The sequence below is a fragment of the Coregonus clupeaformis genome, unplaced genomic scaffold, assembly GCF_020615455.1.
Source record: "Coregonus clupeaformis isolate EN_2021a unplaced genomic scaffold, ASM2061545v1 scaf0248, whole genome shotgun sequence".
NCBI classification, from domain to species: Eukaryota; Metazoa; Chordata; class Actinopteri; order Salmoniformes; family Salmonidae; genus Coregonus; species Coregonus clupeaformis.
This window is the reverse complement of record NW_025533703.1, coordinates 172,440-290,000: the sequence shown is the minus strand read 5'-3', so window position 1 is coordinate 290,000 and position 117,561 is coordinate 172,440. Positions and strand designations below refer to the sequence as shown.

Here is a 117,561-nt window from a genome sequence, read left to right as displayed (position 1 = left end):
CCTCCACTTCGCTGATCCTCATCACATGGGCCCCACAAGGGTGCGTGCTCAGCCCCCTCCTGTACTCCCTGTTCACCCATGACTGCGTGGCAACGCACGCATCCAATTCAATCATCAAGTTTGCAGACGACACAACAGTGGTAGGCCTGATTACCAACAATAACGAGACAGCCTACAGGGAGGAGGTAAGGGCCCTATCCACATCAATGGGACCGCAGTGGAGAAGGTGAAAAGCTTCATGTTCCTCGGCGTACACATCACTGACAATCTGAAATGGTCCACCCACACAGACAGTGTGGTGAAGAAGGTGCAACAACGCCTCTTCAACCTCAGGAGGCTGAAGGAATTTGACTTGGCCCATAAGACCCTCACAAACTTTTACAGATGCACAATTGAGAGCATCCCGTCGGGCTGTATCACCGCCTGGTGCGGCAGGTAGCTTAGTGGTTAAGAGCGTTGTGCCAGTAACCGAAAGGTTGCTGGTTCTAATCCCCGAGCCGACTAGGTGAAAAATCTGTCGATGTGCCCTTGAGCAAGGCACTTAACTCTAATTGCTCCTGTAAGTCGCTCTGGATAAGAGCGTCTGCTAAATGACTAAAATGTAAATGGTGCGGCAACTGCACCGCCCGCAACCGCAGGGCTCTCCAGAGGTTGGTGCGGTCTGTCCACACTGCCCTCTAGGACACCTACAGCACCTGATGTCAAAGGAAGATCAAGGACATCAACCACCCAAGCCACGGCCTGTTCACCCCACTATCATACAGAAGGAGAGGTCAGTACAGGTGCATCAAAGCTGGGACAGAGAGACTGAAAAACAGCTTCTATCTCAAGGCCATCAGACTGTTAAATAGCCATCACTAGCCGGCTACCACCCGGTTAATCAACCCTGCACCTTAGAGGCTGCTGCCCTGTATACATAGACATGGAATCACTGGCCACTTTAATAATGGAACACTAGTCACTTTAATAATGTTTACATACTGCTTTACTCATCTCATATGTATATACTGTATTCTATTCTACTGTATTTTAGTCAATGCCACTCCGACATTGCTCGTCCTAATATTTATACACTGCTCAAAAAAATAAAGGGAACACTAAAATACCACATCCTAGATCTGAATGAATGAAATAATCTTATTAAATACTTTTTTCTTTACATAGTTGAATGTGCTGACAACAAAATCACACAAAAATTATCAATGGAAATCAAATGTATCAACCCATGGAGGTCTGGATTTGGAGTCACCCTCAAAATTAAAGTGGAAAACCACACTACAGGCTGATCCAACTTTGATGCAATGTCCTTAAAACAAGTCAAAATGAGGCTCAGTAGTGTGTGTGGCTTCCACGTGCCTGTATGACCTCCCTACAACGCCTGGGCATGCTCCTGATGAGGTGGCGGATGGTCTCCTGAGGGATCTCCTCCCAGACCTGGACTAAAGCATCCGCCAACTCCTGGACAGTCTGTGGTGCAACGTGGCGTTGGTGGATGGAGCGAGACATGATGTCCCAGATGTGCTCAATTGGATTCAGGTCTGGGGAACGGGCGGTCCATAGCATCAATGCCTTCCTCTTGCAGGAACTGCTGACACACTCCAGCCACATGAGGTCTAGCATTGTCTTGCATTAGGAGGAACCCAGGGCCAACCGCACCAGCATATGATCTCACAAGGGGTCTGAGGATCTCATCTCGGTACCTAATGGCAGTCAGGCTACCTCTGGCGAGCACATGGAGGGCTGTGCGGCCCCCCAAAGAAATGCCACCCCACACCATGACTGACCCACCGCCAAACCGGTCATGCTGGAGGATGTTGCAGGCAGCAGAACGTTCTCCACGGCGTCTCCAGACTCTGTCACGTCTGTCATATATGCTCAGTGTGAACCTGCTTTCATCTGTGAAGAGCACAGGGCGCCAGTGGCGAATTTGCCAATCTTGGTGTTCTCTGGCAAATGCCAAACGTCCTGCACGGTTTTGGGCTGTAAGCACAACACCCACCTGTGGACGTCGGGCCCTCATTCCACCCTCATGGAGTCTGTTTCTGACCGTTTGAGCAGACACATGCACATTTGTGGCCTGCTGGAGGTCATTTTGCAGGGCTCTGGCAGTGCTCCTCCTGCTCCTCCTTGCACAAAGGCGGAGGTAGCGGTCCTGCTGCTGGGTTGTTGCCCTCCTACGGCCTCCTCCACGTCTCCTGATGTACTGGCCTGTCTCCTGGTAGCGCCTCCATGCTCTGGACACTACGCTGACAGACACAGCAAACCTTCTTGCCACAGCTCGCATTGATGTGCCATCCTGGATGAGCTGCACTACCTGAGCCACTTGTGTGGGTTGTAGACTCCGTCTCATGCTACCACTAGAGTGAAAGCACCGCCACCATTCAAAAGTGACCAAAACATCAGCCAGGAAGCATAGGAACTGAGAAGTGATCTGTGATCACCACCTGCAGAACCACTTCTTTATTGGGGGTGTCTTGCTAATTGCCTATAATTTCCACCTGTTGTCTATTCCATTTCCACAACAGCATGTGAAATGTATTGTCAATCAGTGTTGGTTCCTAAGTGGACACTTTGATTTCACAGAAGTGTGATTGACTTGGAGTTACATTGTGTTGTTTAAGTGTTCCCTTTATTTTTTTGAGCAGTGTAGTTAACAGAGGAAGAACAATGATTTCAAGCACCACCCTCTTTTTAAAGCTTCCAGTCTGTTATTCTAACTCAATTCAACACTCTCACCTGTGTTAACGAGAGAATCACTGACCTGATGTCAGCTGGTCCTTTTGTGTCAGGGCTGAAATGCATTGGAAAGTTTTTTGGGGATAAAGTTAATTTTCATGGCAAAGAGGGACTTTGTAATTAATTGCAATTCATCTGATCACTCTTCATAACTTTCTGGAGCATATGTAAATTGCCATCATAAAAACTGAGGCAGCAGACTTTAATTAATATTTGTGTCATTCTCAAAACCTTTGACCACGACCGTACATGATTCCATGTGTGTTATTTCATAGTTTTGATGTCTTCACTATTATTCTACAATGTAAAACATAGAAAAAATAAAGAAAAACCCTTGAATGAGTAGGTGTGTCCAAACTTTTCACTGGTACTGTACATACATACCTTTTAAATAATAATTATATGGACCGGGGGGCTCTGATCCTGGATCAACACTGGGGGACACTGAGACACTTTATGAATACTGGCCCTGATGGAACAACCAAAACACAGCTCAAATAGTAACAAGAAGTAAAATGTATATTTAGTGTATGACTAAATTTCAAGATATTGTCAAGAGTACTTACAGAGTGAAGGAGAGAGGTCTTGTACAGTGAGTCAACTGACTGGCAGTGCGCGGAAACAAGAAGTAGGTGGTAGGTGATGCAGAACTTCCTTTCCTTCCTCTTTGACATGTATGAGGACCAGACCAGCGCGTCATAAGCGAGAGGTTTTATTTCAATAGGCCTAGGGTTAGGTAAGTCTACCTCCATTGTTTTCTAATTGAATCCAGGCCCTAGATAAGTCTACCTCCACTGTTTTCTAATTGAATCCAGGCCCTAGGGTTAGGTAAGTCTACCTCCATTGTTTTCTAATTGAATCCAGGCCCTAGGGTTAGATAAGTCTACCTCCACTGTTTTCTAATTGAATCCAGGCCAAAGGGTTAGATAAGTCTACCTCCACTGTTTTCTAATTGAATCCAGGCCAAAGTGTTAGATAAGTCTACCTCCACTGTTTTCTAATTGAATCCAGGCCAAAGGGTTAGATAAGTCTACCTCCACTGTTTTCTAATTGAATCCAGGCCAAAGGGTTAGGTAAGTCTACCTCCACTGTTTTCTAATTGAATCCAGGCCAAAGGGTTATTTTATTTATTTATTTATTTTATGTCATTTAGCAGACGCTCTTATCCAGAGCGACTTACAGGATCAATTAGGGGTAAGTGCCTTGCTCAAGGGCACATCGACAGATTTTTCACCTAGTCGGCTCGGGGATTAGAACCAGCGACCTTTCGGTTACTGGCACAACGCTCTTAACCACTAAGCTACCTGCCGCACCGTTAGATAAGTCTACCTCCACTGTTTTCTAATTGAATCCAGGCCAAAGGGTTAGGTAAGTCTACCTCCACTGTTTTCTAATTGAATCCAGGCCAAAGGGTTAGATAAGTCTACCTCCACTGTTTTCTAATTGAATCCAGGCCAAAGGGTTAGATAAGTCTACATTCATTGTTTTCCACAAAGGGTTTTAAAAGGTCTAGTCTCTTTACTCTACCTACTACATGTACATACTACCTCAATGACCTGGACTAACCTGTACCTCTGGACATTGTCTCGGTACCAGTACCCCCTGTATATAGCCTCCTTATTGTTATTTTAATGTTGCTCTTTAATTTTTTTTCTTAACTATTATTTGTCTTAGAACTGCATTGTTGGTTAAGGGCTTGTAAGCATTTCATGGTGAGGTTTACATTATATTCAGTGCATGTGACAAATAAAATTTGATTTGATTTTGATTTGGTCTCTGGAGAGACATGAAAATAGCTGTGCAGAGACGCTCCCCATTCAACCTGACAGAGCTTGAGAGGATTTGCAGAAAATAATGGGAGAAAATATATAGTCTAATGTAGCATGTTATCCATATATAGTCTAATGTAGCCTGTTATCCATATATAGTCTAATGTAGCCTGTTATCCATATATAGTCTAATGTAGCCTGTTATCCATATATAGTCTAATGTACCCTGTTATCCATATATAGTCTAATGTACCCTGTTATCTATATATAGTCTAATGTAGCCTGTTATCCATATATAGTCTAATGTAGCCCGTTATCCATATATAGTCTAATGTAGCCTGTTATCCATATATAGTCTAATGTAGCCTGTTATCCATAAATAGTCTAATGTAGCATGTTATCCATGTATAGTCTAATGTAGCATGTTATCCATATATAGTCTAATGTAGCATGTTATCCATATATAGTCTAATGTAGCCTGTTATCCATATATAGTCTAATGCAGCCTGTTATCCATATATAGTCTAATGTAGCCTGTTATCCATAAATAGTCTAATGTAGCATGTTATCCATATATAGTCTAATGTAGCCTGTTATCCATATATAGTCTAATGTAGCCTGTTATCCATATATATTCTAATGTAGCCTGTTATCCATATATAGTCTAATGTAGCCTGTTATCCATATATAGTCTAATGTAGCCTGTTATCCATATATAGTCTAATGTAGCCTGTTATCTATATATAGTCTAATGTAATCTGTTATCCATATATAGTCTAATGTAGCCTGTTATCCATATATATTCTAATGTAGCCTGTTATCCATAAATATTCTAATGTAGCCTGTTATCCATATATAGTCTAATGTAGCCTGTTATCCATATATAGTCTAATGTAGCCTGTTATCCATATATATTCTAATGTAGCCTGTTATCCATATATAGTCTAATGTAGCCTGTTATCTATATATAGTCTAATGTCACATGTTTTCCAGATGTAGAAGCATATAATTACATATTAGAACTAATAACTAGTAATTTAATAGGATCTCTGTGTAAAGAACTCTGATATGATTCAGAAGGAATGCAATAGGTATATATAGGACAGGAAGTTAGGACAGGAAGTTAGGACAGGAAAGTGACTCTGAGTGTGATCTAAACAAACAAAACCACAACCCACCATCACTGTGTTTCATGTTAATACTACTCCTAAACACAACCCACCATCACTGTGTCTCATGTTAATACTACTCCTAAACACAACCCACCATCACTGTGTTTCAGGTTAATACTACTCCTAAACACAACCCACCTTCACTGTGTCTCATGTTAATACTACTCCTAAACACAACCCACCATAACTGTCTCATGTTAATACTACTCCTAAACACAACCCACCATCACTGTGTCTCATGTTAATACTACTCCTAAACACAACCCACCATCACTGTATCTCATGTTAATACTACTCCTAAACACAACCCACCATCACTGTATCTCAAGTTAATACTACTCCTAAACACAACCCACCATCACTGTATCTCATGTTAATACTACTCCTAAACACAACCCACCATCACTGTGTTTCAGGTTAATACTACTCCTAAACACAACCCACCATCACTGTGTTTCATGTTAATACTACTCCTAAACACAAGCCACCATCACTGTGTTTCATGTTAATACTACTCCTAAACACAACCCACCATCACTGTGTTTCAGGTTAATACTACTCCTAAACACAACCCACTATCACTGTGTTTCATGTTAAAACTACTCCTAAACACAACCCACCATCACTGTGTTTCAGGTTAATACTACTCCTAAACACAACCCACTGTCACTGTGTCTCATGTTAATACTACTCCTAAACAAAACCCACCATCACTGTATCTCATGTTAATACTACTCCTAAACACAACCCACCATCACTGTGTTTCAGGTTAATTCTACTCCTAAACACAACCCACCATCACTGTGTCTCATGTTAATACTACTCCTAAACACAACCCACCATCACTGTATCTCATGTTAATACTACTCCTAAACACAACCCACCATCACTGTATATCATGTTAATACTACTCCTAAACACCACCCACCATCACTGTATCTCATGTTAATACTACTCCTAAACACAACCCACCATCACTGTGTTTCAGGTTAATTCTACTCCTAAACACAACCCACCATCACTGTGTCTCATGTTAATACTACTTCTAAACACAACCCACTGTCACTGTGTCTCATGTTAATACTACTCCTAAACACAACCCACCATCACTGTATCTCATGTTAATACTACTCCTAAACACAACCCACCATCACTGTGTTTCAGGTTAATTCTACTCCTAAACACAACCCACCGTCACTGTGTCTCATGTTAATACTACTCCTAAACACAACCCACCATCACTGTGTCTCATGTTAATACTACTCCTAAACACAACCCACCATCACTGTATATCATGTTAATACTACTCCTAAACACAACCCACCATCACTGTATCTCATGTGAATACTACTCCTATACACAACCCACCATCACTGTATATCATGTTAATACTACTCCTAAACACAACCCACCATCACTGTGTTTCATGTTAATACTACTCCTAAACACAACCCACCATCACTGTGTTTCATGTTAATACTACTCCTAAACACAACCCACCATCACTGTGTCTCATGTTAATACTACTCCTAAACACAACCCACCATCACTGTGTTTCATGTTAATACTACTCCTAAACACAACCCACCATCACTGTATCTCATGTGAATACTACTCCTAAACACAACCCACCATCACTGTATATCATGTTAATACTACTCCTAAACACAACCCACCATCACCGTGTCTCATGTTAATACTACTCCTAAACACAACCCACTGTCACTGTGTCTCATGTTAATACTACTCCTAAACACAACTCACCATCACTGTATCTCATGTTAATACTACTCCTAAACACAACCCACCATCACTGTGTTTCAGGTTAATTCTACTCCTAAACACAACCCACCGTCACTGTGTCTCATGTTAATACTACTCCTAAACACAACCCACCATCACTGTGTCTCATGTTAATACTACTCCTAAACACAACCTACCATCACTGTATATCATGTTAATACTATTCCTAAACACAACCCACTGTCACTGTGTCTCATGTTAATACTACTCCTAAACACAACCCACCATCACTGTATCTCATGTTAATACTACTCCTAAACACAACCCACCATCACTGTGCTTCAGGTTAATTCTACTCCTAAAGACAACCCTCCGTCACTGTGTCTCATGTTAATACTACTCCTAAACACAACCCACCATCACTGTGTCTCATGTTAATACTACTCCTAAACACAACCCACCATCACTGTATATCATGTTAATACTACTCCTAAACACAACCCACCATCACTGTATCTCATGTTAATACTACTCCTAAACACAACCCACCATCACTGTATATCATGTTAATACTACTCCTAAACACAACCCACCATCACTGTGTTTCATGTTAATACTACTCCTAAACACAACCCACCATCACTGTGTTTCATGTTAATACTACTCCTAAACACAACCCACCATCACTGTGTTTCAGGTTAATACTACTCCTAAACACAACCCACCATCACTGTGTCTCATGTTAATACTACTCCTAAACACAACCCACTGTCACTGTGTCTCATGTTAATACTACTCCTAAACACAACCCACCATCACTGTATCTCATGTTAATACTACTCCTAAACACAACCCACCATCACTGTGTTTCAGGTTAATTCTACTCCTAAACACAACCCACCGTCACTGTGTCTCATGTTAATACTACTCCTAAACACAACCCACCATCACTGTGTCTCATGTTAATACTACTCCTAAACACAACCTACCATCACTGTATATCATGTTAATACTACTCCTAAACACAACCCACTGTCACTGTGTCTCATGTTAATACTACTCCTAAACACAACCCACAACCCACCATCACTGTATCTCATGTTAATACTACTCCTAAACACAACCCACCATCACTGTATATCATGTTAATACTACTCCTAAACACAACCCACCATCACTGTGTTTCATGTTAATACTACTCCTAAACACAACCCACCATCACTGTGTTTCATGTTAATACTACTCCTAAACACAACCCACCATCACTGTGTTTCAGGTTAATACTACTCCTAAACACAACCCACCATCACTGTGTCTCATGTTAATACTACTCCTAAACACAACCCACTGTCACTGTGTCTCATGTTAATACTACTCCTAAACACAACCCACCATCACTGTATCTCATGTTAATACTACTCCTAAACACAACCCACCATCACTGTGTTTCAGGTTAATTCTACTCCTAAACACAACCCACCGTCACTGTGTCTCATGTTAATACTACTCCTAAACACAACCCACCATCACTGTGTCTCATGTTAATACTACTCCTAAACACAACCTACCATCACTGTATATCATGTTAATACTACTCCTAAACACAACCCACTGTCACTGTGTCTCATGTTAATACTACTCCTAAACACAACCCACAACCCACCATCACTGTATCTCATGTTAATACTACTCCTAAACACAACCCACCATCACTGTGTTTCAGGTTAATTCTACTCCTAAACACAACCCACCGTCACTGTGTCTCATGTTAATACTACTCCTAAACACAACCCACCATCACTGTGTCTCATGTTAATACTACTCCTAAACACAACCCACCATCACTGTATATCATGTTAATACTACTCCTAAACACAACCCACCATCACTGTATCTCATGTTAATACTACTCCTAAACACAACCCACCATCACTGTGTTTCATGTTAATACTACTCCTAAACACAACCCACCATCACTGTGTTTCATGTTAATACTACTCCTAAACACAACCCACCATCACTGTGTTTCAGGTTAATACTACTCCTAAACACAACCCACTATCACTGTGTTTCATGTTAATACTACTCCTAAACACAACCCACCATCACTGTTTCAGGTTAATACTACTCCTAAACACAACCCACCATCACTGTATCTCATGTTAATACTACTCCTAAACACAACCCACCATCACTGTGTTTCAGGTTAATTCTACTCCTAAACACAACCCACCATCACTGTGTCTCATGTTAATACTACTCCTAAACACAACCCACCATCACTGTATATCATGTTAATACTACTCCTAAACACAACCCACCATCACTGTATCTCATGTTAATACTACTCCTAAACACAACCCACCATCACTGTGTTTCATGTTAATACTACTCCTAAACACAACCCACCATCACTGTGTTTCATGTTAATACTACTCCTAAACACAACCCACCATCACTGTGTTTCAGGTTAATACTACTCCTAAACACAACCCACTATCACTGTGTTTCATGTTAATACTACTCCTAAACACAACCCACCATCACTGTGTTTCAGGTTAATACTACTCCTAAACACAACCCACCATCATTGTATCTCATGTTAATACTACTCCTAAACACAACCCACCATCACTGTGTTTCAGGTTAATTCTACTCCTAAACACAACCCACCATCACTGTGTCTCATGTTAATACTACTCCTAAACACAACCCACCATCACTGTATCTCATGTTAATACTACTCCTAAACACAACCCACCATCACTGTGTCTCATGTTAATACTACTCCTAAACACAACCCACCATCACTGTATCTCATGTTAATACTACTCCTAAACACAACCCACCATCACTGTGTCTCATGTTAATACTACTCCTAAACACAACCCACTATCACTGTGTTTCATGTTAATACTACTCCTAAACACAACCCACCATCACTGTGTCTCATGTTAATACTACTCCTAAACACAACCCACCATCACTGTATCTCATGTTAATACTACTCCTAAACACAACCCACCATCACTGTGTTTCAGGTTAATTCTACTCCTAAACACAACCCACCATCACTGTGTCTCATGTTAATACTACTCCTAAACACAACCCACCATCACTGTATCTCATGTTAATACTACTCCTAAACACAACCCACCATCACTGTGTCTCATGTTAATACTACTCCTAAACACAACCCACCATCACTGTATCTCATGTTAATACTACTCCTAAACACAACCCACCATCACTGTGTCTCATGTTAATACTACTCCTAAACACAACCCACCATCACTGTATCTCATGTTAATACGACTCCTAAACACAACCCACCATCACTGTGTTTCAGGTTGATACTACTCCTAAACACAACCCACCATCACTGTGTCTCATGTTAATACTACTCCTAAACACAACCCACCATCACTGTGTTTCATGTTAATACTACTCCTAAACACAACACACCATCACTGTGTTTCAGGTTAATACTACTCCTAAAAACAACCCACCATCACTGTGTTGCAGGTTAATACTACTCCTAAACACATCCCACCATCACTATGTCTCATGTTAATACTACTCCTAAACACAACCCACCATCACTGTGTTTCAGGTTGATACTACTCCTAAACACAACCCACCATCACTGTATTTCATGTTAATACTACTCCTAAACACAACCCACCATCACTGTATTTCAGGTTAATACTACTCCTAAACACAACCCACCATCACTGTGTTTCAGGTTAATACTACTCCTAAACACAACCCACCATCACTGTGTCTCATGTTAATACTACTCCTAAACACAACCCACCATCACCGTATCTCATGTTAATACTACTCCTAAACACAACCCACTGTCACAAGGTCTCATGTTAATACTACTCCTAAACACAACCCACCATCACTGTGTCTCATGTTAATACTACTCCTAAACACAACCCACCATCACTGTGTCTCATGTTAATACTACTCCTAAACACAACCCCCATCACTGTGTCTCATGTTAATACTACTCCTAAACACAACCCCCATCACTGTGTCTCATGTTAATACTACTTCTAAACACAACCCCCATCACTGTGTCTCATGTTAATACTACTCCTAAACACAACCCACCATCACTGTATCTCAGGTTAATACTACTCCTAACCACAACCCACCATCACTGTATCTCAGGTTAATTCTGCCCATAAACTCATCACTCTTACTCTTACTGTTACTCATAATTCAGCCCATTTTCTAAAAAGTCCCCACTATATTATATTCTTCTTAGACCCCTCAAAATAGCAGGCAAAAATATTACTGTATAAACAACATGTACAGTATATATTTCACAATCAAATGTTCAAAAAAAGAAGCCACTTCAATCTACTACTCTCAGAGCCTTCACAATAACATGCAAAAGTCTCCACTATAAACTACTACTCTCAGAGCCCTCACAATAACATGCAAAAGTCTCCACTATAAACTACTACTCTCAGAGCCCTCACAAATAACATGCAAAAGTCTCCACTATAAACTACTACTCTCAGAGCCCTCACAATAACATGCAAAAGTCTCCACTATGAACTACTACTCATAGAGCCCTCACAATAACATGCAAAAGTCTCCACTATAAACTACTACTCTCAGAGCCCTCACAATAACATGCAAAAGTCTCCACTATGAACTACTACTTTCAGAGCCCTCACAATAACATGCAAAAGTCTCCACTATAAACTACTACTCTCAGAGCCCTCACAATAACATGCAAAAGTCTCCACTATAAACTACTACTCTCAGAGCCCTCACAATAACATGCAAAAGTCTCCACTATAATCTACTACTCTCAGAGCCCTCACACCTCTGTAGCTCAGCTGGTAGAGCACGGCGCTTGTTAACGCCAAAGTAGTGGGTTCGATCCCCGGGACCACCCATACACAAAAAAAAGTATGCACACATGACTGTAAGTCACTTTGGATAAAAGCGTCTGCTAAATGGCATATTATCATTATTAATATAAAGCAAAATAATTGGCCAGTCTGAGATATGGCTTTTTCTTTGCAACTCTGCCTAGAAGGTCAGCATCCCGCTGTCGCCTCTTCACTGTTGACATTGAGACTAGGGTTTTGTGGGTACTATTTAATGAAGCTGCCAGTTGAGGACCTGTGAGGCGTCTGTTTCTCGAACTAGACACTCTAATGTATTTGTCCTCTTGCTCAGTTGTGCACCGGGGCCTCCCACTCCTCTTTCTATTCTGGTTGGAGCCAGTTTGTTCTGTTCTGTGAAGGGAGTAGGACACAGCGTTGTACGAGATCTTCCGTTTCTTGGCAATTTCTCCGCATGGAATAGCCTTCATTTCTCAGAACAAGAATAGACTGACGAGTTTCAGAAGAAAGTTATTTGTTTCTGGCCATTTTGAGCCTGTAATCTAACCCACAATTGCTGATGCTCCAGATACACAACTAGGCTCAAGAAGGCCAGTTTTATTGCTTCTTTAAATCAGCACAACAGTTTTCAGCTGTGCGAACATAATTGCAAAAGGGTGTTCTAATGATCAATTAGCCTTTTAAAATGATAAACTTGGATTAGCAAACAAAACGTGCCATTGGAACACAGGACTGATGTTTGCTGATAATGAGCCTCTGTACGCCTATGTAGCTATTCCATTACAAATCAGCCGTTTCCAGCTACAATAGCCATTTACAACAATGTATGTCTACACTGTATTTCTGATCAATTCGTTGTTATTTTAATGGACAAAAAAATGGCGAAAATAAGGACATTTCTAAGTGCCCCAAACTTTTGAATGGTAGTGTACATATTGAGTATAATGAGTATATTTATGTTGTATTATACAGGGCGAATTAAAAAACAACAAGCTATGTTTCAATATGTCCTCCCTGTTAAAGTAAAGGTTAAATAAATAAATAACATTATTTGGGTATGAGTTAACAGAATATGATGTATTAAAAGTTAGATTTTCTTTTATAACCTGCTTCTGCTATTCTACTGTTCAAACCTTCTCTCCACTTGCTTCTTACCTGTTGTGCTTTTTGTCCCTTCCTGCCTCCCTTCCAGGATTAAATCATAATTCAGTCCATGCATCTGTTAGACAATGCAATTTTGTGACACTTCCTGTGGGTGTGGTCTAACAGAAGGGACACCCATATTTACCCCCACTGCCCCCGCCCCCAGCTCTATCTTAAAAACAGACTCAGTGGGGCTGTCAGGGGGGTAAAAGGTACCTCTCCATGAGATCACCCCTAGGTCCTCTCTCTCCCCAAAGAGAGACACCTACCTGGGAAGGTCAGTCAACAGTTATGGTTTCAAGAGCCACGCCATGTTAGAGACATAGCACTCATTCTATATTACATCACATTCTCACTAAACTACTAGTTGGACAAAATGGTGGACTGTTATTCTTCTAATGACAAAGGGCTTTAAATCAAGCAATAATCGCACTGCTTGGTATGAAATTGTTAACTGTGAGATGCATTATTATCAATCATCGAACACTCCCGAGTGGGGCAGTGGTCTAAGGCACTGCATCGCAGTGCTAGCTGTGCCACTAGAGATCCTGGTTCGAATCCAGGCTCTGTCGTAGCCGGCCGTGACCGGGAGCCCATGGGGCGGCGCACAATTGAACCAGTGTCATCCGGGTTAGGGGAGGGAATGGCCGGCAGGGATGTAGCTCAGTTGTTAGAGCATGGCGTTTGCAACGGCAGTGTTCTGGGTTCGATTCCCAAGGGGGGCCAGTATGAAAAAATTTATAAAATAATGTATGCACTCACTAACTGTAAGTTGCTCTGGATAAGAGCGTCTGCTAAATGACTAAAATGTAAATGTATTTCCGTAATGTTCCATCTCTCAGTGTTCTGGAATGGAATGCCCTCGCTGATAGAACTACCTTCAACATCCATGTGATTCCATATTGTGTCTGCATGATGTGTGTTTTAAAAATGACAATACATAATATTTAATGTAACTGGTTGTGTGTCTAGGTGCTGGACATTGCTCCTTCTGAAAGTGTTTGTATATATTTTATACAGACATGATGATGATGATGATGATGATGAAGCTGAAGCTGAATAAACCACTATTGCTATGCAAACCAAAGTAAATGTATTATTTGTAGTTACTGTACAGTACAAGAGGTTTGATTTTGAAAGCTTTCCATTTTCTCTCCACTGAAGATACTGTTATAACAAGATAAAAACAATGACAATGATGTTTATTCTTAAAAGTTTTTTTTTTTGAATGTCACACTTCACACATTAGCTTACAAAAATTTTTTGGGGGATAAAAGCGATAAGAAACGTTGCGTCAAGCAGAACTCTTTCCTGGACATTAAGGCAGAATTGTGCCATAACTTTGTTATTAGAAATTAGAAAAAATATACGCAAAAAAATCAAGCAACCTACTATATTTACATTTTAGTCATTTAGCAGACGCTCTTATCCAGAGCGACTTACAGTTAGTGAGTGCATAAATTTTTTTGTTTACTGGCCCCCCGTGGGAATTGAACCCACAACCCTGGCATTGCAAACACCATGCTCTGCCAACTGAGCTACATCCCTGCCGGCCCATTCCCTCCCCTACCCTGGACGACGCTGGGCCAATTGTGCGCCGCCCCATGGGTCTCCCGGTCGCGGACGACAGAGCCTTGATAACAGTACCATATGAAGTTAATACAATATCATAGAAACACAATAACTATGGTTGTTAGCCTTTATATATACAGTGGGGAAAAAAAGTATTTAGTCAGCCACCAATTGTGCAAGTTCTCCCACTTAAAAAGATGAGAGAGGCCTGTAATTTTCATCATAGGTACACGTCAACTATGACAGACACATTGAGAATTTTTTTTCCAGAAAATCACATTCTAGGATTTTTTATGAATTTATTTGCAAATTATGGTGGAAAATAAGTATTTGGTCACCTACAAACAAGCAAGATTTCTGGCTCTCACAGACCTGTAACTTCTTCTTTAAGAGGCTCCTCTGTCCTCCACTCGTTACCTGTATTAATGGCACCTGTTTCAACTTGTTATCAGTATAAAAGACACCTGTCCACAACCTCAAACAGTCACACTCCAAACTCCACTATGGCCAAGACCAAAGAGCTGTCAAAGGACACCAGAAACAAAATTGTAGACCTGCACCAGGCTGGGAAGACTGAATCAGCAATAGGTAAGCAGCTTGGTTTGAAGAAATCAACTGTGGGAGCAATTATTAGGAAATGGAAGACATACAAGACCACTGATAATCTCCCTCGATCTGGGGCTCCACGCAAGATCTCACCCCGTGGGGTCAAAATGATCACAAGAACGGTGAGCAAAAATCCCAGAACCACACGGTGGGACGTAGTGAATGACCTGCAGAGAGCTGGGACCAAAGTAACAAAGCCTACCATCAGTAACACACTACGCCGCCAGGGACACAAATCCTGCAGTGCCAGACGTGTCCCCCTGCTTAAGCCAGTACATGTCCAGGCCCGTCTGAAGTTTGCTAGAGTGCATTTGGATGATCCAGAAGAGGATTGGGAGAATGTCATATGGTCAGATGAAACCAAAATAGAACTTTTTGGTAAAAACTCAACTCGTCGTGTTTGGAGGACAAAGAATGCTGAGTTGCATCCAAAGAACACCATACCTACTGTGAAGCATGGGGGTGGAAACATCATGCTTTGGGGCTGTTTTTCAGCAAAGGGACCAGGACGACTGATCCGTGTAAAGGAAAGAATGAATGGGGCCATGTATCGTGAGATTTTGAGTGAAAACCTCCTTCCATCATCAAGGGAATTGAAGATGAAACGTGGCTGGGTCTTTCAGCATGACAATGATCCCAAACACACCGCCCGGGCAACGAAGGAGTGGCTTCGTAAGAAGCATTTCAAGGTCCTGGAGTGGCCTAGCCAGTCTCCAGATCTCAACCCCATAGAAAATATTTGGAGGGAGTTGAAAGTCCGTGTTGCCCAGCGACAGCCCCAAAACATCACTGCTCTAGAGGAGATCTGCATGGAGGAATGGGCCAAAATACCAGCAACAGTGTGTGAAAACCTTGTGAAGACTTACAGAAAACGTTTGACCTGTGTCATTGCCAACAAAGGGTATATAACAAAGTATTGAGAAACTTTTGTTATTGACCAAATACTTATTTTCCACCATAATTTGCAAATAAATTCATAAAAAATCCTACAATGTGATTTTCTGGAAAAAAAATTCTCATTTTGTCTGTCATAGTTGACATGTACCTATGATGAAAATTACAGGCCTCTCTCATCTTTTTAATTGGGAGAACTTGCACAATTGGTGGCTGACTAAATACTTTTTTTCCCCACTGTATAACCGTATACCACGGGTATGACAGAAAAGTACTATTTACTGTTCTAATTACGTTGGTAACCAGTTTATAATAGCAAAAAGGCACCTACAGGGTAGTTTGGGTCCTGGATGCTGATAGGCTGAAAAAGCATTTCAGCCGTGTGTCCTGTATATCAGACAATATACCACGGGTGTGACGCAAAAATACTTGTTTACTTTTCTATTTATGTTGGTAACCAGTTTATAATAGCAATAAGGCACCTCAGGGGTTTGTAGTCTCTGGCCAATATACCACGGCATATCCGCTTTGTGTCAAAAACAGCCCTTAGCCATGGTATAATTAAGCAATAAGGCACCTCTGGGGTTTTTGGAATGTTACCAAAATACCACGGCAAAGGGCTGTTTCCAAGCACTCCACGTTGCGTTGTGCGTAAGAACAGCCCTTAGCCGTGGTATATTGGCCACATACCACACCCCTCTGACCTTATTGCTTAATTATACCACGGCTAAGGGTATAATAATATATGCCATCTAGCAGAAACTTTTATCCAAAGTCATTCACACAATCATTACAGTCATGAGTGCATATGTCTTTCATATTGGTTGTCCCAGCAGGAATCTAACCCATGCGCCATGCTGTAGAAATTGAGCCACACAGGACTACTCTATTCAAACTTAGAGTAGGAGTTCTGATCTAGGGTCAGTTTTGACTTTTAACCTCTTAAGGATCTGACCCTTTTTTTCAATTTTCGCCTAAAATGACATACTCAAATCTAACTGCCTGTAGCTCAGGACCTAAAGCAAAGATATGCATATTCTTGATACCATTTGAAAGGAAACACTTTGAAGTTTGTGGAAATGTCAAATTAATGTAGGAGAATATAACACATTAGAACTGGTTAAAGATCATACAAACAAAAAAACATAAGTTTCCTTTTTTCTTTTTTTGTTCCATCATCTTTGAAATGCAAGAGAAAGGCCACAATATAATATTGCAGTTTAGACAAAATTTAGATTTTGGCCACTAGATGGCAGCAGTGTGTGTGCAATTTTTCAGATTGATCCAGTGAAGCATTGCAATACTGGACTATTTTGAATCAAGTCTGCCCAAATGTGCCGAATTGGTCAATTGATACATTTTCAAGTACATACAGTGAGGGAAAAAATTATTTGATCCCATGCTGATTTTGTACGTTTTCCCACTGACAAAGAAACGATCAGTCTATAATTTTAATGGTAGGTTAATTTGAACAGTTAGAGACAGAATAACAACAAAAACATCCAGAAAAACGCATGTCAAAAATGTTATAAATTGATTTGCATTTTAATGAGGAAAATAAGTATTTGACCCCCTCTCAATCAGAAAGATTTCTGTCTCCCAGGTGTCTTTTATACAGGTAACAAGCTTAGATTAGAGCACACTCATAAAGGGAGTGCTCCTAATCTCAGTTTGTTACCTGTATAAAAGACACCTGTCCACAGAAGCAATCAATCAATCAGATTTCAAACTCTCCACCATGGCCAAGACCAAAGAGCTCTCCAAGGATGTCAGGGACAAGATTGTAGACCTACACAAGGCTGGAATGGGCTACAAGACCATCGCCAAGCAGCTTGGTGAGAAGGTGACAACAGTTGCTGCGATTATTCGCAAATGGAAGAAACACAAACGAAATGTCAATCTCCCTCGGCCTGGGGCTCCATGCAAGATCTCACCTCGTGGAGTTGCAATGATCATGAGAACGGTGAGGAATCAGCCCAGAACTACACGGGAGGATCTTGTCAATGATCTCAAGGCAGCTGGGACCATAGTCACCAAGAAAACAATTGGTAACACACTACGCCGTGAAGGACTGAAATCCTGCAGCGGCCGCAAGGTCCCCATGCTCAAGAAAGCACATATGCACATGTTCGTCTGAAGTTTGCCAATGAACATCTGAATGATTCAGAGGAGAACTGGGTGAAAGTGTTGTGGTCAGATGAGAACAAAATGGAGCTCTTTGGCATCAACTCAACTCGCCGTGTTTGGAGGAGGAGGAATGCTGCCTATGACCCCAAGAACACCATCCCCACCGTCAAACATGGAGATGGAAACATTATGCTTTGGTGGTGTTTTTCTGCTAAGGGGACAGGACAACTTCACCGCATCAAAGGGACGATGGATGGGGCCATGTACCGTCAGATCTTGGGTGAGAACCTCCTTCCCTCAGCCAGGGCATTGAAAATGGGTCGTGGATGGGTATTCCAGCATGACAATGACCCAAAACACACGGCCAAGGCAACAAAGGAGTGGCTCAAGAAGAAGCACATGAAGGTCCTGGAGTGGCCTAGCCAGTCTCCAGACCTTAATCCCATAGGAAATCTGTGGAGGGAGCTGAAGGTTCGAGTTGCCAAACGTCAGCCTCGAAACCTCAATGACTTGGAGAAGATCTGCAAAGAGGAGTGGGACAAAATCCCTCCTGAGATGTGTGCAAACCTGGTGGCCAACTACAAAAAACGTCTGACCTCTGTGATTGCCAACAAGGGTTTTGCCACCAAGTAGTAAGTCATGTTTTGCAGAGGGGTCAAATACTTATTTCCCTCATTAAAATGCAAATCAATTTATAACATTTTTGACATGCGTTTTTCTGGATTTTTTTTGTTGTTATTCTGTCTCTCACTGTTCAAATAAACCTACCATTAAAATGATTGACTGATCATTTCTTTGTCAGTGGGCAAACGTACAAAATCAGCAGGGGATCAAATACTTTTTTCCCTCACTGTAACTATAGAGAACATACAAAAAGGATATGGTAATACAAAATATAAGTTTACACACTCCCAGGAATGTCATACATGATGGATACTAATATAAATCATTAGCTTTCACACATCTAGATGGCCGGGTGGGGTGGGGGTGGAGCCAGAGGCAGCAGGGGTTCAATCTGTAGAACCCAGTTCCAACATTTGAATATAAAAATTGATTTGATCAAACAAAACTATGCTACATTTTATATCTGGGACCCTTAGGATGACAAATCAGAGCAAGATTACTGAATGTAAGTACATTATTTACCTTCAGAGGTGAATGTAACAAACCAGTTGCTGTGATGTTTTTTGTTCTTGTGCACTGTCCTCAAACAATAGCATGGTATTTTGTCACTGTAATAGCTACTGTAAATTGGACAGTGCAGTTTGATTAACAAGAATTTAAGCTTTCTGCCCATGTAAGACATGTCTATGTCCTGGAAAGTTTGCTGTTACTTACAACAGTCATGCTAATCACATTAGCACACGTTAGATCAACTGTCACGTATATGGGACACCGATCCCGTAGAGGTTAAAATATGATGAATATGAAAGGGACCTTAACATTTTTTTATTTTTTTTAAGTTGAATTTTTTTTAAGTTTAATATATTTTAAGTAAAATTGTAAATATTTCTGATTACAATAACGTTTTCCAAAAATGCATTTAGGAAGTAGGCAGCCTCGAGGTCCAGTTAAATTGTATATAACTATATATTTTTTTATGTTATATTTCTGAAACAATCATCAGACTTGTGAGACTATATATAAAGGCTAACAACCATAGTTATTGTGTTTCTATTATATTGTATTACTTCATATGGTACTATTATCAAGGCTCTGTCGTCCACGACCGGGAGACCCATGGGGCGGCGCACAATTGGCCCAGCGTCGTCCAGGGTAGGGGAGGGAATGGGCCGGCAGGGATGTAGCTCAGTTGGCAGAGCATGGTGTTTGCAATGCCAGGGTTGTGGGTTCAATTCCCACGGGGGGCCAGTAAAAAAAAAATGTATGCACTCACTAACTGTAAGTCGCTCTGGATAAGAGCGTCTGCTAAATGACTAAAATGTAAATATAGTAGGTTGCTTGATTTTTTTGCGTATATTTTTTCTAATTTCTAATAACAAAGTTATGGCACAATTCTGCCTTAATGTCCAGGAAAGAGTTCTGCTTGACGCAACGTTTCTTATCGCTTTTATCCCCAAAAAAATGTTTTGTAAGCTAATGTGTGAAGTGTGACATTCAAAAAAATAAACTTTTAAGAATAAACGTCATTGTCATTGTTTTTATCTTGTTATAACAGTATCTTCAGTGGAGAGAAAATGGAAAGCTTTCAAAATCAAACATCTTGTACTGTACAGTAACTACAAATAATACATTTACTTTGGTTTGCATAGCAATAGTGGTTTATTCACCTTCATCATCATCATCATCATCATCATCATCATCATCATCATGTCTGTATAAAATATATACAAACACTTTCAGAAGGAGCAATGTCCAGCACCTAGACACACAACCAGTTACATTAAATATTATGTATTGCCATTTTTAAAACACACATCATGCAGACACAATATGGAATCACATGGATGTTGAAGGTAGTTCTATCAGCGAGGGCATTCCATTCCAGAACACTGAGAGATGGAACATTACAGAAATACATTTACATTTTAGTCATTTAGCAGACACTCTTATCCAGAGCAACTTACAGTTAGTGAGTGCATACATTATTGTATTACTTTTTTCATACTGGCCCCTCATGGGAATCAAACCCACAACCCTGGCGTTGCAAACGCCATGCTCTAACAACTGAGCTACATCCCTGCCGTCCATTCCCTCCCCTACCCTGGATGACACTGGGCCAATTTTGCGCCGCCCCATGTGTCTCCCGGTCGGCTACGACAGAGCCTGGATTCGAACCAGGATCTCTAGTGGCACAGCTAGCACTGCGATGCAGTGCATTAGACCACTGCCCCACTCGGGAGTGTTCGATGATTGATAATAAAGCATCTCACAGTTAACAATTTCATACCAAGCAGTGCGATTATTGCTTGATTTAAAGCCCTTTGTCATTAGAAGAATAACAGTCCACCATTTTGTCCAACTAGTAGTTTAGTGAGAATGTGATGTAATATAGAATGAGTGCTATGTCTCTAACATGGCGTGGCTCTTGAAACCATAACTGTTGACTGACCTTCCCAGGTAGGTGTCTCTCTTTGGGGAGAGAGAGGACCTAGGGGTGATCCCATGGAGAGGTACCTTTTACCCCCCTGACAGCCCCACTGAGTCTGTTTTTAAGATAGAGCTAGGGGCGGGGGCAGTGGGGGTAAATATGGGTGTCCCTTCTGTTAGACCACACCCACAGGAAGTGTAACAAAATTGCATTGTCTAACAGATGCATGGACTGAATTATGTTTGTCATGTGAATTTCTATCTCTAATTCAACCTAAGCTTGAATCATTACCAGAGGTTGTAAGGCTCTGGTTTTAATCATCAATGATTCAAGGTCCATAACCACGAAGAAGGATTTTTTGTATGTTTATTCATGGAGAGCTCTGACGCCAAAAACACAAACATACGATTTTATACTTCCTGAACTTGACACCTCCCACCTTTAGTTGTCTTTTCTAAACAGTTTCCGCCTTCCCCTTCACCCTTGAATGTTTAGTACCGCCCCCTCTGTTAGTGGTTTGACACTACATGATAATTCTAACATTTATACTGTATTTGGGGTGAAATCCTTTAGTCATTATTCTTAAAATCCAAATTAATCTAACAATCCACCCCTTTGACTAAATATTCCCACATTCAGGATAAATGTATTTTACAAGCATGATTTATCTCAGAGATCACATCAGAACTAATAAACATTTCATCCAATTGCTGTCTTTCAGGGTCCAAATCCTCGTCATCCACCAAGCCTGGAGGATTGTTTTTCACATTCCCCTGGTCAGAGTCCGGAGTCAGTCCATCTCTCATCATTGTTTAGATACTGCATTTCACCAACGCCTGACTCCCCAATCCTCGGACACAGGGAACAAGACAACAACCACATAATACAAGAATACCCATACAAACACTGACCGCTCCTAAGATGGTGGCTGCTAGGGTTTTCCATTTACCAAATATTTCATCAAACCACCCTATCCACAATGTACTAACTTCTGAGTTCAGTTCATCCTTCACTTAGTGCAGTTAATTCTGTAAGAGCTCTGGTGACTGTCCCATCCGGTGTGGTGTTGTTAGGGATAAATGAGCAACAATGGCTTATCTTTCTATAGACACCGGCCCTTTCTGCCTGATCTAGAACCAACCTCTACTAAGTTATGAGCGGGATGGCGGATAATCGCTCAGAGATCCCCTTTACTGCATCTCTAGTCTGGTCAATACATCGTTGTTGGTTGTAATAGATATAATTTATCCAATCCATATTTTTGTTTGTTGTCACCCACCAGAAAATGTTTGCAGTAAAACTCTCCCATATTTGATTCATAGCTTTGTATTTGTCTGGAACACCCCTGGGGATGCCTATACCATCTATCCAAATTGGGCTATTTCCTTCCTGACCTATATTTCTCCTCCTCCTGATTATTCTTCCTTTCACTGGTCTTTGATGACTAATTCTTACAGGTTGGACCAACAATACTGGTGCACAAGTACCCACCCATCCTTCTGGTAATGTCTGCCGAATGCTCCCTTTGTTAGTGCATGCCCACCACACATCAGTCAGAGGGATGGTTAGTCTCCTATTTTTTTTCCTCCCTTCCTTATCTAAATCAGTCACATTAATTATGTCCTTACAGCCATCAAAATCACCCAAGTTACGGGTGCCATTTCTATGTATGTAACACTGGTATTCGCCAGGAGTTAAAGTGAATCTAGGTGGGCTGGCCCAGTATGTCAATTTTGCCAGCCCAATCCCTGTGCAATTTGGCTCTTTTTGATTGGACCCCAGGTCTAATACACAGGGAAACATTGCCTTTGGCATTGGGGCGGTCAACATTGTCGGTCGCCCAATGGAGCATGCATAACAATTGGTCTCCCCCAAGGCCCTAGCGGTGTATTTCATCCACTTTAACCAGAGATTCTCATCAGGGACCCCCTAAACTTCCCCATTGTTCCATTCTTGTAGGAGAAAATCTTTCATAGTGGACGGGTTAGTCGAATTGACTCCGTCATCCCTTGACTGATTTACTCGGTCTATTGCTGTTAGTGGATTAATGACAGTACCTGTGCTTTCCATATCTTTTGACTCCATCAAATGTAATCTTAGACAAGTATCCCATCCGTATTTGTCCGCGCAAGCCCAGTAAGTTCTTTTCATGTCCTCTTTAGTGACTTTTACTATCGTTACTACCATCTCCGTGGGGATGTCGTTATACCTTCTTATCCTCCATCTGGACGTCCAGCCCCCCCGTCTCATATCTCCGTCCCCCAGTATGTCTAAATACCTGAGCCCGGGAACAATCCGCAGAGGGAGCTGAAAATAAATACAATGGGATTTTATAATCCCACGTTGCTTGCTTATCTGCCCTGATAAGATCCCTGATCCTAATTTTGAATCTTACTCCCCACCCTTCTCTGACCCCTATTTTGTAGATCACTCGTCCTTGACGGTCAGTATGTCGGGTTGCTTCCCTTTTATTTCTTAATAATGGTAAGGCCATAGCGTAATTGGTGCGAGGTGGTGGTGGATCTTGACATACCAAGACTATTGCCGAGACTATGATGCAGCTCAGGGTCACCCATATTCCCAAAAACCGCCAACCCTCTCCTGTCTTGAGTCCTTCTGCTCGGTACCACCCCATACTCACACCCTAGGAACACACTACAGTGATGATAGGTCTGGGTAGGAGATCTTCGTTGACAGAGGTGACCCCCGGACCCTGTGGCCCAGTTCTGCTCGCCAACTCTGCGTGTGCTAAGTGGTGCTTGTATGTGGTCTTACCTTCTTGCAGTGGGTAACATGGACCCAGGTTCCTCTCTCTGCTATTCTAATGGCCAAGGCGGTGACCAACATAACCTGATAAGGCCCTTCCCAACAGGCCTGCTTCCAGTTTTCCTTCTAGTGACTGGATGCTCACCAGTCACCTGGTTAGATAGTGGGTCACCTTCTCCTTTAGTTCACCTGTGGGGCACAAAACCTCTGACATACGGGTGTGGTTAATAAACTATCTTCACACATGTTCAGATTAATCTAACAATTTCTGACTGCATTCTCTTTTTAGACTGTATCTAAAAAAATGTTTTTTTTTAAAAAGTATTTTGTCCTCTCCTTCGTATATTATTTAATCCTACAATTCGCCTCTTCCCCCCTCTTGACACATAGTTCTGCTTATGTGTCAATATTTACCACCTTCCTAAACATTCCCTTAGGTAATTTATCAACCAATTGCCATGCCTTTCATTTTTGAGATTGTCTTTTGCTTCTTTATTGCTCCTCCCACTTCCTTTGTCTTTATGGCGGCTAAATTCGACTTTCATTCAGTTCAGAATCAATTAGTAATCCAATCAATCAATCTCTTATCTTGTAAAAACACTTATGTTTAGTTCAACCTCTGTTCTACCCCGGTTCTCCCGGGCTTGACCTGAAGACTGATTGTTGGACATGACAAGTCCATATTTAGGTCACCTAAGTCTTCTGCCTAGCAACAAAGAATAAAAACCTCTATGTTCGTGATTAACCCAGTTATCTCTAATAGCCCACCAAAAAAACCCATCATCTTTAAATCACGACCAATGTCATATCCCTCTTTACTCTCTACCATTTGGGTAACATCCCTGATATATGTATGCCTCCCTAGAGTTCCCAATGATTTTACCATGGGCCACCATTGCCTTCCCATAGATAAGATCACTTAATTTACCCGTATGCAGTACATAATGGAGTACCCAACTTTACAGCAGTCTATCCTTACCAAAAAGCTCATCATTCTTCATCTAATTTTTTTTTTTCTCTAGTCCCTATCTACCTGATCCTATTGCTAAATCAATGATCTAGGCAATAGTTGTCTAGCCTTAGATTGTACATTCCTCTGATTACTGCAGCTTATTCCATTAATTTAGTTTCAAATATCACCCAATAAACTGTTCCATCCCACAGCATAGTAAACACCACCTATGAACTGTTGAAAATCCCCTAAATTCAACATAACAACCCTTTATAAACATCATGCTGGGTGTGTTTTTTTTTATTTGAAAAACACAATTGAAAAATAACAATCAAAGATAGTTAGGCTCAACTTAATTTGGTAGCTCCCTCTTATGACCTAAATACTGCCTAACTTCACTACTGCTCCCCAGCTCCGCCCTGAGCAATATTTCAATGAGATAAGCTAATCTCTTTCTCCTGGTTATACATTTTGTTAACCTTCAATTACCATCCGTAATCTAAAGATGGTATTAACACAAAACATGATACAGATATCCCCAATCCTAACTCATGAATAATGTTTGTATCAATCTAATTCCTTATAACTAATCCATAAAATCCCTCAAAATTCCTCGAGTATACAATGATTATTTAATTGATTACTCTAAATCTGCTACATGTGATCTCATTTCAAATGATCCATTATCAATTATTTGATCCACCCCCTAAGAAAATCTCTCTCCCCTTCTATTCTGGAGTTCTACCTCTACCACCTATTTCCCCTAGTGGCCATTAAATACTCAGCTCCCGTATGTTATTTTTCTTACTCTATCCTGTCTACTATTCCGCTCATGATCGATTGCATATCTCTTGACCTCGGCTAACGAAGTAGTTCCCCATCCCACTAAAGTCCTCTTAATATTCCTGCTTAATTCTGGTCTCATTCCACTAAGGAATGCTATTTTTTAGCTGCTGATGGTACGGAGTATCATTTCCCTGTCCCTGGGGAGGCTCAGGTATGCCACTTGGCTGATGGTCTCACTGTCTTCCTGTTTACATTCATGTACTTTGGAGAAGTCAGCATGTCGATGGTAAGGTTCCCTTAAATTATTACACAACTCAGTTATTTTCCCAACATATTGCCCATCATTTGACCATGGTAGGACTGCTCCATTGGCATCCCCTTAAACCCACTGCCCCCGAACAGCTGCCCAATCTTTCCCAACTAGGGTTCTGACTGCCCTCTCAATTTCCCCTGTGTTTAGCTTAAAGCTTGCTGCTAGACTCTCCAAATCCCTCCTGAACCCCTCTGTTCCTGTCTTAGGGTGCACTACACCCTCTATAGCTCTTACTACCTCTTTCTCTCTATCTAACTCTACCCTTAACCTGCCTATTTCCTCTCTACCCTTCTATCATTACTGAATCAATGATTATACATTTACATTCTAGTCACCCAGCAGACACTCCTATCCAGAGCGACCTACAGTTAGTGAATACATATTTTTAAAAAATAAAAAATGACTGCCCCCCCGTGGGAATCGAACCCACAACCCTGGCGTTGCAAACACCATGCTCTATCAACTGAGCTACATCCCTGCCGGCCATTTTCCCCCTTACCCTGGACGACGCTGGGCCAATTGTGCGCCGCCCAATTGCGCGCCGCCCATGAGTCTCCCGGTCGCGGCCGGCTGCGACAGAGCCTGGATTCAAACCAGGATCTCTAGTGGCACAGTTAGCACTGCGATGCAGTGCCTTAGACCACTGCGCCACTCAGGATAATAAAAAATGCAATAACTATCAATAATAATTATAATAACTATTACGAATTATATTGTGTCCTTTTTCTGATGTTATAATTGTAGTCTATTCCATCACTTTAGTTTAAAATATATATTTTTTTATAACAAATCCAGAACCCACCACAGGCTGGCGCTATTCCCCCAGCACAACAGCCAATGCCACTTGCTTCCCTGTAACGAAAATAAATTATCGTTTTAAAATTTTCCAACTATTTGTATTTTCCCGCTAACCCATTTCAGTTCGCTATTCAATCTCTTTAACAGTTCTCTCTGATTCGGCCCCAATCAATAAAACAAATGCTTGATATCGTTGATCAGCATAAACTCAATGACATTCCTACCATTTGAACTATGTACTGTCTCACCTCCTCCCCCTCTCCTGCTCCTTCCTACATTATGGGGGAGGCGCGGGAAACTTCCCTACAATCTACCTTCTTAGGAAATAATGTCATTCGTACTTGTAACATATTTTCATAGACCTATCTAGAATACTACTAAAGCTATCTTATGCAACTTTTAATACACGTAAAAACTCTCTCTCTCTCCACCCATTCCCTATTGAATAAGTGTGTCTTCCTAGTTACCCCATAACCACGGCTCAAATCTTTTATTCAGCATTTAACCAACCAAATACTAAGTAGTATCCGGTTATCATTCATACCCGCCGTTGAATTCCCTCCTACACACATTTCACCTTATGCCATTCAAATGCCCAACACAACATAATAGTTCAATGCAACCCTCTATTGACCAAAAATGCAAATGTAAATATTCTCTACTTTCTCACTCATGACGTACGTCTACGTTTGAGTGCGAAAATTCATACATATGCATCGTTGGAATTGTATAGGTACCTCTCAAATAATCGCTTTGTGGTGTTTTTAGCCAATTCTTAATTGACACCAATCATTTTTTCAAACATTTTACCCGTTGAACCAAAAAATTGACTGTCGTATTCCCTTTCTTTACCCCTGCAGTCACGATGGTTAAATATTCCTTTGTTACCGTTAAAGCACTTTCGCGCTTAAAAAAAACACTCGCTCTCTCTAGCCCCTCCTTTCGCTGTTTTTTAACATTTGCTCCACAGTTGATATGCATTTGCGTAATCATATTTTCTAACTTTGCAACATCGAGATGCCCAATAAATCCATACCTCTTCCCCCAAATGGATCCATAAAACATATTTCTTCGATCTCTTCCTAACATATATCTTTCATCCCCCGTTAATGTTAATTCTCGGACCTCTTTAGAAGATTTATTTCCCATGGTGGAAAAATAAAAATCCTCCCCTTTAGTAATAATTCCCAGAATTATTATTCTAGGAGCTATTATTTTAGTGCGTCTCTTGAGCCAATGTATGATCTGCTTTTGTAATTAACCATTTAAAATTATTTAACCCCTAACTCAGAGTTTTTTATTAAAAACTCCGGTTTCATGAAAGGGGTCGATAACAATTTTTTCTCACGTGACCTAATTATTTTATTTTTTAGCTCCTTCCTTGAAACAATTATCACGTATACTGATGGATTCTCAAGTCTCACACGTACACAACATTATACAGTCATTTGCTAAACCTATTTGTAACCTAGAGGTCGTAACTGCTCTAGTTTCATGAAACACACAGAGTTCTAGCAAATCCCCAGTCGTATACGCGACTTTTGACCTGTTTTATGTATCCAAAGCACACAACAAAAATCATCCCTTTCCCTGTTTATCGTAGCACTGTACCCAGTACAGTCTCAATAAAAACTAGTTTACATTGATGATGGCCTTTCACCCCTTGTCATTTCGGACTAGATTATTCTGGTAATAGCTATTTACCTAGGGTCAATTGCGGACCCTCCCCGTTTCGTAATAATTATTACTTCCTTTGAGATTTTGGTAACTTTTCTCTGCCCTCCACAAGAATTACTATTCTCATACAAGTTCAAATAATTTCACCAAAATCCATGAATAAAAATTACTGACCTTTTCCTTGCAGTTTGGATTTAAATGCTTTTTCAAACTCGTTAACGTCTTTATTGTTCATAAAGAGTAATCACCGGCCTGTTAATAACCTTAACGTCGAAGGCCAGGACTCTTTCACGGATGCTATCACCCGGCCGTGCACGGATTCGGTGTCCTTAGAACGATAAAGACGTATTTAAGCTCCGCTCAAAGGACCAATCTGTCATGTGAATTTCTATCTCTAATTCAACCTAAGCTTGAATCATTACCAGAGGTTGTAAGGCTCTGGTTTTAATCATCAATGATTCAAGGTCCATAACCACGAAGAAGGATTTTTTGTATGTTTATTCATGGAGAGCTCTGGCGCCAAAAACACAAACATACGATTTTATACTTCCTGAACTTGACTCCTCCCACCTTTAGTTGGCTTTTCTAAACAGTTTCCGCCTTCCCCTTTACCCTTGAATGCTTAGTACCGCCCCCTCTGTTAGTGGTTTGACACTACATGATAATTCTAACATTTATACTGTATTTGGGGTGAAATCCTTTAGTCATTATTCTTAAAATCCAAATTAATCTAACAATGTTTTAATCCTGGAAGGGAGGCAGGAAGGGACAAAAAGCACAACAGGTAAGAAGCAATTGGAGAGATGGTTTGAACAGTAGAATAGCAGAAGCAGGTTATAAAAGAAAATCTAACTTTTAAAACATCATATTCTGTTAACTCATACCCAAATAATGTTATTTATTTATTTAACCTTTACTTTAACAGGGAGAACATATTGAAACATAGCTTGTTGTTTTTTAATTCGCCCTGTATAATACAACATAAATATACTCATTATACTCAATATGTACACTACCATTCAAAAGTTTGGGGCACTTAGAAATGTCCTTATTTTCGAAAGAAAAGCTATTTTTCTGTCCATTAATATAACAACAAATTGATCAGAAATACAGTGTAGACATACATTGTTGTAAATGGCTATTGTAGCTGGAAATGGCTGATTTGTAATGGAATAGCTACATAGGCGTACAGAGGCTCATTATCAGCAAACATCAGTCCTGTGTTCCAATGGCACGTTGTGTTTGCTAATCCAAGTTTATCATTTTAAAAGGATAATTGATCATTAGAACACCCTTTTGCAATTATGTTCGCACAGCTGAAAACTGTTGTGCTGATTTAAAGAAGCAATAAAAATGGCCTTCTTGAGACTAGTGGTGTATCTGGAGCATCAGCAATTGTGGGTTAGATTACAGGCTCAAAATGGCCAGAAACAAATAACTTTCTTCTGAAACTCATCAGTCTATTCTTGTTCTGAGAAATGAAGGCTATTCCATGCGGAGAAATTGCCAAGAAACGGAAGATCTCGTACAACGCTGTGTCCTACTCCCTTCACAGAACAGAACAAACTGGCTCCAACCAGAATAGAAAGAGGAGTGGGAGGCCCCGGTGCACAACTGAGCAAGAGGACAAATACATTAGAGTGTCTAGTTCGAGAAACAGACGCCTCACAGGTCCTCAACTGGCAGCTTCATTAAATAGTACCCACAAAACACCAGTCTCAATGTCAACAGTGAAGAGGCGACTGCGGGATGCTGACCTTCTAGGCATAGTTGCAAAGAAAAAGCCATATCTCAGACTGGCCAATTATTTTGCTTTATATTAATAATAATAATATGCCATTTAGCAGACGCTTTTATCCAAAGCGACTTACAGTCATGCGTGCATACATTTTTTGTGTATGGGTGGTCCCGGGGATTGAACCCACTACTTTGGCGTTAACAAGCGCCGTGCTCTACCAGCTGAGCTACAGAGGTGTGAGGGCTCTGAGAGTAGTAGTTTATAGTGGAGACTTTTGCATGTTATTGTGAGGGCTCTGAGAGTAGTAGTTTATAGTGGAGACTTTTGCATGTTATTGTGAGGGCTCTGAGAGTAGTAGTTTATAGTGGAGACTTTTGCATGTTATTGTGAGGGCTCTGAGAGTAGTAGTTTATAGTGGAGACTTTTGCATGTTATTGTGAGGGCTCTGAGAGTAGTAGTTTATAGTGGAGACTTTTGCATGTTATTGTGAGGGCTCTGAGAGTAGTAGATTGAAGTGGATACTTTTTTTGAACATTTGATTGTGAAATATATACTGTACATGTTGTTTATACAGTAATATTTTTGCCTGCTATTTTGAGGGGTCTAAGAAGAATATAATATAGTGGGGACTTTTTAGAAAATGGCCTGAATTATGAGTAACAGTAAGAGTAAGAGTGATGAGTTTATGGGCAGAATTAACCTGAAACACAGTGATGGTGGGTTGTGTTTAGGAGTAGTATTAACATGAGATACAGTGATGGTGGGTTGTGTTTAGGAGTAGTATTAACATGAGACCTTGTGACAGTGGGTTGTGTTTAGGAGTAGTATTAACATGAGATACGGTGATGGTGGGTTGTGTTTAGGAGTAGTATTAACCTGAAACACAGTGATGGTGGGTTGTGTTTAGGAGTATTATTAACTTGAGACACAGTGATGGTGGGTTGTGTTTAGGAGTAGTATTAACCTGAAACACAGTGATGGTGGGTTGTGTTTAGGAGTAGTATTAACCTGAAACACAGTGATGGTGGGTTGTGTTTAGGAGTATTATTAATTTGAGACACAGTGATGGTGGGTTGTGTTTAGGAGTAGTATTAACCTGAAACACAGTGATGGTGGGTTGTGTTTAGGAGTAGTATTAACCTGAAACACAGTGATGGTGGGTTGTGTTTAGGAGTAGTATTAACATGAGACACAGTGATGGTGGGTTGTGTTTAGGAGTAGTATTAACCTGAAACACAGTGATGGTGGGTTATGTTTAGGAGTATTATTAACATGAAACACAGTGATAGTGGGTTGTGTTTAGGAGTAGTATTAACCTGAAACACAGTGATGGTGGGTTGTGTTTAGGAGTAGTATTAACATGAAACACAGTGATGGTGGGTTGTGTTTAGGAGTAGTATTAACATGAGATACAGTGATGGTGGGTTGTGTTTAGGAGTAGTATTAACATGAGACACAGTGATGGTGGGTTATGTTTAGGAGTAGTATCAACCTGAAACACAGTGATGGTGGGTTGTGTTTAGGAGTAGTATTAACATGAGATACAGTGATGGTGGGTTGTGTTTAGGAGTAGTATTTTACATGAGACACAGTGACAGTGGGTTGTGTTTAGGAGTAGTATTAACATGAGATACAGTGATGGTGGGTTGTGTTTAGGAGTAGTATTAACCTGAAACACAGTGATGGTGGGTTGTGTTTAGGAGTATTATTAACTTGAGACACAGTGATGGTGGGTTGTGTTTAGGAGTAGTATTAACCTGAAACACAGTGATGGTGGGTTGTGTTTAGGAGTAGTATTAACCTGAAACACAGTGATGGTGGGTTGTGTTTAGGAGTAGTATTAACCTGAAACACAGTGATGGTGGGTTGTGTTTAGGAGTAGTATTAACCTGAAACACAGTGATGGTGGGTTGTGTTTAGGAGTAGTATTAACATGAAACACAGTGATGGTGGGTTGTGTTTAGGAGTAGTATTAACATGAGATACAGTGATGGTGGGTTGTGTTTAGGAGTAGTATTAACATGAGACACAGTGACGGTGGGTTGTGTTTAGGAGTAGTATTAACCTGAAACACAGTGATGGTGGGTTGTGGTTTTGTTGGTTTAGATCACACTCAGAGTCACTTTCCTGTCCTAACTTCCTGTCCTAACTTCCTGTCCTATATATTCCTATTGCATTCCTTCTGAATCATATCAGAGTTCTTTACACAGAGATCCTATTAAATTACTAGTTATTAGTTCTAATATGTAATTATATGCTTCTATATCTGGAAAACATGTGACATTAGACTATATTTAGAAACAGGCTACATTAGACTATATATGGATAACAGGCTACATTAGAATATATATGGATAACAGGCTACATTAGACTATATATGGATAACAGGCTACATTAGACTATATATGGATAACATGCTACATTAGACTATTTATGGATAACAGGCTACATTAGACTATATATGGATAACATGCTACATTAGACTATATATGGATAACAGGCTGCATTAGACTATATATGGATAACAGGCTACATTAGACTATATATGGATAACATGCTACATTAGACTATATATGGATAACATGCTACATTAGACTATATATGGATAACATGCTACATTAGACTATTTATGGATAACAGGCTACATTAGACTATATATGGATAACAGGCTACATTAGACTATATATGGATAACGGGCTACATTAGACTATATATGGATAACAGGCTACATTAGACTATATATAGATAACAGGGTACATTAGACTATATATGGATAACAGGCTACATTAGACTATATATTTTCTCCCATTATTTTCTGCAAATCCTCTCAAGCTCTGTCAGGTTCAATGGGGAGCGTCTCTGCACAGCTATTTTCATGTCTCTCCAGAGACCAAATCAAAATCAAATCACATTTTATTTGTCACATGAACTGAATATAATGTAAACCTTACCATGAAATGCTTACAAGCCCTTAACCAACAATGCAGTTCTAAGACAAATAATAGTTAAGAAAAAAAATAAAAGAGCAACAATAAAATAACAATAAGGAGGCTATATACAGGGGGTACCAGTACCGAGACAATGTCCAGAGGTACAGGTTAGTCCAGGTAATTGAGGTAGTATGTACATGTAGGTAGGGTTAAGAGACTAGACCTTTTAAAACCCTTTGTGGAAAACAATGGAGGTAGACTTATCTAACCCTTTGGCCTGGATTCAATTAGAAAACAGTGGAGGTAGACTTATCTAACACTTTGGACTGGATTCAATTAGAAAACAGTGGAGGTAGACTTATCTAACCCTTTGGCCTGGATTCAATTAGAAAACAGTGGAGGTAGACTTATCTAACCCTTTGGCCTGGATTCAATTAGAAAACAGTGGAGGTAGACTTATCTAACCCTTTGGCCTGGATTCAATTAGAAAACAGTGGAGGTAGACTTATCTAACCCTAGGGCCTGGATTCAATTAGAAAACAGTGGAGGTAGACTTATCTAACCCTAGGGCCTGGATTCAATTAGAAAACAATGGAGGTAGACTTATCTAACCCTTTGGCCTGGATTCAATTAGAAAACAATGGAGGTAGACTTATCTAACCCTAGGGCCTGGATTCAATTAGAAAACAGTGGAGGTAGACTTATCTAACCCTAGGGCCTGGATTCAATTAGAAAACAATGGAGGTAGACTTACCTAACCCTAGGGCCTGGATTCAATTAGAAAACAATGGAGGTAGACTTATCTAACCCTAGGGCCTGGATTCAATTAAAAACTGTGCTAAAGCATTTAAAGGTAATTTCCAATTGAGCCGACATCTGCTGCGTTTACCTTGAATGTGATCTCCACTAAGGCTGTAACATTGCCTTTAAAAAGCCATATCGTCTACAAGCGCATTAGATTGAATCAAGGCCTAGATACGTTGTTAGTTGTTACCTGGAAGAAGTTGTTAATCTGACATTAGATCTTTGGTTGGTTTTGTTACCTGGAAGAGTTGTTAATCTGATCCTAGATCGGTGGTTAGTTGTGTTGTATGGAAGAAGTTGTTAATCTGATCCTAGATCTGTGGTTAGTTGTGTTGTATGGAAGAAGTTGTTAATCTGATCCTAGATATGTGGTTAGTTGTGTTACCTGAAATAAGTTGTTAATCTGATCCTAGATCTGTGGTTAGTTGAGTTACCTGTTGAATTGTTCTGCATTCAGTGGTACGTCCACATTCCGATCATACTGTATCATAGATGGAGTGCATGATATCAGTCATCTCCAGGAACACACACACAAACACACTTACACACATACGCATGCGCGCACACACTGTCACACACACACACACAGTCATACCAGGCCAATAGGGCTCTGGTCAAAAGTAGTGCACTATATAGGGATTAGGGACGCATTCAGTGTAACAGAATATGACAGCGGCATGTTTTACTACTACAGACATCAGTGTTTGTGTGATTAAATGTGGCTTTGTTAAGTAGTAGCCAGTGTTGTGTTTCACCATTCAATCTGATTCATTTCCAGTTTGTTATGTTGTTATTAGACCAACATTATAGAGGACATTATTATTAGGAGGCTGCAGTAATGTTGAGATGCAATAGGGGGAGCTCTAGTCTAGAACACTGGAACCTTCAGTAGCACTTTGATTTTATATTTTAGTCATTTAGCAGACGCTCTTATCCAGAGCGACTTACAGTTAATGAATACATATTTTTTATTTATACTGCCCCCCCGTGGGAATCAAACCCACAACCCTGGCGTTGCAAACGCCATGTTCTATCAACTGAGCTACATCCCTGCCGGCCATTCCCTCCTTTACCCTGGGCCAATTGTGCGCCGCCCATGAGTCTCCCAGTCGCGGCCGGCTGCGACAGAGCCTGGATTTGAACCAGGATCTCTAGTGGCACAGTTAGCACAGCGATGCAGTGCCTTAGACCACTGGGCCACTTGGGAGTGGTGCAGCTGATGAGGAGTGTAAATTGAATGGGTTTGTAGAATAGAATGAATGACATCATAGACCTGACCAAATGAAAATGGAACTTTGACCTGTTCCATGTAGAACTCAGAGGGAGAAAGGCAACACATTCTAAGATATTATAAACATTCCAAATAGTAGGCTATAGTAAACACATTCTAAGATACTATAAACATTCCAAATATTAGGCTATAGTAAACACATTCTAAGATACTATAAACATTCCAAATAGTAGGCTATAGTAAACACATTCTAAGATACTATAAACATTCCAAATAGTAGGCTATAGTAAACACATTCTAAGATACTATAAACATTCCAAATAGTAGGCTATAGTAAACACATTCTAAGATACTATAAACATTCCAAATAGTAGGCTATAGTAAACACATTCTAAGATACTATAAACATTCCAAATAGTAGGCTGTAGTAAACACATTGTTTACATGATAGTGTATGTGGTCAAAAGAATACAGTGGAAATAGCCCACATTTTGCCCATTAGAAAAAATGTAAGACCAATCCTCAAATGAAAAAAGGCAACTAGATATGCATTCTGTTGTACATTTTCTATTGAAATAAAACCTCCCGCTTATGACGCGCTGGTCTGGTCCTCATACATGTCAAAGAGGAAGGAAAGGAAGTTCTGCATCAGCTACTTCTGCCCTGACTACTTTAAATATGTATCAACCACAGAATTCACACTTACTACTACCTACTTCTTGTTTCCGCACACTGCCAGTCAGTTGACTCACTGTACAAGACCTCTCTCCTTCACTTCATTCTGTAAGTACTCTTGACAATATCTTGAAATTTAGTCACATACTAAATATACATTTTACTTCTTGTTACTATTTGAGCTGTGTTTTGGTTGTTCCATCAGGGCCAGTATTCATAAAGTGTCTCAGTGTCCCCCAGTGTTGATCCAGGATCAGAGCCCCCCGGTCCATATAATTATTATTTAAAAGGTATGTATGTACAGTACCAGTGAAAAGTTTGGACACACCTACTCATTCAAGGGTTTTTCTTTATGTTTTCTATGTTTTACATTGTAGAATAATAGTGAAGACATCAAAACTATGAAATAACACACATGGAATCATGTACGGTCGTGGTCAAAGGTTTTGAGAATGACACAAATATTAATTAAAGTCTGCTGCCTCAGTTTTTATGATGGCAATTTACATATGCTCCAGAAAGTTATGAAGAGTGATCAGATGAATTGCAATTAATTACAAAGTCCCTCTTTGCCATGAAAATGAACTTAATCCCCAAAAAACTTTTCCAATGCATTTCAGCCCTGACACAAAAGGACCAGCTGACATCATGTCAGTGGTTCTCTCGTTAACACAGGTGAGAGTGTTGAATTGAGTTAGAATAACAGACTGGAAGCTTTAAAAGGACGGTGGTGCTTGAAATCATTGTTCTTCCTCTGTTAACTACACTGCTCAAAAAAATAAAGGGAACACTTAAACAACACAATGTAACTCCAAGTCAATCAAACTTCTGTGAAATCAAACTGTCCACTTAGGAAGCAACACTGATTGACAATACATTTCACATGCTGTTGTGGAAATGGAATAGACAACAGGTGGAAATTATAGGCAATTAGCAAGACACCCCCAATAAAGAAGTGGTTCTGCAGGTGGTGATTACAGACCACTTCTCAGTTCCTATGCTTCCTGGCTGATGTTTTGGTCACTTTTGAATGCTGGCGGTGCTTTCACTATAGTGGTAGCATGAGACGGAGTCTACAACCCACACAAGTGGCTCAGGTAGTGCAGCTCATCCAGGATGGCACATCAATGCGAGCTGTGGCAAGAAGGTTTGCTGTTTCTGTCAGCGTAGTGTCCAGAGCATGGAGGCGCTACCAGGAGACAGGCCAGTACATCAGGAGACGTGGAGGAGGCCGTAGGAGGGCAACAACCCAGCAGCAGGACCGCTACCTCCGCCTTTGTGCAAGGAGGAGCAGGAGGAGCACTGCCAGAGCCCTGCAAAATGACCTCCAGCAGGCCACAAATGTTCATGTGTCTGCTCAAACGGTCAGAAACAGACTCCATGAGGGTGGTATGAGGGCCCGACGTCCACAGGTGGGGGTTGTGCTTACAGCCCAAAACCGTGCAGGACGTTTGGCATTTGCCAGAGAACACCAAGATTGGCAAATTCGCCACTGGCGCCCTGTGCTCTTCACAGATGAAAGCAGGTTCACACTGAGCACATGTGACAGACGTGACAGAGTCTGGAGACACCGTGGAGAACGTTCTGCTGCCTGCAACATCCTCCAGCATGACCGGTTTGGCGGTGGGTCAGTCATGGTGTGGGGTGGCATTTCTTTGGGGGGCCGCACAGCCCTCCATGTGCTCGCCAGATGTAGCCTGACTGCCATTAGGTACCGAGATGAGATCCTCAGACCCCTTGTGAGACCATATGCTGGTGCGGTTGGCCCTGGGTTCCTCCTAATGCAAGACAATGCTAGACCTCATGTGGCTGGAGTGTGTCCACAGTTTCTGCAAGAGGAAGGCATTGATGCTATGGACCGCCCGTTCCCCAGACCTGAATCCAATTGAGCACATCTGGGACATCATGTCTCGCTCCATCCACCAACGCCACGTTGCACCACAGACTGTCCAGGAGTTGGCGGATGCTTTAGTCCAGGTCTGGGAGGAGATCCCTCAGGAGACCATCCGCCACCTCATCAGGAGCATGCCCAGGCATTGTAGGGAGGTCATAAAGGCACGTGGAGGCCACACACTACTGAGCCTCATTTTGACTTGTTTTAAGGACATTACATCAAAGTTGGATCAGCCTGTAGTGTGGTTTTCCACTTTAATTTTGAGGGTGACTCCAAATCCAGACCTCCATGGGTTGATACATTTGATTTCCATTGATAATTTTTGTGTGATTTTGTTGTCAGCACATTCAACTATGAAAAGAAAAAAGTATTTAATAAGATTATTTCATTCATTCAGATCTAGGATGTGTTGTTTAAGTGTTCCCTTTATTTTTTGAGCAGTGTATGTTTACCTGCAAGGAAACACGTGCCGTCATCATTGCTTTGCACAAAAAGGGCTTCATAGGCAAGGATATTGGGCGCCCAAGAAAGTCCAGCAAGCGCCAGGACCGTCTCCTAAAGTTGATTCAGCTGCGGGATCGGGGCACCGCCAGTGCAGAGCTTGCTCAGGAATGTTAGCAGGCAGGTGTGAGTGCATCTGCACGCACAGTGAGGCGAAGACTTTTGGAGGATGGCCTGGTGTCAAGAAGGGCAGCGAGGAAGCCACTTCTCTCCAGGAAAAACATCAGGGACAGACTGATATTCTGCTAAAGGTACAGAGATTTGACTGCTGAGGATTGGGGTAAAGTAATTTTCTCTGATGAATCCCCTTTCCGATTGTTTGGGGCATCTGGAAAACACCTTGTCCGGAGAAGACAAGGTGAGCACTACCATCAGTCCTGTGTCATACCAACAGTAAAGCATCTTGAGACCATTCATGTGTGGGATTGCTTCTCAGGCAAGGGAGTGGGCTCACTCACAATTTTGCCTAAGAAGACAGCCATGAATAAAGAATGGTACCAACACATCCTCCGAGAGCAACTTCTCCCAACCATCCAAGAATAGTTTGGTGACGAACAATGCCTTTTCCAGCATGATGGAGCACCTTGCCATAAGGCAAACATGATAACTAAATGGCTCGGGGAACAAAACATCGACATTTTGGGTCCATGGCCAGGAAACTCCCCAGACCTTAATCCCATTGAGAACTTGTGATCAATCCTCAAGAGGCGGGTGGACAAACAAAAACCCACAAATTCGGACAAATTCCAAGCATTGATTATGCAAGAATGGGCTGCCATCAGTCAGGATGTGGCCCAGAAGTTAATTGACAGCTTGCCAGAGTGGATTACAGAGGTCTTGAAAAAGAAGGGTCAACACTGCAAATATTGACTCTTTGCATAAACTTAATGTAATTGTCAATAAAAGCCTTTGGCACTTCTGGAATGCTTGTAATTATACTTCAGTATCCCATAGTAACATCTGACAAAAATATCTAAAAACACTGAAGCAGCAAACTTTGTGAAGACCAATACTTTTGTCATTTTCAAAACTTTTGATCACGACTGTAGTAACCAAAGAAGTGTTAAACAAATCAAGATATATTTTATATTTGAGATTCTTCAAATAGCCACCCTTTGCCTTGATGACAGCTTTGCACACTCATGGTATTCTCTCAACCAGCTTCATGAGGTAGTCACCTGGAATGCATTTCAAATAACAGGTGTGCCTTCTTCAAATATAATTTGTGGAATTTCTTTCCATTTCAATGCGTTTGAGCCAATCAGTTGTGTTGTGACAAGGTAGGGGGGGAAAACAGAAGATAGCCCTATTTGGTAAAATACATTTACATTTTAGCAGACACTCTTATCCAGAGCGACTTACATGAGCAATTAGGGTTAAGTACCTTGCTTAAGGGCACATTGACAGATTTTTCACCTAGTTGGCTCAGGGATTAGAACCAGCGACCTTTCGGTTACTGGCACAAAGCTCTTACCCACTAAGCTACCTGCCGCCCTACCTGCTGCCCAAGTCCATATTATGGCAAGAACAGCTCAAATAAGCCCAGAGAAATTACAGTCCATCAATACTTGAATTTCAAGAACTTTGAAAGTTTCTTCAAGTGCAGTCGCAAAAACCATCAAGCGCTATGATGAAACTGGCTCTCATGAGGACAGCCACAGGAATGGAAGACCCAGAGTTACCTCTGCTGCAGAGGATAAGTTCATTAGAGTTACCAGCCTCAGAAATTGAAGCCCAAATAAATGCTTCACAGAGTTCAAGTAACAGACACATCTCAACATCAACTGTTCAGAGGAGACTGTGTGAATCAGGCCTTCATGGTCGAATTGCTGCAAAGAAACCACTACTAAAAGACACCAATAAGAAGAAGAGACTTGCTTGGGCCAAGAAACAAGAGCAATGGACATTAGACCGGTGGAAATGTGTCCTTTGGTCTGGAGTCCAAATTGGAGATGTTTGGTTCCAACCACTGTGTCTTTGTGAGACGTGGTGTGGGTGAACAGATGATCACTGCATGTGTATTTCCCACCGTAAAGCATGAAGGATGAGGTGTTATCGTGTGGGGGTGCTTTGCTGGTGACACTGTCTGTGATTTATTTAGAATTCAATGCACACTTAACCCAATGGCTACCACAGCATTCTACAGTGATATGCCATCCCATCTGGTTTGGGCTTAGTGGGAATATCATTTGTTTTTCAAAAGGACAATTACCCCAAACACCTCCAGGCTGTATAAGGGCTATTTTACCAAGAAGGAGAGCGATGGAGTGCTGCATCAGATGACCTGGACTCCACAATTCCCCGACCTCAACCAAATTGAGATGGTTTGGGATGAGTCGGACCGCAGAGTGAAGGAAAAGCAGCCAACAAGTGCTCAGCATATGTGGGAACTCCTTCAAGACTGTTGGAAAAGCATTCCAGGTCAAGCTGGTTGAGAGAATGCCAAGAGTGTGTAAAGCTGTCATCAAGGCAAAGGGTGGCTATTTGAAGAATCTCAAATATAAAATATATATTTTTTGGTTACTACATGATTCCATGTGTGTTATTTCATAGTTTTGATGCCTTCAATATTATTATACAATGTAACAAATAGGAAAAATAAAGAAAAACCCTTGAATGAGTAGTTGTTTTAAAACTTTTGATCGGTAGTGTATGTATGTATGTATAAATGTATATACAGTGGGGAGAACAAGTATTTGATACACTGCCGATTTTGCAGGTTTTCCTACTTCCAAAGCATGTAGAAGTCTGTAATTTTTATCATAGGTACACTTCAACTGTGAGAGACGGAATCCAGAAAATCCAGAAATCCAGAAAATCACATTGTATGATTTTTAAATAATTAATTTGCATTTTATTGCATGACATTGCATGACATAAGTATTTGTAATACCAACATGTTTCAAGCAGACCACCATAGTCCCCGTGCCCAAGGACTCTAAGATAACCTGCCTAAATGACTACCGACCCGTAGCACTGACGTCTGTAGCCATGAAGTGCTTTGAAAGGCTGGTCATGGCTCACATCAACAGCATTATCCCAGAAACCCTAGACCCACTCCAATTTGCATACCGCCCCAACAGATCCACAGATGATGCAATCTCTATTGCACTCCACACTGCCCTTTCCACCTGGACAAGAGGAACACCTACGTGAGAATGCTATTCATTGACTACAGCTCAGCATTCAACACCATAGTGCCCTCTAAGCTCATCACTAAGCTAAGGATCCTGGGACTAAACACCTCCCTCTGCAACTGGATCCTGGACTTCCTGACGGGCCGCCCCCAGGTGGTAAGGGCAGGTAACAACACATCTGCCACACTGATCCTCAACACGGGGGCCCCTCAGGGGTGCATGCTCAGTCCCCTCCTGTACTCCCTGTTCACCCATGACTGCATGGCCAGGCACGACTCCAACACCATCATTAAGTTTGCCGACGACACAACAGTTGTAGGCCTGATCACCGACAACGATGAGACAGCCTATAGGGAGGAGGTCAGAGACCTGGCCGTGTGGTGCCAGGACAACAACCTCTCCCTCAACGTGACCAAGACAAAAGAGATGATTGTGGACTACAGGAAAAAAAAGAGGACTGAGCACGCCCCCATTCTCATCGACGGGGCTGTAGTGGAACAGGTTGAGAGCTTCAAGTTCCTTGGTGTCCACATCACCAACAAACTATCATGGTCCAAACACACCAAGACAGTCGTGAAGAGGGCACGACAAAGCCTATTCCCCCACAGGAGACAGAAAAGATTTGGCATGGGTCCTCAGTTCCTCAAAAAATTCTACAGCTGCACCATCGAGAGCATCTTGACTGGTTGCATCACCGCCTGGTATGGCAACTGCTTGGCCTCCGACCGCAAGGCACTACAGAGGGTAGTGCGTACGGCCCAGTACATCACTGGGGCCAAGCTTCCTGCCATCCAGGACCTCTATACCAGGCGGTGTCAGAGGAAGGCCCTCAAAATTGTCAAAGACTCCAGCCACCCTAGTCATAGACTGTTCTCTCTGCTACCGCACGGCAAGCGGTACCGGAGAGCCAAGTCTAGGTCCAAAAGACTTCTCAACAGCTTCTACCCCCAAGCCTTAAGACTCCTGAACAGCTAATCATGGCTACCCAGACTATTTGCACTGCCCCCCCACCATATCCTTTTACGCTGCTGCTACTCTGTTAATTATTTATGCATAGTCACTTTAACTCTACCCACATGTACATATTACTTCAACTACCTCAACTATCCGGTGCCCCCGCACATTGACTCTGCACCGGTACCCCCCTGTATATATAGCCTCCCTACTGTTATTTTATTTTACTTCTGCTCTTTTTTTCTCAACACTTTTTTTGTTGTTGTTTTATTTTTACTTTTTTTGTTAAAAATAAATGCACTGTTGGTTAAGGGCTGTAAGTAAGCATTTCACTGTATTGTCTGCACCTGTTGTATTCGGTGCATGTGGCCAATACAGTTTGATTTGATTTGATTTGATTTGATACATCAGAAAAGCAGAACTTAATATTTGGTACAGAAACCTTTGTTTGCAATTACAGAGATCATACGTTTCCTGTAGGTCTTGACCAGGTTTGCACACACTGCAGCAGGGATTTTGGCCCACTCCTCCATTCAGACCTTCTCCAGATCCTTCAGGTTTCGGGGCTGTCGCTGGGCAATACGGACTTTCAGCTCCCTCCAAAGATTTTCTATTGGGTTCAGGTCTGGAGACTGGCTAGGCCACTCCAGGACCTTGAGATGCTTCTTACGGAGCCACTCATTAGTTGCCCTGGCTGTGTGTTTCGGGTCGTTGTCATGCTGGAAGACCCAGCCACGACCCATCTTCAATGCTCTTACTGTTGGAAGGAGGTTGTTGGCCAAGATCTCGCGATACATGGCCCCATCCATCCTCCCCTCAATACGGTGCAGTCGTCCTGTCCCCTTTGCAGAAAAGCATCCCCAAATAATTATGTTTCCACCTCCACGCTTCACGGTTGGGATGGTGTTCTTGGGGTTGTACTCATCCTTCTTCTTCCTCCAAACATGGTGAGTGGAGTTTAGACCAAAAAGCTCTATTTTTGTCTCATCAGACCAAATGACCTTCTCCCATTCCTCCTCTGGATCATCCAGATGGTCACTGGCAAACTTCAGATGGGCCTGGACATGCGCTGGCTTGAGCAGGGGGACCTTGCGTGCGCTACAGGATTTTAATCCATGACGGCGTAGTGTGTTACTAATGGTTTTCTTTGAGACTGTGGTCCCAGCTCTCTTCAGGTCATTGACCAGGTCCTGCCGTGTAGTTCTGGGCTGATCCCTCACCTTCCTCATGATCATTGACGCCCCACGAGGTGAGATCTTGCATGGAGCCCCAGACCGAGGGTGATTGACCGTCATCTTGAACTTCTTCCATTTTCTAATAATTGTGCCAACAGTTGTTGCCTTCTCACCAAGCTGCTTGCCTATTGTCCTGTTGCCCATCCCAGCCTTGTGCAGGTCTACAATTCTATCCCTGATGTCCTTACACAGCTCTCTGGTCTTGGCCATTGTGGAGAGGTTGGAGTCTGTTTGATTGAGTGTGTGGACAGGTGTCTTTTATACAGGTAACGAGTTCAAACAGGTTCAGTTAATACAGGTAATGAGTGGAGAACAGGAGGGCTTCTTACAGAAAAACTAACAGGTCTGTGAGAGCCGGAATTCTTACTGGTTGGTAGGTGATCAACTACTTATGTCATGCAATAAAATGCAAATTAATTACTTAAAAATCATACAATGTGATTTTCTGGATTTTTGTTTTAGATTCCGTCTCTCACAGTTGAAGTGTAACTATGATAAAAATGACAGACCTCTACATGCTTTGGAAGTAGGAAAACCTGCAAAATCGGCAGTGTATCAAATACTTGTTCTCCCCACTGTATGTATGTATGAATGTGTATGTATGTATGTGTGTGTGTGTGTGTGTGTGTGTGTGTGTGTGTGTGTGTGTGTGTGTGTGTGTGTGTGTGTGTGTGTGTGTGTGTGTGTGTGTGTGTGTGTGTGTGTGTGTGTGTCACTTGATGTTTAGCCTCACTGCTTGGGGATAGGAGCTATCATTGAACCTGGTGGTCAGTCTTCAGGCTGCTGTACAGCTTGACGGACCGTAGAGTATTGAACATTTATCCTCCTTTATTTGGAGTTCTGAGAATAAAACAACTTCAGAACAATCAATATAGAAATATCTGTTTACAGTACTACAGATCTGTTCAATAAGTGATTGTTGTTGTTGTTGATGTTGTTGATGATGATGATGACTTTATTTAATCCATTAGAAAATTACTTTTGCATCATACATCATGTCATCTTAAATAGAAAGACGTAGACAGACATGAAACACGTCACACACATTAAATACATAGTGCAATAGACTTACAGACAGACAGTAATCACATAGACAACCATATAGCACAATACAACTCAACACAATATGAGCCTGGTTCATTTTCAGTAATGAGGCCCTGTACCCCATTTCCAGTTTATACTCCAATGTATCAGGTGTAGTTATTCACCATCTATAGAGTGAGTTGTTGTTTATGTTTCTAAGACTGCAGGGTGGGAGATGCAACAATGGCCTTGAGAACAGCAGGAAGTGTGTTGGTGGTCTTTCTCTGGTCTGTAGCAGGTATGGTCTCATTCTTATATTTTAGTTGCTCTGTTTAACAATCTACAGACATTTCTAAAAGGATAAGAATCATAATATTATTCTGGTGTGTTCTGTTAGGTGTCTCCACTTCACTTTAAATAGTTATCTTTCACACCTCACTGAGTGATGCTTATCTGTGGTTTCCATTCACGCTCAACTCAACGTCTACGGCAACAAATTGTGGACAAACCCTACTGTTAGTGTGAGCCAAAAGACCTTGACTTAATTCTGACACCATTGTGTTGTGTGACTGTGTTTCAGTGGTACTGGGTCAGAATGGCCGGAGTGTGAGCTAAACCAAGAATAGTATCTGTACCTTGAAGGGGTCAACAGTGGAGCTGTCCTGCTCCTACACATATCCCAGAGGTTATACAGTCACGACAACCAAATGGTATAAATGGAAGAATTCGATCTGGACTGAAATCCAAGATAAATATGAGGATCGTATAGAGTACCGTGGGAACAAGGAGAATGACTGCACCCTGAGAATCACAGACCTGAGAGAAGAGGACTCAGCTGAGTACAAGTTCATATTCAACACACATACATCAAGATGGGGATACAGCTTGACTGGAACAACTCTGACTGTCACAGGTTACACTGAACAAATGATCATGTTTATACATACATTTCTATGTGATGTTTAATTATAATAATTTTATCCATAATACTTGATTGATTTAAGTATCTTGTTGTCATTTCCCCTGTATTCAGACCTGCAGGTGGAGGTGACTCTTGCCACAGAGGCAGGAAGGAGGACCCTGACCTGTACCACCACCTGTACTCTGAGTGACAACCCCAACCCCACCTTCATCTGGTACAAGAACGGACAACATCTAGATGAGAGCACCTACAAGGTCAAATACTCAGTCTCCAGTAACTATGAAGACAGCTACTCCTGTGCTGTAAAAGGCCATGAGGATCTCCGGTCTCCTGCAGTCTGTGAGTGTGGATTAAACCCTGACAAAGCCTGTAAGCTGAAAAGTTACTACAATATTTCCAAAGTGGAACTTGCTATTGATATATTCTTGGCAAGAAACATTTAGAAAATAAAATAAATGAAATAACAAAAATCTTTATGTTTCAGGCATTCAGAGTCAGGAAATACAGTATAATGTACTCATCTGATTCCATTATATTTCAGGTGTCCAGGGTCAGGACTGCAACAGAGTGACTTACACCAAGAGGAGAATCTGTGTCTTGAAGGGGTCATCAGTGGACATATCATGTACTTATGGCAGCGGTTATGATACCGTCACATCATCACTCTGGTTTAGTCCTAAACAGAGTGCTAGGTGGAGTGATAAGTTGATCCCTGAGGACATAACCACAGACCCAGGGTATGCAGGTCGTGTGGAGTATGGTGGAGAGAAGGAGAGAGGTCACTCCACCCTGAGAATCACAGATCTGAGAGAAGAGGACTCAGCTGAGTACAAGTTCATATTCAACACACATACATCAAGATGGGGATACAGCTTCACTGGAACAACTCTGACTGTCACAGGTTACACTGAACAAATGATCATGTTTATACATACATTTCTATGTGATGTTTAATTATAATTATTTTATCCATAATACTTGATTGATTTAAGTATCTTGTTGTCATTTCCCCTGTATTCAGACCTGCAGGTGGAGGTGACTCTTGCCACAGAGGCAGGAAGGAGGACCCTGACCTGTATCACCACCTGTACTCTGACTGACAACCCCAACCCCACCTTCATCTTGTACAAGAACGGACAACATCTAGATGAGAGCACCTACAAGGTCAAATACTCAGTCTCCAGTAACTATGAAGACAGCTACTCCTGTGCTGTAAAAGGCCATGAGGATCTCCGGTCTCCTGCAGTCTGTGAGTGTGGATTAAACCCTGACAAAGCCTGTAAACTGAAAAGTTGGTGATGACTTGTTAAATGCTCAGAAACTTCCATTTACATTTACTGTTGAAGTAAACTACAATATTTCCAAAGTGGAACTTGCTATTGATATATTCTTGGCAAGAAACATTTAGAAAATAAAATATATGAAATAACAAAAATCTTTATGTTTCAGGCATTCAGAGTCAGGAAATACAGTATAATGTACTCATCTGATTCCATTATATTTCAGGTGTCCAGGGTCAGGACTGCAACAGAGTGACTTACACCAAGAGGAGAATCTGTGCCTTGAAGAGGACAACAGTGGACATATCCTGCTCTTACACATATCCCAGTTATCATGAGATCAAAAAAGCTGTCTGGTTTACTAAATGGTCTGGTATGGATGCTGAAGATCTGAGCTCAGTGCCAGGGTATGAGGGTCATATTGAGTACCTTGGGGATAAGAAGAGAGACTGTACCCTGAGAATCACAGACCTGAGATTGAGTGACTCTGCTGGATACATGTTCAGATTCATAACATCCGGAGGAAAGTTTGCTGGCTCACCTGTCTCCCTGACTGTCACAGGTAATCTGTCACACATCACACATATATTACTGTAATGACCTTATTAAGGGCAGTCATACAGACACAGTAGTGGAATGTGACAGAAGAAAAACAAATCTAGTATATCATATAAGAGGACATACAGTGGGGAAAAAAAGTATTTAGCCAGCCACCAATTGTGCAAGTTCTCCCACTTAAAAAGATGAGAGAGGCCTGTAATTTTCATCATAGGTACACGTCAACTATGACAGACAAAATGAGAGAAAAAAATTCCAGAAAATCACATTGTAGGATTTTTTATGAATTTATTTGCAAATTATGGTGGAAAATAATTATTCGGTCAATAACAAAAGTTTCTCAATACTTTGTTATATACCCTTTGTTGGCAATGACACAGGTCAAACTTTTTCTGTAAGTCTTCACAAGGTTTTCACACACAGTTGCTGGTATTTTGGCCCATTCCTCCATGCAGATCTCCTCTAGAGCAGTGATGTTTTGGGGCTGTCGCTGGGCAACACGGACTTTCAACTGCCTCCAAAGATTTTCTATGGGGTTGAGATCTGGAGACTGGCTAGGCCACTCCAGGACCTTGAAATGCTTCTTACGAAGCCACTCCTTCATTGCCCGGGCGGTGTGTTTGGGATCATTGTCATGCTGAAAGACCCAGCCACGTTTCATCTTCAATGCCCTTGCTGATGGAAGGAGGTTTTCACTCAAAATCTCACGATACATGGCCCCATTCATTCTTTCCTTTACACGGATCAGTCGTCCTGGTCCCTTTGCAGAAAAACAGCCCCAAAGCATGATGTTTCCACCCCCATGCTTCACAGTAGGTATGGTGTTCTTTGGATGCAACTCAGCATTCTTTGTCCTCCAAACACGACGAGTTGAGTTTTTACCAAAAAGTTATATTTTCGTTTCATCTGACATTCTCCCAATCCTTTTCTGGATCATCCAAATGCACTCTAGCAAACTTCAGACGGGCCTGGACATGTACTGGCTTAAGCAGGGGGACACGTCTGGCACTGCAGGATTTGAGTCCCTGGCGGCGTAGTGTGTTACTGATGGTAGGCTTTGTTACTTTGGTCCCAGCTCTCTGCAGGTCATTCACTAGGTCCCCCCCGTGTGGTTCTGGGATTTTTTCTCACCGATCTTGTGATCATTTTGACCCCACGGGGTGAGATCTTGCGTGGAGCCCCAGATCGAGGGAGATTATCAGTGGTCTTGTATGTCTTCCATTTCCTAATAATTGCTCCCACAGTTGATTTCTTCAAACCAAGCTGCTTACCTATTGCAGATTCAGTCTTCCCAGCCTGGTGCAGGTCTAGAATTTTGTTTCTGTTGTCCTTTGACAGCTCTTTGGTCTTAGCCATAGTGGAGTTTGGAGTGTGACTGTTTGAGGTTGTGGACAGGTGTCTTTTATACTGATAACAAGTTCAAACAGGTGCCATTAATACAGGTAACGAGTGGAGGACAGAGGAGCCTCTTAAAGAAGAAGTTACAGGTCTGTGAGAGCCAGAAATCTTGCTTGTTTGTAGGTGACCAAATACTTATTTTCCACCATAATTTGCAAATAAATTCATAAAAAATCATACAATGTGATTTTTTTCCTCAATTTGTCTGTCATAGTTGACGTGTACCTATGATGAAAATTACAGGCCTCTCTCATCTTTTTAAGTGGGAGAACTTGCACAATTGGTGGCTGACTAAATACTTTTTTCCCCCACTGTATATAGGAGGAGACTAATGATGTGTTTCCTTTTTCTCTAGATGTTGTGTTGGAGATGGATCCTACATCTGTGTTAGAGGGGGAGAATGTCACACTGACATGTAGAACCAAATGTACACTGGACACCATCACAGCCTACAGTTGGTATAAGAATGGACAGCCTATACCAAACAGCAACACCTACTCTCCTGTCTATAGCCTATTCTCAGTCAGCAGTGAGGATGCAGGCAGATACTCCTGTGATGTAGAAGGCCATGATGATCTCCGCTCTCCTGAAGAGACTCTCAATGTCAGATGTAAGTACATGGGGTTTAAATCTTTAGTTTGCTATATTAACATTGTAGTGACAGATATTAGCTCCACTTGCTACTTGAATTGATCATCTTCAATAAGAGGGTGAATCTAAATGTAATTGTGTGGAAAAGTACAATTATGGAAAGTTTATATAATATTTTTTTTACATCAGATGGACCAAAGAACACCTCAGTGTCAGCCAGTCCCTCTGGTGAAATAGTGGAGGGCAGATCAGTGACTCTGACCTGCAGCAGTGATGCCAACCCACCTGTGGACAAATACACCTGGTACAAGAAGAACATAACCTCACCAAAAGCATCAGGACAGAGTTACAACATCACTAACATCAGCTCTGAGGAAAGTGGAGAATACTACTGTGAGGCTGAGAATAAATATGGACGTCTCAACTCTTCTGTGTTTGTGGACGTTCAGTGTAAGTTCACCGAACCATCTCCTCTTTTGATCAGAGAATCATGCACATGATCTCTTGGAACCTTACATGTTATGTGAGTTGATTATTTTCTGTCACCTTCAACACCAGATGGCCCAAAGAACACCTCAGTGTCAGTCAGTCCCTCTGGTGAAATAGTGGAGGGCATTTCAGTGACTCTGACCTGCAGCAGTGATGCCAACCCACCTGTGGACAAATACATCTGGTACAAGAAGAACATAACCTCACCAAAAGCATCAGGACAGAGTTACAACATCACTAACATCAGCTCTGAGGAAAGTGGAGAATACTACTGTGAGGCCCGGAATAAAATAGCATCTAAGAACTCTAAAGCTCTGATGATCATTGTAGCAGGTCAAGATTCATCTTCAATACTTCAATACAAAACTACATGTTTCAATTTAATCTTAATCATTATACTTTGGATTATTACTCCTTAGTTTATAACTATACATTGTGTTATAAGATCCCTTAACAAGTATTGCATTAATGTACTGTATTTAAGTTTATTTTTAGTTTATTATATCATGCCATGTACTCACATCATCCATATTATATTACAGGGAAACAAACCTCAGTTATGACTACAGCTGTTGGAATCATAGTTGTTGTTCTGGTTCTCATCCTCTGTCTCTCTGGACTCATGTGGTTCAGGTGAGTGAAAATTCATATTTTTATGTTGTTTATTTTTTTAATGTAGCACTCTGATTTGTTGTTAACTTCATTAATTAATTAATTAATGTGCAAAACAGGAAGAAGTCCTCCAAATCCACCTCTGACACGAGAGACACAAGAGACACAGCAGACAATGGACAGGTGAGTCTGTTGGAATCAGACGATGACTGTGATGCCTGTGTATTGCTTTGTGGAACATTTCCACTCCTCATGTTGTCTGTCCTCTTTCTCCATCAGGGAGACTCTAGTCCAGTGTATGACAACATCTCAAGCATGATCATGACCCCTACTGCAACACAGACAGCAGCCACCGTAGACCAGGATGATGTTCACTACGCCAGCGTCCACTTCTCTCACTCCAAAAACCAGGAAGTCCCACTGTACTCAACCATCCAGAAACAGAAACAAGACGAAGATGTCCAATACGCTGTTGTGCAATTGAATCGCCCCAGTTCTGCCACCAAGTGAGCATATTCTGCCATTACAGCAACATAGAACCAATACTAGAACATTGGAAACACACAGCATTTAAGGATACGTTTGTTTGTTTACAACCAAATCTGGATGTCGAGGGGGTGGGAAAGTAGATTCTTATTTACTGCATTTCTATACAATTAAAACACTTTAAAATGTTATTTGGAAAACAGCAAAAACAAGAAAAAATGACCCCAGCCGTTATCACCTTGGCTGCTGTAGGTTCATTCACCTCAGTCCATCTACAAACACATAGCCTATTAGCTATACAGTTGTAATGTTATACCCCTGAAAGGGAGGAAATATGGGAGATGATTCACACTGACACGCAGCATCAGCAACAAAACAAAAACGTGTGACATTTTTATAACTGTATTGTTCGCATGTTGATAGCATTTTAATGTATGCCTATAGGGAAGATAGGCCAAGTGGAGATCAAGAAAATAACCGTTCTGAGCTTCGACCAACGCTGGGAGCAATATTTAGATGTTGATCCGTAATTAATTTTCTTTACTGTGTACAGAATTTGTATTAGGCTATTATTATTATTATTTCCAAATTATAAAAACATTAACGACCTCTGTGTCCTCAAACGTAGTAACGGCCATGTGCTCATTGGAGGAGTAGACAATGATGATGTCATGAGTGATGCATATTGTGCATTCATGCCTCAACACCAGAAACAGGAAGAGGAAGTGCAATAAACTGCTGTGAAATGGAACCGCCCCACTGCTGCCATATTCTGCATATTCTGCAATAAGGTCATTCATATGCTGCTGTTTATTGTAGATATCATCAATAGGCAAAATAGTTGACCCCTAGTGACCACTACTGATGTCATTTCCTTAAACTATGGACCCAACAATGGACATCTCAAGACAATTATTATGACATGTCTATAATGAGGGAGTGATGTGATGATGGTTTTGATGAACAGTTCGGATGAGTTCCAAATGGCACCCTATTTCCTATTTAGTCCACTACTTTTATTCTGAGCCCATAGGCCCTGGTGAAAGATAGTGCTTTATAAAGGGTATAGGGTGCCACCATTTGGAACACAACTTTTGTTTCATTTTTGTTTCTCTCTCTTCAGACCCGCAGCACAAGCAGCTGAGGAGGACCCCTCTGTTTTCTACAGTACAGTCAACAAACCCAGAACCAGGAAGACCTGAACACAACAAACCCAGAACCAGGAAGACCTGAACATAACAAAACAAGAACCAAGTAGACCTGAACACAACAAACCCAGAACCAAGAAGACCTGAACACAACAAACCCAGAACCAAGAAGACCTGAACACAACAAGTTTCACAAAAACCTTGTAGTGTACAGCGCATTCGGAAAGTATTCAGACCCCTTGACTTTGTCCACATTTTTGTTACAGCCTTATTCTAAAATGTATTAAATAAAAATAATAAATACATCTACACACAATACCCCATAATGACAAAGTGAAAACAGGTTTTCAGTCATTTTTGCAAATGTATTAAAAATAAAAACAGAAATACCTTATTTACATAAGTATTCAGACGCTTTGCTATGAGACTAGAAATGGAGCTCAGGTGCATCCTGTTTCCATTGATCATACTTGAGATGTTTCTACAATGTGATGGAGTCCAAAACTAGGCCTCACACCTCTATTCTCCTACTATCATATTGCTATCAGATCCAGAATGTTTTCCATAGCTTTAACTTTTGAGTAAATGTGGAGTTGAATTCTCTTTCCTTGTAATGATAATGATGTATATTGATGATAAATGGGATAGATTATGCTTCTGCTATTTTTCTATGGGGTTTTGACATTTCCAGATTTTTTAATTACCTAATGTACTTTTCTCAGTGACTGATAATGATAACATTGATAACAGCTTTTTAATGTGTACAATCTTGGACCAAGTTTATCTTGATGTGTTAAAATGATTTACTTTGTATTGCTGTCAGACATTATTGAGCAATGGCATTCATGAGAAGGAATATTAATACCATAATCACGCTTGTTTTATTGTAAAATTATGCATTATTACCTATTTTAGATGAAGTGTTATTCAGTGTAATGTATGCATCATGTTGTAAATAAGCTCAAAGCTAAAGACAATACATACTAAAGTTTTTTCTTTTAAATATTGCAGGTTATCCTGTCATTCTATATCATCTGTTACCTTAAAATAAAACAAAAAAGAAACAGAAGTTAAACATCTTTCCACAGTACTGTAGAAAGTTATTATAATATCGTATGACATCATTGGTTGTCAAGCATGTAAATGTGGCCGCGTTCGACATTGCAGCCGACTTTAAAGTCGAGACTGACTGATCTACAAATAATATGAAGTAGTTATTTATCATGCAAGGTGATTTGTAGATCAGTCAGTCAGTCACAATTTACCCATGACACGTCACAGTTTCGATGCTCTTGAATACAGCCTCTGTGAATGAGGAAGCAAGCCATCTGTGAATCAGCGTCTTGGTCCCTGACATAGAGTTGGATAGAGGGCACAGCTTGGCATCTTTTCATGCTGGCTTCTGTTACAACATCGGCAGCACATTTGAGGGCTATCTCCATTTTAAAGTTGTCAATTTCTTCTTGTTCAACCTCCATGAGTATAATGACAGTCGATAAACATACTGAAAGGATGCATACAATGTCATGTCAATGCTTAAACAGTCTTTGTAGCTAGTGTGTCTTTTATCCAACTCTATGGTATCTCACTACTTCAAAGTTGTGTCAACCACAGACCTAAAACCTCACAGTCAGTGTCTGTTTCCTTAGACTGCCAGAAAGTTCATCACAAGACCTCTCTCCCCTTCACTCTGTAAGTATGCTTGACAATATCTTAAAATATGTCTATTTTATTATTATATGTCTGTATCCATGAACCATATTCCTCTGTTATGGGCATGGTGATGAGAAGAATATAATATAGTGGGGGGACTTTTTAGAAAATGGCCTGAATTATGAGTAACAGTAAGAGTAAGAATGATGAGTTTATGGGCAGAATTAACCTGAGATACAGTGATGGTGGGTTGTGTTTAGGAGTAGTATTAACCTGAAACACAGTGATGGTGGGTTGTGTTTAGGAGTAGTATTAACATGAGACACAGTGATGGTGGGTTGTGTTTAGGAGTAGTATTAACATGAGACACAGTGATGGTGGGTTGTGTTTAGGAGTAGTATTAACATGAGATACAGTGATGGTGGGTTGTGGTTAGGAGTAGTATTAACCTGAAACACAGTGACAGTAGGTTGTGTTTAGGAGTAGTATTAACATGAGACACAGTGATGGTGGGTTGTGGTTAGGAGTAGTATTAACATGAGACACAGTGATGGTGGGTTGTGTTTAGGAGTAGTATTAACCTGAAACACAGTGATGGTGGGTTGTGTTTAGGAGTAGTATTAACATGAGACACAGTGATGGTGGGTTGTGTTTAGGAATAGTATTAACATGAGATACAGTGATGGTGGGTTGTGTTTAGGAGTAGTATTAACCTGAAACACAGTGATGGTGGGTTGTGTTTAGGAGTAGTATTAACATGAGACACAGTGATGGTGGGTTGTGTTTAGGAGTAGTATTAACATGAGACACAGTGATGGTGGGTTGTGTTTAGGAGTAGTATTAACATGAGACACAGTGATGGTGGGTTGTGTTTAGGAGTAGTATTAACATGAGACACAGTGATGGTGGGTTGTGTTTTTGAGTAGTATTAACATGAGACACAGTGATGGTGTGTTGTGTTTAGGAGTAGTATTAACATGAGACACAGTGATGGTGGGTTGTGTTTAGGAGTAGTATTAACATGAGACACAGTGATGGTGGGTTGTGTTTAGGAGTAGTATTAACATGAAACACAGTGATGGTGGGTTGTGTTTAGGAGTAGTATTAACATGAGACACAGTGATGGTGGGTTGTGTTTAGGAGTAGTATTAACATGAGACACAGTGATGGTGGGTTGTGTTTAGGAGTAGTATTAACATGAGACACAGTGATGGTGGGTTGTGTTTAGGAGTAGTATTAACCTGAAACACAGTGACAGTAGGTTGTGTTTAGGAGTATTTTACATGAGACACAGTGATGGTGGGTTGTGTTTAGGAGTAGTATTAACATGAGACACAGTGATGGTGGGTTGTGTTTAGGAGTAGTATTAACATGAGACACAGTGATGGTGGGTTGTGTTTAGGAGTAGTATTAAGATGAGACACAGTGATGGTGGGTTGTGTTTAGGAGTAGTATTAACATGAGACACAGTGATGGTGGGTTGTGTTTAGGAGTAGTATTAACATGAGACACAGTGATGGTGGGTTGTGTTTAGGAGTAGTATTAACATGAGACACAGTGATGGTGGGTTGTGTTTAGGAGTAGTATTAACCTGAAACACAGTGACAGTAGGTTGTGTTTAGGAGTATTTTACATGAGACACAGTGATGGTGGGTTGTGTTTAGGAGTAGTATTAACATGAGACACAGTGATGGTGGGTTGTGTTTAGGAGTAGTATTAACATGAGACACAGTGATGGTGGGTTGTGTTTAGGAGTAGTATTAAGATGAGACACAGTGATGGTGGGTTGTGTTTAGGAGTAGTATTAACATGAGACACAGTGATGGTGGGTTGTGTTTAGGAGTAGTATTAACATGAGACACAGTGATGGTGAGTTGTGGTTAGGAGTAGTATTAACATGAGACACAGTGATGGTATGTTGTGTTTAGGAGTAGTATTAACATGAGACACAGTGATGGTGGGTTGTGTTTAGGAGTAGTATTAACATGAGACACAGTGATGGTGGGTTGTGTTTAGGAGTAGTATTAACATGAGACACAGTGATGGTGGGTTGTGGTTAGGAGTAGTATTAACATGAGACACAGTGATGGTGGGTTGTGTTTAGGAGTAGTATTAACATGAGACACAGTGATGGTGGGTTGTGGTTTTATTGGTTTAGATCACACTAAGCGTCATTTTCCTGTCCTAACTTCCTGTCCTAGATAGACCAATCAGAGTTCTTTAAAAAGAGATCCTAAACATTACTAGTTAATAGTTATAATATGTAATTATATACTTCTATATATTGACAATATATGCAGTTTATATTCACATTAGGTATCTGGACGACAGGCTACATTACATTATATATAGATAACATGCTACATTAGACTATATATGGATAACATGCTACATTAGACTATATATGGATAACAGATTACATTAGACTATATATGGATATCAGGCTACATTAGACTATATATGGATAACAGGCTACATTAGACTATATATAGATAACAGGCTACATTAGACTATATATGAATAGCATGCTACATTAGACTATATATGGATAACAGAATACATTAGACTATATATGGATAACAGGCTACATTAGACTATATATGGATAACAGGCTACCTTTGACTATTTATGGATAACAGGATACCTTTGACTATATGTGGATAACAGGCTACATTAGACCACATGGATAACAGGCTACATTAGACTATATAGAGATAACAGGCTACATTAGACTATATATCGATAACAGGCTACATCAGACTATATATGGATAACAGGCTACATTAGACTATATATGGATAAAAGGCTACATTAGACTAGATATGGATAACAGGCTACAATAGACTATATATGGATAACAGGCTATATTAGACTATATATGGATAACAGGCTACATTATACTATGTATAGATAACAGGCTACATTTGACTATATATGGATAACATGTTACATTAGACTATACATAGATAGCAGGCTACATTTGACAATATATGGATAACAGGCTACATTAGACTATATATGGATAAAAGGCTACATTAGACTATATATATGGATAACAGGCTACATTAGACTATATATGGATAAAAGGCTACATTAGACTAGATATGGATAACAGGCTACAATATAATATATATGGATAACAGGCTACAATAAACTATATATGGATAACAGGTAACATTAGACTATATATGGAAAACAGGCTACAATATACTATGTATAGATAACAGGCTACATTAGACTATATATGGATAACATGCTACATTAGACTATACATAGATAGCAGGCTACATTTGACAATATATGGATAACAGGCTGCATTAGATTACATATGGATAACAGGCTACATTAGACTATATATGGATAACATGCTACATTAGACTATATATAGATAGCAGGCTACATCAGACTATATATCGATAACAGGCTACATTAGACTATATTGAGAAGAGGTTACATTAGACTATACATAGATAACAGGCTACATTAGACTATGTATGGATAGTAGGCTACATTAGACTATATATAGATAACAGGCTATATTTGACTATATATGGATAACATGCTACCTTTGACTATATACGGATAACAGGCTACATTAGACTACATGGATAACAGGCTACATTAGACTATATATAGATAACAGGCTACATTAGACTATATATGGATAACAGGCTACATTAGACTATGTATGGATAACAGGCTACATTAGACTATATATGGATAACAGGCTACATTAGACTATATATGGATAGCAGGCTAAATTAGATTATATATAGATAACAGGCTACATTTAACTATATATGGATAGCAGGCTACATTAGACTATATATGGATAGCAGGCTACATTAGACTATATATGGATAGCTGAATACATTAGACTATATATGGATAGCAGGCTAGATTAGACTATATATGGATAACATGCCTCATTAGACTATATATAGATAACAGGCTACGTTAGATTATACATAGATAACAGGCTACATTGGACTATATATGGATAACAGGCTACATTAGACAATATATGTGTAACATGCTACCATAGACTATATATGGATAGCAGAATATATTAGACTATATATTGATAACAGTCTACATTAGACTATATATGGACAACAGGCTACATTAGACAATATGGATAGCAGCTATTTCAAGGCCTATCTTCAAACTAAGTGCCTCTTTGCTTGACATATTGGGAAAATCAAAATAAATCAGCCAAGACCTCAGAAAAAAAATGGTAGACCTCCACAAGTCTGGTTGATCCTTGGGAGCAATTTCCAACCACCTGAACGTACCACGTTCATCTGTACAAACAATAGTACGCAAGTATAAACACCATGGGACCACGCAGCCGTCATATCGCTCATGAAGGAGACGCGTTCTGTCTCCTAGAGATTAACGTACTTTGGTGCGAAAAGTGCAAATCAATCCCAGAATAACATCAAAGGACATTGTGAAGATGCTGGAGGAAACAGGTACAAAAGTATCTATATCCACAGTAAAATGAGTCCTATATCGACATAACCTGAAAGGCCGCTCAGCAAGGAAGAAGCCACTGCTCCAAAACCGCCATAAAAAAGCCAGACTACGGTTTGCAACTGCACATGGGGACAAAGATCGTACTTTTTGGAGAAATGTCCTCTGGTCTGATGAAACAAAAATAGAACTGATTGGCCATAATGACCATCGTTATGTTTGGAGGAAAAAGGGGGAAGCTTGCAAGCCAAAGAACACCATTTCAACCGTGAAGCACAGAGGTGGCAGCATCATGCTGTGGGGGTGCTTTGCTGCAGGAGGGACTGGTGCACTTCACAAAATAGATGGCATCATGAGGAAGGAAAATTATGTGGATATATTGAAGCAACATCTCAAGACATCAATCAGGAAGTTAAAGCTTGGTTGCAAATGGGTCTTCCAAATGGACAATGACCCCAAGCATACTTCCAAAGTTGTGGCAAAATGGCTTAAGGACAACAAAGTTAAGGTATTGGAGTGGCCATCACAAGGCCCTGACCTCAATCCTATAGAACATTTGTGGGCAGAACTAAAAAAGCATGTGCGAGCAAGGAGGCCTACAAACCTGACTCAGTTACACCAGCTCTGTCAGGAGGAATGGGCCAAAATTCACCCAACTTATTGTGGGAAGCTTGTGGAAGGCTACCCGAAACATTTAACCCAAGTTAAACAATTTTAAGGCAATGCTACCAAATACTAATTGAGTGTATGTAAACTTCTGACCCACTGTGAATGTGATGAAATAAATAAAACCTGAAATAAATAATTCTCTCTACTATTATTCTGACATTTCACATTCTTAAAATAAAGTGGTGATCCTAACTGACCTAAGACAGGGAATATTTACTAGGATTAAATGTAAGGAATTGTGAAAAACTGAGTTTAAATGTATTTGGCTAAGGCATATGTAAACTTCCGACTTGAACTGTACATACATACATACATACATACATACATACATACATACATACAGTACATACATACATACATACATACATATATAGTGCAATAGACTAACAGACAGACAGTAATCACATAGACAACCATATAGCACAATACAACTCAACACAATATGAGCCTGGTTCATTTTCAGTAATGAGGCCCTGTACCCCATTTCCAGTTTATACTCCAATGTATCAGGTGTAGTTATTCACCAGCTATAGAGTGAGCTGTTGTTTATGTTTCTAAGACTGCAGGGTGGGAGATGCAACAATGGCCTTGAGAACAGCAGGAAGTGTGTTGGTGGTCTTTCTCTGGTCTGTAGCAGGTATGGTCTCATTCGTATCTTTTAGATGCCTGGTTTGTCAATCTACAGATATTTCTAAAAGCAAAACATTTTCATGTTCTACTAGTGACACATTTGGCGTGTCCGCTTCACTTTAAACGGTTTCCATTCACACTCAACCAAAGAGTATCTATGTCTCAACTCAGCTACTACGGGAACAAAGTGTTAGTGTGAGTCAAAGGACATTGAAGTTAATGTAATGTCCTTGTGATGTCTAACTGGGTTTCAGCTGTACTGGGGCAGAATGGCTGGAGTGTGACTAACACCACAGTATTTGTACCTTGAAGGGGTCATCAGTGGAACTGTCCTGCTCTTACACATATCCCAGTTGGTATAAAGTCACAACAACCTTCTGGTTCACTAAAAATTGTTGCTGTGGAGAATTATGTGAGTCTGAGTGATGACCCAGTATACAAAGGTCGTGTGACGTACCATAGAGATAAGAAGAATGGCCACACCCTGACAATCACAGACCTGAGAGAGAGTGACTCCACTACGTACAAGTTCAGATTTATTACAGATCAGACCGAAGGGATCCTGGAGTCACTTTGTCTGTTACAGGTACAGTGATGTTATATATAGTGCTGATCTGTTTAATTGGTTCTGGAAAATTGTCTTAATTTGTATTTAAATAATATAAATAATATGAAAGTATGCGTAAAATAGGAATGTCTGAATTGATGATTTGAGAACGTCCACTCCTGCCTCATTTGAACTAGACAACAGGTAATTGAGGTATTTAATGTTGTTATCTACTCCAGACCTGCAGGTGAAGGTGACCACTACATGGTGGTCAACGACACTGACCTGTAGCACCACCTGTACTCTGACTGACAACCCCAACCCCACCTACATCTGGTACAGGAACAGTAAGATTGTACAAGAGGACTCCTCCCCCTCATACTCAGTCTACTTAAAAACTGAAGACAGCTTCTACTGTGCTGTAAAAGGCATCAATTCTCCTGCAGTGTGTGAGTGTGACTAATACACTTTTTAAAGTCTTACAAAATCATCCAATACATCATTGGTCAGTGTTGATGTACAGTGAAACAGACATGAAATAGGGCTGCTATTTCATTTCGATGAATGGATGTTGACAGTTCAAAATATGTACTCCATTTGAAAAATGTACTTGTGTTTCAGATGTTGGGGGTCACAGTTATTTCCACGTGACTTACACCCATCAGAGTATCTGTACCTTGAAGGGGTCATCTGTGGACATATCCTGCTCTTATACATATCCCAGTGGTCATAGAGTCTCCGAAACAAACTGGTATACAAAAGGAAAACTTGATGAGGCGCCACAAATCCTGAGCCCGGGGTATGGAGGTCGTGTGGAGTACCTGAGAAATATGCAGAGTGACTCCACCCTGAGAATCACAGACCTGAGAGAGGAGGATTCAGCTGAGTATAAGTTAAGAGTCATAACAGATCAGACAAAACTGGGATTCCACCTTCCCTGGAACATCTCTGACTGTCACAGGTAACACTGCATGTCACATCTTATCAATACTGCAAACTATTACTTCATGATATGTGTTTTAATCCCCTTTCATTTAGGTCTGCAGGTGAAGGTGACTCCTGCCACTGTGACAGAGGGACAGAAGGTGACACTGACCTGTAGCACCACCACCTGTACTCTGAGTGACAACCCCAACCCCACCTACATCTGGTAGAAGAACGGACATGTAACCAACCAATCTAACAGTCTGTTCCTAAACCCAGTCAGCAGTGAGGATGCAGGCAGATACTCCTGTGCTGTAGAAGGCCATGAGGATCTCCGCTCTCCTGAAGAGACTCTCACTGTCAGATGTGAGTATGTGTGATCCATCTCCAGTTGTATTATTTTAGTAACATCTTCTCTTATCTATTCTATCTATCTATTATTTCAATCTATGTCCAAGTTCCATGATTGTACTCATCTCACTACTGTGGTACTACCAAACACTGTATTGTTAAAAAAATTTCTATGTTACACATATTTATATTTATATTTCAATTATTTCAATCATAAGTGTAAGTTCCATGATGCTCCTCATGTAAAGCAATATGTATGAACAATGTGTTGATACATATTGTCTGCCAGATGGCCCAAAGGACAGCTCAGTGTCAGTCAGTCCCTCTGGTGAAATAGTGAAGGGCAGTTCAGTGACTCTGACCTGCAGCAGTGATGCCAACCCACCTGTGGACAAATACACCTGGTACAAGAAGAACATAACCTCACCAAAAGCATCAGGACAGAGTTACAATATCACTAACATCAGCTCTGAGGACAGTGGAGAATACTACTGTGAGGCCCGGAATAAAATAACATCTAAGAACTCTACAGCTCTGATGATCATTGTAGCAGGTCAAGTTTCATCTTCAATACTTCAATACAAAACTACATGTTTCAATCTAATCTTAATCATTATACTTTGTGTTATTACTCCTTAGTTTATAACTATACATTGGGTTATATTTTTAAATCTCCCGAGTGGCGCAGTGGTCTAAGGCACTGCATCGCAGTGCTAGCTGTGCCACTAGACCGGGAGACCTCAAGGGGCGGCGCACAATTGGCCCAGCGTCGTCCAGGGTAGGGGAGGGAATGGCCGGCAGGGATGTAGCTCAGTTGGTAGAGCATGGCGCTTGCAACGCCAGGGTTGTGGGTTCGATTCCCACGGGGGGCCAGTATGAGAAAAAAAAAAATGAAAAAAAAAATGTATGCACTCACTAACTCGCTCTGGATAAGAGCGTCTGCTAAATGACTAAAATGTAAATGTAATGTTATAAGATCCCTTAACAAGTATTGCATTAATGTCCTGTATTTCAGTTTATTTTTAGTTTATTATATCATGCCATGTACTCACATCATCCATATTATATTACAGGGAAACAAACCTCAATTATGACTACAGCTGTTGGAATCATAGTGGTTGTTCTGGTTCTCATCCTCTGTCTCTCTGGACTCATGTGGTTTAGGTGAGTGAATTGTATTATTTATTTTTTATTATTTAACTTTAGTAACATTGATTGATTGATTAATTAATTAATTAATTAACAAACAGGAAGAAGGCCTCCAAATCCACCTCTGACACAAGAGACACAGCAAACAATAGACAGGTGAGTCTGTTGGAATCAGAAGATGACTGTGATGTCTGGGTATTCTTTGTGGAACATTTCCACTCCTCATGTTGTCTGTCCTCTTTCTCCATCAGGGAGACTCTAGTCCAGTGTGTGACAACATCTCAGGCATGGTTATGACCCCTACTGCAACACAGACAGCAGCCAACGTAGACCAGGATGTTGTTCACTGCGCCAGCGTCCACTTCTCTCACTCCAAAAACCAGGAAGTCCCTCTGTACTCCACCGTCCAACTGCCTCAACCCCAGAAACAGGACGAGGATGTCCAGTACGCTGCTGTGAAATTCAACCGCCCCACTGCTGCCACCCAGTAAGCATATTCTGCATTAAGGTAATTAATATGCTGCTGCTTATTGCAGGAGATGTCATCAATAAGCAAAACAGTTGACCCATAGTGACCACTAGTGATGTCATTTCCTTAAACTACGAACCCAACAATGGACATCTCAAAAAAATTACTATGACATGTATTGATGTAATGATGGTTTTGAGGAACTGCTCAGTTTGCGTTCCAAATGGCATCATATTCCCTATTTAGTGCACTACAAAGGCAGTGCACTATAAAGGGTATAGGGTGCCAACATTTGGGACGCATCCTTTGTTTCATTTCTGTTTCTCTCTCTTCAGACCTGCAGCAGCACAATCAGCTGAGGAGGACCCCTCTGTGATCTAGAGTCAAGGCAGTCAACAAACCCAGAACCAAGAAGACCTGAACACAACAAACCCTGAACCAAGAAGACCTGAACACAACAAACCCAGAACCAAGAAGACCTGAACTCAACAAGTTTTACAAAAACCCATATATTCAAAATAAGTGCCATAAAGCTTGAGGGGGTGTGGAATATTGGCCATTATAAACTGGGTGGTTTATACTACGGCTAAGGGCTGTTCTTGACACAAAGCGGATATGCCGTGGTATATTGGCCTGATTGCTATTAGAAACTGGTTACCAACATAAATAGTATTTTTTACGCCATACCCGTGGTATATTGTCTGATATACAGTTTTCACTTCTGAAATGCAGTTTCAGTCAGTCAGCATCCAAGACCCAAACTAACCAGTTTATAATAGTATATAATAATATAGTTGAACATTTTATAAGTTTAATATTTCTTAAGTAAAATCATTAATATTTCTGAGTACCAGATCTTTAAAAAATATATGTATTTCTGAAGTAGGCAACCTCAAGGTCCTAGTTATTGTGTTTCTATTATATTGTATTACTTCATATGCTACTATTAGATGATACACATCGTAGAAGTTTGCTTGATTTTTTTATAAATATTTTTAATTGTTTTTATTACAAACTATGGCACAATTTTGCCTCAATGTCCAGGAAAGAGTTCTGCTTGATGCAACATTTCTTAACGCTTTTATGAAATGTTTTTTTTTGTAAACTGTGTGAAGTGTGATATTTTTTCTGATACATTTTTAAGAATAAACGTAATTGTCATTGTTTTGACCTTATTATAACACTATCTTCAGTGGAGTCTTTAGCAAAGGCCAGCCAACCTTTTGATACAGTATGCGTTGATGAGTATCAAATCTGTCTCCTGTTATTAAACAAAGGGCACTATGATAGATGGCATCCAAAGGGTTAAGAGTAGTAGCAGCTGCACTTTGATAAATAATATCACCATAATCAAGAACAGATAAAAAGGTTGACTGAATAATCTGCTTCCTAGTGCTTAGAGAAAGGCACGACCTGTTTCCGTAAAAAAAGCCAACTTTAAATCTTATTTTCTTAACCAGCTCATCTATATGTTTGTTAAACATCAAATCCAAATGCCTACACACACACACACACACACACACACACACACACAGACAGTCATACACATGAACATGCACACACACAGACACACACAAACATTCACGCACACAAACGTGTTTTATCAACACTACATGCAAAAGGTTCTCGTTTTTTAAAATCGTTTTGGTTTTATTTTCACCCATACGTGGTACATTTTCACGACTCTTAGTACAAAACTCCAAACTGGTCACACTTATAACGCAGCCAGTCTTTCATTCAAAACCTGTCATTGTACATTAATTTTGATTGTAAACATCTATCACCACACATCCATTAATTCAAAATATAAGTTCATTCTGAAATGTAATGAGAACATTGGTTTAATCACCAAAACACAACATACTATATTTTCAATTTAGTCATTTTAACTACCAGTTAATCCAATAGCAAACAATGCAAGATATGTGTTTCAAATCGCCCTTAGAAGTGCTGAAAGTAATATGCTACTGTACTGTAAATTACACCGTTTTCACATTAGGCAATACACTTACATTACCCAACAAAATTGACAGAAGATCTATAATTTTTTAATATCTATCCAATGTGCAATCAAAGGTGATCAATGAAGACATACTCTACACATAATTCATGCAAAAATGAAACAAATAAAATGAATGAAAATTAAACAACCTTTAGCACGCATTAATTTGCATCAAGCCTGTCTTGAGCATTTGGCTATAAATTCTCATCCACATCATAGTGAATGTCCTCATTGTTCATGCATTGCAGGACATCATACACCTTCATGCTGAAAAATTCCCCAATAGGGATGAGGAAAGGAGAGTATGGGGGCAGGTATAGGGTCACGAATCGGGGATGGGCCCGAAACCATACCTGAACCACCTCTGCATGGTGGAACCTGACATCGTCCCATACAATGACATAGGGGACCCCTTCACCTTGAGAGGCCTGCTCAATTTCACTGAGAAACACAATGAGGTGTGCAGCGTTGTAGGATCCAAGTCATGGCCTACGTCCTACCACACCATCTTTAGTGCTTTTATAGTATAGTTCCAGTAATGTATTGTGAAGTAGCATGTGCGTCACATAGTAACAGTGATACAGTATATAGTGCTGTACCTGAACATACTTGTGACACTCTGGCTCCATGGACTTTGATATTTGAGCCAGGGTTGTTCACTTTCATTTGTTTGGGTGTATTTCATTTGGTGGTGTTGGGGATGGGTGAGTTTCATTTTGTTTGTGTCTATGGTGATTGGTCTATGACTCCCAATCGGAGGTAACGAGTGTCAGCTGTCGGCTCGTTATCTCTGATTGGGAGCCATATATATTCTGTGTGTTTTCTCCTTTGTTTTGTGGGTTATTGTTTCCGTGTTCCTGTTTAGTCTATGTACTGTTGGACTTCACGTTTCGTCATTTTGTTTTGTAGTTACGTGCTTTGATTATTAAAGTCATCATGTTCACTCGCAACGCTGCGCATTGGTCTCCTCCTTCAGACGATCGTGACAGAATAACCCACCACAAGAGGACCAAGCGGCGTAACAAGCGGCAACAGGACCTACCTACACAGGATGTATGGACGCCTCCCTAAAGATTCATGGACATGGGAGGAGATACGGGCTGGAAAGGGTCCTTGGGCACAACCGGAGGAATATCACCGCCCTCGTGAAGAGCTGGAGGCAGCTGCAGCCGAGAGGAGGTGGTATGAGGAGGAATATCACCGCCCTCGTGAAGAGCTGGAGGCAGCTGCAGCCGAGAGGAGGTGGTATGAAGAGGAAGCGCGGAGTCGAGGCTGGAAGCCCGTGGTTACTCCCCCAAAAATTTTTTTTTGGGGGCACATGGCTTAGGCGCCTGGGCAGCAGGAGGCTGCCACAGGGAGAGCTGGAGAGAAGGCTATCGGATTACGGGAGCCATTGGCGAGTAGAGGGAGGGAAGTTGTTGTGGCACGGCATGAGAGACTGAAGTGTGTTACCAGTCCGGTCCGGCCCGTTCCTGATCCCCAGTTAAGGCCAGTGGTGTGTGTTCCCGGTACGGACCGGCCTGTTCCTGCTCCAAGCACGTATCCTACGGGGTGCGTCACCAGCCCAGCCCGGCCTGTTCCTTCAGAGCCGTCCGCCAGACCGGAGCCGCTAGAGCCTTCCGCCAGACAGAATCATACACCTGCTATGGAATCAGCAGGAGCCGACGCAGCCTATGCTGGACTGGAGGCTCGGGTTCGTGACGGGCAGGAGCGGCTCATGCGGATGGGAGCCGCCCTGCTGGAGGTGATGACTGCAATCTGAGGCTGGGGTCCGCCTCCACCGCTAGCCGCCCAGCCAGCACCATCAGCCAGCCATGAGCAGCCAGATCCGTCAGCCAGCCATGAGCAGCCAGATCCGTCAGCCAGCCATGAGCAGCCAGACCCGTCAGCCAGCCATGAGCAGCCAGATCCGTCAGCCAGCCATGAGCAGCCAGATCCGTCAGCTAGCCATGAGCAGCCAGATCCGTCAGCCAGCCATGAGCAGCCAGATCCGTCAACCAGCCATGAGCAGCCAGATCCGTCAGCCAGCCATGAGCAGCCAGATCCGTCAGCCAGCCATGAGCAGCCAGATCCGTCAGCCAGCCATGAGCAGCCAGACCCGTCAGCCAGCCATGAGCAGCCAGATCCGTCAGCCAGCCATGAGCAGCCAGATCCGTCAGCCAGCCATGAGCAGCCAGATCCGTCAGCCAGCCATGAGCAGCCAGACCCGTCAGCCAGCCATGAGCAGCCAGATCCGTCAGCCAGCCATGAGCAGCCAGATCCGTCAGCTAGCCATGAGCAGCCAGATCCGTCAGTCAGCCATGAGCAGCCAGATCCGTCAGCCAGCCATGAGCAGCCAGATCCGTCAGCCAGCCATGAGCAGCCAGATCCGTTAGCCAGCCATGAGCCGTCCAGCCAGGATCCGCCAGAGCCGTCCAGCCAGGATCCGCCAGAGCCAGCCAGCCAGGATCCGCCAGAGCCGTCCAGCCAGGATCCGCCAGAGCCGTCCAGCCGGGATCCGCCAGAGCCGTCCAGCCGGGATCCGCCAGAGCCGTCCAGCCGGGGATCCGCCAGAGCCGTCCAGCCGGGACCCGCCAGAGCCGTCCAGCCGGGACCCGCCAGAGCCGTCCAGCCGGGATCCGCCAGAGCCGTCCAGCCGGGATCCGCCAGAGCCGTCCAGCCGGGATCCGCCAGAGCCAGCCAGCCGGGATCCGCCAGAGCCGTCCAGCCGGGATCCGCCAGAGCCGTCCAGCCGGGATCCGCCAGAGCCGTCCAGCCGGGATCCGCCAGAGCCGTCCAGCCGGGATCCGCCAGAGCCGTCCAGCCGGGATCCGCCAGAGTCGTCCAGCCGGGACCCGCCAGAGCCGTCCAGCCGGGACCCGCCAGTGCCGTCCAGCCGGGACCCGCCAGAGCCGTCCAGCCGGGATCCGCCAGAGCCGTCCAGCCGGGATCCGCCAGAGCCGTCCAGCCGGGATCCGCCAGAGCCGTCCAGCCGGGATCCGCCAGAGCCGTCCAGCCGGGATCCGCCAGAACCGTCCAGCCGGGATCCGCCAGAGCCGACCAGCCGGGAGCCACCAGAGCCGTCCAGCCAGTATCCGCCATTCAGCCTGGTACTGCCCCTTAGTCCGGTACTGCCCCTTAGTCCGGTACTGCCCCTTAGTCCGGTACTGCCCCTTAGCCCGGTGCTGCTCCTTAGCCCGGTGCTGCCCCTTAGCCCGGTGCTGCCCCTTAGTCCGGTGCTGCCCCTGAGGCCGGTGCTGCCCCTTAGTCCGGTGCTGCCCCTTAGCCCGGTGCTGCCCCTTAGCCCGGTGCTGCCCCTTAGCCCGGTGCTGCCCCTTATCCCGGTGCTGCCCCTTATCCCGGTGCTGCCCCTTAGGCCGATGCTGCCCCTTAGTCCGGTGTTGCCCCTTAGTCCAGGTGGGGTTAGTTGGAGGGTGGTCATTGGGAGGAGGCTACCGAAGCAGGTTGTGACTGTGGTGGGGTGGGGATCACGACCGGGGCCAGAGCCGCCACCGTGGACAGACGCCCACCCAGACCCTCCCCTAGTCCTGATGTTGGTGCGCCCGGAGTTCGCACCTTTAGGGGGGGGTACTGTGACACTCTGGCTCCATGGACTTTGATATTTGAGCCAGGGTTGTTCACTTTCATTTGTTTGGGTGTATTTCATTTGGTGGTGTTGGGGATGGGTGAGTTTCATTTTGTTTGTGTCTATGGTGATTGGTCTATGACTCCCAATCGGAGGTAACGAGTGTCAGCTGTCGGCTCGTTATCTCTGATTGGGAGCCATATATATTCTGTGTGTTTTCTCCTTTGTTTTGTGGGTTATTGTTTCCGTGTTCCTGTTTAGTCTATGTACTGTTGGACTTCACGTTTCGTCATTTTGTTTTGTAGTTACGTGCTTTGATTATTAAAGTCATCATGTTCACTCGCAACGCTGCGCATTGGTCTCCTCCTTCAGACGATCGTGACAATACTCATACAGCTGTTTTATCTGGTGGTTGTTCCTCTCAAAAGGCACCAGGTAAATGTGTTCCATAGATACCTGCTGCCTCTTCAAAAGGCAGGTGATTCTTAGTAGGCTGATGGATGCACATTGGCAAAGGTGTCATCATTCTCCTCAATGGCCTGCTTTATTTCAGACAGCCATATGTCATTCCTGGCCCTCACCATTTCCACAACTGCCCACTCCTGCTGGTAGGTCAGCACACTACCACGGTCACCACATGCATTACAATGTGTAATTTACTTTAAATGTAATGGTAAAGCATAGTGCATATCCTGCAGATTAACCGGTTTTCTTGGTGAAATGTTTTCATAATCTAATTGACAGCTGATCTTTTTCAGATTGGGATGAATTAATCTGGCAGCCTCTGCCATGGCAAGGCCTCTTGGCCCGGACTTCATTAGACACGACAGTTCCCTGCCATCTGCCTCCCTCTCTCTGATGTCCACCTCTTTGACCTCTGATGGGGCCCATGTCCACCTCTTTGACCTCTATGATGGGTCCGTTGTCCACGAGCTCTTTGATTTATTCCTCTCCCTTGCTGTCTATCCTGCTCCATGTTGAAAGAAATTGCAAGTGTTCACACACCCCCTTTTATATGGTGACCAATTGTGGTTACCACTATGTGATATCAGTTAGCAATAACGAGTTGTCATTATGTATGATTATCATGTATCATACATGTAATTTAGATGTTTATACTTTACAAACACACATTTTATTTCTGTAGTTCTCAAAATCCATAATATAGTAGACAAACCAGTTAAAAATCTATAGGTTTACCAAACGGTTAAGTGATTAACCATTAAGCACAGCTGGATTAAGTGATGGTCAAATGTATTTCAACAAATGAGAAGAGAATCATATGAAAAGTATTGTGAGCATTGCATTGTGAAGGGCAATGACTTTATATGAAAGGTATTTCTAGATGAAATACTGATTATGTTTGGTGAAAAAGTTACTGTGTGATTTGTGTTTTACTCAGTCATTTGAAAATGAGCTTAAAGTTGTGAAAAAACACCTTTTTGATTATCTGTTTTGAGTTTTGTACTAAGAGTTGTGAAATTGGATAACCACTTTACAATATGTTTTTATTTTTATTTTTATTTTTTGGGGGGGTGGGGTAAGGGGGGATAGAAGGATTACTTTATCCTATCCCAGGTATTCCTTAAAGAGGTGGGGTTTCAAGTGTCTCCGGAAGGTGGTGAGTGACTCCGCTGTCCTGGCGTCGTGAGGGAGCTTGTTCCACCATTGGGGTGCCAGAGCAGCGAACAGTTTTGACTGGGCTGAGCGGGAACTGTGCTTCCGCAGAGGTAGTGGGGCCAGCAGGCCAGATGTGGATGAACGCAATGCCCTCGTTTGGGTGTAGGGACTGATCAGAGCCTGAAGGTACGGAGGTGCCGTTCCCCTCACAGCTCCGTAGGCAAGCACCATGGTCTTGTAGCAGATGCAAGCTTCAACTGGAAGCCAGTGGAGTGTGCGGAGGAGCGGGGTGACGTGAGAGAATTTGGGAAGGTTGAACACCAGACGGGCTGCGGCATTCTGGATGAGTTGTAGGGGTTTAATGGCACAGGCAGGGAGCCCAGCCAACAGCGAGTTGCAGTAATCCAGACGGGAGATGACAAGTGCCTGATTTAGGACCTGTGCCACTTCCTGTGTAAGGCAGGGTCGTACTCTCCGAATGTTGTAGAGCATGAACCTACAGGATCGGGTAACCGCCTTGATGTTAGCGGAGAACGACAGGGTGTTGTCCAGGGTCACGCCAAGGCTCTTCGCACTCTGGGAGGAGGACACAACGGAGTTGTCAACCGTGATGGCGAGATCATGGAACGGGCAGTCCTTCCCCGGGAGGAAGAGCAGCTCCGTCTTGCCGAGGTTCAGCTTGAGGTGGTGATCCGTCATCCACACTGATATGTCTGCCAGACATGCAGAGATGCGATTCGCCACCTGGCTATCAGAAGGGGGAAAGGAGAAGATTAGTTGTGTATCGTCTGCGTAGCAATGATAGGAGAGGCCATGTGAGGATATGACAGAGCCAAGTGACTTGGTGTATAGCGAGAATAGGAGAGGGCCTAGAACTGAGCCCTGGGGGACACCAGTGGTGAGAGCACGTGGTGCGGAGACAGATTCTCGCCACACCACTTGGTAGGAGCGACCGGTCAGGTAGGAGACAATCCAAGAGTGAGCCGCGCCGGAGATGCCCAACTCGGAGAGGGTGGAGAGGAGGATCTGATGGTTCACAGTTTCAAAGGCATAAGACAGGTCTAGAAGGACAAGAGCAGAGGAGAGAGAGTTAGCTTTAGCAGTGCGGAGAGCCTCCGTGACACAGAGAAGAGCAGTCTCAGTTGAATGACCAGTCTTGAAACCTGACTGGTATGGATCAATAGGTCATTCTGAGAGAGATGGCATGCTCAACAGTTTTGGAGAGAAAAGAAAGAAGGGATACTGGTCTGTAGTTGTTGACATCAGAGGGATCGAGTGTTGGTTTTTTGAGAAGGGGTGCAACTCTCGCTCTCTTGAAGACGGAAGGGACATAGCCAGCGGTCAAGGATGAGTTGATGAGCGAGGTGAGGTAAGGGAGAAGGTCACCGGAGATGGTCTGGAGAAGAGAGGAGGGGATAGGGTCAAGCGGGCAGGTTGTTGGGCGGCCGTAATGGCCGTCACAAGTCGCAAGATTTCATCTGGAGAGAGAGGAGAGAAAGAAGTCAAAGCATAGGGTAGGGCTGTGTGAGCAGGACCAGCAGTGTCATTTGACTTAACAAACGAGGATCGGATGTCGTCAACCTTCTTTCAAAATGGTTGGCGAAGTTATCCACAGAGAGGGAGAGGGGGGGGGGGAGGGGGAGGAGGATTCAGCAGGGAGGAGAAGGTGGCAAAGAGCTTCCTAGGGTTAGAGGCAGATGCTTGGAATTTAGAGTGGTAGAAAGTGGCTTTAGCAGCAGAAACAGATGAAGAAAATGTAGAGAGGAGGGAGTGAAAAGATGCCAGGTCCGCAGGGAGTCTAGTTTTCCTCAGTTTCCGCTCGGCTGCCCTGAGCCCTGTTCTGTGATCTCGCAATGAGTCGTCAAGCCACGGAGCTGGAGGGGAGGACCGAGCCGGCCGGTAGGATAGGGGATATAGAGAGTCAAAGGATGCAGGATGATACTTTTCAGCGACTAACATGAATAATACTGGTAACAGCTTTTTAATACTTGTAGCTCTTGGGCCAAGTTGCTCCTGATGTGTTTAATGATGATTTACTTTGTATTGTTGTCAGACATTGTTCCGCATTTTATATTATGTAATACCATATTGTTCAGTGTCATGATATTGCTTTTTTTATTATTAAAAAATATATATTATTAATTATTTAGATACATCAAATATTTTTACATTTGCAGTTTTTACAGTGATGTTCAGTGTCAATACAGGATAAACATAATGTTGTAAATAAAACAAAAATTTGACAATATAGACATTGATTATTTGATTAACTATTAATACATTGATTCATGACTATTTCCACTTCGATGTTGTTTCTTGTATTTCTGCCTATTGGACACATGATGGCTCTATTGAACCACGTAGCCATTACTGTCAGGAGATAAACTATCATAGATCAATAATAATTCATCAGAAATCACACGCACTGTTAACTGAGTTGTTTCATTTCAGGTGGAGAGCTCAGACCCTGTGAATTTTGTATTTAATTAGGCAATTCAGTTAAGAACACATTCTTATTTACAATGACGGCCTACCAATGCCGACACTGGGCAAATTGCGCGCCACCCCATGGGACTCACCATTATGGCCAGATTGTGATGAAGCCTGGAATCGAACCAGGGTCTGTAGTGACAGGGTGCACTACAATACCCCACCACAGGGGACATGGTATAGACAGGCTGCACTACCAGACCCCACCACAGGGAACATAGTATAGACAGGCTGCACTACCAGACCCCACCACAGGGGACATAGTATAGACAGGGTGCACTACAATACCCCACCACAGGGGACATAGTATAGACAGGCTGCACTACCAGACCCCACCACAGGGGACATAGTATAGACAGGCTGCACTACCAGACCCCACCACAGGGTGGATAGTATAGACAGGCTGCACTACCAGACCCCACCACAGGGTGGATAGTATAGACAGGCTGCACTACCAGACCCCACCACAGGGGACATAGTATAGACAGGCTGCACTACCAGACCCAACCACAGGGGACATAGTATAGACAGGCTGCACTACCAGACACCACCACAGGGGACATAGTATAGACAGGCTGCACTACCAGACCCCACCACAGGGGACATAGTATAGACAGGCTGCACTACCAGACCCCACCACAGGGGACATAGTTTAGACAGGCTGCACAACCTTTTAGGACTATGCTATTAGTTCCATTGTATGTATTTGGACTCTGCCTGCTGTTTGTCCTCCTGTCCAGGGGGTGGAGCTGGAGAGCACCAGGCTGGTGATCTGGTACCCAGACCGCTGTATGCAGAGAACCCCTCCCTCTCCCCATAGGACCAACCCTGTGGGCGGCAGGTAGCTTAGTGGTTAAGAGCGTTGTGCCAGTAACCGAAAGGTCGCTGGTTCTAATCCCTGAGCCAACTAGGTGAAAAATCTGTCGGTGTGCCCTTGAGCAAGGCACTTAACCCTAATTGCTCCTGTAAGTCGCTCTGGATAAGAGCGTCTGCTAAATGACACAACAACAACATTTTTTTAGAGGCCTCAACACCTCCTCAGCCTCCCAATATGCCTCCACATGGTAAGGACATCTGTCTCTGTCAAAACATCAACTATCATTTATAATCATATATAAGCATTTATAATTGGTTAATTATGAGTTATTCTGAAGTTTTACCAATCAACTCATATCATAACTTTTGACACAGAAAAAATGACAGACAAATGCCAGATTGTGCAGGCGGGGGCACTGGCATGCGGTTGCAGGTGTTGTCATGTGTCCTCCATAGAGATAGATAGAGGACTCTAGTGCCCAAAAGCAAGTTTTAGCATGGGCAGCACCATTGAGCACTTTCACTTTCAAGTTTCTCTCTCTCTCTCTCTCTCTCTCTCTCTCTCTCTCTCTCTCTCTCTCTCTCTCTCTCTCTCTCTCTCTCTCTCTCTCTCTCAATTTCAATTCAATTTAAGGGGCTTTATTGGCATGGGAAATGTGTGTTAACATTGCTAAAGCAAGTGAAGTAGATATTAAACAAAAGTGAAATAAACAATAAATATTAACAGTAAACATTACACTCAGAAGTTCCAAAAGAATAAAGACATTTCAAATGTCATATTATGTATTGTGATGTCACGAGAGGCTGTGTCCTGGAGGGACGTTACATCCCCCTGAGGTGGCTGCAAACCCAGACAGCTATGGCTCCATCTGCTGGTATGGTCGGGAACTCCACCCCTCTATGGCCAATCTTCCCACGCAGCTGAAACAAATGAGGAGCTGATGAGCTGAAGGTTTGGGAAGGGAAGAGACACAGTCTCCAACCTGGGCTCTCTGGAGGACAAGAGTGCTGCACGTCCACTTCCATGAGGAATATAAGGATTTGGAGATACTTACCTTTGGGAAATACTCACCTTTGGATATATGCACCTGTGGAAATACGTGAGAGACATTTGGAAGGACTTTTGCTGGGTTGGCCACTAGCTGCAACGTGGACTACACAATCCCGCTGAAAGCTGTGTAGCCTCTCGTGACGTCACAGATGGTGGAGAATACGGGCACGCTCAAGCGTTAATAGTGCATGTCAGAGGAGGATACCGAAGGTTTGATCACCCAGTTTTCCAAGTTGGCCGTAGGCTCCCCGCCGACTGAAATGGAGGACATATTGAAAGCCCTTGTTGCTGGCCAGCAAGCCCAGATGCAAGCAAACGTGGCTCTCTTGGAGGAGCAAAAGAAAGCCAACCTTCTGAAGGCAGAGGAGTTGCAGTTGCAGAGACAGAGGGTGGTCCAAAATACCCGCCCAATAAAGGCAAGTGACTTTATATCTAAGATGGGAGCTACCGATGACATTGAGGCATACCTGCATGCATTTGAGGCCACGGCCACTAGGGAAGCCTGGCCCAAGCAACAGTGGGTTGGTCTGTTAGCCCCCTTTCTAACCGGGGAATCGCTGAATGCTGTCCGGGACCTGGGCCCTGACCAGGTTACTGACTATGATGCCCTGAAGTCTGAGATCCTCAGCAGATATGGACTCACAAAGTTTGGTATGGCCCAGCGCTTTCACAGCTGGACCTTCCAACCAGACCAACCTCCTCGGGCGCAGATGCATGAACTTGTCCGAATCGCAAGGGAAATGGCTGGATCCGCAGAGGAATACAGCAGCGGCGGTGGTGGAGGCCGTTGTGGTGGATCGTTACCTACGCGCCCTGCCTTATGAGGCAAAACGGTTCATCAGTCAACAGGCCTTGACCACGGCTGATCTGACCGTGGAAGCTGTGGAAAAGTACCAGGCCACAGCGGAGATGCTGAATGCTTCCCGAAAAGACCCCAGGAGTGCGGCCCCACCACAAATGGGAAGAACCCGTCCAAAGGACCCCAAGGTCTCGAACCCAGCCACGTCAGGACTTATCCCGGCTCCAGGGGGAGCCATAAACCAGGCGGGTCCAAGAAGAGTACACCAGGAGGGGGAAACTCGACAGTGTTACCGGTGTGGGGAGATGGGACATATCTCCTGGCAGTGTGGGAAACCAGCCGAGGAACCTATGCCCACTGCGGAGTCCTCCAGCTCAGCACCCACACACCGTTTTGCCTCGCTCTTGGGAGTCGTAGATGGCGGCCCAGATCGACCCCCACCTGCCCGGTAACTGTGAATCACCATGATGTGGAGGCCTTACTGGATTCTGGTAGCCGGGCCACCCTGGTGCGTAAGGATTTGGTGGGCCCAACGTGTCTGACCCCGGGGAAAGTCCTCCCAGTTTCCTGTGTCCATGGGGACACCAGAGAATACCCCATTACTGAACTTACAATGACCAGCACACGGGGAACCATACACACGACGGCGGGGTGGTTGATTCCCTCCCCGTCCCTGTCCTAATTGGACGAGACTGCCCAGCCTTTTACCCACTCTGGAGAGAGTCTCAGGAGAGGATAACCCGAGTACCTCGGAAACGGAGAGGCAAGACTCATCCTGGGAAGGCTCCGGTGCAATCCTCCGAGTTACTCACTCCCGCCCGGGCTCTGATAGGGATGGCAGGTGCCCAGACCGACACAGAGACGGAGCTACAGAATCTGGACAAAGAACTGTCTGGTCTGAAGGGGACCGCTGAGAGGTATCGTTTGTTAAAGCAACAGTTAGACATGAAGACAGAAGAGTTAGATATCCTCCAGGCTAAACTCCAACAGAGCTCCTTCCCTAAGCAACAGGAGGAGCTGGAGAGGCTGCGCAGGACCATCGAGGAGTGTGAGGAGACCCTGCGCAGTAGTAAGGAGGTCCAGAAGAAGGCAGAGGAGAAGTACAAGGTGTTGGAGAACAAGATGAAGAATGCGGAGGCAGAGAGAGAGAAGGAACTGAAAGCTGCTCAACAGAAGCTAAACTCTGCTAAAACCAAGGCTGATGCGTTCAGTAAGAAACTCAAGGAGAGACAACAGGAGGCTGAGTCCCTGGTCCTAGAGTTGGAGGAGTTGAAGAGAGAGCAGTCTGGCAAGCACCACGGCAATGCGGACGCCCTCTCCCGGCGTGATGCCTTCTTCGCTGCCTTTACCCCGACGAGGACGTCGGTCCCGAGGAGGGGGATGTGTGATGTCACGAGAGGCTGTGTCCTGGAGGGACGTTACATCCCCTGAGGTGGCTGCAAACCCAGACAGCTATGGCTCCATCTGCTGGTATGGTCGGGAACTCCACCCCTCTATGGCCAATCTTCCCACGCAGCTGAAACAAATGAGGAGCTGATGAGCTGAAGGTTTGGGAAGGGAAGAGACACAGTCTCCAACCTGGGCTCTCTGGAGGACAAGAGTGCTGCACGTCCACTTCCATGAGGAATATAAGGATTTGGAGATACTTACCTTTGGGAAATACTCACCTTTGGATATATGCACCTGTGGAAATACGTGAGAGACATTTGGAAGGACTTTTGCTGGGTTGGCCACTAGCTGCAACGTGGACTACACAATCCCGCTGAAAGCTGTGTAGCCTCTCGTGACGTCACAGTATATATACAGTGTTGTAACAATGTGCAAATAGTTAAAGTACAAATGGGAAAAATAAATAAACATAAATATGGGTTTTATTTACAATGGTGTTTGTTCTTCACTGGTTGCCCTTTTCTTGTGGCAACAGGTCACAAATCTTGCAGCTGTGATGGCACACTGTGGTTTTTCACCCAGTAGATAATGGAGTTTATCAAAATTGGGTTTGTTTTCGAATTCTTTGTGGATCGCTGTAATCTGAGGGAAATATGTGTCTCTAATATGGTCATACATTTGGCAGGAGGTTAGGAAGTGCAGCTCCGTTTCCACCTCATTTTGTGGGCAGTGTGCACATAGCCTGTCTTCTCTTGAGAGCCAGGTCTGCCTACGGCTGCCTTTGTCAATAGCAAGGCTATGCTCACTGAGTCTGTACATAGTCAAAGCTTTCCTTAAATTTGGGTCAGTCACAGTGGTCAGGTATTCTGCCACAGTGTACTCTCTGTTTAGGGCAAAATAGCATTCTAGTTTGCTCTGTTTTTGTTTGTTTGTTCTTTCCAATGTGTCAAGTAATTCTCTTTTTGTTTTCTCATGATTTGGTTGGGTCTAATTGTGTTGTTGTTTGACCACCCTGACAACTCTGACCACCCTTACAGAGGGAGGAAGAGGAGGACGACGAACACAATAATGAATATTAAGATTGTGGAAGATGAGGAGGGACCGTGTACCTACTTTAAAAGGGAACAGGAGGCTTGGATAGAATGGGGTTGTTGGGGGTGTCACCCCTTTTGTAGACCTCTGACACACAACACAAACCGAACACTGGACATACAGTATGAAGTGTCTTCTGATTTCCTTCCCCCTTCTCTCCCTCGGCCTGAGCTGTGAAACATGTCATCGTTGATGTCAGATAATGGAGATGATATCATCATTAGAACCTTGAGGGGGTAGTTTGCCAGGCAACCACCTTTACGACAACCATGTTGTAGACACTAAAGGGGGTCATTGTAGGGTCTGACCTGCAATGACCCCTTCCCCTCCCTCTCCCCATTGATGAAAGAGTTTTGTGGAAAAAGTAAATCCTTCGCCCGGTTCTCTGGCCCCTGGCAAAGATTTCAGCTTCACCTCTTCCTCTCTGCCCCTTGTCCCTGGCCCCAGCCCTTTCTGACTGCGTCCTGATTCTTCAACCTTCCCGAAGTGTGCACTTGAATAATTTTTCTTGAGGGTATGTCTTAACGTATCCTTTAACATTTCGTTTTGTTTTGAGCTGTGTTTTAGCTCTTATATCAGGGACTGTGATTTAGCTGTTACAGTGCATTCGGAAAGTATTCAGACCTTGACTTTTTCCACATTTTGTTTCGTTACAGCCTTATTCTAAAATGGATTACCAAGAACCGGATGGTCATTCTGACAGACCTCCAGAGTTCCTCTGTGGAGATGGGAGAACCTTCCAGAAGGACAACCATCTCTGCAGCACTCCACCAATCAGGCCTTTATGGTAGAGTGGCCAGACGGAAGCCACTCCTCAGTAAAAGGCACATGACAGCCCGCTTGGAGTTTGCCAAAAGGCACCGAAAGACTCTCAGATCAAGACAAATATGATTATCTGGTCTGATGAAACCAAGATTGAACTCTTTGGCCTGAATGCCAAGCGTCACGTCTGGAGGAAACCTGGCACCATCCCTACGGTGAAGCATGGTGGTGGCAGCATCATGCTGTGGGCATGTTTGTCAGCGGCAGGGACAGGGAGACTAGGCAGGATTGAGGGAAAGATGAACGGCGCAAAGTACAGAGAGATCCTTGATGAAAACCCGCTCCAGAGCGCTCAGGACCTCAGACTGGGGCGAAGGTTCACCTTCCAACAGGACAACGACCCTAAGCACACAGCCATTACAACGCAGGAGTGGCTTCGGGACAAGTCTCTGAATGTCCTTGAGTGGCCCAGCCAGAGCCCGGACTTGAAGCCGATCGAACATCTCTGGAGAGACCTGAAAATAGCTATGCAGCAACACTCCCCATCCAACCTGACAAAGCTTGAGAGGATCTGCAGAGAAGAATGGGAGAAACTCCCCAAATACAGGTGTGCCAAGCTTGTAGCGTCATTCCCAAGAAGACTCAAGGCTGTAATCGCTGCCAAAGGTGCTGTTACATCAGGGCCTGTGTTTTAGCTGTGATATCAGGGCCTGTGTTTTAGCTGTGATATCAGGGCCTGTGTTTTAGCTGTTCTATCAGGGCCTGTGTTGTTTTCTGCTGTTCTGCCTGTGGCTATGGAACCCTGACCTGTTCACCAGATGCGTAAAGAAATTTGGGCACAACATTTCAGCAAAATAAGCTTTTTGTGCATATGGTAAATTTCTTGGATCTTTTATTTCAGCTCATGAAACATGGGACATTTATATTTTTGTTCACTGTAATAAGTTTTCCGGTGGTTATTATGTTGTCAGGTGAGCAACAACTTTTTTCGAGGCTGCCTCCCCTCCTTGTTCGAGCAGGTTTCGGCGTTCGTCGTCACCGGCTTACTAGCCACTGCCGCTCCATATATCATCATTCCATTTGTCTTGTCTTGCCAATTACACACACCTGGTTCTTATCCCCTCATTCGTCTGTGTATAACTGTTCCGTCTGCACCCCTGTCCTTGTGGGTGATTGTTTAATGTGCGAGTAGTGTAGCTCGGTGGAGCTACTCGCGTGTTGTTATTGCCAGGGTAGATATTTCCCCTGTGCCTGTATATTGTTGGAGTATCCCGTACCGTGTATTGCCAGGGTAGATAGTTTCCCCTGTGCCTGTTTTCGTGTGTCGCTATCTAGCGCAATTGTGTACGATGGAATAAACTCTGTATTCGGTGATTTACCCTCCTGCGTCTGACTCCTTCTATCACACTCATTACAGAATCACCCACCCGTTATGGAGTCAGCGGGAGAGGAGCGCATGCCTGGAGTCGTGACACGGGTCCAGGAGCATTCCACGATGCTGGCCAGCTTGGGGGAAGCGATCGATCGGGTTCTTCAGTTCGTCCAATGCCTGGAGAGGAGAGAACCCGATCTGTCGAGACCAGCTGGCCAACAGGATCCAGCCACCTACACCCCAGCACCCGGAGGGATCCAGATATCCCAACCACGGGCGTTCGTTGGGACGGTGGCACTCTGCCAAGGATTCCTCCTCCAACTGCAGTTCTACTTCTCCAGCATCAGGCCGGCCCCATCGGAGCGGGAGAAGGTGTCCGTCCTTGTTTCCTGCCTCTCGGGGAAAGCCTTGGAGTGGGCCAACGCGGTTTGGAACAAAGGAGGAGCCGCGTTGGAGAACTACGGGGAGTTCGCTCGCCTCTTTCAGGCGGTCTTCGATCACCCGCCCGAAGGTCGAGAGGCGGGCGAGCGGCTGGTCCACCTGAGGCAGGGGACGAGGACCGCGCAGGGCTTCGCGTTGGAGTTTCGGACGCTTGCAGCGGGGTCCGGGTGGAACGAGCGGGCCCTAATCGACCATTTCCGGTGCCATCTGCGGAAGCAACTGGTGGACATGGCCATCCATTTGGACAACCTGCTGGCAGCCAGAGGACGTCCTGGGAGGGGTCTGCCCGTTTCCACCCCGGACGACTTGGATCCTGAGCTGATGGAGCTGGGTGGAGCCGCCGTCCGAGAGAGCGGAGGACTACAGCGACAGTGCCACTCCGGTGGCACGAAGGGACAGTACACCACACATAGTCGTCAACGGTCTTTTGGGTCTGGAGGCGGCAGGCAGGGCACTCTCGCATCATCCCAGGTATCGAACACCCACACTCATTCAGTGCCCTCTGCTGTGCACTGTACCCTACCTATCTACTTTCCCGATCACATGGTAGTTCCCCAGTGTAAGGCGCTAGTCGATTCAGGCGCAGCTGGGAACTTTAATGACAGGGTATTCTCACGGCGTTAAGGCATTTCATTGGTTCCCCTATCCATTCCACTCCCCATCAGAGCACTTGATAGTCGACCATTAGGGTCCGGTTTTGTTAAGGAAGTTACTGTACCAGTCACCATGATCACCCAGGAGACTCATTGTGAGCAGGTTACTTTTTCTATTATTGAGTCTCCTGCTTTCCCTGTGGTATTAGGTATCCCTTGGCTAGCACTCCACAACCCCACCTTCTCATGGCCGCAGAGGATTCTCACAGGGTGGTCGCAAGAGTGTCAGGGTAGGTGTCTAGGTGTTTCCGCCGTACATCCACCGTGCGCATTCCGCCCGAATACCTCGATCTGGCACACGCGTTTTCTAAGACGCAGGAGACAAAATTACCACCTCATCGGGCGGGGGATTGCGCGATAAACCTTCGGGTAGACGCTGTACCTCCCAGGAGTCATGTGTACCCCCTGTCGCATGGCTGAAACGGTGGCTATGGAAACATACGTCACCGAGTCCCCTGGGCCAGGGGTATATACGTCCCTCCACTTCACCCGCCTCCTCGAGTTTCTTCTTTGTGAAGAAGAAAGACGGTGGTCTGCACCCGTGCATTGATTATCGATCACTGAACAAGGAGACGATAAGATTGATTTATCCTCTCCCCCTCATTCCTTCAGTGATTGAGTCAATGCATGGGGCGCGCTTCTTCACCAAATTAGATCTCAGGAGTGCATACAACCTGGTGTGTGTTCGTGAGGGGGATGAGTGGAAGACAGCATTCACCACAACCACGGGGCATTATGAATACCTGGTGATGCCCTACGGTTTGATGAATGCTCCATCCATCTTCCAGTCCTTTGTGAACGAGGTGTTTTGGGACATGCTTGGTCGCGGTGTGGTGGTCTACATCGATGACATCCTGGTGTATTCCGCTACGCGCGCCGAGCATGTGTCCCTGGTTCGCAAAGTGCTGGCCCGACTGTTGGAAAATGACCTTCATGCCAAGGCAGAGAAGTGTATGTTTTTCCAGCAGTCCGTCTCCTTCCTCGGATACCGCATTTCCACCTCAGGTGTGGAGATGGAGGGAGATCGCATTTCAGCCGTGCGTAATTGGCAGACTCCAACCACGGTTAAGGAGGTGCAGCGCCTCCTTGGCTTCGCCAACTACTATCGAAGGTTTATCCGGGGCTTTGGCAAGGTTGCAGCTCACATTACATCCCTGTTGAAGGGTGGGCAGTCCCGGCTCCGCTGGTCTGCTGAGGCTGACCTGGCCTTCAGTAGACTGTGGGGTCTGTTCACCTCAGCCCCGGTACTGGCCCACCCCGATCCATCACTAGCGTTCGTAGTGGAGGTGGATGCGTCTGAGGTAGGGATAGGCGCTGTCCTATCTCAACGCTCGGGCACGCCACCCAAGCTCCGCCCCTGTGCCTTCTTCTCTAAGAAGCTCAGCCCGGCGGAGCAGAACTACGACGTTGGTGATCGGGAGCTGTTGGCTGTTGTCCGAGCTTTGACCGTGTGGAGGCATTGGCTCGAAGGGGCGAAACACCCTTCCCTCATCTGGACGGACCACCGTAACCTGGAGTACATCCGGGCAGCGAGGAGGCTGAATCCTCGCCAGGCCAGGTGGGCCCTATTCTTCACCCGGTTTGATTTTTCACTGTCATACATTCCGGGTTCGAAGAACGTGAAGGCAGACGCACTGTCCCGGCTGTATGACACAGAGGAGAGGCCCAGAGACAACACCCCCATACTCCCGGCCTCCTGCATTGTGGCGCCCGGTAGTATGGGCGATGGGACGCGGATATAGAGCAGGCATTACGCACAGATCCATCTCCACCTCAGTGTCTAGCTGGGCTGCGGTACGTGCCTGCTCTTATCCGTGATCGTCTGATCTACTGGGCACACAAGTCACCCTCCTCTGGTCACCCAGGTATCAGTCGTACAGTGCGCTGCCTGACCGGGAAAGTACTGGTGGCCTACCTTGCGCTAAGGACGTGAGGGTGTACGTCTCCTCCTGCTCGGTGTGCACCCAGAGTAAGGCACCTAGGCACCTCCCAGCGGGTAAGTTACAACCTTTACCAGTTCCACAACGACCATGGTCTCACCTAAGTGTTGATTTTTTGACTGATCTTCCCCTCTCCCAAGGTAACACCACCATCCTGGTCTTTGTGGACCGCTTTTCAAAGTCCGGCCGCCTTCCTCTGCCCGGTCTCCCCACGGCCCTGCAAACTGCGGAGGCCCTGTTTACTCACGTCTTCCGGCACTACGGGGTACCAGAGGATATAGTGTCCGACAGAGGTCCCCAGTTCACGTCCAAGGTCTGGAAGGCGTTCATGGAACGTCTGGGGGTCTCGGTCAGCCTGACCTCTGGGTTCCACCTCGAGTCAAATGGGCAGGTGGAACGGGTAAATCAGGATGTGGGTAGGATTCTGCGGTCCTACTGCCAGGACCGGCTGGGGGAGTGGTCGGTGTTCTTGCCATGGGCAGAATATGACCAGAACTCTCTCCGCCACTCCTCTACTAACCTAATGCCGATCCAATGTATTTTAGGTTACCAACCGGTTCTGGCACCGTGGCACCAGAGCCAGACCTAGGCTCCTGCGGTGGATGACTGGTTTCAGTGCACGGAGGAGGCGTGGGACACTGCCCAAGTTCACCTCCAGCGCGCCGTGCGTCGTCAGAAGGCCAATGCTGACCGCCACCGCAGTGAGGCCCCGATCTTCGTATCGGGGGATCGGGTCTGGCTCTCAACCCGGAATCTGCCCCTCCGCCTGCCCTGCCGGAAGCTGAGCCCGCGGTTTGTGGGGCCGTTCAAAGTCCTGAGGAGAATCAACGTGGTCACTTATAGGTTATTACTTCCCCCTGATTACCGTATTAACCCCTCGTTTCATGTGTCTCTCCTCAGGCCGGGGGTGGTTGGTCCGCTCCAGGAGTCTGAGGTGCGGGAGATTCCTCCACCTCCTCTGGACATCGAGGGGGCCCCCGGCGTACTCTATCCGTTCCATCTTGGATTCGAGGCGTCGGGTGGGGGGCCTTCAGTACCTCGTGGAGTGGGAGGGGTACGGTCCGGAGGAACGGTGCTGGGTCCCGGTGCGGGATTTCCACCGTCGCCATCCGGCTCGCCCTGCTCCGCATCCTCCTGGCCGTCCCCGAGAACAGGGTCGGCACGCTGCTGGAGCTGCGCGTCAAGGGGGGTGTACTATCACGACTTCCGCCGAGGCTGCCTCCCCTCCTTGTTCAGGCAGGCTTCGGCGTTCGTCGTCACCGGCTTACTAGCCACTGCCGCTCAATATATTATCATTCCATTTGTCTTGTCTTGTCAATTACGCACACCTGGTTCTTATCCCCTCATTAGTCCGTGTATAAATGTTCCCTCTGTCCCCCTTGTCCTTGTGGGTGATTGTTTATTGGTAGAGTAGTGTAGCTCGGTGGAGCTACTCGCACGTTGTTATTGCCAGGGTAGATATTTCCCCTGTGCCTGTTTTCGTGTGTCGCTATCTAGCGCAATTGTGTTCGACAGAATAAACTCTGTATTCGGTGATTTACCCTCCTGCGCCTGACTCCTTCTATCACACTCATCACATGAGTAACACATTGAGACGTCAAACTGTCAAACACATGTTTCATTTTCCTTATTCAGTTAATCAGTCTGAAATGTGTACCATAGGCATATTTTATGTATTACTGGTGATTGACATAAATGACTTGTCTAAATAGCATGCAGCAATCAAACATAATAATGGTCAGCCATGATGATAATGTGATAAAATAATGTCACATATTCCCTCAGGACCACATCATATGAAGGGGGTAGACATTACACCTTTATGTAACCAGTCATAACCCCTTCATTAGTGTTGCAGTATCATTCACTAGAACTGTCATAGCACATTTTTCAACATCATCCCTAAGGAATTTTCCAAATAAAAGTCCCTTCGAATAGCTCTTTATTTATCAGTACAACATAAATGAGTATTATTACTGTCAACCCCCCTGACACACTATTTACGCAACATCCTGGGAACACTGGGTAAGCCTCAGAGCATTACCCAGGTAGCATTACCAATTTAGAAGGGGTGGGAACCACACCTGGGTGAAAATAGTGTATTTCCTATACTCAAACTAGCTGTACTTAAAGATTGAGCTTGTTTGATGCAATGGAACCAACAGAATAGTCCCAAAAGTGCAAAAAACATAAATCTGACACCACAAGTAGGTACAAGCAAACTCTCAAAATATTTGAATGATTTCAAATACTATTTGAACCCAGGTCTGGATAACACCAGTGCAATTGATGTCATTTTAACATCTTAATGGATGTGTTCTGACGATGGTCCCCTCCCTCCATTCCTCTCGTCCTCAGGTCCAACCTGTCCCTCTCTCCGGGGAATGTCACTGAGACACACATATGGGACCTCTTCAAAACGTACGACCACCATGCCCCATTTCTATCTGTTTTAGTTCTGTATCTACATCTCTATTTCTATATATATATATATCTCCATGTCCACTGCTTAGGCTTCTCTTGCTGTGACTTTCTTTGTTTCTTACATGATGTGGTGTGATAATCATCAAGTAACATAAAATTAACACTTGAAATGGTTAGCACAAAATGGCCGCCGGTCCACCATTCTAATCCAATGACATTTATGGAAAGGGAATCATCATTCTTTTACATTCTAATTATATGTTCTGTACTGTAGGGGTGAGGAAATAGAGAGTATCAGAGTTATACATTCTATTTCTATGTTCTGTTCTGTAGGTATAGGGAGATAGAGAGTATCAGAGTTCTACATTCTAATTCTATGTTCTGTTCTGTAGGTGTAGGGAGATAGAGAGTATCAGAGTTCTACATTCTAATTCTATGTCCTGTACTGCAGATGTGGGGAGATAGAGAGTATCAGTGTTCTTCATGAGAGATTCTGTGCCTTCATCAACTTAAAGAATGCCAACATGGCCGCTCTCGCCTTGGAGAGGCTCCAGGTGAGTGGTGGGATGAAACATAATGCTGTCAAAATGCCTTCAACTATGTGAGATGTGCTTTCAATTATTTAGTTTGTACTGTTGTGACTATTCTATTGGTTCCATTGTACTTTTGGGACTATAATTTTGGTTCCAAGTACTTTTGGGACTATGCTATTGGTTCCATTGTACTTTTGTGACTATTCTATTGGTTCCATTGTACTTTTGTGACTATAATTTTAGTTCCGTTGTACTTTTTGTGACTATGCTGTTGGTTCCATTGTACTTTTAGGAACACATTTATTTAACCCGCTTGAATGTGTTCTCATTTCGTGCTAGAATAGAGGATAGATAAAATGGCAGTTTTCCTTAAATGGCCTTCTGAATAAGAATGTACCAGTGTTTGAGCCTGCGTGTTGCTAATGATGTCCACCTGACAGCACTGTAGAGATCACAATGGTGAGTTAGATGTCTCTGCATAATACACAGGGTCAAGACCTGTATCAAAAATGATCACCATTGTCCAACACAGAGAGTAAAGTACAACAATTCAACTCCTTTCTGGTGGCAAAGGAAAAAAACGTTGTTATTGGTTCCATTGTACTTTTGGGACAGTGCTATTAGTCCCATTGTACTTTTGGGACTATGTTATTGGTTCCATTGTATGTATTTGGACTGTGCCTGTTGTTTGTCCTCCTGTCCAGGGGGTGGAGCTGGAGAGCACCAGGCTGGTAATCAGGTACCCAGTCCTCAGAGAACCAACCCTAGAGGCCTCAACACCTCCTCAGCCTCCCAGTACGCCTCCTCAGGGTAAGGACATCTGTCTGTCTGCCAAAACATCAACTATAATTTATAAACATATATAAGCACTTATAATGGGTTAATTATGAGTTATTCTTAAATGTTACCAATCAACTCAAATAATCTTTTGAAATGTACAAAAGGACAGACAAATGACGGAAGGAGCACAGGCATGCAGGTGCTTGTGTTTTCATACTGTTTGTGTGTGTGTCTCTCTCCCTCCCAGGTCCAGGAGGATGGCTCCCGTCAATGGTGATAAGTGTTTCATCTGGAGGATATTATTTTTTAGACCAGAGGAAAGAGTGCCTCCTATACTGATTATTTTTAAGAAGGTCATACCAAGGATAATTTAGCTATTTGATTTAGAATGTTAAGAAACCTTAACTATCCAAAAAATAGATACAACGATTATTTGATTAAAATTTATTTTTGGCCTTACTGCTATTAGCCCATACAAACGCATTGAATAGCAGATTCACTACATGGAATAAAATATAGTCCCCCAAAAAAATCTAAAGGAAGTTTATTCTGAAGTGTCTGTCCTATACCTGAGAGATATAAGTAAGATCGTAATATATATATTTTTTGAACATGGATTTAACCCCTTATTTTTGGCACTGAACAGTATATACTTCCATAATTTTGTCTTGTGTGGCCTTTGGGTGTCCTAGAGAAAAACAACAGACATGTTCGTGAGAGTCTCATCTTTCCACACATTAGTGTGTAGCCCAAAATGTTTGGATGCTATAGATCGACTGTACCGACTTCAGACGAGTCCCAAGACGCTTGAGGGGTTCGTAGAGCAACATTTTATGAGAAGACCGATTTTCGGGACGTCTCATGGTCTGACAAACATGGTCTAGCTCTGTCACCTTTCACCACAGATGCAGAAGTGCAACATAGGTGAACGCGGTGAATTGAGACCAAAAACAGATATCTCTACCTTAAACTGACAGATTTGTATGGCGATTTTTGGATTATGCTACATCAACCTTAAGGGGTTAACATTCCACAGTACTGTAGAAAGTTATTATAATATCGTATGACATCATTGGTTGTCAAGCATGTAAATGTGGCCGCGTTCGACATTGCAGCCGACTTTAAAGTCGAGACTGACTGATCTACAAATAATATGAAGTAGTTATTTATCATGCAAGGTGATTTGTAGATCAGTCAGTCAGTCACAATTTACCCATGACACGTCACAGTTTCGATGCTCTTGAATACAGCCTCTGTGAATGAGGAAGCAAGCCATCTCTGAATCAGCGTCTTGGTCCCTGACATAGAGTTGGATAGAGGGCACAGCTTGGCATCTTTTCATGCTGGCTTCTGTTACAACATCAGCAGCACATTTGAGGGCTATCTCCATTTTAAAGTTGTCAATTTCTTCTTGTTCAACCGCCATGAGTATAATGACAGTCGAAAAAAACATACTGAAAGGATGCATACAATGTCATGTCAATGCTGAAACAGTCTTTGTAGCTAGTGTGTCTTTTATCCAACTCTATGGTCTCTCACTACTTCAACGTTGTGTCAACCACAGACCTAAAACCTCACAGTCAGTGTCTATTTCCTTAGACTGCCAGAAAGTTCATCACAAGACCTCTCTCCCCTTCACTCTGTAAGTATGCTTGACAATATCTTAAAATATGTATATTTTATTATTATATGTCTGTATCCATGAACCATATTCCTCTGTTATGGGCATGGTGATGAGAAGAATATAATATATTGGGGACTTTTTAGAAAATGGCCTGAATTATGAGTAACAGTAAGAGTAAGAATGATGAGTTTATGGGCAGAATTAACCTGAGATACAGTGATGGTGGGTTGTGTTTAGGAGTAGTATTAACATGAGACACAGTGATGGTGGGTTGTGTTTAGGAGTAGTATTAACATGAGACACAGTGATGGTGGGTTGTGTTTAGGAGTAGTATTAACATGAAACACAGTGATGGTGGGTTGTGTTTAGGAGTAGTATTAACCTGAAACACAGTGATGGTGGGTTGTGTTTAGGAGTAGTATTAACATGAGACACAGTGATGGTGGGTTGTGTTTAGGAGTAGTATTAACATGAGACACAGTGATGGTGGGTTGTGTTTAGGAGTAGTATTAACATGAGACACAGTGATGGTGGGTTGTGGTTAGGAGTAGTATTAACATGAGACACAGTGATGGTGGGTTGTGGTTAGGAGTAGTATTAACATGAAACACAGTGATGGTGGGTTGTGTTTAGGAGTAGCATTAACATGAGACACAGTGATGGTGGGTTGTGTTTAGGAGTAGTATTAACATGAGACACAGTGATGGTGGGTTGTGTTTAGGAGTAGTATTAACATGAGACACAGTGATGGTGGGTTGTGTTTAGGAGTAGTATTAACATGAGACATAGTGATGGTGGGTTGTGTTTGGAGTAGTATTAACATGAGACACAGTGATGGTGGGTTGTGTTTAGGAGTAGTATTAACATGAGACACAGTGATGGTGGGTTGTGTTTAGGAGTAGTATTAACATGAGACACAGTGATGGTGAGTTGTGGTTTTGTTGGTTTAGATCACACTAAGCGTCATTTTCCTGTCCTAACTTCCTGTCCTACATAGACCAATCAGAGTTCTTTAAACAGAGATCCTAAAAATTACTAGTTAATAGTTATAATATGTAATTCTATACTTCTTTATATTGACAATATATGCAGTTTATATTCACATTACAGTATCTAGACGACAGCCTACATTACATTATATATATAGATAACATGCTACATTAGACTATATATGGATAACAGATTACATTAGACTATATATGGATATCAGGCTACATTAGACTATATATAGATAACAGGCTACCTTTGACTATTTATGGATAACAGGATACCTTTGACTATATGTGGATAACAGGCTACATTAGACTATATAGAGATAACAGGCTACATTAGACTATATATCGAATACAGGCTACATTAGACTATACATAGATAACAGGCTACAATAGACTATATATGGATAACAGGCTGGAACAACTCTGACTGTCACAGGTTACACTGAACAAATGATCATGTTTATACATACATTTCTATGTGATGTTTAATTATAATTATTTTATCCATAATACTTGATTGATTTAAGTATCTTGTTGTCATTTCCCCTGTATTCAGACCTGCAGGTGGAGGTGACTGCTGCCAAAGAGGCAGAAAGGAGGACACTGACCTGTATCACCACCTGTACTCTGAGTGACAACCCCAACCCCACCTACATCTGGTACAAGAACGGACACTATGTAAAGGAGGACTCATCCAGCTTGTACTCAGACAACTTTAGTGATAAAGACAGTTACTCCTGTGCTGTAAAAGGCCATGCGGATCTCCACTCTCCTGAAGAGACTCTCACTGTCAGATGTGAGTATGTGTGATCCATCTCCAGTTGTATTCTTTTAGTAACATCTTCTCTTATCTATTCTATCTATCTATCATTTCAATCTATGTCCAAGTTCCATGATTGTACTCATCTTACTACTGTGGTTCTACACAAACACTGTATTGTTACATTATTTTCTAAGTTACACATATTTATATTCATATTTCAATTATTTCAATCATAAGTGTAAGTTCCATGATGCTCCTCATGTAAAGCAATAGGTATGAACAATGTGTTGATACATATTGTCTGCCAGATGGCCCAAAGGACAGCTCAGTGTCAGTCAGTCCCTCTGGCGAAATAGTGGAGGGCAGTTCAGTGACTCTGACCTGCAGCGGTGATGCCAACCCACCTGTGGACAAATACACCTGGTACAAGAAGAACATAACCTCACCAAAAGCATCAGGACAGAGTTACAATATCACTAACATCAGCTCTGAGGACAGTGGAGAATACTACTGTGAGGCTGAGAATACAATAGCATCTAAGAACTCTACAGCTCTGATGATCATTGTAGCAGGTCAAGTTTCATCTTCAATACTTCAATACAAAACTACATGTTTCAATTTAATCTTAATCATTATACTTTGGATTATTACTCCTTAGTTTATAACTATACATTGTGTTATAAGATCCCTTAACAAGTATTGCATTAATGTCCTGTATTTGAGTTTATTTTTAGTTTATTATATCATGCCATGTACTCACATCATCCATATTATATTACAGGGAAACAAACCTCAGTTATGACTACAGCTGTAGGAATCATAGTGGTTGTTCTGGTTCTCATCCTCTGTCTCTCTGGACTCATGTGGTTTAGGTGAGTGAATTGTATTATTTATTATTTATTATTTAACTTTAGTAACATTGATTGATTGATTAATTCATTAGTTAACAAACAGGAAGAAGGCCTCCAAATCCACCTCTGACACAAGAGACACAAGTGATATAGCAGGGACAGCGGAGTCACTCACCACCTTCCGGAGACATTTGAAACCCCACCTCTTTAAGGAATACCTGGGATAGGATAAAGTAATCCTTCTACCCCCCCCCCCTAAAAAAATAATAATAATAATTGTGAAGTGGTTATCCCACTGGCTATAGGGTGAATGCACCAATTTGTAAGTCGCTCTGGATAAGAGTGTCTGCTAAATGACGTAAATGTAAATGTAAATATGGATAACAGGCTACATTAGACTATATATGGATAAAAGGCTACATTAGACTATATATGGATAACAGGCTACAATAGACTATATATGGACAACAAGCTACAATAGACTATATATGGATAACAGGCTACATTAGACTATATATGGATAACATACTACATTATACTATGTATAGATAACAGGCTACATTAGACTATATATGGATAACATGCTACATTAGACTATACATAGATAGCAGGCTACATTTGACAATATATGGATAACAGGCTGCATTAGATTATATATGGATAACAGGCTACATTAGACTATATATGGATAACATGCTACATTAGACTATATATAGATAGCAGGCTACATTAGACTATATATCGATAACAGGCTACATTAGACTATATTGAGAAGAGGTTACATTAGACTATACATAGATAACAGGCTACATTAGACTAAGTATGGATAGTAGGCTACATTAGACTATATATAGATAACAGGCTACATTTGACTATACAGTGGGGGAAAAAAGTATTTAGTCAGCCACCAATTGTGCAAGTTCTCCCACTTAAAAAGATGAGAGAGGCCTGTAATTTTCATCATAGGTACACGTCAACTATGACAGACAAAATGAGAAAAGAAAATCCAGAAAATCACATTGTAGGATTTTTAATGAATTTATTTGCAAATTATGGTGGAAAATAAGTATTTGGTCAATAACAAAAGTTTCTCAATACTTTGTTATATACCCTTTTTTGGCAATGACACAGGTCAAACGTTTTTCTGTAAGTCTTCACAAGGTTTTCACACACTGTTGCTGGTATTTTGGCCCATTCCTCCATGCAGATCTCCTCTAGAGCAGTGATGTTTTGGGGCTGTCGCTGGGAAACACGGACTTTCAACTCCCCTCCAAAGATTTTCTATGGGGTTGAGATCTGGAGACTGGTTAGGCCACTCCTTGAAATGCTTCTTACGAAGCCACTCCTTCGTTGCCCGGGCGGTGTGTTTGGGATCATTGTCATGCTGAAAGACCCAGCCACGTTTCATCTTCAATGCCCTTGCTGATGGAAGGAGGTTTTCACTCAAAATCTCACGATACATGGCCCCATTCATTCTTTTCTTTACACGGATCAGTCGTCCTGGTCCCTTTGCAGAAAAACAGCCCCAAAGCATGATGTTTCCACCCCCCATGCTTCACAGTAGGTATGGTGTTCTTTGGATGCAACTCAGCATTCTTTGTCCTCCAAACACGACGAGTTGAGTTTTTACCAAAAAGTTATATTTTGGTTTCATCTGACCATATGACATTCTCCCAATCGTCTTCTGGATCATCCAAATGCACTCTAGCAAACTTCAGACGGGCCTGGACATGTACTGGCTTAAGCAGGGGGACACGTCTTGCACTGCAGGATTTGAGTCCCTGGCGGCGTAGTGTGTTACTGATGGTAGGCTTTGTTACTTTGGTCCCAGCTCTCTGCAGGTCATTCACTAGGTCCCCCCTTGTGGTTCTGGGATTTTTGCTCACCGTTCTTGTGATCATTTTGACCCCACGGGGTGAGATCTTGCGTGGAGCCCCAGATCGAGGGAGATTATCAGTGGTCTTGTATGTCTTCCATTTCCTAATAATTGCTCCCACAGTTGATTTATTCAAACCAAGCTGCTTACCTATTGCAGATTCATACTTCCCAGCCTGGTGCAGGTCTACAATTTTGTTTCTGGTGTCCTTTGACAGCTCTTTGGTCTTGGCCATAGTGGAGTTTGGAATGTGACTGTTTGAGGTTGTGGACAGGTGTCTTTTATACTGATAACAAGTTCAAACAGGTGCCATTAATACAGGTAACGAGTGGAGGACAGAGGAGCCTCTTAAAGAAGAAGTTACAGGTCTGTGAGAGCCAGAAATCTTGCTTGTTTGTAGGTGACCAAATACTTATTTTCCACCATAATTTGCAAATAAATTCATTAAAAATCCTACAATGTAATTTTCTGGAATTTTTTTTCTCAATTTGTCTGTCATAGTTGACGTGTACCTATGATGAAAATTACAGGCCTCTCTCATCTTTTTAAGTGGGAGAACTTGCACAATTGGTGGCTGACTAAATACTTTTTTTCCCCACTGTATATGGATAACATGCTACCTTTGACTATATATGGATAACAGGCTACATTAGACTACATGGATAACAGGCTACATTAGACTATATATAGATAACAGGCTACATTAGACTATATATGGATAACAGGCTACATTAGACTATATATGGATAACAGGCTACATTAGACTATCTATGGATAACAGGCTACATTAGACTATATATGGATAGCAGGCTACATTAGACTATATATGGATAGCAGGCTACATTAGACTATATATGGATAGCATAATACATTAGACTATATATGGATAGCAGGCTAGATTAGACTATATATGGATAACATGCCTCATTAGATTATACATGGATAACACGCTACATTGGACTATATATGGATAACAGGCTACATTAGACAATATATGTTTAACATGCTACCATAGACTATATATGGATAGCAGAATACATTAGACTATATATTGATAACAGTCTACATTAGACTATATATGGACAACAGGCTACATTAGACAATATGGATAGCAGCTATTTCAAGGCCTACCTTCAAACTAAGTGCCTCTTTGCTTGACATAATGGGAAAATCAACATAAATCAGCCAAGACCTCAGAAAAAAAATGGTAGACCTCCACAAGTCTGGTTGATCCTTGGGAGCAATTTCCAACCACCTGAACGTACCACGTTCATCTGTACAAACAATAGTACGCAAGTATAAACACCATGGGACCACGCAGCCGTCATATCGCTCATGAAGGAGACGCGTTCTGTCTCCTAGAGATTAACGTACTTTGGTGCGAAAAGTGCAAATCAATCCCAGAATAACAGCAAAGGACCTTGTGAAGATGCTGGATGAAACAGGTACAAAAGTATCTATATCCACAGTAAAACGAGTCCTATATCGACATAACCTGAAAGGCCGGTCAGCAAGGAAGAAGCCACTGCTCCAAAACCGCCATAAAAAAGCCAGACTACGGTTTGCAACTGCACATGGGGACAAAGATCGTACTTTTTGGAGAAATGTCCTCTTGTCTGATGAAACAAAAATAGAACTGATTGGCCATAATGACCATCGTTATGTTTGGAGGAAAAAGGGGGAAGCTTGCAAGCCAAAGAACACAATTTCAACCGTGAAGCACAGAGGTGGCAGCATCATGCTGTGGGGGTGCTTTGCTGCAGGAGGGACTGGTGCACTTCACAAAATAGATGGCATCATGAGGAAGGAAAATTATGTGGATATATTGAAGCAACATCTCAAGACATCAATCAGGAAGTTAAAGCTTGGTTGCAAATGGGTCTTCCAAATGGACAATGACCCCAAGCATACTTCCAAAGTTGTGGCAAAATGGCTTAAGGACAACAAAGTTAAGGTATTGGAGTGGCCATCACAAGGCCTGACCTCAATCCTATAGAACATTTGTGGGCAGAACTAAAAAAGCATGTGCGAGCAAGGAGGCCTACAAACCTGACTCAGTTACACCAGCTCTGTCAGGAGGAATGGGCCAAAATTCACTCAACTTATTGTGGGAAGCTTGTGGAAGGCTACCCGAAACATTTAACCCAAGTTAAACAATTTTAAGGCAATGCTACCAAATACTAATTGAGTGAAGGTGACTCCTGCCACTGTGACAGAGGGACAGAAGGTGACACTGACCTGTAGCACCACCACCTGTACTCTGAGTGACAACCCCAACCCCACCTACATCTGGTACAAGAACGGACATGTAACCAACCAATCTAACAGTCTGTTCCTAAACCCAGTCAGCAGTGAGGATGCAGTCAGATACTCCTGTGCTGTAGAAGGCCATGAGGATCTCCACTCTCCTGAAGAGACTCTCACTGTCAGATGTGAGTATGTGTGATCCATCTCCAGTTGTATTCTTTTAGTAACATCTTCTCTTATCTATTCTATCTATCTATTATTTCAATCTATGTCCAAGTTCCATGATTGTACTCATCTCACTACTGTGGTACTACACAAACACTGTATTGTTACATTATTTTCTAAGTTACACATATTTATATTCATATTTCAATTATTTCAATCATAAGTGTAAGTTCCATGATGCTCCTCATGTAAAGCAATATGTATGAACAATGTGTTGATACATATTGTCTGCCAGATGGCCCAAAGGACAGCTCAGTGTCAGTCAGTCCCTCTGGCGAAATAGTGGAGGGCAGTTCAGTGACTCTGACCTGCAGCAGTGATGCCAACCCACCTGTGGACAAATACACCTGGTACAAGAAGAACATAACCTCACCAAAAGCATCAGGACAGAGTTACAATATCACTAACATCAGCTCTGAGGAAAGTGGAGAATACTACTGTGAGGCCGGGAATAAAATAGCATCTAAGAACTCTACAGCTCTGATGATCATTGTAGCAGGTCAAGTTTCATCTTCAATACTTCAATACAAAACTACATGTTTTCAATCTAATCATTATACTTTGTGTTATTACTCCTTAGTTTATAACTATACATTGGGTTATATTTTTGAATCTCCCGAGTGGCGCAGTGGTCTAAGGCACTGCATCGCAGTGCTAGCTGTGCCACTAGACCGGGAGACCTCAAGGGGCGGCGCACAATTGGCCCAGCGTCGTCCAGGGTAGGGGAGGGAATGGCCGGCAGGGATGTAGCTCAGTTGGTAGAGCATTGCGCTTGCAATGCCAGGGTTGTGGGTTCGATTCCCACGGGGGGCCAGTATGAAAAAAAAATAAAAAAATAATAAATGTATGCACTCACTAACTCGCTCTGGATAAGAGCGTCTGCTAAATGACTAAAATGTAAATGTAATGTTATAAGATCCCTTAACAAGTATTGCATTAATGTCCTGTATTTCAGTTTATTTTTAGTTTATTATATCATGCCATGTACTCACATCATCCATATTATATTACAGGGAAACAAACCTCAGTTATGACTACAGCTGTTGGAATCATAGTGGTTGTTCTGGTTCTCATCCTCTGTCTCTCTGGACTCATGTGGTTCAGGTGAGTGAATTGTATTAATTATTTTTTATTATTTAACTTTAGTAACATTGATTGATTGATTAATTCATTAATTAACAAACAGGAAGAAGGCCTCCAAATCCACCTCTGACACAAGAGACACAAGTGATATAGCAGAAAATGGACAGGTGAGTCTGTTGGAATCAGAAGATGACTGTGATGTCTGGGTATTGCTTTGTGGAACATTTCCACTCCTCATGTTGTCTGTCCTCTCTCCCCATCAGGGAGACTCTAGTCCAGTGTATGACAACATCTCAGGCATGGTCATGACCCCTACTGCAACACAGACAGCAGCCAACGTAGACCAGGATGTTGTTCACTACACCAGCGTCCACTTCTCTCGCTCCAAAAACCAGGAAGTCCCTCTGTACTCCACCGTCCAACTGCCTCAACCCCAGAAACAGGACGAGGATGTCCAGTACGCTGCTGTGAAATTCAACCGCCCCACTGCTGCCACCCAGTAAGCATATTCTGCATTAAGGTAATTCATATGCTGCTGCTTATTGTAGGAGATGTCATCAATAAGCAAAACAGTTGACCCATAGTGACCACTAGTGATGTCATTTCCTTAAACTACGAACCCAACAATGGACATCTCAAGAAAATTACTATGACATGTATTGATGTAATGATGGTTTTGAGGAACTGCTCATTTTGCGTTCCAAATGGCATCATATTCCCTATTTAGTGCACTACAAAGGCAGTGCACTATAAAGGGTATAGGGTGCCAACATTTGGGACGCAACCTTTGTTTCATTTCTGTTTCTCTCTCTTCAGACCTGCAGCAGCACAATCAGCTGAGGTGATCTACTGTCAAGGCAGTCAACAAACCCAGAACCAAGAAGACCTGAACACAACAAACCCAGAACCAAGAAGACCTGAACACAACAAACCCAGAACCAAGAAGACCTGAACACAACAAACCCAGAACCAAGAAGACCTGAACTCAACAAGTTTGACAAAAACCCATATATTCAAAATAAGTGCCATAAAGCTTGAGGGGGTGTGGAATATTGGCCATTATAAACTGAGTGGTTTATACCACGGCTAAGGGCTGTTCTTGACACAAAGCGGATATGCCGTCGTATATTGGCCTGATTGCTATTAGAAACTGGTTACCAACATAAATAGTATTTTTTACGCCATACCCGTGGTATATTGTCTGATATACAGTATTCACTTCTGAAATGCAGTTTCAGTCAGTCAGCATCCAAGACCCAAACTAACCAGTTTATAATAGTATATAATAATATAGTTGAACATTTTATAAGTTTAATATTTCTTTAAGTTTAGAAGTTTGCTTGATTTTTTTATAAATATTTTTAATAGTTTTTATTACAAACTATGGCACAATTTTGCCTCAATGTCCAGGAAAGAGTTCTGCTTGATGCAACATTTCTTAACGCTTTTGTGAAATGTTTTTTTTTGTAAACTGTGTGTTTTTCTGATACATTTTTAAGAATAAACGTAATTGTCATTGTTTTGACCTTATTATAACACTATCTTCAGTGGAGTCTTTAGCAAAGGCCAGCCAACCTTTTGATACAGTATGCGTTGATGACTATCAAATCTGTCTCCTGTTATTAAACAAAGGGCACTATGGTAGATGGCATCCAAAGGGTTAAGAGTAGTAGCAGCTGCACTTTGATAAATAATATCACCATAATCAAGAACAGATAAAAAGGTTGACTGAATAATCTGCTTCCTAGTGCTTAGAGAAAGGCACGACCTGTTTCCGTAAAAAAAGCCAACTTTAAACCTTATCTTCTTAACCAGCTCATCTATATGTTTGTTAAACATCAAATCCAAATGCCTACACACACACACACACACACACACACACACACACACACACACACACACACACACACACACACACACACACACACACAGACAGTCATACACATGAACATGCACACACACAGACACACACAAACATTCACGCACACAAACGTGTTTTATCAACACTACATGCAAAAGGTTCTCGTTTTTTAAAATCGTTTTGGTTTTATTTTCACCCATACGTGGTACATTTTCACGACTCTTAGTACAAAACTCCAAACTGGTCACACTTATAACGCAGCCAGTCTTTCATTCAAAACCTGTCATTGTACATTAATTTTGATTGTAAACATCTATCACCACACATCCATTAATTCAAAATATAAGTTCATTCTGAAATGTAATGAGAACATTGGTTTAATCACCAAAACACAACATACTATATTTTCAATTTAGTCATTTTAACTACCAGTTAATCCAATAGCAAACAATGCAAGATATGTGTTTCAAATCGCCCTTAGAAGTGCTGAAAGTAATATGCTACTGTACTGTAAATTACACCGTTTTCACATTAGGCAATACACTTACATTACCCAACAAAATTGACAGAATATCTATAATTTCCATAATATCTATCCAATTTGCAATCAAAGGTGATCAATGAAGACATCCTCTACACATAATTCATGCAAAAATGAAACAAATAAAATGAATGAAAATTAAACAACCTTTAGCACGCATTAATTTGCATCAAGCCTGTCTTGAGCATTTGGCTATAAATTCTCATCCACATCATAGTGAATGTCCTCATTGTTCATGCATTGCAGGACATCATACAACTTCATGCTGAAAAATTCCCCAATAGGGTTGAGGAAAGGAGAGTATGGGGGCAGGTATAGGGTCACGAATCGGGGATGGGCCCGAAACCATACCTGAACCACCTCTGCATGGTGGAACCTGACATCTTCCCATACAATGACATAGGTGACCCCTTCACCTTGACAGGCCTGCTCAATTTCACTGAGAAACACAATGAGGTGTGCAGCGTTGTAGGATCCAAGTCATGGCCTACGTCCTACCACACCATCTTTAGTGCTTTTATAGTATAGTTCCAGTAATGTATTGTGAAGTAGCATGTGCATCACATAGTAACAGTGATACAGTATATAGTGCTGTACCTGAACATACTCATACAGCTGTTTTATCTGGTGGTTGTTCCTCTCAAAAGGCACCAGGTAAATGTGTTCCATAGATACCTGCTGCCTCTTCAAAAGGCAGGTGATTATTAGTAGGCTGATGGATGCACATTGGCAAAGGTGTCATCATTCTCCTCAATGGCCTGCTTTATTTCAGACAGCCATATGTCATTCCTGGCCCTCACCATTTCCACAACTGCCCACTCCTGCTGGTAGGTCAGCACACTACCACGGTCACCACATGCATTACAATGTGTAATTTACTTTAAATGTAATGGTAAAGCATAGTGCATATCCTGCAGATTAACCGGTTTTCTTGGCGAAATGTTTTCATAATCTAATTGACAGCTGATCTTTTTCAGATTGGGATGAACTAATCTGGCAGCCTCTGCCATGGCAAGGCCTCTTGGCCTGGACTTCATTAGACACGACAGTTCCCTGCCGTCTGCCTCCCTTTCTCTGATGTCCACCTCTTTGACCTCTTTGATGGGGCCCATGTCCACCTCTTTGACCTCTATGATGGGTCCGTTGTCCACGAGCTCTTTGATTTATTCCTCTCCCTTGCTGTCTATCCTGCTCCATGTTGAAAGAAATTGCAAGTGTTCACACACCCCCTTTTATATGGTGACCAATTGTGGTTACCACTATGTGATATCAGTTAGCAATAACGAGTTGTCATTATGTATGATTATCATGTATCATACATGTAATTTAGATGTTTATACTTTACAAACACACATTTTATTTCTGTAGTTCTCAAAATCCATAATATAGATAGACAAACCAGTTAAAAATCTATAGGTTTACCAAACGGTTAAGTGATTAACCATTAAGCACAGCTGGATTAAGTGATGGTCAAATGTATTTAAACAAATGAGAAGAGAATCATATGAAAAGTATTGTGAGCATTGCATTGTGAAGGGCAATGACTTTTATGAATTTCTAGATGAAATACTGATTATGTTTGGTGAAAAAAGTTACTGTGTGATTTGTGTTTTACTCAGTCATTTGAAAATGAGCTTAAAGTTGTGAAAAAACACCTTTTTGATTATCTGTTTTGAGTATTGTACTAAGAGTTGTGAAATTGGATAACCACTTTACAATATGTTTTTATTTTTTATTTAATTTTTGGGGGGTTGGGGTAAGGGGGGGTAGAAGGATTACTTTATCCTATCCCAGGTATTCCTTAAAGAGTTGGGGTTTCAAGTGTCTCCGCTGTCCTAGCGTCGTGAGGGAGCTTGTTCCACCATTGGGGTGCCAGAGCAGCGAACAGTTTTGACTGGGCTGAGCGGGAACTGTGCTTCCGCAGAGGTAGTGGGGCCAGCAGGCCAGATGTGGATGAACGCAATGCCCTCGTTTGGGTGTAGGGACTGATCAGAGCCTGAAGGTACGGAGGTGCCGTTCCCCTCACAGCTCCGTAGGCAAGCACCATGGTCTTGTAGCAGATGTGAGCTTCAACTGGAAGCCAGTGTAGTGTGCGGAGGAGCGGGGTGACGTGAGAGAACTTGGGAAGGTTGAACACCAGACGGGCTGCGGCATTCTGGATGAGTTGTAGGGGTTTAATGGCACAGGCAGGGAGCCCAGCCAACAGCGAGTTGCAGTAATCCAGACGGGAGATGACAAGTGCCAGATTTAGGACCTGTGCCACTTCCTGTGTAAGGCAGGGTCGTACTCTCCGAATGTTGTAGAGCATGAACCTACAGGATCGGGACACCGCCTTGATGTTAGCGGAGAACGACAGGGTGTTGTCCAGGGTCACGCCAAGGCTCTTCGCACTCTGGGAGGAGGACACAACGGAGTTGTCAACCGTGATGGCGAGATCATGGAACGGGCAGTCCTTCCCCGGGAGGAAGAGCAGCTCCGTCTTGCCGAGGTTCAGCTTGAGGTGGTGATCTGTCATCCACACTGATATGTCTGCCAGACATGCAGAGATGCGATTCACCACCTGGTTATCAGAAGGGGGAAAGGAGAAGTTTAGTTGTGTGTCGTCTGCGTAGCAATGATAGGAGATGCCATGTGAGGATATGACAGAGCCAAGTGACTTGGTGTATAGCGAGAATAGGAGAGGGCCTAGAACTGAGCCCTGGGGGACACCAGTGGTGAGAGCACGTGGTGCGGAGACAGATTCTCGCCACGCCACTTGGTAGGAGCGACCGGTCAGGTAGGAGACAATCCAAGAGTGAGCCGCGCCGGAGATGCCCAACTCGGAGAGGGTGGAGAGGAGGATTTGATGGTTCACAGTATCAAAGGCAGAAGACAGGTCTAGAAGGACAAGAGCAGAGGAGAGAGAGTTAGCTTTAGCAGTGCGGAGAGCCTCCGTGACACAGAGAAGAGCAGTCTCAGTTGAATGACCAGTCTTGAAACCTGACTGGTATGGATCAAGAAGGTCATTCTGAGAGAGATGGCATGCTCAAGAGTTTTGGAGAGAAAAGAAAGAAGGGATACTGGTCTGTAGTTGTTGACATCAGAGGGATCGAGTGTTGTTTTTTTGAGAAGGGGTGCAACTCTCGCTCTCTTGAAGACGGAAGGGACATAGCCAGCGGTCAAGGATGAGTTGATGAGCGAGGTGAGGTAAGGGAGAAGGTCACCGGAGATGGTCTGGAGAAGAGAGGAGGGGATAGGGTCAAGCGGGCAGGTTGTTGGGCGGCCGGCCGTCACAAGTCGCAAGATTTCATCTGGAGAGAGAGGAGAGAAAGAAGTCAAAGCATAGGGTAGGGCAGTGTGAGCAGGACCAGCAGTGTCATTTGACTTAACAAACGAGGATCGGATGTCGTCAACCTTCTTTCAAAATGGTTGGCGAAGTCATCCACAGAGAGGGAGGAGGGGGGTGGAGGGGGAGGAGGATTCAGCAGGGAGGAGAAGGTGGCAAAGAGCTTCCTAGGGTTAGAGGCAGATGCTTGGAATTTAGAGTGGTAGAAAGTGGCTTTAGCAGCAGAAACAGATGAAGAAAATGTAGAGAGGAGTTAGTGAAAAGATGCCAGGTCCGCAGGGAGTCTATTTTTCCTCCATTTCCGCTCGGCTGCCCAGAGCCCTGTTCTGTGAGCTCCCAATGAGTCATCAAGCCACGGTGCAGGAGGGGGAGGACCGAGCCGGCCGGGAGGATAGGGGATATAGAGAGTCAAAGGATGCAGGATGATACTTTTCAGCGACTAACATGAATAATACTGGTAACAGCTTTTTAATACTTGTAGCTCTTGGGCCAAGTTGCTCCTGATGTGTTTAATGATGATTTACTTTGTATTGTTGTCAGACATTGTTCCGCATTTTATATTATGTACTACCATATTGTTCAGTGTCATGATATTGCTTGTTTTATTATTAAAAATAAATATATTTTTAACTATTTAGATACATCAAATATTTTTACATTTGCAGTTTTTACAGTGATGTTCAGTGTCAATTCAGGATAAACATAATGTTGTAAATAAAACAAAAATAAGACAATATAGACATTGATTATTTGATTAACTATTAATACATTGATTCATTACTATTTCCACTTCGATGTTGTTTCTTGTATTTCTGCCTATTGGACACATGATGGCTCTATTGAACCACGTAGCCATTACTGTCAGGAGATAAACTATCATAGATCAATAATAATTCATCAGAAATCACACGCACTGTTAACCTAGTTGTCTCATTTCAGGTGGAGAGCTCAGACCCTGTGAATTTTTTATTTAATTAGGCAATTCAGTTAAGAACAAATTTTATTTACAATGACGGCCTACCCCTGCCGACACTGGGCAAATTGCGCGCCACCCCATGGGACTCACCATTATGGCCAGATTGTGATGAAGCCTGGAATTGAACCAGGGTCTGTAGTGACAGGGTGCACTACAATACCCCACCACAGGGGACATAGTATAGACAGGCTGCACTACCAGACCCCACCACAGGGGACATAGTATAGACAGGCTGCACTACCAGACCCCACCACAGGGGACATAGTATAGACAGGCTGCACTACCAGACCCCACCACAGGGGACATAGTATAGACAGGCTGCACTACCAGACCCCACCACAGGGGACATAGTATAGACAGGGTGCACTACAATACCCCACCACAGGGGACATAGTATAGACAGGCTGCACTACAATACCCCACCACAGGGGACATGGTATAGACAGGCTGCACTACCAGACCCAACCACAGGGGACATAGTATAGACAGGCTGCACTACCAGACCCCACCACAGGGGACATGGTATAGACAGGCTGCACTACCAGACCCCACCACAGGGGACATAGTATAGACAGGCTGCACTACCAGACCCCACCACAGGGAACATAGTATAGACAGGCTGCACAACCTTTTAGGACTATGCTATTAGTTCCATTGTATGTATTTGGACTCTGCCTGCTGTTTGTCCTCCTGTCCAGGGGGTGGAGCTGGAGAGCACCAGGCTGGTGATCTGGTACCCAGACCGCTGTATGCAGAGAACCCCTCCCTCTCCCCAGAGGACCAACCCTAGAGGCCTCAACACCTCCTCAGCCACCCAATACGCCTCCACAGGGTAAGGACATCTGTCTCTGTCAAAACATCAACTATCATTTATAATCATATATAAGCATTTATAATTGGTTAATTATGAGTTATTCTGAAGTTTTACCAATCAACTCATATCATAACTTTTGACACAGAAAAAATGACAGACAAATGCCAGATTGTGCAGGCGGGAGCACTGGCATGCGGTTGCAGGTGTTTTCATGTGTCCTCCATAGAGATAGATAGAGGACTCTAGTGCCCAAAAGCACGTTTTAGCATGGACAGCACCATTGAGCACTTTCACTTTCAAGTTTCTCTCTCTCTCTCTCTCTCTCTCTCTCTCTCTCTCTCTCTCTCTCTCTCTCTCTCTCTGCATGCTGGGAGTGTTTGGTGCGTGCTGGGAATTGTTTGAGTGAGTGCTAAGTGCGAGTGTTGTGTAGAGTTAGATATCCTGGGTTTTCCTTTTCTTGGTGATATCCTTTTTTATTCTATGCATGATTAAGGTTATTATTTCAATTTTTTTGTTGTGGTAGAATTAAGTATATTGTTTTTCGTGTCGAAATTACCCTGATTTTGGTGGGGATGCCGGCCCGAATCGGGACGCCGTCCCTGTCACTTCGGCACGGCTTTAGGTGTGTTACTGAAGCTACTGTCACGGTGGAGGAGGTTCTGGTCGCCGTAGGAGAGAAGGTAGGATATGAGAATGTTGCTTATGCGTCACGGATGAATAAAGCGGTGGTGGTATTTCTTAAAGAAGAGCGCCTTGTTGATCGTATGGTTGAGCATGGCATACTTCTTAAAGGAATGTTTATTCAAGTTACGCCGCTTTTTTCTCCGTCAACAAGGGTAACGATTTCAAATGTACCGCCATTCATTCCAAATGAGCTATTGGAGCGCGAAGTTATTGCGCTTTGGGAAGTTTGCAAGTTCAATTAAGGTTGTCCCATTGGGTGGCAAACACCCGGCGTTGAAACAGGTAATGTCATTTCGGCGACAGGTGTTTATGTTTTTGGACTCACCGGAGCAGACTTTGGACTTATCGTTTAAAGTCAAGTATGACAATAGACTGTATATGGCTTATGCTAGTACGGGTAGTCAACTGTGTTTTGAGTGTGGGGATGTTGGTCATAAGCGACATGCTTGCCCGAAAAGGGAGAAGGCAGAGGGAGGGGCGCAGGTGGTCCTCGTAACGCCTGGGCCCACTGATGTAGGAAGAGGTGGGCTGACAGTGGTAGAGCAGCCACACGCATCTGTTGCTGAGGAACAAGTTGTCCGTGTTGAGGGCACAGAGGTGCAACTTGTACCAGAGGGAAATGTTATGCAGCAGAAAAAAAATTGTTGTAGAAGGTAAGGATGGATCTGAAGGGCCATTTCCTCAGACTGGTGAGGAGGTGCCCAGTACGAGTGCTGTGGTACAGGAGGGGGGTACATGTGGAGCTAATCTCCCAGGTAGTGGAGGAGATGCCCACTACAAGTAATGGGTTACAGGAGAGGGTTCATGTGGAGCTCATCTCCCAGGTAGTGGAGGAGATGCCCACTATGAGTGCTGGGGTACAGGGGGGGCTAGTCTCCCAGGTAGTGGAGGAGATGCCCACTATGAGTGCTGGGGTACAGGGGGGCTAGTCTCCCAGGTAGTGGAGGAGATGCCCACTACGAGTAATGGGGTTCAGGTGGGGCTAGTCTCCCAGGTAGTGGAGGAGATGCCCACTACGAGTAATGGGGTTCAGGTGGGGCTAGTCTCCCAGGTAGTGGAGGAGATGCCTGGTACGAGTGATGGGGTGCAAGTGGGGAGTGTTGAAAGGGATGTGGTAGAGGGGAGTCAGTGGTCTGTGGCCTCAGTTGAGGAGGATCAGGAGAAGGATATGGATATCTCTCTTGATACGATATCAGCTGGTGAGGACTCAATTTACGATCTAGAGGAGGTAAATGGGTTTCTGGATCAGACTTTTGGGAAATCCGTCAAATTGGCAGATTATTTTGATGTTGATAAATTTGTGAGGTCAGCTGTGATGTTACAGAAGACGGTGGGGTTAGACCAGTTGAGTGAGAAGAAGCGGTTTCGCTTGAGGAAATGTGTTACTGCTGTTGCAGCAGCAAAAGGTGGTGGGAAACGCGGTCAGGTTAAGAGAACATTTAAATAATGATGATGATGATTATGCCTCATAGGGTGTTCTATTCTCTTTGTCTGGTTTCTCTGTGGTGTCTTCTGCTTTTCCTTTCCTTTTCTATATGGAGGTACTAAGGGTAGGTTCTCTCAATATTAATGGAGGAAGGGACAGGAATAAGAGGGCTTGGGTATTAGAAGTAATAAAACAGAAATGGCTTAATGTAGTTTTCCTACAGGAGACACATAGTGATGAGGAAAATGAGGCTGACTGGGGTATGTGGTGGGAGGGGCAGCATATACTCAGTTATGGTACTAATTTCAGTGCTGGGGTGGCAATCTTGTTTTCTTCAGGCTTAGGGGTGACTGTGGTATCTACAACAGAGATTGTCAAGGGTCGGGTTTTATTGGTCAAGGTGGATGTTATGGGGTTTTTTGTTTGTTTTTTTGAATGTTTATGCTCCTAATGAGGGTACAGAGCGTATTGTTGGTTTTGATAAAATAAAGGAAACCTTAAGACAGTGTGACCAAGAGGGGTTATGGTTTTAGGGGGGGACTGGAACTGTACAGTGGATTTTACTGTTGATCGCACCGCTGAAGAACCTCACCTGCGGTCAGCAATTTGTCTGTCTGGTCTATTAACTGAGTTTGAGCTTTCTGATGTGTGGAGAGTAAGGAATGCAAAAGTTAGGCAGTACACATGGCTAAAAGTTAATGAAGGTCATGTCAGTGCAGCAAGGTTAGACAGGTTGTATGTATCTGAGCAATACTGTAGTAGGGTTGGAAGGTGTGACATTACTCCTGTGGGTTTCTCTGATCACCATATTGTCACTGTTGATATTCACTTGTCCTGTCCACGAAGGTCATCATCTTATTGGTATTTCAATGTTAAATTGTTACATGATGTCATGTTTTGTGAAAGGTTTTTGTTGTTTTGGGAAAAATTGAGGGTTACAAAAGGGAATTTTGAGTCCTTGAGACAATGGTGGGAGGTTGGGAAGGCCCAAATACGATTATTTTGTCAACAGTATACTGCTCTGTCTCGAATTGAAGTTAAAGAGACTATCAGGGCCCTTGAACAGAACATTACATCTATTGAATTGAAGTTGCTCACTCAGAATGACCCCGGACTAGTCATGAATTTACAGGACAAGAAACATGAATTGAGGTCGTTTCTGCATGAAAGAGTGAAGGGTGCCTTGATTAGGTCTCGTTTCGCTTCCCTCAAGGATATGGATGCTCCTAGTGCTTTTTTTAAAAACCTAGGACAGTCGACATTGCAACGTAAACAGATGGTCTGCCTTCGTCTCCCTGATGGGAAGGTGACCACGGATGACAGTGAAATGCGTCAACATGCCGTGGATTTCTATTCTGCCCTCTATAAGGCGGAGGATTGTGACTCTCTGTGTACTGAACAGTTGTTACACGGTCTTCCTCAATTGGGACCTGAGCAAAGAGTCGCATTGGACTCTGACATTACACTGCAAGAGCTGTCCACAGCAGTTATGCAGCTCTCAACAGGCCGAGCCCCTGGCATTGATGGTTTACCATCTGAGTTTTATAAGCACTTTTGGGGGTCTATTGGGGAGGATTTTTATGAAGTGGTGTGTGAATCTTTTCATGAGGGCTCTCTTCCTGTATCTTGTCAACGTGCGGTACTTTCACTGTTGCCAAAAAGGGGGATTTGGCTCTCATAAAAAATTGGAGACCTGTTGCTTTGCTGTGTGCAGAATATAAAATTGTTTCTAAATGTCTCTCAAACAGGTTGAAAGAGTATCTGGGATTGTTGGTCCACAAGGACCAGTCCTACTGTGTACCTGATCGCTCTATTGTTGACAACTTGTTTCTAATAAGAGATGTTTTGGACATTTGTAAACTGTCTGATGTAAATGTGGGTTTACTTTCTTTGGATCAGGAGAAGGCTTTTGATCGTGTGGACCACCAGTACTTGTTTAAAACAATGAAGGCCTTTGGGTTTGGGGATGTTTTTTTGTCTTGGATGAATTTACTGTATGCTGGGGCTTCGTGTATGGTGAAGGTGGGGGGTGGTTTGAGTTGTCCCATCCCTGTCCAAAGGGGCATCAGGCAGGGATGCCCAATTTCAGGGCAGTTATACAGTCTGGCGATTGAACCAATGCTTTGTTTTTTAAGAGCGAAGCTTACTGGTTTCTCTGTGCCAGGTGTAATGAAGGGTCCCACGATAGCACTGTCTGCGTATGCAGATGACGTGACAGTTTTTATTACAGGGGGTGAGGATGTTAAGGTTCTCTCAGACGCTTTAAAGGTGTATGAGGGGCCTCCTCAGCTAGAGTCAATTGGGGAAAGAGTGAAGCGCTGTGGGCAGGCCAGCTTCAGATGGGGTCCGCTCCACGGTTACCAGGGGGCTTCAGTGGGGCAGAGATGGGATGAAGACTTTGGGGTTTTTCTAGGCTCCGATGTCTTTCAGAAAAAGAACTGGGAGGGTGTAGTGGAGAAAGTGTGTGCCAGACTGTCAAGATGGAAATGGGTGCTGCCCCAGCTGTCTTATAGGGGAAGGGTACTGGTAGATAATAACCTAGCTGCCTCTACCCTGTGGCACAGACTACTGATTTTTCAGCCACCCTTGTCAACTTCTTCTGGTCTGGACAACATTGGATTAAAGCTTCAGCCCTGTACCTGCCACTGCACGAGGGTGGGCAAGGCCTGGTGGACATTTCTTCCAGGATCAATGCTGGAGGGAATGTTGGCAGCAAGACTAAGGGTTGAGTTTGCCTATTATAAACTTGTCAACAATATTGATCTGTTTATGAGTATATGGGGTATTCAGAGGCTGTTGTGTTCAGTTACTGTGGAGGAGGAATTGGAGTTGTGTTTTTAATTGATGTGTAAATACGGTTTTGTATGAGTATTTGTGTGGTGGGCTCCCAGACCCAATAAAGATTATTTAAAACTCAACTCAAACTCAACTCTCTCTCTCTCTCTCTCTCTCTCTCTCTCTCTCTCTCTCTCTCTCTCTCTCTCTCTCTCTCTCTCTCTCTCTCTCTCTCTCTCTCTCTCTCTCTCTCTCTCTCTCTCTCTCTCTCTCTCTGTCTCTCTCTGTCTCTCTCTGTCTCTCTCTGTCTCTCTCTGTCTCTCTCTCTCTCTCTCTCTCTCTCAATTCAATTTCAATTCAATTTAAGGGGCTTTATTGGCATGGGAAATGTGTGTTAACATTGCTAAAGCAAGTGAAGTAGATAGTAAACAAAAGTGAAATAAACAATAAATATTAACAGTAAACATTACACTCAGAAGTTCCAAAAGAATAAAGACATTTCAAATGTCATATTGTCACGCCCTGGCTCTGGGGACAATGTTATGTTGAGCCAGGGTGTGAAATTCTATGTTTGATATTTCTATGTTGGGCTGAGTGACTCCCAATCAGAGGCAACGAGTGTCTGCTGGGTGTCTCTGATTGGGAGCCATATTTAACTATCTGTCTTTCACGTGGTGTTTGTGGTTTCTTGTTCTAGTTGGGTTGTGTTAAACTGTAGACGTCACGTTTTCGTTTGTTATTTTGATCGTGTGATCATTTATATAATAAAAGATGTTCGCATTCAACGCTGCGCATTGGTCCTCATCCTTAGACGATCGTGACAGAAGAAACCACCAAGACAGGACCAAGCAGCGTGAAGAGGAGAGAGGAAGGACCTTGGATCAGGGGAGTAGGAGTTTCGGCTGGGCCACGCTAAGTGAAGAGGAGAGAGGCTGGTCTATGAAGCAATGGATCGAGAGTCTGGCGAGAGCTAGGGAGGCCTGGTCCACGGGGAGGAGAGAACCCCAGAAAAATTTTAGGGGGGGGCTCACGACGTGGACGACGGGGCAGCAGGAGGCCGCGATGGAGCGGTCCAGCGGGTGTGAAGAGGAGGCCGCCAGGTTAAGGGGGCCACTGGTCACAGAGGAGAGGGAAAGTGTGGAGGCACGGCGAGAGGTACTGGGGTGTATTACCAGTCCGGTCCGGCCCGTTCCTGATCCCTGCATAGGGCCAGTGGCGTGTGTCCCCAGTACGGTTCGGCCTGTTCCTGCCTCTCGCACCGAGCCTGTGGTGCGCGTCGTCAGCCCTGTCCGGCCCATTCCTGCTCTCCGCACCAAGTCTGTGGTGCGCGTCGTCAGCCCTGTCCGGCCCATTCCTGCTCTCCGCACCAAGTCTGTGGTGCGCGTCGCCAGCCCAGTCCGGCCCATCCAAGCTTCCCGCACCAAGCCAGTGGTGTGCGTCGTCAGTCCGGCACGGCCCGTGCCTGCTCTCCGCACCAAGTCTATGGTGCGTTTCGTCAGCCCTGTCCGGCCCGTTCCTGCTCTCCGCACCAAGTCTGTGGTGCGCGTCGCCAGCCCAGTCCGGCCCATCCAAGCTCCCCGCACCAGGTCAGTGGTGCGCGTCGTCAGCCCTGTCCGGCCCGTTCCTGCTCTCCGCACCAAGTCTGTGGTGCGCGTCGCCAGCCCAGTCCGGCCCATCCAAGCTCCCCGCACCAGGTCAGTGGTGCGCGTCGTCAGCCCGGTCCGGCTCATTCCTGCTCCCCGCACAAAGTCAGGGGTGCGCTTCGTCAGCCCGGTCCGGCCCGTTCCTCCTCCACGCATCAAGCCAGGGGTGTGCGTCGTCAGTCCAGCACAACCCGTGCCTGGGTCGTGTCCGGAGCCGGATCCGCCGCCGAGGCGGAGTGCCCACCCGGTCCCTCCCCTGTTGTGGTTGTTTGGCGCGGCCGGAGTCCGCGCCTTTAGGGGGGGGTACTGTCACGCCCTGGCTCTGGGGACAATGTTATGTTGAGCCAGGGTGTGAAATTCTATGTTTGATATTTCTATGTTGGGCTGAGTGACTCCCAATCAGATGCAACGAGTGTCTGCTGGGTGTCTCTGATTGGGAGCCATATTTAACTATCTGTCTTTCACGTGGTGTTTGTGGTTTCTTGTTCTAGTTGGGTTGTGTTAAACTGTAGACGTCACGTTTTCATTTGTTATTTTGATCGTGTGATCATTTATCTAATAAAAGATGTTCGCATTCAACGCTGCGCATTGGTCCTCATCCTTAGACGATCGTGACACATATTATGTATATATACAGTGTTGTAACAATGTGCAAATAGTTAAAGTACAAATGGGAAAATAAATAAACATAAATATGGGTTTTATTTACAATGGTGTTTGTTCTTCACTGGTTGCCCTTTTCTTGTGGGGGGGGGGGGGGGGTAGTAGAGGAATTACTTTATCCTTTCCCAGGATTTTGTGGGCAGTGTGCACATAGCCTGTCTTCTCTTGGGAGCCAGGTCTGCCTACGGCGGCCTTTGTCAATAGCAAGGCTATGCTCACTGAGTCTGTACATAGTCAAAGCTTTCCTTAAATTTGGGTCAGTCACAGTGGTCAGGTATTCTGCCACAGTGTACTCTCTGTTTAGGGCCAAATAGCATTCTAGTTTGCTCTGTTTTTTGTTTGTTAATTCTTTCCAATGTGTCAAGTAATTCTCTTTTTGTTTTCTCATGATTTGGTTGGGTCTAATTGTGTTGTTGTTTGACCACCCTGACAACTCTGACCACCCTTACAGAGGGAGGAAGAGGAGGACGAAGAACAGAATAATGAATATTAAGATTGTGGAAGACGAGGAGGGACCGTGTACCTACTTTAAAAGGGAACAGGAGGCTTGGATAGAATGGGGTTTTTGGGGGTGTCACCCCTTTTGTAGACCTCTGACACACAACACAAACTGAACACTGGACATACAGTATGAAGTGCTCCTCTGATTTCCTTCCCCCTTCTCTCCCTCGGCCTGAGCTGTGAAACATGTCATCGTTGATGTCAGATAATGGAGATAATGTCATCATTAGAACCTTGAGGGGTTTCCAGGCAACCACCTTTACGACGACCATGTTGTAGACACTAAAGGGGGTCATTGTAGGGTCTGACCTGCAATGACCCCTTCCCCTCCCTCTCCCCATTGATGAAAGAGTTTTGTGGAAAATGTAAATCCTTCGCCCGGTTCTCTGGCGCCTGGCAAAGATTTCAGCTTCACCTCTTCCTCTCTGCCCCTTGTCCCTGGCCCCAGCCCTTTCTGACTGCGTCCTGATTCTTCAACCTTCCCGAAGTGTGCACTTGAATAATTTTTTCTTGAGGGTATGTCTTAACGTATCCTTTAACATTTCGTTTTGTTTTGAGCTGTGTTTTAGCTCATATAATCAGGGGCTGTTATTTAGCTGTTACAGTGCATTCGGAAAGTATTCAGACCTTGACTTTTTCCACATTTTGTTTCGTTACAGCCTTATTCTAAAATGGATTACCAAGAACCGGATGGTCATTCTGACAGACCTCCAGAGTTCCTCTGTGGAGATGGGAGAACCTTCCAGAAGGACAACCATCTCTGCAGCACTCCACCAATCAGGCCTTTATGGTAGAGTGGCCAGACGGAAGCCACTCCTCAGTAAAAGGCACATGACAGCCCGCTTGGAGTTTGCCAAAAGGCACCGAAAGACTCTCAGATCATGAGAAATAAGATTATCTGGTCTGATGAAACCAAGATTGAACTCTTTGGCCTGAATGCCAAGCGTCACGTCTGGAGGAAACCTGGCACCATCCCTTCGGTGAAGCATGGTGGTGGCAGCATCATGCTGTGGGCATGTTTGTCAGCGGCAGGGACAGGGAGACTAGGCAGGATTGAGGGAAAGATGAACGGAGCAAAGTACAGAGAGATCTTTGATGAAAACCCGCTCCAGAGCGCTCAGGACCTCAGACTGGGGCGAAGGTTCACCTTCCAACAGGACAACGACCCTAAGCACACAGCCAACACAATGCAGGAGTGGCTTCGGGACAAGTCTCTGAATGTCCTTGAGTGGCCCAGCCAGAGCCCGGACTTGAAGCCGATCGAACATCTCTGGAGAGACCTAAAAATAGCTATGCAGCAACACTCCCCATCCAACCTGACAAAGCTTGAGAGGATCTGCAGAGAAGAATGGGAGAAACTCCCCAAATACAGGTGTGCCAAGCTTGTAGCGTCATTCCCAAGAAGACTCAAGGCTGTAATCGCTGCCAAAGGTGCTGTTACATCAGGGCCTGTGTTTTAGCTGTGATATCAGGGCCTGTGTTTTAGCTGTGATATCAGGGCCTGTGTTTTAGCTGTTCTATCAGGGCCTGTGTTGTTTTCTGCTGTTCTGCCTGTGGCTATGGAACCCTGACCTGTTCACCAGATGCGTAAAGAAATTTGGGCACAACATTTCAGCAAAATAAGCTTTTTTGTGCATATGGGAAATTTCTTGGATCTTTTATTTCAGCTCATGAAACATGGGACATTTATATTTTTGTTCTCTGTAATAAGTTTTCCGGTGGTTATTATGTTGTCAGGTGAGCAACAACTTTTTTCGAGGCTGCCTCCCCTCCTTGTTCGAGCAGGTTTCGGCGTTCGTCGTCACCGGCTAACTAGCCACTGCAGCTCCATATATCATCATTCCATTTGTCTTGTCTTGTCAATTACACACACCTGGTTCTTATCCCCTCATTAGTCTGTGTATAACTGTTCCCTCTGCCCCCCTGTCCTTGTGGGTGATTGTTTAATGTGAGAGTAGTGTAGCTCGGTGGAGCTACTCGCACGTTGTTATTGCCAGGGTAGATATTTCCCCTGTGCCTGTATATTGTTGGAGTATCCCGTACCGTGTATTGCCAGGGTAGATAGTTTCCCCTGTGCCTGTTTTCGTGTGTCGCTATCTAGCGCAATTGTGTACGATGGAATAAACTCTGTATTCGGTGATTTACCCTCCTGCGCCTGACTCCTTCTATCACACTCATCACAGAATCACCCACCCGTTATGGAGTCAGCGGGAGAGGAGCGCATGCCTGGAGTCGTGGCACGGGTCCAGGAGCATTCCACGATGCTGGCCAGCTTGGGGGGAAGCGATGGATCGGGTTCTTCAGTTCGTCCAATGCCTGGAGAGGAGAGAACCCGATCTGTCGAGACCAGCTGGCCAACAGGAACCAGCCACCTACACCCCAGCACCCGGAGGGATCCAGATATCCCGACCACGGGCGTTCGTCGGGACGGCGGCACTCTGCCAAGGATTCCTCCTCCAACTGGAGTTCTACTTCTCCAGCATCAGGCCGGCGCCATCGGAGCGGGAGAAGGTGTCCGTCCTTGTTTCTTGCCTCTCGGGGAAAGCCTTGGAGTGGGCCAGCGCGGTTTGGAACAAAGGAGGAGCCGCGTTGGAGAACTACGTGGAGTTCGCTCGCCTCTTTCAGGCGGTCTTCGATCACCCGCCCAAAGGTCGAGAGGCGGGCGAGCGGCTGGTCCACCGGAGGCAGGGGACGAGGACCGTGCAAGGCTTCGCGTTGGAGTTTCGGACGCTTGCAGCTGGGTCCGGGTGGAACGAGCGGGCCCTAATCGACCATTTCCGGTGCCATCTGCGGAAGCAACTGGTGGACATGGCCATCCATTTGGACAACCTGCTGGCAGCCAGAGGACGTCCTGGGAGGGGTCTGCCCGTTTCCACCCCGGACGACTCGGATCCTGAGCTGATGGAGCTGGGTGGAGCCGCCGTCCGAGAGAGTGGAGGACTACAGCGACAGTGCCACTCCGGTGGCACGAAGGGACAGTACACCACACATACTCGTCAACGCTCTTTTGGGTCTGGAGGCGGCAGGCAGGGCACTCTCGCATCACCCCAGGTATCGAACACCCACACTCATTCAGTGCCCTCTGCAGTGCACTGTACCCTACCTATCTACTTTCCCGATCACATGGTAGTTCCCCAGTGTAAGGCGCTAGTCGATTCAGGCGCAGCTGGGAACTTTATGGACAGGGCATTCTCACGCCGTTAAGGCATTTCATTGGTTCCCCTATCCATTCCACTCCCCATCAGAGCACTTGATAGTCGACCATTAGGGTCCGGTTTTGTTAAGGAAGTTACTGTACCAGTCACCATGATCACCCAGGAGACTCATTGTGAGCAGGTTACTTTTTCTATTATTGAGTCTCCTGCTTTCCCTGTGGTATTGGGTATCCCTTGGCTAGCACTCCACAACCCCACCATCTCATGGCCGCAGACGATTCTCACGGGGTGGTCGCAAGAGTGTCAGGGTAGGTGTCTAGGTGTTTCCGTTGGTGCAACCACGGTGGAAAGTCCAGACGGTACATCCACCGTGCGCATTCCCCCCGAATACCTCGATCTGGCGCACGCGTTTTCTAAGACGCAGGAGACAAAATTACCACCTCATCGGGCGGGGGATTGCGCGATAAACCTTCGGGTAGAAGCTGTACCTCCCAGGAGTCATGTGTACCCCCTGTCGCATGGCTGAAACGGTGGCTATGGAAACATACGTCACCGAGTCCCCTGGGCCAGGGGTATATATGTCCCTCCACTTCACCCGCCTCCTCGAGTTTCTTCTTTGTGAAGAAGAAAGACGGTGGTCTGCACCCGTGCATTGATTATCGATCACTGAACAAGGAGACGATAAGATTGAGTTATCCTCTCCCCCTCATTCCTTCAGTGATTGAGTCAATGCATGGGGCGTGCTTCTTCACCAAATTAGATCTCAGGAGTGCATACAACCTGGTGTGTGTTCGTGAGGGGGATGAGTGGAAGACAGCATTCACCACAACCACGGAGCATTATGAATACCTGGTGATGCCCTACGGTTTGATGAATGCTCCATCCGTCTTCCAGTCCTTTGTGAACGAGGTGTTTTGGGACATGCTTGGTCGCGGTGTGGTGGTCTACATCGATGACATCCTGGTGTATTCCGCTACGCGCGCCAAGCATGTGTCCCTGGTTCGCAAAGTGCTGGCCCGACTGTTGGAAAATGACCTTCATGCCAAGGCAGAGAAGTGTATGTTTTTCCAGCAGTCCGTCTCCTTCCTCGGATACCGCATTACCACCTCAGGTGTGGAGATGGAGGGAGATCGCATTTCAGCCGTGCGTAATTGGCCGACTCCAACCACGGTTAAGGAGGTGCAGCGCCTCCTTGGCTTTGCCAACTACTATCGAAGGTTTATCCGGGGCTTAGGCAAGGTTGCAGCTCACATTACATCCCTGTTGAAGGGTGGGCAGTCCCGGCTCCGCTGGTCTGCTGAGGCTGACCTGGCCTTCAGTAGACTGTGGGGTCTGTTCACCTCAGCCCCGGTACTGGCCCACCCCGATCCATCACTAGCGTTCGTAGTGGAGGTGGATGCGTCTGAGGTAGGGATAGGCGCTGTCCTATCTCAACGCTCGGGCACGCCACCCAAGCTCCGCCCCTGTGCCTTCTTCTCTAAGAACCTCAGCCCGGCGGAGCAGAACTACGACGTTGGTGATCGGGAGCTGTTGAATGTTGTACGAGCTTTGACCGTGTGGAGGCATTGGCTCGAAGGGGCGAAACACCCTTCCCTCATCTGGACGGACCACCGTAACCTGGAGTACATCCGGGCAGCGAGGAGGCTGAATCCTCGCCAGGCCAGGTGGGCCCTACTCTTCACCCGGTTTGATTTTTCACTGTCATACATTTCGTGTTCGAAGAACGTGAAGGCAGACGCACTGTCCCGGCTGTATGACACAGAGGAGAGGCCCAGAGACAACACCCCCATACTCCCGGCCTCCTGCATTGTGGCGCCGGTAGTATGGGCGATGGACGCGGATATAGAGCAGGCAATACGCACAGATCCATCTCCACCTCAGTCTCTAGCTGGGCTGCGGTACATGGCTGCTCTTATCCGTGATCGTCTGATCTACTGGGCACACAAGTCACCCTCCTCTGGTCACCCAGGTATCAGTCGTACAGTGCGCTGCCTGACCGGAAAGTACTGCTGGCCTACCTTGGCTAAGGACGTGAGGGTGTACGTCTCCCTCCTGCTCGGTGTGCACCCAGAGTAAGGCACCTAGGCACCTCCCAGTGGGTAAGTTACAACCTTTACCAGTTCCACAACGACCATGGTCTCACCTAAGTGTTGATTTTTTGACTGATCTTCCCCTCTCCCAAGGTAACACCACCATCCTGGTCTTTGTGTACTGCTTTTCAAAGTCCTGCCGCCTTCTTCCTCTGCCCGGTCTCCCCACGGCCCTGAAAACTGCGGAGGCCCTGTTTACTCACATCTTCCGCACTACGGGGTACCAGAGGATATAGTGTCCGACAGAGGTCCCCAGTTCA

General features: G+C 43.7%; 2 protein-coding genes across 2 annotated transcripts; both read left to right on the top strand.

Moving 5' to 3' along the window:
• The first annotated feature begins 26,469 nt into the window (after positions 1-26,469).
• LOC121557164 lies at positions 26,470-98,155 on the top strand. Its single transcript, XM_045214389.1, has 21 exons — positions 26,470-26,478; positions 45,724-46,015; positions 46,136-46,393; positions 46,566-46,925; positions 60,801-61,010; positions 61,183-61,479; positions 61,528-61,711; positions 61,769-61,851; positions 62,126-62,382; positions 63,237-63,472; positions 85,805-85,867; positions 86,322-86,424; positions 87,108-87,213; positions 90,359-90,598; positions 90,874-91,130; positions 95,487-95,724; positions 96,000-96,263; positions 96,778-96,868; positions 96,951-97,014; positions 97,111-97,346; positions 97,664-98,155. Exons 1-21 carry the CDS (start codon positions 26,470-26,472, stop codon positions 97,797-97,799), a joined length of 3,984 nt encoding a protein of 1,327 aa, XP_045070324.1. The 3' UTR covers positions 97,800-98,155.
• Positions 63,208-64,082, top strand: LOC121558517. Its single transcript, XM_041871883.2, has 2 exons — positions 63,208-63,472; positions 63,790-64,082. The coding sequence occupies exons 1-2, from the start codon at positions 63,210-63,212 to the stop codon at positions 63,833-63,835; spliced, it is 309 nt and encodes a 102-aa protein (XP_041727817.2). The 5' UTR covers positions 63,208-63,209; the 3' UTR covers positions 63,836-64,082.
• Positions 98,156-117,561: the final 19,406 nt, after the last annotated feature.

Excerpts from the sequence above, each read along its gene's own strand:
- LOC121558517 (XM_041871883.2), top strand. The coding sequence starts at position 63,210 with ATGTTGTCTGTCCTCTTTCTCCATCAGGGAGACTCTAGTCCAGTGTGT. Across the intron at positions 63,473-63,789 it reads CGCCCCACTGCTGCCACCCA|ACCTGCAGCAGCACAATCAG; the intron begins GTAAGCATATTC and ends CTCTCTCTTCAG.
- LOC121557164 (XM_045214389.1), top strand. Across the intron at positions 86,425-87,107 it reads TCGCCTTGGAGAGGCTCCAG|GGGGTGGAGCTGGAGAGCAC; the intron begins GTGAGTGGTGGG and ends CCTCCTGTCCAG. Across the intron at positions 90,599-90,873 it reads AGAGACTCTCACTGTCAGAT|ATGGCCCAAAGGACAGCTCA; the intron begins GTGAGTATGTGT and ends ATTGTCTGCCAG.